At 41.3% G+C, this 142,002-nt stretch overlaps 10 protein-coding genes and 1 non-coding gene across 13 annotated transcripts; 4 read left to right on the top strand and 7 right to left on the bottom strand.

Moving 5' to 3' along the window:
* Nucleotides 1–52,431: 52,431 nt before the first annotated feature.
* Nucleotides 52,432–55,133, top strand: polg2 (polymerase (DNA directed), gamma 2, accessory subunit). Its single transcript, XM_030781875.1, has 9 exons — nt 52,432–52,454; nt 52,545–52,918; nt 53,009–53,126; nt 53,346–53,451; nt 53,682–53,867; nt 54,123–54,263; nt 54,460–54,540; nt 54,766–54,866; nt 54,968–55,133. Exons 1-9 carry the CDS (start codon nt 52,432–52,434, stop codon nt 55,131–55,133), a joined length of 1,296 nt encoding a protein of 431 aa, XP_030637735.1.
* Nucleotides 55,134–55,976: 843 nt separating this feature from the next.
* Nucleotides 55,977–62,898, top strand: LOC115818149 (histone acetyltransferase KAT5). The gene is made up of 15 exons (XM_030781443.1): nt 55,977–55,991; nt 56,092–56,158; nt 56,513–56,581; nt 56,745–56,881; nt 57,616–57,684; nt 58,548–58,721; nt 58,951–59,022; nt 59,559–59,621; nt 59,864–60,112; nt 60,521–60,610; nt 60,793–60,933; nt 61,182–61,275; nt 61,677–61,836; nt 62,190–62,271; nt 62,450–62,898. Exons 1-15 carry the CDS (start codon nt 55,977–55,979, stop codon nt 62,582–62,584), a joined length of 1,617 nt encoding a protein of 538 aa, XP_030637303.1. The 3' UTR covers nt 62,585–62,898.
* A 5,754-nt stretch (nt 62,899–68,652) lies between these two features.
* On the bottom strand, nt 68,653–76,630 carry map3k2 (mitogen-activated protein kinase kinase kinase 2). The gene is made up of 17 exons (XM_030782070.1): nt 76,514–76,630; nt 75,067–75,140; nt 74,750–74,868; nt 74,440–74,480; nt 74,012–74,111; nt 73,490–73,603; nt 73,114–73,222; nt 72,789–72,907; nt 72,549–72,628; nt 72,392–72,459; nt 72,164–72,256; nt 70,636–70,860; nt 70,386–70,534; nt 70,060–70,191; nt 69,690–69,819; nt 69,345–69,522; nt 68,653–69,136 (listed from the first exon to the last, which is right to left on the bottom strand). The coding sequence occupies exons 2-17, from the start codon at nt 75,119–75,121 to the stop codon at nt 68,917–68,919; spliced, it is 1,932 nt and encodes a 643-aa protein (XP_030637930.1). The 5' UTR covers nt 75,122–75,140; nt 76,514–76,630; the 3' UTR covers nt 68,653–68,916.
* A 3,508-nt stretch (nt 76,631–80,138) lies between these two features.
* cyp27c1 (cytochrome P450, family 27, subfamily C, polypeptide 1) lies at nt 80,139–86,425 on the bottom strand. Its single transcript, XM_030782799.1, has 9 exons — nt 86,135–86,425; nt 84,326–84,516; nt 83,965–84,164; nt 83,113–83,322; nt 82,806–82,969; nt 81,337–81,500; nt 81,049–81,127; nt 80,378–80,581; nt 80,139–80,255 (listed from the first exon to the last, which is right to left on the bottom strand). The coding sequence occupies exons 1-9, from the start codon at nt 86,423–86,425 to the stop codon at nt 80,139–80,141; spliced, it is 1,620 nt and encodes a 539-aa protein (XP_030638659.1).
* A 3,133-nt stretch (nt 86,426–89,558) lies between these two features.
* Nucleotides 89,559–102,392, bottom strand: ercc3 (excision repair cross-complementation group 3). Its single transcript, XM_030782672.1, has 15 exons — nt 102,253–102,392; nt 101,650–101,849; nt 101,118–101,354; nt 100,950–100,999; nt 100,629–100,764; nt 98,703–98,870; nt 98,302–98,506; nt 96,156–96,470; nt 95,339–95,523; nt 94,003–94,205; nt 92,355–92,451; nt 91,159–91,276; nt 90,919–91,037; nt 90,570–90,719; nt 89,559–90,127 (listed from the first exon to the last, which is right to left on the bottom strand). Exons 1-15 carry the CDS (start codon nt 102,278–102,280, stop codon nt 89,990–89,992), a joined length of 2,349 nt encoding a protein of 782 aa, XP_030638532.1. The 5' UTR covers nt 102,281–102,392; the 3' UTR covers nt 89,559–89,989.
* A 605-nt stretch (nt 102,393–102,997) lies between these two features.
* Nucleotides 102,998–107,203, bottom strand: wdr12 (WD repeat domain 12). Its single transcript, XM_030782202.1, has 13 exons — nt 107,081–107,203; nt 106,636–106,730; nt 106,337–106,431; nt 106,094–106,200; nt 105,777–105,892; nt 105,471–105,625; nt 105,049–105,094; nt 104,864–104,946; nt 104,511–104,651; nt 104,200–104,305; nt 103,736–103,868; nt 103,455–103,527; nt 102,998–103,286 (listed from the first exon to the last, which is right to left on the bottom strand). The coding sequence occupies exons 1-13, from the start codon at nt 107,119–107,121 to the stop codon at nt 103,209–103,211; spliced, it is 1,269 nt and encodes a 422-aa protein (XP_030638062.1). The 5' UTR covers nt 107,122–107,203; the 3' UTR covers nt 102,998–103,208.
* Nucleotides 107,204–108,955: 1,752 nt separating this feature from the next.
* On the top strand, nt 108,956–110,926 carry tcf23 (transcription factor 23). The gene is made up of 3 exons (XM_030781872.1): nt 108,956–109,102; nt 110,260–110,517; nt 110,807–110,926. Exons 1-3 carry the CDS (start codon nt 108,956–108,958, stop codon nt 110,924–110,926), a joined length of 525 nt encoding a protein of 174 aa, XP_030637732.1.
* Nucleotides 110,927–113,450: 2,524 nt separating this feature from the next.
* nop58 (NOP58 ribonucleoprotein homolog (yeast)) lies at nt 113,451–119,248 on the bottom strand. 3 transcript variants are annotated; one of them, XM_030781273.1, is made up of 14 exons: nt 119,147–119,248; nt 118,395–118,471; nt 118,153–118,205; nt 117,754–117,878; nt 117,375–117,511; nt 117,017–117,081; nt 116,595–116,729; nt 116,205–116,350; nt 115,705–115,831; nt 115,140–115,438; nt 114,765–114,826; nt 114,217–114,365; nt 113,958–114,124; nt 113,451–113,782 (listed from the first exon to the last, which is right to left on the bottom strand). In XM_030781273.1, exons 1-14 carry the CDS (start codon nt 119,189–119,191, stop codon nt 113,723–113,725), a joined length of 1,647 nt encoding a protein of 548 aa, XP_030637133.1. In that variant the 5' UTR covers nt 119,192–119,248; the 3' UTR covers nt 113,451–113,722. The 3 variants fall into 3 exon arrangements, with proteins under 3 accessions (XP_030637133.1, XP_030637134.1, XP_030637135.1); XM_030781274.1 differs by having other exon boundaries at nt 113,958–114,121; nt 119,147–119,191; XM_030781275.1 differs by having other exon boundaries at nt 113,958–114,103; nt 119,147–119,191.
* LOC115819890 (small nucleolar RNA SNORD70) lies at nt 117,989–118,078 on the bottom strand. Its single transcript, XR_004025561.1, has one exon. It is a non-coding gene; the product is annotated as a small nucleolar RNA SNORD70 (small nucleolar RNA).
* A 550-nt stretch (nt 119,249–119,798) lies between the features above and the next one.
* On the top strand, nt 119,799–122,697 carry sumo1 (small ubiquitin like modifier 1). The gene is made up of 5 exons (XM_030782371.1): nt 119,799–119,893; nt 120,856–120,927; nt 121,520–121,597; nt 122,225–122,296; nt 122,468–122,697. Exons 1-5 carry the CDS (start codon nt 119,882–119,884, stop codon nt 122,534–122,536), a joined length of 303 nt encoding a protein of 100 aa, XP_030638231.1. The 5' UTR covers nt 119,799–119,881; the 3' UTR covers nt 122,537–122,697.
* A 10,753-nt stretch (nt 122,698–133,450) lies between these two features.
* Nucleotides 133,451–135,145, bottom strand: fzd7b (frizzled class receptor 7b). Its single transcript, XM_030781871.1, has one exon. The coding sequence runs from the start codon at nt 135,143–135,145 to the stop codon at nt 133,469–133,471; it is 1,677 nt and encodes a 558-aa protein (XP_030637731.1). The 3' UTR covers nt 133,451–133,468.
* Nucleotides 135,146–142,002: the final 6,857 nt, after the last annotated feature.

Raw genomic sequence — 142,002 nt, 5'->3', positions numbered from 1 at the left:
ATGCATGATACAATAAATATATCCTAATACTAGAACCACAGCCAGGTATTCAAACTTTTTGCACTGGTATTTTTTAATGATGCAGAGGCAAATTTATCATTTTTTGTTGACATCCAAAAACAGTGTTGGAATTTTAAGTGTAGCAGCAAGACTGTCACCAGATAATTAGAAGAGTTGGTGGTAATTACACTGTGACATGCCAGGCTAACATTCCATTTAGCTTATTAGTTACAGAGTGCAAATATGTTAGATTTCATATTTATTCAAGTTAAGTTTTTTTTAATCTGTCATTGACATAGTTTTTTGTGTTGTGTGCTTGTTAGTCCAAACCAAAGGGAAAAAATCTTTTGTCAATTTTATCTTTCATCCACTCTCTCCACGTTTAAGATTAACGTTAATTTACACAGTTAGTTTGCATGTGCACACAATGTATATCAGGGCAATTTGTTAAGAAGGTGCCTCTTATTGTATTTCGTAAGCTCTAAGCCTTGCTTTAAGTTGATCCTTGTGTCATTTTGCGTACAAACGGCCACCTGATCTATGAGAGTAAGATAACATTTCTTTTCCTAGTGTAAATGGATTGTACAAACGTCAGAATGTAATTCATGAAAACACATAATCTTTTGAAATAAACATGCTTGCTGACATAATGACATAAACATAATTACACTAATATGTAACTAACTAAGTTAGCTTCATCGTCCAAGGAGGTTGCCAGATTTTTCAAAATTATCATAAAACATCTACGTGGTCCAACTTTGCTCTGTGAATTTAATCTTTCTAAAATGAATCTGGTCTCTGTCCATGTAAGGTTGCCAGAGTTTACAGAATCCTCTTTGGTATGGTTTTGCTCCCCTCGCACCTCCTCTCAGTGGCTGGACTACTGGTCTCGGCAGCGTTTACAGTGGTGGCGAAAGGTGAGTAGATAGGAAACCCCAGGTCTGCCTCCAGGTAGTAGATTATATCATCAGCATGGTGTGGCGCGGCTCAATTTTTCGATCAATGTAGATATCAAATTACTCAATTGCTGTACAGTATTGTTTTAGCTGTAAATGACAGGAATGTTATCTTATTCTTCAGTCACCAAATTTGCACGAGTCCTCCAACTATTTTAGTAGGTATAATGTCTTTATTTTAGTCATTGTAAAGCAGATACAAGTTGAACCTTGGTGACATGTATTTATGATGTAATCCTTATTTACACACAGCTCAGTTTCATGGTTTCAGTATTCTCTTTCTCACAACAAACATTTGCTTTTGTCACTGTACCAGATTTTTTTCTATTGCTTCCTCATATGAACAGATGAGATTCAAAAATGTTGACAAACAAAAAAATAACACATCTTTTCTTAAAATAATGATTGTCTTTTTTCCTTTCCTTGTGTAAATCTCATAAATGATATATACATGTTTAATACATGGATACCACATATGAGACACTGGTTAAGACAGGCGGACAACAGTGTTAATCATATGACCAGTCCATTTGTTGTCATTTGATATTCGGTTAAAACTTATTATTGAATGCATGCTCTTTTGCTGCCTATAAATGATTGTGCCCACTCAAGGAAATACCATATATTTGCTGTGATAGTCTTTGAAAACAAAGAAGAAGAGACAACTAACTATAACTGCCTCTGATTACACTGGAACAGTGCAGTTGGTTCTAATATGTCTGGACCTGCTCAGTTTTCTCTCTCCGCTCTGTTGTGCCTTGTTCATTCTCAATCAGTGCTCCACATCGTGCTTATGTATCACCAGTCATATTTGTATTAACATTTTTATAAATTGTAAAAATTAGGGAAAATTCGTTTCCATGGTATATAATGAATCTTCCCGCTAGCTCTAAGTACCGTATCTCTAGAGAATAGACAACTGAAAAAGGGAAATCCTTAAACTGAGAAGATCACTGCACGGCTTCTACACTGTAAAAAAAAAAAAATTTTTTTACAGGCATTCACTGTAAATAAATACAGTTTTTTTCTGTGTTTTTCATAATAAGAGAATATACCTGTAAAATACAGAAAAATCACCTTTTTCAATAAATCTCCTGTAAAAGTACAGTCAAAGTCTGCAATTTTAAATGATAAGAATCCACAGTTTTATAACACTATTTTGCAATTTTTTAATGGTTTTGACTGTTAATTTAGTAGTTATCAGTGTAAAAACACAGACCAATAAAGTTGTTTTACATTCTTCCCCGCTGTGTGCATTTCTTTAAAAATGCAGAATATTGTTTTTTTTTAATGCACTTTTGCTGTAAATAATAAGAAATAAACACATAAAACTTAATGAAAATCATTTTAATAGAACTGTTCTTCAAAATTACTTTCAATAAAAAATACAACAACTGCAATGTCTACTGTAACTTAACAGTAATTTGTCATTTTCAAACAGTAAATGTAGCGAAAATTAATTAAAGTTCAATAGAATCAAAAAATGACACTTAACCAAAAACTTAACATCTGCATTTGAACAAACCTGGAATTATGATGAAATATTAATGATTAAAAATAAATGTTACATTTTCCCTTTCCTATTCTCTAAATATACATTTATAACTCTGGTTACCAAACCAACTGTAAACTGAGTAAAATCAAACACACAAACTACTGAACACCAGTTAGTATCAAACCTGCCATTTTTTTTAAACCACAATATACTTGCAAGCATTACACTGAACATCTTGCTTACAACTGGCATACAGCATCAGACTAGAACAGACATCAACTTGTAAAACTGGCAGATTGGTAAAAGATACAATATTGTAACACACTGTAACATTGAAGCTGCAAAAATGTGTGACAAACAGTAACAGCTGCTTCCTGTGACGTCATAAAACACTGTGTTAAGATCTCTGGTCCATCTTGATTCTTGCATTTTGCATCTATATAGAAGAAAAAGAAGTCTATGTTCAAACTTTGAAAATAAAGTATAGATACCTGGTTGGTCAAAGTAAAGCTTAAAAAAAGAAATATGCTCAAGATTTAAAATGTCCACCAGAAGGAGCTAGATATGTCAAAGTCATCAAATTTGATATGACACCATATCTTAGTATCTTATGCATGTGGTCAACACCAAAAATTTATTTTAGAAAATTTTCCAGCCGACTGTGTTAATATGCTCAAGCCATGAGGTGTTTATAGAGTAGCCAAAAAGGGAAAAAAGTGGGGAAGTATCTGTCTGTACCATGAACAAGACAATGTGCTACACACACAGAATCGCTTCTATATGATCAATATTAGTAGATTTTAATACTGAATGACATTCAGCAGACAATTAGTGACTTAAATCATTCACATAATAAAATAACTCACCAGTCACTCCATCCAATCGTGCTCGGAGATCCGGGATATGAGAGAAAGGACCCTGGGGTTGACAGCCAACCGTTTTCTTTTCACTTGTTTTTCCACTTTGGAGCCATTGTCAGGGTTGATTCTGAAAATGCATCTGTTGGCAGAGTAGCGTATTAAAAATTGGACTTGTATCTCATACTTATGGCTTTTTTCATTCTGAGAAATAGTATATTATTGTGTATGAGGTGAGGTATTATGACAGTTTGATGTATTATACTTAGCCAGTTGTTATCAATAATAATAAACTGAAACGGATGCAGCAATAACTACAACAATCCAACATTTTCCTACCACTGTGGTCTGTTTTACTGAAGCAAACAATCCAAGTTACAGACATAAGATGTAACGATCACAAAGTGAGAACATACCTTTGAAGGAACTCTAAGGTGGTGCAAATCTCAGCAGGGTAGTCAATATTCATGACGTAGTACAGCATGAACATGGAAACCATTGCATTGGTGAACATGGAAATTCTTTCCATCACGACCACCTGATCAACTGCCACCATGAACTCTGCCGCCGTCAGCGGGCTGTCTCCTGTGAACACATACAAAAAGAAAGTTTAGTTTTAACAGGTCACTTCACATTTCTAGGATAAGATAATCCTATATAAAGGCTTGTGAATAAGGAAATAAAGAAAACTAAACAAATACTGAACTTTGACGGAGAAGATTCTGACAAACCCAAACCTTTTTATTTGCTCAGTCAAACACACTTAGTTTCACTTACCACACACCACAATGCATGGAGTTGGGGGTAAATCCTCTCGTCTTACTTCAGATGACACGCAGGTGTCTTCAACATGGACGAACATCTTGCTTTCAATCTTCCTTGAAGTGGAGTAACAGCATCAGCATAGCCCCACATGAGTCTTCACTTGTACTTGCAGAATGGATATCATGAAGTAGCTTTGCTGCACGACTTCCACTTTCCCGGTTCAGACACTTGAAGTACTGCACAACACGTCTGAATTTAGTGCTCATGGTCTCTTTAAATTCTTCATCTATGTGGACACCAGTTAGTTGCTTGAAATGAGTCTTCAATCCAGTGGTGTCGAAGAGGTAGGGCCACTCTTCTTTCAAGGCTTGTGTGTCTTTTTCATTAAGTACATCTCTTCTTTGGGAAGCAAATGTGTCCGTCATCAACATCTCTATTTTATTCTTGTCCTTGTCATTTATCTCAAACATTCTCTGTAGTTCTTCTTTGTTCTTTTGTTGTACTTCGATGTTTACAGGAAGTGGATCAGGGTTGAGACATCCATACCCAATCTTCCGCCGTCTGATTTTCTCACCAGAGCTGGTTTGAGTCATAATCACTGGCTGTGTTCTTCTGTAGTTTTCCACTCTGCACTGCAGTTGTTTTGTAAGGGAATCATAGCCGCTTCCTACTACTTGACCCTCAATTACATCCTTGAATGATTTAGGATAGGCTAACACCATCTTGCGGGCAATTTCACTCAAGTGTTTTTTCATTGGATTTTTGCACACCGCCAGGATTTCTGCAGCTACCAGCCGGATAACCTCTCTTCTGTCCCTAGCAGATGGGCGTTCTTGCTTCTTGAGAGTGTCTTTTATGTGTGATGGCATGATATTCCAAGGTATGCTGAAGCTGAAGTGCCAGTTATTGTCCAGTACTGACGGTATCACATCACTGTTACTGTTGGAGGGCATCGAGTTGCCAACATACAGATCTGTAATGAACAATATTGTTTTCGGTCCGAACGGTTGTGGTTTTCACAAATACCCCTGAAGTTGTTACTGAGACAACACATCTTCCAAATTGCTATTGTTGCCACATCACATCACAGTACCATTCATTCCCCTCCCCCTCTGTTACTCCACCATAGCTGCATTTGCACTTGCTTGCATTTGTGGAAGTGGTACACCTTGGTGCTGACTGTGAGCTTTCAGAAGAGCTTGGGAGAGTCCCCTCCTGAAAATCTCTACCTGAATTCCCTGACAGGGCTGGAGAGCAAGTCAAGGCTGTAAAAATATATTAATGCTTTAGTGTAGTTGGTGTCCTGTTAAAGATATTCACAGGTTAGATGTGCATATTGTGTGCTCACTCAAGAAATACCCAGCTTTCTGCCACTATGCTCATTTTAATAAAGTGGAAAAAGCCCATCTCTGAGTGGATATAATGCTAAATCATGATCAGGGGAAAAATGTGTTGTTAATTTTCTGCATCCACCCCAATACAGAGGAGGTTGAATGGACTTGTTGTGCTCACAGCAATGAAAGATTTAAACAATTAAAACATTCAACCGGGTTAACCAACATGACAGTTTTCATAGAGACTACACATTCAGTAGAAGGTAGTTCCAACAAAAATTTGGTACAATTAGGTCTGTAAATTATCCAGAGCAACAGGGATACTGTTTCTGGAAAGAGAAAACATTGAATTTTTAGTAGTGTGAGCATCATGGAGAAAGAGGTAGATATCTCAAGATGAAGATGTCTCAAAACCTGGACATTAAATCAGAACTATCTGCACTGGTAGATGGTACCACTAGAGGCATGTAAGAGGATCTATTGTTTTTCATTATTTGATTGTACCAGTCCTTTAATATACAGTATATTGTCATCACTACATCATAATTTTACCTACCGTTGACATGAGGGTGACGTTGAGGTGTGGCCTGTGATGATGAGGAGCTTGCAGGAGAGCTTGGAAATGACTCATGTCCTGAATAATTTCTTTCTGAATGGCTGAGCAGGGCTGAGGAAGAGTTAAAATGGAAGTCAGACATTAATGTTTATACGTGTTTGCTTTTAACACTGCATAATTGTTACCTTCACCAATAAGTGACAAACATTTTGCTTATCAAGCGAAATGATGAAACGATGGTATGTCCAGGCTATAGTTTTATTAAATAAATGTATAAATGAAAGCAACATTTTACAGCGAAAAGTGTTCAATACAAGAATATCCTTGGTCATCATGCAATGCAATGTAATCTAACACCAAAAAATTCCACCCTTCATGAAGATTATAATTTCAAAAGGTGCGGATCTAGTTCTCATTTTGAAAGCTGCAGTTTGCGCTGCTGTTGAATTGCATTGGATTACACTAAGATCTTTCTGATATTTTGTCTGCCTTCATTAATACAAAAAAGACAGACAAAATCTGAAACACCAAGATTTAAACAGCACCAAATCTGCAGCTTCCAAAATAAAGTTGAGACAACTTAAAGCAGTTCCAACAAAACTCACAGTAGAACCTTTTTGAAGGCTGGATTTATTTCAGGGTTGTAAGATTAAACAGCATTAAATGTGGCTTGGTGAACAAAATAAGCTATGTCATCAGTATAACCTGGAATATACAGAGGGGCAGCTAACATTGTTTTACTTACCCTTGGCATGAGCAAGAAGCTTCCTCGATTCCACCTTCTTCAAGATATCTTCAAGGTCATTTGGTTCCACAAAACCCAAATCATCTACTGAGCTCACACCAATGCTTTCAAGTGTATCCAGTAAAGGCTGCACTTGGCGGTTGAAATCAATCTCACCAGATCTTCCATCGCTGTAAAAAAACTGTATGTATACCCACATGACAGTTTCAGGTTAAGGACAATTCAATTTGAGCGCAATTTCTGTGTGAATACCAGTGAGAAGATGAATTTTTAAACATCTTTTAACCATTTGGCCACAGAAAGCACACCATTTACAGTCTAAAAATGTTTTTGATTGTATAATTGTCAAGTGCATGATAACCTCAAGAAAAAAAAATGCGAAAACAGACACTGAAAATCTGATCAACACCAGTTAGTGGACCAACACATCAAATAACACTACTCATCCAAAACACTGTGTTTAAGGGACAGGACTGTCATTCCACACAGACTGTACGCAGGAAGTGGATAGAAATCCAAGCAGTGTTCAGCACTGATGCAAAGCATCCGTCTTGCTGCTTCCCCAATACTGTAGAGGCCATACTGCGGCATGTAGGCTGAAGAGTGTGGGCTCAAAAGGAAATAGACGAGCTTGTTGTCTTTGATCAGAATGAGCTCAATCTGTCCAAATTCCACACAGTCATCATTCTTTGTGCAAAGAAAGAATTTCTTTTTATAAGATGTACCCATCAACTGCACCTCAGTGGACACCAAATCAGGATCTGGGAGCAAACTTGCTTCAATGGCATCACGTACTTCATCACTGTACAAGTCAGGATGGAAAGGTGTTGAATTTTTCACTTGTAAAGTTGGTGCAAAGAAAGAGCTTGCATTCAGATATGCCTGAAGTAGCTGATGGTTGTTTGCAAGTGTCTGACAGACATTTTTGAAGTTCTGTTTCCTCCTCAAGCATCTTTTGAAGTATGAGTGTTTGCTTTCAAACCTCATGGTCCACAACCTTATGAGAGGGCCAAATTTGAGAATCAAAGAAGGATAGTGGGTAAGGTAGTGATGTTTTGGTTTAAGTTTCTCAGCTGCAAAGAGTAGTATCCTTGTTTCCAGATAATCCTGAATCTGAGTGCTGAGGAAACTTATCTGAGCTACAGATATCCTGGGGGCACAGACCAAATCAACAATCTCTTTCAGCTGAATCATTAGCTGCCACACCTGGTCCTCAGTGTCTTTGACTCTGTCACCAATGATCACAGGTAGAAGTCTCAGAAGACACCAGTTCTCTGCTGCTTGTCCACCAACTTTACTACCACCTTCAGTAACTTCAGAAGGAGAAGAACCAGCATCAGAACCTTGATACCTGAACTGTCTGATCCGTCTGTTCAGCTGTCTGTAGGTAAACCATTTTTTTACCTTCACAAAGTGCTTAATGTAAATAGCAAGGTCATACGCAACAACACCTTCAAACAGGTCATGACCTATGCAAGGTGGGAGGCCTGGCTGGCAAACATGGAAATATTCAAGAGTATTGAATACCGAGTCAAACTTCACTCCCTTCACATTTGCTGCCTCTGAATCATGTAGCTCTTGTACAGCCTCCTTGTAGGTTTGAACTGTTCTAACAGGAAATTGCTCTGAGACATTATGCATTTCCATTGTAGGAATGCAGCAGAACCTACAGCAGTAAGCTGAGCTGCTGAAGTTTTCAACGAAGCCACCTATGCTGTGGGAGCCAAGATTATCCCCAATGATGCACAACACTGTTGCCCGCACAACCTGTCCAGACTCAGTCACAATTCCATCTCTCTCAAGGTCTCGTAAATCTGACAACATCTTTGCAAACAGCTTGTCATGTGTGAAGTATTTAAAATCCTTCTCAGAACACATAAGAACAAGCTGAAGGTTGTCAACACAAGAACGATGGAATGGCTCAAAATTAGCAAGTGTAAAGTATACACCTACAATCTTGTGCTTTCGCCTTGCTGATCCAAGAGGGTTTGCAACCTCAAATGCGTCCTGGTACAATATGAGCTTTAAGGTTAAACCTGGCTCCATAAAAAGACTGTTTGACTTGAAAACAGTTCCATCATTTACATCAGACAACACAGTAGATGCAACATTACTGTGGGACTTTGCACACTCCCGCCTCACAACAGGAGTCTTTTAACAATGCTTTTAAAGTTTCCTTGACAGGGATATACTGCACATAGCAGTCCCTCCTATTCTCATCTGTGCCTAGATGAACAGCCTGTGGCTGCACGTAGGGATAGTTTTGTTGGAAGTGCTGCTGTCTTCTGTACTCCGTTGAGAGATGAGAGCTGCATGATGAATGCAAATCTGCCCCACGCAAACAAGTCATTACAACTTTTATGTCGGTCTCTGACAAGTTGGTTTTATCAGCTAGTATGCCTCTGATCTGTTTCTTGGTGAATTCTTGGCAAATGGCATTCAAACTGTTTACCTCTTCAACTATCAGTTGTACAGTGGATGATGGAATGAGGCATTTTGCCTGCAGTTTCATGAAAAACATGCAAAGATTTTTAAGATATTATGTTCTCATTTCTGCATCATTTAAGACATTGTCAGGTTCCATTCCACCTTGTCCTGAGTTAAAATTGCTTTCTTCTTCACAAAGTTCTTGCCCTGCACTCACTTGCTGTGTAGAATGTGTAGGATCTACGCACAACTCTGTGTCCTGTTTATGAACTCTTGAGATATGGGCAGTGAATGACGACCTGACCTTAAAAGTTTTGTCACAATTTGCAAATGGACACTTTACCATTTCATTTTTCATGAGATGTGATCTAAGGTGTTTTAGCAGATCTTTCATATGTGTGCACTGTGTCTGACAACCTGAGGTTCCACAGTGAAATGTTTGACCTGCATAATGACCTTGTGAAGTAGAGGTTTTGTGATTACGGTAGACATGTGCTTTGAAGGCACTGAACTTAAGAAACTGTCGTTTGCAGTCAGTATAACAACATGGATACTGAGCATTCGCTTCATGTCTATGCAGTGTCTGATGATCGACATAACCCTTTAGTGTTTTCAAAGATATTCCACAGTAGAGACATGCAAAATTGCTAGTCATTTTGGAGGGGGTTCTGACTGTTTTTTTCTTTCTTTCTTTCTATTTCTTTTTTTTTTAATTCGGCAAGCTTTCACAGACCTCGGTTACAGAGTGCAGGCAAACATGGCCACCATAACTGAATCCGCCTAACCGCGCATATGTTGAGGAAAGCACAATGCACTAAACAATTTTCTATACAAATTCTCTTAACGTCCTATTTAACATTTAGCGTCGACGCTTTAAATAAAAAGAAATTACTCATTACCAGGTCAGAGCGGGTCAGAGGAGAACGATGGTGTTTCGTCGTTTCTCAATTTTGCATAAGTTTAACAAGCTAACTTGTTGCTGCATGCGGAGGACGAGCACAGACACGTGCACGTGTAAGCTAGTTGATTACAATCACGTGTATAACACATCCACAGTGTAGAAGCGAAATGGTAGGCTGACCCAGGGTCCTAAATACCACCGAGATAAATGTCCATGCACATCCTGTTTTATGCTATGAAAACAATTAAAACCTCATTTATACAAATAGAGAGCATAGAAATATGCATAGAAAGGAAAGGTAAAATATATACTACATACTAAGACAAACATTTGACTTACCGAAGCTAAATAACACTTAGGGAACGGGTCTCGTTCGTAACCCGGGGACTGCCTGTAATTACAGACTCTCACAATCATTTGTCATTGCTGGGACGCTACACAAGATTACTGTATGTTAACTTGGTCTAATTAGGGTTCAAGTCTTATTATCACTACAAAAGAGCTCCTAAAATAGCCTAAATAGGCAAGACAGCTGCAGATGGGTGACAAATTAAAGGCAAAACCAACATAAAGTGTGTCAGTAAGGTGCTGGACATCCATGTGCCGCCAGAACAACTTCAGTGCACCTTGGCATTGATTCTACAAGTCTCTGGAACTCTACTGGAGGGATGGAACACCATTCTTCCAAAAGATATTCTGTCATTTGGTGTTTTGATGATGATTGTGGAGAGTGCAGTCTAACACAGTGGTTCTCAACTCCAGTCCTGTGGACCCCCTGTCCTGCATGTCTTTGTTTTAACTCTTCATTATCACAGTTAATTGAGCTCATCAAGGGCTTGGTGATGAATTGTCTGTCAGTCCTGGGTTAAAACAAAGACATGCAGGACAGGGGGTCCTGAGGACTGGAGTTGAGAACCACTGGCCTAACACACCAGTCCAAAATCTCCCATAGGTGTCCAGTTGGGTTGAGATCTGGTGACTGCGAAGGTCATAGTATATGATTCACATAATTTTCATACTCATCAAACCATTCAATGACCCCTCGAGTCATTTTGGGTGGGAACATTGCCATCCTAAAAGAGACCACTCCCATCAGGATAGAAATGTAAAGGTGATCATTCAGAACAACTTTGTACTGATTTGCAGTGACCCTTCCCTCTAAGTGGACAAGTGGACCCAAACCATGCCAGCAAAATGTGTCAGTTTTTTGTGAGCACTCTTGGTATTTTGACAGGGAAAATATTTTAATCTCTATGCTCTAGCACAACATTTTTTGTTGTTATTATTATAATGTACTGGTCCTCTACATACACACAGAAACACCCACCAGGAATGCAATAATAAAGGATATTTTGATTAAAATGATGAGGTATAACAATTCAGATAATTTAATAATGTCAAACTGTTCAGCAATTCGTTCTCTTTAAAATATGCGGTCAATTGTAATATCACCTCAAAGTTCTTTTATTTGTCAGAATGAAACTTTATTGTAAACCACAGAAAAATGATGTCAGCAAACAATTCTGTGTGGTGATGGGACGAAATTGTGCTTGCCGGGACTGTTCAGCCAATGAATGCCCGAGAATCACTTGTTTGAATCTGAGCGCCAGCTGCGCCAGGAGAACGGTCTGGAGAGGTCAAGTTCAGTTATTCACAGAATCACGCAGGAAGATACAAGTCCCTGTTCGTGCCAAGTGTTAATGTTTAGCATCAGCTAAAGGTAATGTCTTGATTTTACTTTTTTTTTTTCAAATACCCACTACTTTGCTGGGACTAAAAACGGCTTACTTTGTATTTAGTTACTTTATTATGAATCATAGCGTTCTGACGTGAAGCTAAGTGATTTAGTGCGAGCTCACAGCTAAATTGACAAAGTGCACGGATTTAATGCTATCAAAACAATACCAGAGCTGAAGTGTTAACCCCTTTAACGAGTTGAGGGACGTTAGTCTAGAAATTTAATGTGATGATGCTGCAACTGTTAAGTTCAGTACAGGCAAACAGTGTAGTAGGCGCTTTTGGACCGGAGGAACGTCCGCACTGCAGGAATTGAGAACGATTATAGTTCTAAGAACGCCGTTTTTTTAGCTCCTACTTCAGGGTAGGTACTCTCCCAGCACAAGAGGAACCATGAGTGACGTGTACGGTGATTGCAGGGTCTTGACTGGGAGTCATGATGAATGATAAACTTCTTGTTTATTCGCAGGAACACTCGGAATCAAACTGGAGAACAAGTGGAGATCTAACCGACAACAGTGTCACGAGATTAGATTTTAAAAATCTCTGGGGATTTATACCAGGTAAGGTAACTTTCTAGGGTCAAAACAGTTGGACAGTACAGCAGTAATATTTTATTTTCTCCTTTTTTCATTGGGGCAAAGTCCTCTGCTGCCGCCTTGAAATCAAATGTGTCCAAAATTGACTAGGCAAAAACCTGTAATAACTGGCTAAAGGAGACGCTGGGTGATTGGTCTAGATGTAAGTGTACGTTGATTGCAACAGCCGTTTTTAAAAATCCTTGTAAAACGTTACACCTTAGGTCACTTCAGCGTTCCTACAGGCAGTGTGAATGCAAACAGAAAAAAAGCTCTTTAAGGTATGTAGTCCTCGGTGGAGCTCCCCAGTGGGTAGTTCCTCTCAGTGATTCCCTAGAACTGTTTGATAGGAGTGTTACTTAGGCGCTGTTTACACCTTGCATTAGATCCGATTTTGATGATCCGATCAAGAGTGGACGGCCCGAAAGTGCGTCTGTGTACACCTGGCTTTAGAATCCGTCTCCACATGAGTCTCCAGTGATCGCTGATCGGATCTCACTTCCCTGCTCTGTATGCAAATAAACTCGAACATGATTTCCAACATGTTACCCCTTTCATTGGATTTCAGGTAGGCTTTTTGATTTTGATAGGAGATAGTGTTTATGACATGTGAGATAAAAATTCGGTGATCATTGATTGCTGATTTGAGACATTAAGCCACGTTAAGCTGTTTCCTTATAATTGGCGTCACTGGAGAGGAAAACGCTTAACCGAAATCCCGTATGTTGTTTTGATTTTGTGACAGGAGGAAGTGTTTCTGACAAGAGATGTCCGAGGGACATGTGGTGATCATTGATCATAGTTTTGGAATATTAAGGCCGCTTTTTCATGTTAAACGTTGTTGTAACCCGCGGGAAGCATCAATGCGCTTACCGTGCGTAGTTTGTCAGAAATTAAACGGAGAAGAAGAAATCAAAACAATGGCTGTGTCCGAAATGGCATACTAGCCTAGTATATACTGTGTACTGCACACTACTCCCCACCCTAGTATAGAGTATGGTATGCAAGTATGAGAACTTTCATGTAGTGTACTAACAGTCACATGACTGCCGCTGTCCGCCATGTTTTTTGAAATTTTTGGAGACTTGGAAATCACCACTTTGCATCATGGGATGCATTACCTGAAGAAGTGATCGTCCGGGTAACTGTCATGTACTGCAGCATTTTCACTTTTCAGGTACTGCATACTACTTACTACTTTTACATTAAGATCAGTATATGAGTAGTAGGCCTATGTAGTATGCCATTTTGGACACAGCCAATATTCATTTTGCCTGTTGTTTTTGTTGCACTTTAATATGACACTGTTGACGCGTGAATGAGTTTGTACTTCCGCGCACGCAGAGGACATCAGTTGAGTAGGCATTCGTTGAATGTGGCCAAGACCACATTTGTGTTTACACTGCTCAAAGAATGTGGTCATATGCGGCCCAGACCACCACTGAATGTGGTCTGAGCGATTGGATCTCGATGCGAGGTGTAAACAGGGCCTTAGTTTGTAATGATTGTTATTGTATTACTGAGCTTATTTCACGTGCAAACTTGGCAGCGGGCTAACAGTAAAAGTGGAAGATGCAGTTACCCCTTGATAGAAGTCCACAGCTACATGTGATTATAGTTATCAAGCTGACTAGGGTAACAATGAAAACCTTATGAAATTTGTGTGGCATTTTGACACAAAATTTGTGGAAACTGTACTTAAATAGTGATTACAATTTTAACCCTTGTCTTATTTCTTGGGCTTTTCTCTATTTTTTGTCACTTCTGTTCCTGACATGTCAGAAAACCTCAGTTCGACCCAGTCATCAGGAGCGTATTTTGCTGTGTTCCCACATGTCTTCACAAGATTCCTAAAAGCAAGGGGACGTGACCATGGTATGTTTTCTGATTGTGTTCACACAACATTAGAAAATGGAATAACCAAACCGATGCAGTATGAATGCTGGAATGTTAGTGTTGGTGCTACATCTTACACATACTATGATTCAAGATTTTTTTTTATGAATTTGTACGGCACCTGGGAGAAGCCACTGTGAGCAAAATTTAGAGCTGTTATTATTTGTGTGCATGTTTTCCTTTACTGTGCCCTCGAAATTATAAAGCGTGGTCTAACATGCGCACAAAATTACTTAAATTGAGCTCTCAAAGTGTGTATTTTGTGCTCATGTTTTGTGAGCTCTCAGGTTTCAGTTCAGCAAGAATCTTCCTTTCTCACGCAGATACCTTGCTCTATGCATTTAGTATACGGCACATCCAACGATATGTGTGAAATCTTCCAGGGCCTTGGAGTTCATTCAAAATGAAGTTAGTAACATACCCCAAATCCTTATATTCACAACAGCGAAGACTCTTCGCCCTCAGCATTCTTTCCAATGTTTGTAAACTTATAACAATGCCATGGGTGGCTAGAGTTGCCGATATTTTATTGTAGGTCATCCCTAAACCAAAGTATACCCTTATCAGATCCACTGTCGCTAACAAAGTGCTGCACAGTTCGACAAGATAAGGGAAGAAACACAGGCCTATATAGTGTACACATTTTAATACAATGTGTGCACTATTTACTCCATGGTTCACAAATATTAAGACAATATTGTGCATATGATTTAAGATCTTGATGTGCACATTTAATAAATCATAGGTACGTTTAAGTAGATCGAGCTCACAATATACAATAACGTGTGTGTGATATTCTTTAACGTGCCCATGAAGTAAGAAAAAAAATTATTTAGCCTCTCTTGGGCTTCGTAAATTTGCCATAAAGGCTATATCATCAAACTGCTTATGATGCCTGACTAACAGACAACAAACTCTTTAAGTGTTAGTTACAATGACAGAGAAAAGTGGCAAGTCAGTCATTGAAATATAGTAACTTCCAGTTGATCAACTAATTCAGATACTAATACCACAATCACTGATGATAACAATAACAGCAACAGTTATCATGATTTCAGATTTTGGCATTTTACATTACAATGGTATGCATGCTAAATTGATTTAAAAAGTGCACAGGATGTGTCAGAATTACTGTACATAGGTTGTGGGTTAAAACATAAACATTTGATTTTATCTCTTCACAGACGAGGCAGTGGCCACTGGCTTAATGATGGCTAACAAGATCATTGAGAGAAACCGCCCACAGTGTCCAAAGCCTGGAGTTATGGAATTTTCTTCCTTATAGATGCCTCCTAAGATGACTGACATCTTTCTCAGAGTTAATGATGAAACTGTTAATGATGAAATGTAGTGTCGGCTAAGGGTGAGTGAACTGAGGACTGAAGAAAACAAAAGTGCACAGTGATAATGAACAGTGACATGTCATTCTGTTAGATATTTGATGTGAGCATTTCATATAGTTAAAGTTCCAATCCTTAAAATATTTTCAGCACACTTTCCATCTTAATGTTACTGTTGAAAATGCCCTAAACAACTTTGTGCAGGCCCCTTTTAAGGACTGTAAGAACTGTTTCAATTCAAATTCAATTAAAAAAGCTTTACTTATCCCCAAGGGTCAATTCCTGAGGCAGGCACAGTAAAAGGGCACAGAACAGAACATAAAAAGTAGATAAACAAACAGTGGCCACATTGTAGAACCAGTCCTGAATATAGTCTGGCTGAGTAGTCCTTCAGGTTGCTGGTTTTGTGCTGAACATGTGTAAATGAAACCAAGTGAGTTCTTTTGATATTTGTTTTCCACAAACTATGGATATTAAGAAACATTACTTGCATAGGTACTAGGTCTCATAAACTGTTAATATTTGTAGACTGTAGCCATTCAGAGTAGTATGCTAAGAACCACATGGCCATTGCAAAAAATGTGTACAGGTACTGAAATATTTTTTCAGCTTGTTCATATTGCTATAGATACTGTTTATATGCTAGTAGTTTGAGTGACTTATTATAATGCATAGTATAATGCAACTAAAACTGTAGATTGTGCTGGATTGATATTGATTTTATAAGCAAAAAGTAACAAATAACCATCAGTTGTTTATTCTGAATAATAGATTTAGTTGTCATGATTGTTGAGGTTCAACTGTCAAAATAAAAAGATTGAAAGCGTGTATTGTTGTTGAGCTTTTATTGTACCATGGCTTCACATTGTTTTATAAGAGCAACAGTGTATTGGTTGATGTGTAAGTATGTAAAATTAAAGTAAACCATTCTTTTATCTACTGAAGTAAAAGGTAATTGTGGAAGATGTTCACGTGATTAAGCGTATTGATTACTGTATAAAGCCTGGAATTTAAGGGAGAAAATAACCACAAAAATATGTATACTTACAGGAATATATTGTAAAATTGATAGATCTAAATGTAGTTTTACCAGAAACTTAATGTTTTTACATGCAAAGCACTGTAAATGAATTGGTAAGGGTTGCACATTTAATGGATCATTTGATGTTAAATTAAACTTTAGCTGTATTTTAACATGTTATTGGTTTTTATTATGGTATAGAATTGTTTGATAATGCCAAATTTCTGTGAATACATTGAAGGATCACATAAAATAAAAGCTTAGATCTGTGAACACACTAACCATAGACTATTATATAAGGTTAATCACGTGTAATTTTACATTTTTTTTCTGTATTTAACCAGTAGAATCTAGTGCTGTAACAGTGAGATCTCATAGATAAACAGTACATCGTAAAAGTTTGCAGGCAGATCAACCAATATTTAACTGTTATCCATTGTAAATTTATAGGATAAGAACATTTATTGACAGATTTCCTGTGTTGACAAAATTTTAATAAGATTTAATAGACAGTAAAGTGACCGTTACTTTAAATAGCTATTCTTTATTTTACTTTAAAAAATCTGTACTATCACAGGGGCATGTGGTAGATTGATTGAATAATTCCATGAATTAACATAATTATGCTGTTAATATAAAGATAGCAACCTTCAAAATGTAGACTTTAAATTTATATTTGCAGTATTTCCTTGATTTTATTACAGTTTGGAGATGTTTTCTAACAATAAAAATTTGTAATTTTACTAAAATTTGAGCGTAAAATTACAAAGAATACCCACTGGGAAAAGCTGTAATTTTACAGTAATTCATTGTTGAATTATGTATAGTATTTTGCTGTGATTTTTTGGGAACTGTTTGGCATCTTTTGCTGCCAGACATTTTACCGTTTTTTTACTTTTTTTTTACAGTGTACGGAGTCGCCAATAAAATTAGTGAAAGAGAAATTGGTTGAAAAGTGATGCCTTCTCTGACGTTATGTGGTGGAAGTTAAGCAGAATCAAAATATTATTATTATTATTATTATTATTATTATTAGTTATCGTTTTCTTGAACATTTCACAAACTATTATCAGCATCGTAAGCAGTTTAAGAGTAGGCTATGTACTTTGCGCACGTATTCAAAGTCACGTGCCCAAAAACCTTTGCCGTAATTTAATGGGGATGAGCACATGCACAGAATAGTACAATTTACATTGTGTGCTAGAAGCGCATATGCTTTAATCAAATTAATTTACTTGAAGAATTATATTCATTACTGAAATATTAACGCTGTTTTCAAACATAGCTGTAAAGCCATTTCTGCAATGTAATAATTTTGGTGTTCTTAATCCTCCAATGAAGAGACCAAACCTTGTGGTCAAACTTTCTAGAACGACTAACCATCTGATAGTTAGCACTCGCGCCAGCACCGCTTAGCAGTGACGTAATAACATTACAGCGTGAGAGAATAAATCTGAAAAAAAAAGAGAGAGAGAAACAGTAAGTAACTGGAAGAAAAGCTTTGCGGTCACAGTTGCAACCTTCCTTAAATCCTAAATCTTTGTAGACTGCGCGGAGTTCATCAGGTTACTCTTTACTTACGCGCAAAAGGTAATTACCCTCATGACATGACGATATGTGGAATTCTGTAGCATTTTACCATATATGAAATAGCTCTACACTTAGGTTCCTCTTGCGTCTGATAAAAGAGTCACAAACATACAAAACAAGCTCTTTCTCTCTCGAGCACAGCTCTCCATATGCAAATCCACAGTTCTGAATATGCAAAGAAGTGGGCTTCACCTTAACGCTGCTCACATCAAAGCAACACAACTTCAGGAGAGTTCACGAAATCGTTGTTTTCATCAAACAGAAAGCTTCAAGGTGATGGGTTTTTTTTTCGATTAAATATGCTATAAATAGATTCTTTTTTTTAAACTTTAAATATGTTGGCTTTTCATTTACAAGTCCGTTAGATGATACCTGTGACAGTACACACCTGTATCAAATAAGCCCTCTCCTCTTTAAGACCAAAGAGATGTATCAAAGTGAGATAAAGTCCCTTAAGAAAAAAGAGCTGATCTCCGGTTACAGAGTCTCAGCTGTATAGCAGGTGCTCAGCTCTGATGGACTTCCTCCTCTCTCTGAGTGATAAGTAAGTTTCTTAATCAAGTTCTGAAATTTAGGAAAGATATTTAAGCGTCTTCAGCACACAGAAGGGGTGTACAGATAGATCTGGCAACCATTTAACAGACCCGTCTGATTCTGGTCAGACCAGAATTGTGTTTATTATATTGCATTGTATTTATTTTCTCATTAACTTTATTACATTATTTCAGTCAGTGTGTTAATATTTCACTTTGAACCATGGCAAATTTGTAAGATCTTTGTGCTTTATTGTGACCTCTTTACGCACTAACATGATAAGCAGAATACACCTCTCTAACCCAAATGTGCTGATTAAAAGAGGGTTCAGTTTTTATACAGTAATTTAGCTTTTAAAAAAAATATGGGTCCAGGTTTTTACAAACATTTAAACTGCAATTTGTTCTTTACAGGCAGTGGAGGGTCATACTTATGTCTGATCGAACAACAAAGAGTCATCTAGTAAAGCTAATGAAACAAAGTATGAACTTCGTGACTAGGGGAGTTGTCGAAGTTCCTTCTCCAGTAATTGAACCCAGAGCTGGAAGTTCTACAGCAGGGGTTTCAAACTCAAATACACAGTGGGCCAAAATTTAAAACTTGGACAAAGTTGCGGGCCAACATTGGTATTTATTGAAAAAATCTTCCTCCAGATATAACAATGAACCTTTTCATATGGACCCAAACAAGTTTTGCTTAAACACTGAATATGGAACAAGCAAAACTTAATACTATACAAAAAATAACTTAATATTGCACACATGCAAAATCAGATTTCAAATTAAAAAAAACATCAATGGCATTCATTTCTTAAATAAAATTTAAATAAAAATCGTATGCCTGTTTTTTATTTGCAGCTTTCTGATTTAGATTTCAACAGTAACCTTTTTCCGCAGACTAATAATATCTAAAAATAAAATAACAAAATCTAAAAATAAAATAACAACAATAAACCAATTAACTAATAATAACATCCTTCAATGAACGTGCAACCATTAAAGCCCATGTCTTGGAGTAGCAAAAAAAGTGCATAAAGAAAACGTTAATTATAGCTCAGTTTGCTACACACTGATCTACTCTGATATGCCCAAGCCAGACACCTGGCATCTCCTCTTGGATGCTAGTCTAATGTTGTACTCCTTGGTTATAGCCACGTTGACTCCGCATACAAGACAAACAGGTCTGTCTTTTACGTATGTAAACAGATATTCTGCCTCCCACCTGTCCAGAAAACTCTTTGTTTTCTGCCTTTCTTTTCGCCATTTTTGGGAAGGGTAGCACGGTGCCAGTAGTAGCATGAGGTCGCTATGACTACTGTCAACAGAGGAGAGGATGTTGATGGGCCCTGTCCTGACGCGCCAAAACACCAGCAGAGCATTCTGGGATTTGTAGTTATCGTGTCGTACCGCCCTCCGCTCGCAAGGCGTCTGCCCCAGAGTATGGCAGTAGTATTAGCGATACATGCGCTGTATAATACCGGCGGGCCAGCTCTAGTAGTCATTTGGTATTGTCTCGCGGGCCAAATATAATTACACTGCGGGCCAAATTTGGCCCGCGGGCCAGAGTTTGACACCTATGCTCTACAGGGTCAGTTAAAACACCCCAGGAGCAGGAGCAGTGGGTCTTGCCCAAGGGAACTTTAGCCATGGATGTTGTGGGAGGGGAAAGTGCTGTTTGTCATCAGAGGTAGCCATTCCAAGTAAGTCCTTGGAAAACAGAAACTATGTCTATGCCAATGCACATCAGTTTTGCAATGTAATTGATCTACACTAAGCACAGAAGAAGAAAGGTGAAGTAAATAAGGTGTCCGTGTGCATGCACAGTAGCCGTGGCAACTTTTGTTGAAGAAGTTCCAGATGTTACTTCCACAGTTCTGTCTCTTCCCAGCTGACCAAAATTACTGGTTATATGAACACCTCAGTTAGCCACTGATTTAGTCCGTTTATTCAAGTGGCTCTGGTAACTGTTAATGGATTGAGGACACTGAAGATAAGTGTAGAGGTACTGATTTATTTGTTACTGTTGTTTTTGAAGGACTCGGACTACTTCTATGGAGAAAGTGGGCAAAAGGGTGTGCTGTAGGCCTCTACGGGAGCTCTTTGGGCTCACAGAGAAAAACATCGGTGAGTGTGTTCATATGCTTCTCAAACACTCCCTTAGCATGTACCACTCAGGCCAGCCCAGGCCCACATCTGTCTCATCTGAGACGGTGAATGTTGTTGTGGAAAAAGTTGTTTATGAGGTTAATGTCACAATTAAAAAAAATCCATTGAAAATCTGGCTTCGGATTGATCCGCCCAGGTGTCCCTCCAAATTCAGAATGCGATCACCGGGAACACTGCACGAGCTGTGGTCCACAAGATTGCCAACAGGCTCAGTGCCCTGTTGACCGGACAGATACCACGTATGTGCAAGGACCGCTCACCTAAGAAGACTGGAATTGAGGCTGAGATAGCCTCAGTGACTGGTGAGGTGATGTCTGCTTTTGTGGACACAACAGAGAGCTTCTTGAGTGAAACTGGAAAAGACAAAAGCGATCTGCTCTCTGGTGTCAGGGACAGCATAAAGATTATGGAGTCCAGTGTTAGCACCGGGGCGGAAGCTTCGTTTTGTGAAACCGCTGAAAAAGGGACTGTCTGTCTGTATGTCTGCCAGGCTCCAGAAGTCCTGAGACTTGGAAGCGAGAGTTTTCCAACTAAGACCTCAAAAGCCATTAGTGAAATTCTTGCAGAACGAGTGAGTAGTTTTCACTTGTGCGCTGCACCTGTTACAGCCTCATGCTCCTGTCCTGAACTGCACTTCCATTTTCCTCAGTATACTTGCCCATTGGATGTGGAAAGAGCTGCACAGGAAATAGCAGCTTACCTGGTCACTAAAATGGAAACCCTGCTCAATTCCACTGCCAAGAGTCAGAGATTCACCAGAGAATGGGGTTTTACTAAAAGTCTATACCCTAGAGTTTAAATCAAACTGAAAGACCTTTTCACCAAAGGCCAGACGACAACAAAAGAGGAGAATGTGAAGAACGTTGTCAGCCATGTTCTTCTGACAATCCAAGATGAACTTCAAAGCATCAAAGATTCAAAACATAAAGAACTCGAGACTGCAAATGAAATTGTGGATGCAATGTTAGAGAACATTGGAGTGGCAGATAGTAAGTCAGGATCAACATCCACGCTGGAAGGCCTGCCCTGAATCTTCAGCCATCTTGACCTCCCGGGCATCCCAACTCCATCTGTTTTCACAGACAATGTAATTCCAGTCATAAGGAATGCAGTGGTTGATGATTTAGAGCCTGAGCCATCTCTGAGTAACAAGCTCAAGGAAACCACGCCTGTGGTAGTGGAGACAATCATCAAGAGAGTAGAAGCAACAGATGAGCAGGACATTATCCCCAGACACAGGTTACCCTGCTTCTATTCAGAGGAGGCTTGAGAAACTGACATCCACATAGAGACTTGGAGAGATTTCCCATGATCTTGCTTATGAGGTTCGTCGGCTGTTTACTGAGTGCAGTGACATACCATGTGTCGCACCAGCGCCTGCTGGTAGCATGTCAGATTCAGTCGTCTCTGCAATTTAGCACAGGGAGAAAAACCCGTGGTCTCAGAGATGGTTTATATGTTTGCAGAGGAGTCTGTGAAAAAGCTGCTTGTCCCATGTCTGTTTCCTTCCTCCACTGTGACGTCCAGTGTTCAAGATAGCTTGATTGTAACATGTAACGATACTGTCGAACTTGTCACCAAACTGATTCACAGTGAGGTTATGGACATGATTAGCAGTCAGGTTTTCAAGACCATCAAGGAATCTTTCAGTGCTACAACCGTGGATATTCCGGTGTCCTCTACTACTGCCTTGGCTACTGATGAAAGGATTGATGAAAGTGTTCCGATTACTCAAGATTCAGCCACATCTGTCACACCAGCCGTGGCTGAAGCTGAATCCAATGCCGTTAACAATGTCTCCACCCTCATTTTAATTAGATTCCTCTCTAAGATTGAAACTGATAAAGAGTTGACATCAAACCAGATGACATCAAACCTGGTTATGTGAGAACCAGGTGGCTAAGCCTCTGTGGCCTGAAATAACTGGCACTTTATACACTGATGTGGTTGAAAACGGTTGATGTGGATATGAGAAAGTTCTGAAAATGGCACAGGATCCTGAGGATATCTCCATCGACCACGCCATATTGATGTCAATGCAGAAAACACTCTGGCAGGAAGACCCATCAGCTCCATCTACCGTGCAGGCTGAATCTGAAAAGGCTGTTATGATTAAGGCCGAAAAGAAAGGATGGAGGGACAAATTCAACCTTTAGAAAAAACACAAGAAGACTAAAAAGGATCTTTTTCAAGGATGCTGCATCTGTTTCTCCAATTGTAGAGTCACCAGCCGATCAACTCTCCTCAGTGTCTCCACAGAATGACAGTGAGCCTGCAGCAAAGAAGCCAGGAAAATGCAAGTTGTTCAGCCTTCTGTTTGCCACCCTTTTCAAATCCTTCAAGTCCTAAATTCCATCCAAGGACAGCCAGTAGCCCATCAACCCCTAATGTATCAGTAAGAAACAAAATTTGATACTATAATTCTTTTTCTTTTCTTTTTTTTTTTGGTCTGACTATGAGCATACCCCAAAAGAAGAACCCAGGAAAACAAAACTCGTTCAACTGACTACCACCATTTTCAAGTCCCTAAATTATATCAAAGGACAACCAGTGCCCCATCAACCTCCAATTCATTAATACGAAGCAAGGCTTATGAAATGCAAATCTTTTGAACTTTCTGTTTGTCTGACAATGAGCATGCCCCAAAAGAAGAACCTGGGAAAACGCAAACTTGCCTGCCACCATTTTCAAGTCCTAAATTCCATCCAAGGACGTCCAGCTGCCTCTCTGCCGTCTCCACCATCTCTCCGCAGTGCAACAATGAGCCTGCACTAAAGACAACAGCAGGAAAAGGCAACACGTCCAGTTGACTGTTTACCACCATTTTCATGCTCAAGTCCTGAATTCCACTCAAGGACAACTCATCTATTTCAAATAAAATTTGAAAAATATCATTTTGAATTTGTGTGCATGTGTGTCATAACTTAAGACAACCTAATATGTATAGTTGTGCTTGTAAAAACTATCAAGAGTATTTCTTGGCCACCTTAACGCAACGTTTCTTTTAGACAAGACTGACTTAATGAGTGAACCTCTTCTGATATGCACTGTGTGTGGTACATAGAGAACAGACAATGTTTATAACATTTTCACACACACTCACACACAAAGTACAAATAATCTTATAATGTTGTTATGATGTTTTCTCAGTGACCTGTTCATCTCATTAGTCTTGTTTAACTAATTATGATCACATACAAACACATTAGTCAACACTGTCAACTACAATTCATCTTCATTTCTACATCCATACTGAATATATATGTCACAAATGTGTATGTACAGTATATGAATGAGATGTAATTGTCTAAGACATTCTCTGCATCATAATCACATCAATTCATTCTCACTCACTTAAAAAGGTTCCAGCATCATATTTAAAATCACCACAGCACCCCTGGAGTAACTGGAGCAAACCAGCGGAAGGCCCTGAAAGACCTGGCTGAAGAGGCTGCGAAGAGCAGCTTTTGACTCTGGCTGAGGAGAAAGGGGAAGTGTTGGAAGTAACACCTAACATGAGGGCTAGCTGCAGGGGGCGGGAGGGAGACGTGGGGTGTGACAGGCAGTAATACCATAGCAGGTCAACACCCACCTGTACAATAATAATGTTGTCCTGAGAGGCCCCTGTCTTCAGTTCACTTCATTTTCTGTTGTTTACTACATGTCTACTACTTGTATTGTATTGCTTGTGTGAATACATTAGTTATTATAACATGTATTTCATGTTCTGTATGAAGTTCATCCTAAACATTGCAAAAGGAAGTAGAGAGAGAAAGAAATCAAAACTTCATTGTAAATGAAACAGCAGGAAACCTGAGAGGGAGAAACTCACCGTCGGAGAGTCAAATCACACTGGCAAAAGGAAAATGAAAACATTACAGGCATGAATATTTGATAATATTTGGAAGGAGAAACAAAACCGAGACAAACACAAAGCAGACTAAAATAACTGATAGACGATTGTGAACATCAGTCTAAAAGATGCAGAAAGAATGCTGACGATTTGTAATCTGGGATTGCTGACACTGGGTAAACTGGACCCTCTTAGTCTGGCTATCTGCACCATTGTTTTGTTTTCCCCCAAAGAGTAACTAACAGACTGGGAGTAGATTAGGCTTTTGCTAATGACAGACTTGTAAGGCGCTGTACAGACTTTGTGTCATTACAACTGTGGATTTCAACTTCGTGCCAAATTTGGATTTGAAGCTTGTTTATGGTTCGTGTAAGCTAATGCTCTCATTTGTATACTGTTTCACTGAGCACTTATTTATATACATCTGTGTAGACATTAATCGTGTACATGATGAATTACAGTAGAACTATAAAGAAACTTCAAAAATTTCACTGAAGTTCCAAAAACCTCAGGGGTGAGATTTAAATAAGAAACACAGAGGAAAATGAATAATAATTCTCAGTATGTTGACAATATTGTTATGACATCATTACAATTACAATTTCAGTGGTGTTTTTACTTATTAGATGACTAAGAGTACTAATTAATGTCTTATTATCTCCAGGTGCCCAGTCGGTTAAACTGAGAGAGTTGTGACCAGATCAATCAACTTGTATTTAGCACATCGGTGCGTGTTAATGAAGCTATAGGCTAATTTCCTCAAAAATGGCTATTATCGTAAAATATGAGACCGTAACACTGTTTTTCAAATTCAGTGACTGCTTACCGTGTAGCGGGACAAACGAGGCGACCTGAAAAAAAAACAGCACTGGAATGAAACATTTTCACAAAATATTTTTATCACTCCCTCATGCAAATTATTGTGAAGTCAATATCTAGCTATCGAAAACTAGCTACCTTGCTAGGGCAGGCCTTCAATTTACGTCCCTCTTCAATTCAGTGACTTTGTTGCGATGAAGGGGGTGATTTACTATCCTTTTGTTCCTGTTTCTTCAAGGTCGGAACTTTCCACAAATTCACAGCATTGTTAACAGCACTGTTAAGGAATTAAAGTAATCTGTTCAGGAATATACACACGATGTTGTCCTTGCTAACTAATCCAATTTACTCTGTTTGCTCAATTTAAAAGTCCGTTTACCTCATGAATTATGATGAAATGAAGGAAATCATACTGACAAGAAGGACATGTACTAACATAAATGTGAATGTGAATTTCTATAGTTACTCAGATATTCTTCCAAAAGATCAATGCATGCCCCATATTATGGGAGTAATTACAATCTGACGCTGTGACGGGTTCGAAATAGTGCAGACATCGCAGAGGAACGACATCATACAGTTGTCACGTGAGAAAAGAAATTCGACAGAAGCTGTGAGAGAAACCGTGGGCCTTGTGTAATTCGAAGACAGATTTCTCGGGTATCAGTCAGGGCCTTCAATAATTGCATTTTATCTAAAGGGAACTGGTAAGCAGGTAATTATATTATGGACGAGACGATGTATGTAATTTGCAAAATGTTAGCTCGCATAAAACAAACTACATTTAGGTTCCCGTCGCGTCTGATCAGAGTTTCAGTCATATAAAAACGAGTTCCCTCCTTTTTTCCCTCGAACTCAAAGGACAGTAATCCAACGTGATAATAATGACGCACTAAAATGTTCATATTCAGGCATTGTACCTTCAACTGAATTTAATTTAACTAGGCAATGCCTTAAGGCTGGAGTCTCGGAGCTGTCCTGATAGACACGGAGTGAAATAATTAAGTAGGTATAAAACAAGGCACTACAATCATACCACAAAATCATGTCTTATTTGTTATTGATATTTGTTATAGACATGTAAAGCCCTTTGAGACTATAAATAGTGATACTGGACTCTAATAAACTATAATAATAATAATAATGATGATGATGGTGATGATAATAATAACAATAACAATAATATATATTATATTTTAATAATAATTAAATTGGTAATTAACAATTTTATATTATTATTATTGTTATTATTATTATTATTATTATTATTATTATTATTATTTTGTAGTGCTTATTCGTGTAGGTTGGTCGTGGGCCCAAGAAGCAGGTTTTACTTTTGCAATTATGACGTCACTAGCGCAGCGTATAAAAAGGGCTCCGTTGCAGGGTCGCTCACTTCGCAGTAAGAAAGTTTACTGAACGATCAAAGGAAGAAAACCTTCTCCGGCGGATAACGGACAGCTTCAAGGTAATGATCCAGTTTACGTTTCATTTTAGACAGTGGACTATAGAGAACTACAAATTTTAATGATAGGGTGTTGTTGTAATTTGTGGAGTTTCTGTTGTGTTTGATAGGGTATTTATTTAGTCATTATAATGTCATTATTGTTTGCTGTAATAACATGTATGGAGTAGACATACAAATGATATAAATAATAGGCTATTACTGCATGATTACGCGGGCGCAGTGGGTAGCGCCGCAAGGGCTATCTGAGACCTCACCGCAAGAAGGTCTCAGGTCGGATTCCCGGGCGGCCGGCCGGCGGCCAGGGTCCTTTCTGTGCATGGATTTCCTCCGGGAGCTCCGGCTTCCTCCCAGAGTCCAAAGACATGCAGGTTAGGTGAACTGGAGACGCTACATTGCCCCGGGTATGAATGTGTGTGTGTTTGTCTGGGTGCCTGTGATGGACTGGCGACTTGTCCAGGGTGTTTCCCTGCCTTTCGCCCTATGAGCGCTGGGATAGGCTCCAGCAACCGGATTATCACAATATGGGTAAAGAATATAGGTTTGAAACAAATGTTGCTTTGCATGGTAGTGCTTTGCATCCATCTATATAGTTCTATCTCGGTGGCCATGCCCGCAATTTATTATTTTTTCAAACAATACAACCGTTAGATTACAAAAAAAAAAGAAAAAAGAAGAAAAGGTTGCATATTCTGTCAGATTAATAAAACTTGAAAAAGAACATTTTTAAGGCATTTCCTAATACCAGAAATGAAATGTGAAACAGCCCACTGGAACTGGTGTTACCTGTGCTTTTTGTAAATTGTATTGAATAAAGTTTCACTCTGCTGCTCTACAGGATTCTAAAAAACTGTATCCGTGCAAGATGAACTCTAGTAACCAAAAAGGATCAGTCTCAAATGCCATAGAAACGGAGCTCTACGGCAAGAGCACACCTGTGCTTGACTTCCTGCTCGCCCTGAACGATAGGTAAGTTTCTTTGTGGAGTTTTACTTGAAATTTAAGCAAGAAAGTGAAGTTTTGAGTGCAGCACCTCCAACTACAAAATATCTCTGATGGTCCCTAGAGGCAAATTTAATCAAATTCTGACAACCATTTGATAGACCAGTGTAGTCAGGCCAGTTGCACTTGTATTGTACTGTGTTTTTTTTTCCCCCCATACCTAATCATTTAAGTAAATTTGTTACGTCATTTTGAGCCAAATGTGTAATATTTTTATGCTTACCTTTCAATGTAAAAAACATGATGTGTCTTCTTTGAATGTGTTATGGTCATTTATTTATTTATCTATTAATTTATTTTACAGGCAGTGGGAGGTGATACGTCATGTGATGGGGGATGAGGGGGCAAAGTCTCGCATGGGAAAGTTGCTGAAGAAACTGATGAACTTTGTCACCATGGGAGTCCTGGACGTCGTCTCTCCAGCATATCTCACCATCCTAAACTCTGAGCCCAGAGCTGCGAGCTCCATGGACTCTGTTGAAAGGACTGCGTCGCTTCAGCCATCTCTGAGCACCGTTTCAGGGCAAAGTGAGCGCAAGACACCTGCAGGATCCAGCACTTCTCCCAGTGTCCATTCTGCGGTCCCACCCAAGAGGTATGCTGGCCAAAAGCTACCATATCAAATGAAAGCCTGTAGGCCAGAGAGATTTTGTCATTTAAAATAGCCCTACCTAAAAGGTTCTTACCGTATCTGAAATTGAAACCATGTCTATGCATGTCTATGCACCGTGTCAGTATTGTGAGTTAAATCATTTACCCTCAGCACAGCCAGGATGAGGGAGATAAATGAAATATGTGAAATCCACCCATGTGCATTGATGGTTACCACCTCTCTTCACTCAAAGATCTGACTTGTTGAGAAAGTTGTGTTGTTACTTCTGTAGACCCTTCCCTGAGAAAGTTCTAGATCTTACTTCCATAGCTCCCTCCCCTCTGAGCTCACTAAACTATTGTTTGTATCAACACTTCAGCTGGACACCAATGCCATAATTTAGTCAAGCGGCTTTGGTAATCGTTTAAACCTACCTGCAGGAATGGAAATGGAATGTTGTTTATGGACTGAGTATATATCTATTCAAAATAAGTACAGAAGAACTAATTTATTTCTTGCTGTTATTGAAGGACTCAGGCTACTTTTATGGAGAGAGTGGGCAGAAAGACATGCTGTGGACCACTACAGGCGCTCTTTGGGCTGACAACCAAAAACATCAGTGAGAGCGTTCGTACGCTTCTCGAGCGCTCCCTGAACAAAGGCCAGAAAGGCCGACCTGGCTCTGCATCCGTCTCGGCTGAGACGGTAAACGTCATCGTGGAGGAAGTCGTCCATGAGGTGAACATAACAATGAAAAAGTCCATGGAAAATCTGGCTTTGGATCAGACTTCTCAGTTACCCATCCAAATTGAGAGCGCAATCAGAAGGAGCACTGCACGAGTTGTGGTCCACGAAATTATGGACCGGGTCAGTGCACTGTTAACTGGACGGATGCCATGTGTCTGCAAGGGCCACTCACCTGAAAAGACTGGCATTGAGGCTGAGATAGCCTCCGTGACTGGTGAGGTGATGTCTACTTTTGTGGACACAACAGAGAGCTACCTTAGTGCGACTGGAAAAGACAACAGCGATCTGCTCTCTGGTGTCAGGGACACCATAAAGATAATGGAGTCCAGTATTAACATGGTGGAGGACGCTTCCCTCCAAGACACCACTGGAGAAGGGACGGTCTCAGAGACTTCCTGCCAGGCTCCAGACGTCCCAAAACTTAGCAGCAAGAATTTTCAAGCCAAGGCTACAAAAGCCATCAGTGAGGTTCTTGTGAAACGAGTGAGCAGTTTCCGCTTGTGTCCTGCACCTGTGACAGCCTCACGCTCCTGTCCTGCCTTGCACTTTCATGTTCCACAGGACACTTGCCCAATGGACGTGGAATCAGCAGCACAAGACATAGCTGCTGAGCTGGCCACCAGTATGGAAACTCTGCTCAGTTCTACTGGCGGGACTGAAAAATCCGACACAAGAGCCTGGGGTTTTACTAAAAGCACGTACCTTAGTATTTGGATCAAACTCAGAAACTTTTTCACCAAAGGCCAGACTGCAACAAAAAAAGAGAACGTGCAAGAGAACGCGAAGAAAGTCATCAGCAAAGTTCTTCTGACGATTCATCACGAACTTCAGAACATCAAAGAAACTGAATATGAAGAAGAACTGCAGATGGCGAACGAAATTGTGGATGGAATGTTAGAGAACATCGGGGTGGAAAGGAGCCAGTCTGGAACACCATCCGTGTCGGAAGGCCATGTCCACAGCAGCATCTCTGTTAACCTCCCGGGCATCCCAACTCCAACTGATTTAGCGGAGGACATATTTCCAGTCATAAGAAGCACGGTGGTTGATGATTCAGAGCCTGAGTCATCTCTGAGCGACAAGCTCAGGAAAACCATGCCTGTTGTGGTTGAAACTATAATCAAGAGAGTGGACGCAATGGATGAGCAGGACAGTATCTTGGACCCCAATGATCCCGTCACTATGCAGAAGCGGATTGAGAGGCTGACGTGCACAGAAAGACTTAGAGAGATTTCCCAAGATCTTGCTAACGAGGTCCGTCGGCTGTTTACTGAGTGCAGCGACACCCTATGTGTTGCACCAGCGCCTGCTGGGAGCATGTCAGATTCGGCTGTCTCCGCAACTTGGCATAGAGAGAAGAAAACGGAAGAACCCATGGTCTCAGAGATGGTGTACATGTTTGCAGAGGAGTCTGTGAAGAGGCTGCTTGTTCCGTTTCTGTTTCCTCCTGTGACATCCACTGTTCAAGACAGCTCGACTTGTAACGACACAGTCGAGCTTGTCACCAAACTAATTCACAGTGAGGTGATGGATACAATTAGCAGTCAGGCTGACAAGACTATGGGGGAATCTTTTAGTGCCACAACTGTGGATGTTCCAGTGTCCACTATCACTGCCTTGGCTACAGATGAAAATGTTCCGATTACCAAAGATTCAGCCACGTCTGTCATACCATCCATGACTGAAGGTAAATCCGACGCCGGTAACAGTGTGTCAACCCTCATTTTAGTCAGACTGCTCTCTAGGATGGAAACTGATAGAGAGCTGATAACCAAGATGTCCAACCAGCTTGTTAAAGGGGCCCTGTGTGAGAACCATGTGGCTAAGCCTCTGTGGCCTGAAATAATGGGCACTTTATACTCGGATGTGGTCCAAACTATTGGATATGAGAAAGCACTACAAAGGGCACAGGATGCTGAGGATACTTCCATTGACCATGCCATATTGAAGTCACTGGAGAAAACACTCCAGCAGGAAGATACGTCAGCTCCATCTACTGTGAAGGCTGAATCCCAAAGCCAAGTTACGGCTAAGGCCAAAAAGAAAGCTAAAAAGATAAAATTCCGCATCAAGAAAAAACCCAAGAAGAGGACTAAAATTGAAAAGATATTTTTTGAGGATGCCCCATCTGCTTCTCCACCTGCAGAGCCTTCAACAAACCTACTGTCCTCAGCCTCTCCACAGACCAACAGCGAGTCTGCAGCAAATAAGGAGCCAAGAAAGCGCAGTATGATCAGAAGACTGCTCGCCACTGTTTTCAAGGGCTTCAGACGCACCTAAATGCCACTCCAAGACAGCCAGTACCCCCCCCCCCCCCCGAACCCCCCCTTCACCAAAAGCAAAGACAAAAAAACCCAAAAACAAAACAAAACCAAAACAACAGCAACAAGAACAACAGCAACAAGAACAACAACAACATCAACAACATCAACAACAACAACATCAACAAGAACAACAACAACATCAACAAGAACAACAACAACATCAACAACAACAACATCAACAAGAACAACAACAACAACATCAACACATAAATTAATAAATAAAAAATTAAAAATATAATTATCTTGTGCTTTCTTTTTGTGTGAAACAGCCATATGACAGTAATAGTACACTGAGAACAAAGAGTGTTTTGAACATTTTCCCTTTTTACACACACACAGACACACACATGCACACATACAAATGGTGTTCTTACGTTATGACAGTGAGTGTGTCCAAAATCACTCACTACTCACTATGTAGTCCACTATATAGTGAGTTCACCATTTTGTAGTGCTGTCCCAATGTATACTGAGAATTATTATACTCTATATAGTGGACTGAAAGAATCCTACAATGCATCGTGAAAAGTAGTGTACAACTGATGGTCACTAACCAAGCACTATATACCATCATGCACTGCGCTGAAAAGAAAAATGGTAGACGGTGGAGAGGAGATTGGACGTTGATCTGGTACATTTTAATTGTGCGACGGCAATGACATAATTAACGGTGCAGAGAAAATGACCCGAGTAGTGCCCGAAAGTGTTTTTTTCATTTTGCAGATGAGCTCACTATATAGTCCTCGACATAGAACTCCCTAGATAGTGAGTAGGGAGTAGTGAATGAGTGAGTGATCTCGGACACAGCCATGTTCTCTCAGTGACCTGTTCTCTCAGTGACCTGTTCTCTCTTGGATCAGGTGTGGTCATGTTATGTATACAAATGTTGCAGAAGTTTGCTAAACTTTCTCAAATTCATGAGGAAAGCAAAGTCATGTTCCTTAGATGCAAACAGTTTTTTTTCCAGGGGTGAAATTCTTTTTGGTTAAGCGTATTTTTAATTAGACGTAATTAGTTCATTATTTAGATCCCATAGTAAAAAATGATAAATGAACAGAAGAAAGAGTAAAACCAGTTGTGAGTTGTTGAAGCTGCACGACTTTCGGGTAATAGATTCAGAGATGGCGGTGAACTCACCAATATTTCAATCAAAATAAGAGTCCACTTATTGTACTGCTGCGCAGAATTTCCTTACACATTTTTAATTCATCCATATGCGTGATACAATAAATATATCCTAGTACTAGAACCACAGCCAGGTATTCAAACTTTTTGCACTGGTATTTTTTAATGATGCAGAGGCAAATTTATCATTTTTTGTTGACATCCAAACACAGTGTTGGAATTTTAAGTGTAGCAGCAAGACACCAGATAATCAGAAAAGTTGGTGGTAATTACACTGTGACATGCCAGGCTAACATTCCATTTAGCTTATTAGTTACAGAGTGCAAATATGTTAGATTTCATATTTATTCAAGTTAAGTTTTTTTTTAATCTGTCATTGACATAGTTTTTTGTGTTGTGTGCTTGTTAGTCCAAACCAAAGGGAAAAAATCTTTTGTCAATTTTATCTTTCATCCACTCTCTCCACGTTTAAGATTAACGTTAATTTACACAGTTAGTTTGCATGTGCACACAATGTATATCAGGGCAATTTGTTAAGAAGGTGCCTCTTATTGTATTTCGTAAGCTCTAAGCCTTGCTTTAAGTTGATCCTTGTGTCATTTTGCGTACGAACGGCCACCTGATCTATGAGAGTAAGATAACATTTCTTTTCCTAGTGTAAATGGATTGTACAAACGTCAGAATGTAATTCATGAAAACACATTTTTTCGTCTGGACTTTTATTATGAAGAAAGTGGTCTTTCAGCGGCTAACTTCGAAGCATATCATTATTTCCCATGTGACATTGCTTTCAGGAGAGCCATGGCAACCGCAGATTCATGGCCAGAATACTCAAGTATCTGAGTAGCTCTAGAGGTAAAACTATTACAACCCAGAAAAATTTTGTGACTGTGGTCCTAATTGATTCTAGACACTGTAATCTTTTGAAATAAACATGCTTGCTGACATAATGACATAAACATAATTACACTAATATGTAACTAACTAAGTTAGCTTCATCGTCCAAGGAGGTTGCCAGATTTTTCAAAATTATCATAAAACATCTACGTGGTCCAACTTTGCTTTGTGAATTTAATCTTTCTAAAATGAATCTGGTCTCTGTCCATGCAAGGTTGCCAGAGTTTACAGAATCCTCTTTGGTATGGTTTTGCTCCCCTCGCACCTCCTCTCAGTGGCTGGACTACTGGTCTCGGCAGCGTTTACAGTGGTGGCGAAAGGTGAGTAGGTAGGAAACCCCAGGTCTGCCTCCAGGTAGTAGATTATATCATCAGCATGGTGTGGCGCGGCTCAATTTTTCGATCAATGTAGATATCAAATTACTCAATTGCTGTACAGTATTGTTTTAGCTGTAAATGACAGGAATGTTATCTTATTCTTCAGTCACCAAATTTGCACGAGTCCTCCAACTATTTTATTAGGTATAATGTCTTTATTTTAGTCATTGTAAAGCAGATACAAGTTGAACCTTGGTGACATGTATTTATGATGTAATCCTTATTTACACACAGCTCAGTTTCATGGTTTCAGTATTCTCTTTCTCACAACAAACATTTGCTTTTGTCACTGTACCAGATTTTTTTCTATTGCTTCCTCATATGAACAGATGAGATTCAAAAATGTTGACAAACAAAAAAATAACACATCTTTTCATAAAATAATGATTGTCTTTTTTCCTTTTTTCATAAAATAATGATTGTCTTTTTTCCTTTCCTTGTGTAAATCTCATAAATGATATATACATGTTTAATACATGGATACCACATATGTGACACTGGTTAAGACAGGCGGACAACAGTGTTAATCATATGACCAGTCCATTTGTTGTCATTTGATATTCGGTTAAAACTTATTATTGAATGCATGCTCTTTTGCTGCCTATAAATGATTGTGCCCACTCAAGGAAATACCATATATTTGCTGTGATAGTCTTTAAAAACAAAGAACAAGAGACAACTAACTATAACTGCCTCTGATTACACTGGAACAGTGCAGTTGGTCCTAATATGTCTGGACCTGCTCAGTTTTCTCTCTCCGCTCTGTTGTGCCTTGTTCATTCTCAATCAGTGCTCCACATCGTGCTTATGTATCACCAGTCATATTTGTATTAACATTTTTATAAATTGTAAAACTTAGGGAAATTTCGTTTCCATGGTATATAATGAATCTTCCCGCTAGCTGTAAGTACCGTATCTCTAGAGAATAGACAACTGAAAAGGAAAATCCTTAAACTGAGAAGATCACTGCACGGCTTCTACGGAGACGCCAACAAAATTAGTGAAAGAGAAATTGGTTGAAAAGTGATGCCTTCTCTGACGTTATGTGGTGGAAGTTAAGCAGAATCAAAATATTATTATTATTATTATTATTAGTTATCGTTTTCTTGAACATTTCACAAAATATTATCAGCATCGTAAGCAGTTTAACAGTAGGCTATGTACTTTGCGCACGTATTCAATTCACGTGCCCAAAAGCCTTTGCCGTAATTTAATGGGGATGAGCACATGCACAGAATAGTACAATTTACATTGTGTGCTAGAAGCGCATATGCTTTAATCAAATGAATTTACTTGAAGAATTATGTTCATTACTGAAATATTAACACTGTTTTCAAACATAGCTGTAAAGCCATTTCTGCAATGTAATAATTTTGGTGTTCTTAATCCTCCAATGAAGAGACCAAACCTTGTGGTCAAACTTTCCAGAACGACTAACCATCTGATAGTTAGCACTCGCGCCAGCACCGCTTAGCAGTGACGTAATAACATTACAGCGTGAGAGAATAAATCTGAAAAAAAAAAGAGAGAGAGAAACAGTAAGTAACTGGAAGAAAAGCTTTGCGGTCACAGTTGCAACCTTCCTTAAATCCTAAATCTTTGTAGACTGCGCGGAGTTCATCAGGTTACTCTTTACTTACGCGCAAAAGGTAATTACCCTCATGACATGACGATATGTGGAATTCTGAAGCATTTTACCATATATGAAATAGCTCTACACTTAGGTTCCTCTTGCGTCTGATAAAAGAGTCACAAACATACAAAACAAGCTCTTTCTCTCTCGAGCACAGCTCTCCATATGCAAACCCACAGTTCTGAATATGCAAAGAAGTGGGCTTCACCTTAACGCTGCTCACATCAAAGCAACACAACTTCAGGAGAGTTCACGAAATCGTTGTTTTCATCAAACAACAGAAAGCTTCAAGGTGATGGGTTTTTTTTCGATTAAATATGCTGTAAATAGATTTTTTTAACTTTTAATATGTTGGCTTTTTATTCATTAGTCTGTTAGATGTTACCTGTGACTGTACAAACCTGTATCAAGTAAGCCCTCTCCTCTTTAAGGCCAAAGAGATGTATCAAAGTGAGATAAAGTCCCTTAAGAAAAAAGAGCTGATCTCCGGTTACAGAGCGCAGCTGTATAGCAGGTGCTCAGCTCTGATGGACTTCCTCCTCTCTGTGAGTGATAGGTAAGCTTCTTAATCAAGTTCTGAAATTTAGGAAAGATATTTAAGCGTCTTCAGCACACAGAAGGGGTGTACAGATAGATCTGGCAACCATTTCACAGACGCGTCTGATTCTGGTCAGACCAGAATTGTGTTTATTATATTGCATTGTATTTATTTTCTCATTAACTTTATTACATTATTTCAGTCAATGTGTTAATATTTCACTTTGAACCATGGCAAATTTGTAAGATCTTTGTGCTTACTTGTGACCTCTTTACGCACTAACATGATAAGCAGAATACACCTCTCTAACCCAAATGTGCCGATTAAAAGAGGGTTGACTTTTTATACAATAATTTAGCTTTAAAAAAAATATGGGTCCAGGTTTTACAAACATTTAAACTGCAATTTGTTCTTTACAGGCAGTGGAGGATCATACTTCTTCCTGATCGGACAACAAAGAGTCATCTAGTAAAGGTAATGAAACAAAGTATGAACTTCGTGACTAGGGGAGCTGTCGAAGTTCCTTCTCCAGTAATTGAACCCAGAGCTGGAAGTTCTACAGCAGGGGTGTCAAACTCAAATACACAGTGGGCCAAAATTTAAAACTTGGACAAAGTCGCGGGCCAACATTGGTATTTATTGAAAAAATCTTCCTCCAGATATAACAATGAACCTTTTCATATGGACCCAAACAAGTTTTGCTTAAACACTGAATATGGAACAAGCAAAAATTAATACTATACAAAAAATAACTTAATATTGCACACATGCAAAATCAAATTTCAAATAAAAAAAAACATCAATGGCATTCATTTCTTAAATAAAATTTAAATAAAAATCGTATGCCTCTTTTTTATTTGCAGCTTTCTGATTTAGATTTCAACAGTAACCTTTTTCCGCAGACTAATAATATCTAAAAATAAAATAACAAAATCTAAAAATAAAATAACAACAATAAACCAATTAACTAATAATAACATCCTTCAATGAACGTGCAACCATTAAAGCCCATGCCTTGGAGTAGCAAAAAAAGTGCATAAAGAAAACGTTAATTATAGCTCAGTTTGCTACACACTGATCTACTCTGATATGCCCAAGCCAGACACCTGGCATCTCCTCTTGGATGCTAGTCTAATGTTGTACTCCTTGGTTATAGCCACGTTGGCTCCGCATACAAGACAAACAGGTCTGTCTTTTACGTATGTAAACAGATATTCTGCCTCCCACCTGTCCAGAAAACTCTTTGTTTTCTGCCTTTCTTTTCGCCATTTTTGGGAAGGGTAGCACGGTGCCAGTAGTAGCATGAGGTCGCTATGACTACTGTCAACAGAGGAGAGGATGTTGATGGGCCCTGTCCTGATTGACGCGCCAAAACACCAGCAGAGCATTCTGGGATTTGTAGTTATCGTGTCGTACCGCCCTCTGCTCGCAAGGCGTCTGCCCCAGAGTATGGCGGTAGTATTAGCGATACATGCGCTGTATAATACCGGCGGGCCAGCTCTAGTAGTCATTTGGTATTGTCTCGCGGGCCAAATATAATTACACTGCGGGCCAAATTTGGCCCGCGGGCCAGAGTTTGACACCTGTGCTATACAGGGTCAGTTAAAACACCCCAGGAGCAGGAGCAGTGGGTCTTGCCCAAGGGAACTTTAGCCATGGATGTTGTGGGAGGGGAAAGCGCTGTTTGTCATCAGAGGTAGCCATTCCAAGTAAGTCCTTGGAAAACAGAAACTATGTCTATGCCAATGCACATCAGTTTTGCAATGTAACTGATCTACACTAAGCACAGAAGAAGAAAGGTGAAGTATATAAGGTGTCCATGTGCATGCACAGTAGCCATGGCAACTTTTGTTGAAGAAGTTCCAGATGTTACTTCCACAGTTCTGTCTCTTCCCAGCTGACCAAAATTACTGGTTATATGAACACCTCAGTTAGCCACTGATTTAGTCCGTTTATTCAAGTGGCTCTGGTAACTGTTAAAACCCACAGGGATGTTGATGGAATCCTGTTAATGGATTGAGGACACTGAAGATAAGTGTAGAGGTACTGATTTATTTGTTACTGTTGTTTTTGAAGGACTCGGACTACTTCTATGGAGAAAGTGGGCAAAAGGGTGTGCTGTAGGCCTCTACGGGAGCTCTTTGTGCTCACAGAGAAAAACATCGGTGAGTGTGTTCATATGCTTCTCAAACACTCCCTTAGCATGTACCACTCAGGCCAGCCCAAGCCCACATCTGTCTCATCTGAGACGGTGAATGTTGTTGTGGAAAAAGTTGTTTATGAGGTTAATGTCACAATTAAAAAAAAATCCATTGAAAATCTGGCTTCGGTTTGATCCGCCCAGGTGTCCCTCCAAATTCAGAATGCGACCACCGGGAACACTGCACGAGCTGTGGTCCACGAGATTGCTGACAGGCTCAGTGCCCTGTTGACCGGACAGATACCACGTATGTGCAAGGACCGCTCACCTAAGAAGACTGGCATTGATTTTGAGATAGCTTCAGTGACTGGCGAGGTGATGTCTGCTTTTGTGGACACAACAGAGAGCTTCTTGAGTGAAACTGGAAAAGACAAAAGCGATCTGCTCTCTGGTGTCAGGGACAGCATAAAGATTATGGAGTCCAGTGTTAGCACCGGGGCGGAAGCTTCGTTTTGTGAAACTGCTGAAGAAGGGACTGTCTGTCTGTCTGCCAGGCTCAACATGTCCTGCAACTTGGAAGCGAGAGTTTTCCAACCGAGACTTTAAAAGCCATTAGTGAAATTCTTGCAGAACGAGTGAGTAGTTTTCACTTGTGCGCTGTACCTGTTACAGCCTCATGCTCCTGTCCTGAACTGCACTTCCATATTCCTCGGGACACTTCCCCATTGGATGTGGAAAGAGCTGCACAGGAAATAGCAGCTTACCTGGCCACTAAAATGGAAACCCTGCTCAATTCCACTGCCAAGAGTCAGAGATTCACCAGAGAATGGGGTTTTACTAAAAGTCTATACCCTAGAGTTTAAATCAAACTGAAAGACCTTTTCACCAAAGGCCAGACGACAACAAAAGAGGAGAATGTGAAGAACGTTGTCAGCCATGTTCCTCTGACAATCCAAGATGAACTTCAAAGCATCAAAGATTCAAAACATAAAGAACTCGAGACTGCAAATGAAATTGTGGATGCAATGTTAGAGAACATTGGGGTGGCAGATAGTAAGTCAGGATCAACATCCACGCTGGAAGGCCTGCCCGAATCTTCAGCCATCTTGACCTCCCGGGCATCCCAACTCCATCTGTTTTCACAGACAATGTAATTCCAGTCATAAGGAATGCAGTGGTTGATGATTTAGAGCCTGAGCCATCTCTGAGCAACAAGCTCAAGGAAACCACGCCTGTGGTAGTGGAGACAATCATCAAGAGAGTAGAAGCAACAGATGAGCAGGACATTATCCCCAGACACAGGTTATCCTGCTTCTATTCAGAGGAGGCTTGAGAAACTGACATCCACATAGAGACTTGGAGAGATTTCCCATGATCTTGCTTATGAGGTTCGTCGGCTGTTTACTGAGTGCAGTGACATACCATGTGTCGCACCAGCGCCTGCTGGTAGCATGTCAGATTCAGTTGTCTCTGCAATTTAGCACAGGGAGAAAAACCCGTGGTCTCAGAGATGGTTTATATGTTTGCAGAAGAGTCTGTGAAAAAGCTGCTTGTCCCATGTCTGTTTCCTTCCTCCACTGTGACGTCCAGTGTTCAAGATAGCTTGATTGTAACATGTAACGATACTGTCGAACTTGTCACCAAACTGATTCACAGTGAGGTTATGGACATGATTAGCAGTCAGGTTTTCAAGACCATCAAGGAATCTTTCAGTGCTACAACCGTGGATATTCCGGTGTCCTCTACTACTGCCTTGGCTACTGATGAAAGGATTGATGAAAGTGTTCCGATTACTCAAGATTCAGCCACATCTGTCACACCAGCCGTGGCTGAAGCTGAATCCAATGCCGTTAACAATGTCTCCACCCTCATTTTAATTAGATTCCTCTCTAAGATTGAAACTGATAAAGAGTTGACATCAAACCAGATGACATCAAACCTGGTTATGTGAGAACCAGGTGGCTAAGCCTCTGTGGCCTGAAATAACTGGCACTTTATACACTGATGTGGTTGAAACGGTTGATGTGGATATGAGAAAGTTCTGAAAATGGCACAGGATCCTGAGGATATCTCCATCGACCACGCCATATTGATGTCAATGCAGAAAACACTCTGGCAGGAAGACCCATCAGCTCCATCTACCGTGCAGGCTGAATCTGAAAAGGCTGTTATGATTAAGGCCGAAAAGAAAGGATGGAGGGACAAATTCAACCTTTAGAAAAAACACAAGAAGACTAAAAAGGATCTTTGTCAAGGATGCTGCATCTGTTTCTCCAATTGTAGAGTCACCAGCCGATCCACTCTCCTCAGTGTCTCCACAGAATGACAGTGAGCCTGCAGCAAAGAAGCCAGGAAAATGCAAGTTGTTCAGCCTTCTGTTTGCCACCCTTTTCAAATCCTTCAAGTCCTAAATTCCATCCAAGGACAGCCAGTAGCCCATCAACCCCTAATGTATCAGTAAGAAACAAAATTTGATACTATAATTCTTTTTCTTTTCTTTTTTTTTTGTCTGACTATGAGCATACCCCAAAAGAAGAACCCAGGAAAACAAAACTCGTTCAACTGACTACCACCATTTTCAAGTCCCTAAATTATATCAAAGGACAACCAGTGCCCCATCAACCTCCAATACATTAATACGAAGCAAGGCTTATGAAATGCAAATCTTTTGAACTTTCTGTTTGTCTGACAATGAGCATGCCCCAAAAGAAGAACCTGGGAAAACGCAAACTTGCCTGCCACCATTTTCAAGTCCTAAATTCCATCCAAGGACGTCCAGCTGCCTCTCTGCCGTCTCCACCATCTCTCCGCAGTGCAACAATGAGCCTGCACTAAAGACAACAGCAGGAAAAGGCAACACGTCCAGTTGACTGTTTACCACCATTTTCATGCTCAAGTCCTGAATTCCACTCAAGGACAACTCATCTATTTCAAATAAAATTTGAAAAATATCATTTTGAATTTGTGTGCATGTGTGTCATAACTTAAGACAACCTAATATGTATAGTTGTGCTTGTAAAAACTATCAAGAGTATTTCTTGGCCACCTTAACGCAACGTTTCTTTTAGACAAGACTGACTTAATGAGTGAACCTCTTCTGATATGCACTGTGTGTGGTACATAGAGAACAGACAATGTTTATAACATTTTCACACACACTCACACACAAAGTACAAATAATCTTATAATGTTGTTATGATGTTTTCTCAGTGACCTGTTCATCTCATTAGTCTTGTTTAACTAATTATGATCACATACAAACACATTAGTCAACACTGTCAACTACAATTCATCTTCATTTCTACATCCATACTGAATATATATGTCACAAATGTGTATGTACAGTATATGAATGAGATGTAATTGTCTAAGACATTCTCTGCATCATAATCATATCAATTCATTCTCACTCACTCAAAAAGGTTCCAGCATCATATTTAAAATCACCACAGCACCCCTGGAGTAACTGGAGCAAACCAGCGGAAGGCCCTGAAAGACCTGGCTGAAGAGGCTGAGAAGAGCAGCTTTTGACTCTGGCTGAGGAGAAAGGAGAAGTGTTGGAAGTAACACCTAACATGAGGGCTAGCTGCAGGGGGCGGGAGGGAGACGTGGGGTGTGACAGGCAGTAATGCCATAGCAGGTCAACACCCACCTGTATAATCAATGTTATCCTGAGTATCCTGTCTTCAGTTCACTTCATTTCTGTTGTTTACTACATGTCTACTACTTGTATTGTATTGCTTGTGTGAATACATTAGTTATTATAACATGTATTTCATGATCCGTATGAAGTTCATCCTAAACATTGCAAAAGGAAGTAGAGAGAGAAAGAAATCAAAACTTCATTGTAAATGAAACACTAGCAGGAAACCTGAGAGGGAGAAACTCACCGTCGGAGAGTCAAATCACACTGGCAAAAGGAAAATGAAAACATTACAGGCATGAATATTTGATAATATTTGGAAGGAGAAACAAAACCGAGACAAACACAAAGCAGATTAAAATAACTGACAGACGACTGTTAACATCAGTCTAAAAGATGCAGAAAGAATGCTGACGATTCGTAATCTGGGATTGCTGACACTGGGTAAACTGGACCCTCTTAGTCTGGCTATCTGCACCATTGTTTTGGGGTTTTTTTTCCCAAAAAGTAACTAACTCTAAGGACAGACTGGGAGTAGATTAGGCTTTTGCTAATGACAGACTTGTAAGGCGCTGTACAGACTTTGTGTCATTACAACTGTGGATTTCAACTTCGTGCCAATGTAACGGTCTTGATTCTTCATGTATCGTTAACTCTGCGTTGTGTATTTTTTTGTCCGTTTAATAACCTCTCCGAGTCGATATTTGTGATCATTGAAGTTTATTCGTAGATTCCCTGACAACAATAATAACACTTTCAGTATCTTCACTCTCCAGCAACACCGAAACCACAGGAAAACACTATAAAAAAAGAAATGTTAGCTGCGTTGCCCAGCGACAGCCGGTCAAACAGCTGATATGCATCTGCTAATCACTATAAACAACTATATAAAAACGTTATATTTCATCAACGTGTTCTTTAATGTTACATCAAATATTATTAATAATAAACAAAATAACTTAGATATAATTTTGGAACATGAGGTTGAATAAATTAATGAGTGATTAAACTTTTCGACCTACCCCTCTGTTACCGGTTAAAAGACTGGGAAGAAGGGGCGGAGTCTTACTTCCCAAGTCTGTATAGGCACGAGGGGCGGGGTCTCGGGCTCAAATAGATAAACAGTATGTGGCAAGTGGAATATTACATAGATCTGCTACACCAAATTTGGATTTGAAGCTTGTTTATGGTTCGTGTAGGCTAATGCTCTCATTTGTATACTGTTTCACTGAGCACTTATTTATATACATCTGTGTAGACATTAATCGTGTACATGATGAATTACAGTAGAACTATAAAGAAACTTCAAAAATTTCACTGAAGTTCCAAAAACCTCAGGGGTGAGATTTAAATAAGAAACACAGAGGAAAATGAATAATAATTCTCAGTATGTTGACAATATTGTTATGACATCATTACAATTACAATTTCAGTGGTGTTTTTACTTATTAGATGACTAAGAGTACTAATTAATGTCTTATTATCTCCAGGTGCCCAGTCGGTTAAACTGAGAGAGTTGTGACCAGATCAATCAACTTGTATTTAGCACATCGGTGCGTGTTAATGAAGCTATAGGCTAATTTCCTCAAAAATGGCTATTATCGTAAAATATGAGACCGTAACACTGTTTTTCAAATTCAGTGACTGCTTACCGTGTAGCGGGACAAACGAGGCGACCTGAAAAAAACAGCACTGGAATGAAACATTTTCACAAAATATTTTTATCACTCCCTCATGCAAATTATTGTGAAGTCAATATCTAGCTACCTGCCCTAGCTACCTTGCTAGGGCAGGCCTTCAATTTACGTCCTTCTTCAATTCAGTGACTTAGTTGCGATGAAGGGGGTGATTTACTATCCTTTTGCTCCTGTTTCTTCAAGGTCGGAACTTTCCACAAATTCACAGCATTGTTAACAGCACTGTTAAGGAATTAAAGTAATCTGTTCAGGAATATACACACGATGTTGTCCTTGCTAACTAATCCAATTTACTCTGTTTGCTCAATTTAAAAGTCCGTTTACCTCATGAATTATGATGAAATGAAGGAAATCATACTGACAAGAAGGAAATGTACTAACATAAATGTGAATGTGAATTTCTATAGTTACTCAGATATTCTTCCAAAAGATCAATGCATGCCCCATATTATGGGAGTAATTACAATCTGACGCTGTGACGGGTTCGAAATAGTGCAGACATCGCAGAGGAACGACATCATACAGTTATCACGTGAGAAAAGAAATTCGACAGAAAGCTGTGAGAGAAACCTTGGGCCTTGTGTAATTCGAAGACAGATTTCACGGGTATCAGTCAGGGCCTTCAATAATTGCGTTTTATCTAAAGGGAACTGGTAAGCAGGTAATTATATTATGGACGAGACGATGTAATTTGCAAAATGTTAGCTCGCATAAAACAAACTACATTTAGGTTCCCCTCGCGTCTGATCAGAGTTTCAGTCATATAAAAACGAGTTCCCTCCTTTTTTCCCTCGAACTCAAAGGACAGTAATCCAACGTGATAATAATGACGCACTAAAATGTTCATATTCAGGCATTGTACCTTCAACTGAATTTAATTTAACTAGGCAATGCCTTAAGGCTGGAGTCTCGGAGCTGTCCTGATAGACACGGAGTGAAATAATTAAGTATGTATAAAACAAAGCACTACAATCATACCACAAAATCATGTCTTATTTGTTATTGATATTTGTTATGGACATGTAAAGCCCTTTGAGACTATAAATAGTGATACTGGACTCTAATAAACTATAATAATAATAATAATGATGATGATGGTGATGATAATAATAACAATAACAATAATATATATTATATTTTAATAATAATTAAATTGGTAATTAACAATTTTATATTATTATTATTATTATTATTATTATTATTATTATTTTGTAGTGCTTATTCGTGTAGGTTGGTCGTGGGCCCAAGAAGCAGGTTTTACTTTTGCAATTATGACGTCACTAGCGCAGCGTATAAAAAGGGCTCCGTTGCAGGGTCGCTCACTTCGCAGTAAGAAAGTTTACTGAACGACCAAAGGAAGAAAACCCTCTCCGGCGGATAACGGACAGCTTCAAGGTAATGATCCAGTTTACGTTTCATTTTAGACAGTGGACTATAGAGAACTACAAATTTTAATGATAGGGTGTTGTTGTAATTTGTGGAGTTTCTGTTGTGTTTGATAGGGTATTTATTTAGTCATTATAATGTCATTATTGTTTGCTGTAATAACATGTATGGAGTAGACATACAAATGATACAAATAATAGGCTATTACTGCATGATTACGCGGGCGCAGTGGGTAGCGCCGCAAGGGCTATCTGAGACCTCACCGCAAGAGGGTCTCAGGTCGGATTCCCGGGCGGCCGGCCGGCGGCCAGGGTCCTTTCTGTGCATGGATTTCCTCCGGGAGCTCCGGCTTCCTCCCAGAGTCCAAAGACATGCAGGTTAGGTGAACTGGAGACGCTACATTGCCCCGGGTATGAATGTGTGTGTGTTTGTCTGGGTGCCTGTGATGGACTGGCGACTTGTCCAGGGTGTTTCCCTGCCTTTCGCCCTGTGAGCGCTGGGATAGGCTCCAGCAACCGGATTATCACAATATGGGTAAAGAATATAGGTTTGAAACAAATGTTGCTTTGCATGGTAGTGCTTTGCATCCATCTATATAGTTCTATCTCGGTGGCCATGCCCGCAATTTATTATTTTTTCAAACAATACAACCGTTAGATTACAAAAAAAAAAGAAAAAGAAGAAAAGGTTGCATATTCTGTCAGATTAATAAAACTTGAAAAAGAACATTTTTAAGGCATTTCCTAATACCAGAAATGAAATGTGAAACAGCCCACTGGAACTGGTGTTACCTGTGCTTTTTGTAAATTGTATTGAATAAAGTTTCACTCTGCTGCTCTACAGGATTCTAAAAAACTGTATCCGTGCAAGATGAACTCTAGTAACCAAAAAGGATCAGTCTCAAATGCCATAGAAACTGAGCTCTACGGCAAGAGCACACCTGTGCTTGACTTCCTGCTCGCCCTGAACGATAGGTAAGTTTCTTTGTGGAGTTTTACTTGAAATTTAAGCAAGAAAGTGAAGTTTTGAGTGCAGCACCTCCAACTACAAAATATCTCTGATGGTCCCTAGAGGCAAATTTAATCAAATTCTGACAACCATTTGATAGACCAGTGTAGTCAGGCCAGTTGCACTTATTGTATTGTACTGTGTTTTTTTTCCCCCCATACCTAATCATTTAAGTAAATTTGTTACGTCATTTTGAGCCAAATGTGTAATATTTTTATGCTTACCTTTCAATGTAAAAAACATGATGTGTCTTCTTTGAATGTGTTATGGTCATTTATTTATTTATCTATTAATTTATTTTACAGGCAGTGGGAGGTGATACGTCATGTGATGGGGGATGAGGGGGCAAAGTCTCGCATGGGAAAGTTGCTGAAGAAACTGATGAACTTTGTCACCATGGGAGTCCTGGACGTCGTCTCTCCAGCATATCTCACCATCCTAAACTCTGAGCCCAGAGCTGCGAGCTCCATGGACTCTGTTGAAAGGACTGCATCGCTTCAGCCATCTCTGAGCACCGCTTCAGGGCAAAGTGAGAGCAAGACACCTGCAGGATCCAGCACTTCTCCCAGTGTCCATTCTGCGGTCCCACCCAAGAGGTATGCTGGCCAAAAGCTACCATATCAAATGAAAGCCTGTAGGCCAGAGAGATTTTGTCATTTAAAATAGCCCTACCTAAAAGGTTCTTACCGTATCTGAAATTGAAACCATGTCTATGCATGTCTATGCACCGTGTCAGTATTGTGAGTTAAATCATTTACCCTCAGCACAGCCAGGATGAGGGAGATAAATGAAATATGTGAAATCCACCCATGTGCATTGATGGTTACCACCTCTCTTCACTCAAAGATCTGACTTGTTGAGAAAGTTGTGTTGTTACTTCTGTAGATCCTTCCCTGAGAAAGTTCTAGATCTTACTTCCATAGCTCCCTCCCCTCTGAGCTCACTAAACTATTGTTTGTATCAACACTTCAGCTGGACACCAATGCCATAATTTAGTCAAGCGGCTTTGGTAATCGTTTAAACCTGCAGGAATGGAAATGGAATGTTGTTTACGGACTGAGTATATATCTATTCAAAATAAGTACAGAAGAACTAATTTATTTCTTGCTGTTATTGAAGGACTCAGGCTACTTTTATGGAGAGAGTGGGCAGAAAGACATGCTGTGGACCACTACAGGCGCTCTTTGGGCTGACGACCAAAAACATCAGTGAGAGCGTTCGTACGCTTCTCGAGCGCTCCCTGAACAAAGGCCAGAAAGGCCGACCTGGCTCTGCATCCGTCTCGGCTGAGACGGTAAACGTCATCGTGGAGGAAGTCGTCCATGAGGTGAACATAACAATGAAAAAGTCCATGGAAAATCTGGCTTTGGATCAGACTTCTCAGTTACCCATCCAAATTGAGAGCGCAATCAGAAGGAGCACTGCACGAGTTGTGGTCCACGAAATTATGGACAGGGTCAGTGCACTGTTAACTGGACGGATGCCATGTGTCTGCAAGGGCCACTCACCTGAAAAGACTGGCATTGAGGCTGAGATAGCCTCCGTGACTGGTGAGGTGATGTCTACTTTTGTGGACACAACAGAGAGCTACCTTAGTGCGACTGGAAAAGACAACAGCGATCTGCTCTCTGGTGTCAGGGACACCATAAAGATAATGGAGTCCAGTATTAACATGGTGGAGGACGCTTCCCTCCAAGACACCACTGGAGAAGGGACGGTCTCAGAGACTTCCTGCCAGGCTCCAGACGTCCCAAAATTTAGCAGCAAGAATTTTCAAGCCAAGGCTACAAAAGCCATCAGTGAGGTTCTTGTGAAACGAGTGAGCAGTTTCCGCTTGTGTCCTGCACCTGTGACAGCCTCACGCTCCTGTCCTGCCTTGCACTTTCATGTTCCACAGGACACTTGCCCAATGGACGTGGAATCAGCAGCACAAGACATAGCTGCTGAGCTGGCCACCAGTATGGAAACTCTGCTCAGTTCTACTGGCAGGACTGAAAAATCCGACACAAGAGCCTGGGGTTTTACTAAAAGCACGTACCTTAGTATTTGGAACAAACTCAGAAACTTTTTCACCAAAGGCCAGACTGCAACAAAAAAAGAGAACGTGCAAGAGAACGCGAAGAAAGTCATCAGCAAAGTTCTTCTGACGATTCATCACGAACTTCAGAACATCAAAGAAACTGAATATGAAGAAGAACTGCAGATGGCGAACGAAATTGTGGATGGAATGTTAGAGAACATCGGGGTGGAAAGGAGCCAGTCTGGAACACCATCCGTGTCGGAAGGCCATGTCCACAGCAGCATCTCTGTTAACCTCCCGGGCATCCCAACTCCAACCGATTTAGCGGAGGACATAATTCCAGTCATAAGAAGCACGGTGGTTGATGATTCAGAGCCTGAGTCATCTCTGAGCGACAAGCTCAGGAAAACCATGCCTGTTGTGGTTGAAACTATAATCAAGAGAGTGGACGCAATGGATGAGCAGGACAGTATCTTGGACCCCAATGATCCCGTCACTATGCAGAAGCGGATTGAGAGGCTGACGTGCACAGAAAGACTTAGAGAGATTTCCCAAGATCTTGCTAGCGAGGTCCGTCGGCTGTTTACTGAGTGCAGCGACACCCTATGTGTTGCACCAGCGCCTGCTGGGAGCATGTCAGATTCGGCTGTCTCCGCAACTTGGCATAGAGAGAAGAAAACGGAAGAACCCATGGTCTCAGAGATGGTGTACATGTTTGCAGAGGAGTCTGTGAAGAGGCTGCTTGTTCCGTTTCTGTTTCCTCCTGTGACATCCACTGTTCAAGACAGCTCGACTTGTAACGACACAGTCGAGCTTGTCACCAAACTAATTCACAGTGAGGTGATGGATACAATTAGCAGTCAGGCTGACAAGACTATGGGGGAATCTTTTAGTGCCACAACTGTGGATGTTCCAGTGTCCACTATCACTGCCTTGGCTACAGATGAAAATGTTCCGATTACCAAAGATTCAGCCACGTCTGTCATACCATCCATGACTGAAGGTAAATCCGACGCCGGTAACAGTGTGTCAACCCTCATTTTAGTCAGACTGCTCTCTAGGATGGAAACTGATAGAGAGCTGATAACCAAGATGTCCAACCAGCTTGTTAAAGGGGCCCTGTGTGAGAACCATGTGGCCAAGCCTCTGTGGCCTGAAATAATGGGCACTTTATACTCGGATGTGGTCCAAACTATTGGATATGAGAAAGCACTACAAAGGGCACAGGATGCTGAGGATACTTCCATTGACCATGCCATATTGAAGTCACTGGAGAAAACACTCCAGCAGGAAGATACGTCAGCTCCATCTACTGTGAAGGCTGAAATCCAAAGGCACGTTACGGCTAAGGCCAAAAAGAAAGCTAAAAAGATAAAATTCCGCATCAAGAAAAAACCCAAGAAGAGGACTAAAATTGAAAAGATATTTTCTGAGGATGCCCCATCTGCTTCTCCACCTGCAGAGCCTTCAACAAACCTACTGTCCTCAGCCTCTCCACAGACCAACAGCGAGTCTGCAGCAAATAAGGAGCCGAGAAAGCGCAGTATGATCAGAAGACTGCTCGCCACTGTTTTCAAGGCCTTCAGACGCACCTAAATGCCACTCCAAGACAGCCAGTACCCCCCCCCCCCCAACCCCCCCTTCACCAAAAGCAAAGACAAAAAAACCCAAAAACAAAACAAAACCAAAACAACAGCAACAAGAACAACATCAACAAGAACAACAACAACATCAACAACATCAACAACATCAACAAGAACAACAACAACATCAACAAGAACAACAACAACATCAACAAGAACAACAACAACATCAACAAGAACAACAACATCAACACATAAATAAAAAATTAAAAATATAATTATCTTGTGCTCTCTTTTTGTGTGAAATAGCCATATGACAGTAATAGTACACTGAGAACAAAGAGTGTTTTGAACATTTTCCCTTTTTACACACACGCAGACACACACATGCACACATACAAATGGTGTTCTTATGTTATGACAGTGAGTGTGTCCAAAATCACTATGTAGTCCACTGTATAGTGAGTTCGCCATTTTGTAGTGCTGTCCCAATGTATACTGAGAATTATTATACTCTACATAATGGACTGAAAGAATCCTACAATTCATCGTGAAAAGTAGTGTACAACGGATGGTCACTAACCAAGCACTATATACCATCATGCATTGCGCTGAAAAGAAAAATGGTAGACGGTGGAGAGGAGATTGGACGTTGATCCGGTACATTTTAATTGTGCGACGGCAATGACATAATTAACGGTGCAGAGAAAATGACCCGAGTAGTGCCCGAAAGTGTTTTTTTCATTTTGCAGATGAGCTCACTATATAGTCCTCAACATAGAACTCCCTAGATAGTGAGTAGGGAGTAGTGAATGAGTGAGTGATTTCGGACACAGCCAATGTTCTCTCAGTGACCTGTTCTCTCTTAGCTAAGGTGTGGTCATGTTATGTATACAAATGTTAGAAATGTTTATTAAACTTTCTCAAATTCATGAGGAAAGCAAAGTCATGTTCCTTAGATGCAAACAGTTTGTGCCAGGGGTGAAATTCTTTTTGGTTAAGCGTATTTTTAATTAGGCGTAATTAGTTCATTATTTATAACCCATAGTAAAAAATGACATATGAACAGGAGGGAGAGTAAAGCAAGTCGTGAGTTGTTCTCCCCCCCCCCCTCCCCCCCTTCATCAGAAAATTTTCATTTATTTTTCTCCCCTCTAACCTGGGGGGTATTTCAGAAAGCAGGTTTAGTGAAAACTCAGAGTTAGTTAATTTAGAGAAAGTAGTAAACCTCCTAATATGCATAACATAATTTTGATTTGACTTTGTTATAGACATGTGAAGCCCTTTGACATTATAAATGTGATATTGGGCTCTAAATAAACATTATTATTATTATTATTATTATTATTATTATTATTATTATAGAAGAGCCCTATGGCTTTGTTTTGCTAGTAGAATGAAGCCACAGGGCTCCTCTGTTAGGAGGTTTACTACTTATTCTTAGTTAACTATCTATGAGTTTTCACTAAACTTGCTTTCTGAAATACCCCCCTGAAGAGGAGCTGAAGAAGCTGCACGACTTCCGGGTAATAGATTCAGAGATGGCAGTGAACTCACCAATATTTCAATCAAAATAAGAGTCCACTTATTGTACTGCTGCGCAGAATTTCCTTACACATTTTTAATTCATCCATATGCGTGAAACAATAAATATATCCTAGTACTAGAACCACAGCCAGGTATTCAAACTTTTTGCACTGGTATTTTTTAATGATGCAGAGGCAAATTTATCATTTTTTGTTGACATCCAAAAACAGTGCTGGGATTATAAGTATGGCAACACGACTGTTACCAGATAATTAGAAGAGTGGGTGGTAATTACAATGTGACGTGCCAGGCTAACATTCCATTTAGCTTATTAGTTACAGAGTGCAAATACGTTAGATTTCATATTTATTGAGGTTTTTTTTTTTAAATCTGTCATTGACATAGTTTTTTGTGTTGTATGCTTGTTAGCCCAAACCAAAGGGAAAAATCCTTTGTCAATTTTATCTTTCATCCACTCTCTCCAAGTTTAAGATTAACGTTAATTTACACAGTTAGTTTGCATGTGCACACAATGTATATTAGGGCAACTTGTTAAGAAGGTGCCTATTAGTGTATTTCACAAGCTCTAAGCCTTGCTTTAAGTTCATCCTTGTGATATTTTGCGTACAAACGGCCACCTGATCTATGAGAGTAAGATAACATTTGTTTTCCCAGTGTACATGGATTGTACAAACATCAGAATGTAATTCATGAAAACACATTTTTCGTCTGGACTTTTATTATGAAGAAACTGGTCTTTCAGCGGCTAACTTCCAACCATAGCATTATTTCACACGTGATATTGCTTTCAGTAGAGACATGGCAACCGCAGATTCATGGCGAGAATACTCAAGTATCTGAGTAGTTCTAGAGGTAAAACTATTACAACCCAGAAAAATTTTGTGACTTACAAAGTGGTATGATGTACAATGTTTGAGATCAGAATCGGTTAGCATCGTATTTAGTAGTACGAATGTACACATGGTGTAGTTATTTTAAGGGTAACAACCCATTCTCGAGTAGCTGCACGTTTGCAGCTGTTCTAAAAGTAAACTGACCACGATCATTTCAAGGTGGTTGGATATTATTACGGTAGTTCTCCTGTGGTTGTCCCACGTTTGTAATTGATTCTAGACACTGTAATGTTTTGAAATAAACATGCTTACTGACTGCACAAAAAGGTATGTCTGTCTGCTTAGCAGACATAAGAGGGACTTAAAATCCTTACGTTGGGTAGCATCTCTTCTGCATCGTATTAACTCTTACTGCAGTACAGCGACCAACAACAATTCAGATCTCACGAGCGCACTCATGCAGCTTTGCGCAAGCCGCTATTACATTGCACATGGTGAGTTCCACAGCAATTCCATCCAGCGGGGGCGAAGCTGTGGATATGGACCTTTGGGTGTAGACCTCAAGAGCAATATTGTGGATCAGTGGTGGATTTCGGTGATGCGTTCAAGAGCTCAGGTGTTTGGGATCAGTACACTTCAAAGTGCCAGAGACAAGGAAGGAGTTCGACTTGTTGATAACAGTGCCATTGAACAAACTGTCAGCAACAATGAACTGACCAAAGAGCAAATTAAAACCAGACTACAGCACGTTTTACAGCGTAGTGTGTCGTTCCGGACAAGCCTCCTGAAAGGTGAGTAGATTAAAAATACATTCAGTTTTAATTTTTGAAAACACGGTCTTGATCAATAACTTCTGCCACATTTTTTTTTCCTTTTTATAGGTGCGTTGGAACAGTTTGCACCGTCCTTGGAGCTGGTGAATAAAAAGCTACCGTTTGGTTTAGCTGAAACAGGGGTGTGCCACGGCCCGGCCGCAGAAAATGCAGATAGCATCGATTGGTGAGGCTCGTCTTGTTACTTTTCTCCCTCTTATTTTTATGGAACATATATGTCTGTAATCGCTGCAAACGTAATAGCACTAATCTGTAACTAACTAAGTTAGCTTCATCGTCCAAGGAGGTTGCCAGATTCTTCAAAATTATCATAAAACATCTCCGTGGTCCAACTTTGCTCTGTGAATAATCTCTCTAAAATGAATCTGGTCTCTGTCCATGTAAGGTTGCCAGAGTTTACAGAATCCTCTTTGGTATGGTTCTGCACCCCTCGCACCTCCTCTCAGTGGCTGGACTACTGGTCTCGGCAGCGTTTACAGTGGTGGCGAAAGGTGAGTAGGTTCATAGCGGACTGTTGCCATGACAACATCTGATTACTGGAATGTACTTAACATTTACTAGTTTCGTTTAGGTTGTTGGTCACACATGATGATCTTTCATGAACACTAAAGAATAGGGACACATATTTCCTATTTGGTGAATGTTTTGTGGGATTAATTGTTACTATTATTATTATTATAATTAACAGTAGGGGCCTTGTGCTCAGTTGTCCTATCTGTAGTTTGCTTTAGGGCCATCTGACTTCAACTGCTGTGATGCTACGGATGAAGAGTTGCAAAGTGGAGCATCCCGCGGGGTCAAGATTCTGTACCGTTTCCCCTGGGGGACGGAGACCCTTGAAACACTGCACAACCTGGGGAGCACAGAACTGCTCAATAGCCATCGAGGCAGCCGAACCAAGCTGCATGTTAGTGCACCCTTAAGATGTGAAATTTCATTCATTACATCCTGTTTTCTCACGGACAAACTTTAAAATTTCCCATAAACACAGATTTCTTTTGACAATGCATTTTGTTGACTGTTTACCCTGTGACTGTTCTGTTACAGTTTGCTGATAGCAGATAGCTGTTACACTGCTACCTTGTAATTATTCAAGAGAAGTTGGAATGAGTTGGAAAAAGTCCAGTAAGTTAAAAAAAGAAACATTTTTCTGCATTCACAGTGTAAAGATGGGAGGAATTCAGTTGTTCCCCATGTCATATCTGTGAGTGGGAACATTGATAGAGGAGTCTTGGCTTATCTCTTCAATTCACTACAATGGCTGAAGAAAGTTGACAACAAACAGAAACTTCATCAAAGACAGGTGCACAAACTTGAACTGTCAGGTATTTGGTGGTGCTGTCCAATGTTATGCTACCGCACAGCACCTTACCTCATCTTTACGAAATTTTGTGGGCTAAGGCCTTGAAGAAACGTATAAAATGACTGTGAAGTGAATGCATTTATTTTATTTTTTATTAAGACAAGTGTACACTTAAAACCTGGCTGGGTTTTTATAGGTGCTGAAACTGCATCCCACTCTCTCTCCCGTTAAAGTGGCCGTGGATGTGGGCAGAGGCTCCACCATGGAGCTGAGACAGGTAAGAGTGGATTTTAACTGAAGAAAAGACTCGAGAGAATTCTGAGTTTTCCGACCTGTTAATTAGTGTGACACACAAGCCCTGTAGGAAGGTGTATTTTTGCATGACCTGAATTAAGTCAGACATGGGTTAATTATGTGTGTTTATGTTTCACTTGTGAAAGGTGTTAAAACATTCCCCGACCTGACACGATGTCTAACAGCATAATAATCTGTTTTTCTAAAGGTTTGTGAAGGATTACTCCAGGAGTTTCTTGAAGCAGGAATATCAGCGTGGCCTGGTTACCTGGACACCACACATTCTTCCCTGGAGCTCATGCATTCTAAGTGAGAGAATACCAATGTTATGTTTCATGACACATGTAACTACCTACTCAGTCAGTTTTGCTACAGTCTCCCATGAATGTCATCTCTGACTTCGTTTCTAGGTATGATGAGATGGGCGTTCTTTTCACAGTCATGATCAGTGAGAACACCCTAGAGAATGGGCTCTTGTCAATCCGCAGCCGCGATACCACCATTAGAGAGACGATGCACATCTCGGAAGTTAAAACGTTTCTCCTTAAATTCATATCTGCTGCTGCAAACGTCTGAAACTTTGTCTGACCAGATTTGATGCGTCATTCTCGATCTACTTGACAAGTGCTTAACAGTCGTTACATGCACATCGCAGATTCTATGTCTCGAAGGATTCAGTTTTGCCATGGAGACCTCAGATATTTCAGAAGACTGTCATTGTTGAAATATATTTAAAAAAAAATTTTTTTCAAAGTTTCTTTGCTCATTTTAAATAGCTTTTTGTAAATACTGTTACATTTTTTAAGGACAGTATGTTTTTTTTAACGACAACAATTATACAAATATTGATATTTCCTCATCATGTGCAAATAAATGTATTATAAAAACAGTGCATATTTAAGTCTGTTTTATTTATGATATGTCCAACAACGCGGGTAATTAATTAACACATAATTTAATTTAAAAAATGTATATGTCCCTGTGCACGAAGTAGCCACGATATAGTATATCTTCCGGGTCAAAGAATTTGTTTTGTTTCTCTGTCGACACTGGATAACAGATAGTTGAAAGAGACTAGACAGTGAGCTGGCCATTAGTATGATGGAAAATTCTGTGCTATGATAGGCGGCGCTTGGAAAGGGGTGTATACACGCTATTGTATACTAAACAAGTTTATTCTTAGGAAAAGTACAGTGGTTGAAATATGATTGCAACATATGATTTAATGACGGAAAATCTTTGGAAAATAAGAACATTACTGATGTGATTTTTCTCCATTCCTTGTCCTACAACACAGTGACTTCCTCGCCTCACTTCCTTGAACGCGTAGACTTCCTTTCCTCACACGGTGTAATAGTTTTTTATCAAGAGTTAGCAGTCTGGATCTCAATTAGTATTCATCTGTAGCTGTTGACCAAAATGGCGGACAATACGGTGAGTACCCTGTGGCTGTTTTAATTTATACGCTTACATGAGTTGAAAATGCCAGTTCGTTGTCAGTCGGGGCTATTTAAGATTTGTTTTATTTTCACAGGTCGATATTGTCGAGGGGTGTCGGCTCCCAGTGCTCCGGAAAAATCAGGAAAACGAAGACGAATGGCGTAAGTGTTCTGGGTTCTAACATGCCCGCTGCAAAACAAACCGCTGTGACAGCCGTACAAGCTAAAGTGAAAATGTAATCAAAGCCGAAATATGCCCAATTAAGCAGACTTTAAAAATGTTAAAGTGATATCGTTACAGCTTGGAATGTCACTGGGTCTTTATTTTCCCCAATCTGTTGTTAATCACGATCAATATCCTAGTCTAAATTGTCTGACAGCTGACAGCCAGCTGTTGGTTTGGTGTTTATCCCACAGTTTGAACACGTTTGACCTGCCCATGATCGTTGCTGTTTATTTAGTTGGTAATTTGTACTAATAATTTCATACGGTATCTTTTTGTTGTTGTTTGTATAGCCTTGGCTGAAATCCTCAGTGTGAAAGACGTCCCGGGGAAAAAAGTCTACTATGTCCACTACATTGACTGTGAGTATTAGCTCTCTCTCTCATCAGACAGCCTGAACAGTCTGGAGTTGTCCAATATAACATTTCTTGATTACCTGGTGTAATTGATTTGTGCTTTAAGGAGAATGTAGAATGTGAGACAGTCAGTAGGATGTGAATTATTATGTGTGTCATGTGTTTTCAGTCAACAAGCGTTTGGATGAATGGGTGACCCCAGACAGACTAGACATGAAAAAGATTCAGTTTCCCAAGAAAGAAGCAAAGACGCCCTCTAAGAATGGTCTGCCGGGATCTCGGCCTAGTTCCCCTGACAGGGATGTGGTAAGAGGAATTGAATAAGCCTTTCTCATTCTTAAATAATCCCACTCAGTCCTGCAGAGATCCCAATCCACAGTAACACTCAGACTCCAGTCCATATATGACAGTACACTAAACAGTGATTCCCTTTTCACATCTGCTTGTATGGACTGCTTGGCTGGCTTTGCCAGTGACTTAGAGAGGACATGTGTGAATGACCATTGCTATGGCCTGATGAAAATCCTAAGACTAATTAAATGAGCAATTATGCATCATTTTAAGACAAAGCTAACTCATAAAGATGTGTCATTAATTTTAGCTGTGTAACATGCTGTATGTAAGTGGAGCCACACATGTGCAGAAACAAAACATAGCTCTTGCACACTGTTAACTTGCAAAATAGAATTCAGTGTTTGTGCTGCAACAAAAGGCTATGAGATCATTATGAATAACATTTTATCTAAAATAAGATCCCTCTAGAGGAGGGGGGGGGGGGGGGGGCAAAGCACAAATATTTAACACTTTTAACACTCTTGTGATACACTTTATTGACACAGATCTTCCATCTGATTTTCCAAAGAAGCTCATATATGTAGCCGACAGTTAGTTTGTACGGGACACAACAAACGAATGACAGTTGGATAAAAAGAAAAAAAGAGAAAGAAGAAGAAGAGGTGTGCTCTAGTGGAGCTGGTTGCATATATGTATACGTGTCCTTTAATCCCTCTTCCCGTCTCTTCCTTTCTGTTCAAATTCAGAGGAAGAGTCTAGATCTCAACCTTCAGTCTGCTTCTGCACCTTCCAGAGGCAAAACCCTCCCCACACCGGTATAACCTCATCTCACCCCTCACGCACAGAGACTTAACCGCAGATTCATACCGAGTCTGAATGAGAAAACGGGACATTTGGAAACAAACAAACAAACAAACAAAAAAAACCCTCTGAAATCGGATCCTGTTTAAAACTTTATTTAAAGCGGGAAGAGCGCAGTAACAATTTGTTTTGCCTCATTTCTCATGGCCGCGTATTCTAATGGCAGTTCAGTGAAGATGTTGGCTCCAGACAGCATCAGCTGAAGGCCGAAAGAACAGGGTTCAAAAGTTCAGAAACTACATAGAAAAAAAAGTGGACTCACATGTCTGTAGTGTTTCATTGTTCTTTGACATTGCGGTGTTGAAACCAACGCAGAGAGAATTTGTACCCTAATGCTTGCGTAAACTGCTGTATAAGGTAAAAACATGTGAAGTCTCACCTTTGACAAACTTTCATATTGACTCTTTATGTGCGCCTTTATTTACAGACCAATGTTGTCACAGAGTCGTAGCTTCTGAGATAAACACGTAAGAGGGGTTTGTTTAGAGGGCCACACAGTTAGACAAAAAATTATTGCCCTCTCATATTTCAGTTTTTCTGAACTGTGCATCAAAAAATTTTCTTAATCCTTGTTAAGTCAATGTGTGGCTTTTTCTTTAATTAATTAATTGATATTGTTTTGGTAGTCACAAAGCAAAATGCCTTTTTGTTTTAAAGACATTTTTACTTGACGTTCCTCTTCAATATGATGTGGCAGCAATTGCAGTTAAACGATTCTCAGATTAATAATGAGAAGATTTAATCTAGTTTCTGTACAGTAATGTGTCAGATCTTTTCAAGGCCAGTGTTTTTAATCCGATCTCTGATTGGCTTACAGAGGAGGAAAGCAGAGTCCGTCTCCCTGGCGACTCAGGTTTCCCCGGCGACACCGGTGCCTTCTCTCTCCAGCTCTGCAGAAGCCCCTCAGGCTTCTCTTTACCCCTCTGTGAGGGACACCACCACATTTAACCTCAGTGTCAGCAGAGAAGATCCCCAGCATTCCCACACCACAGTACAGACCTTTACACAAAACCTCACATCTCTGTTTCCTATGCAAGTCAGATAGAAACGTACAGGTTTTTAACTCACAGCTACAAGAGTCAGGGGTTCCTCTCACCCAGTCTAATGTGGAGCTTTTTCTAGACTTTTTTTTTGTTTTTTTTTGGTGAGGGCTTTTAGTTAGGGTAATACGTTATCGCCGTATACCTCGTTTTGACTCTTTGTCTCTCCGCTGCTCTCAGAATGGCACAGCTCGACGTCTTGTACCCTCCCAGCCGGGCAGAAAGAGAAAGCACTGCGGGGGACCCGAGGAGGTAAAAACACTCTGGTTCACGTTACGCGCTGCGTGTAGACGCCCCTTGTCGGGTTAGGACTTTGTTTCGTGGAAGATTACCGAACGCCTGTGGTTCTGCGTGTGCCTCTGTTTAATCTGATGTCATGTGACCAAGAGCAACGTTTTTGAGTTTGTTACAAGAGTGAATTATGATGCTTTACAAATTATGCGTAACTGTATTGTTCAGTTTGTTATACTGAGGCAGTTTTATACATCATTCATCTATGTACACTTTCCAGGAAGCACAGTGTCAACTTTGTCTATGATTAACACTTTTAGGAACTGATATGTAACCACTGTAAAGGCCTTGTTCTTGTTTATTACAAACCTTGTGATGGCTCCCAGGCTCTGTAAAAACTTCTTTAATGCGTTACGGCCATACATGGCGCTTCCGGATGACTCTGTTTACACAGGGTGTCGGTATGTCGTCCAAACAGTGAAGTATAGATCTACCTTCAAAAAGAAACTAAATGAAAGTGTCCAAAAATTGTGCACCACTTTGTGTTTCTCTGCTAGATGATAAAGGTTTTCCAGTTAAACAGCCATCGAAGCCCCACTGCCCCTGTGCAGCCTGGAGAGGTCTGTTTCTTTATACTTGTCACTGTGTGTTTGCTGTGTGTCTCGTGTTCCTTTGGTCACGGTCTAGATCTAGTGTTGGGAGTTATCGGATCCCGCTAAAAAGTCCTGGATCTGCTCTGATCCGTTATGTTAACGCTAGGCAAGGGATCTTAAATCTGCCATAGTAAATCCCCTGGTCTTTGAGTGTTTTGTTGTGTTTGGTCAGTCAGACTTTGACTTTTTCCTTCCCCTCACTCCGTCAGGATTCCCAGGACAGCTCGGACGGGATTCCCTCCGCCCCGCGCATGACGGGCAGCTTGGTTTCGGACCGTAGCCACGATGACATAGTGACGCGGATGAAGAACATAAGCTGCATCGAGCTGGGTCGTCACCGGCTGAAGCCCTGGTACTTCTCACCCTACCCCCAGGAACTGACCTCCCTCCCCATACTTTACCTGTGCGAGTTCTGCCTCAAGTACCTCAAGAGCCTCAAGTGTCTACAGAGGCATCTGGTGAGAGAGAGAGAGAGAGAGAGAGAGCTGCTTCACTCACATTACATAGCTCTATTAGCACCCCCTCACTCATAACATGTTTAGGCTGAAGCAAAATTCCTGTCAGTCATTCATAGCATGTAGAAGATAAATATACATGGACTGTGTGTTCCAGGACGCAATTCAAGAACAAGTTCGTAACATGATCAATTCAGTATCGAGAAGAATAGTGAAGTTTTTTGTTGTTAAATCATAGATGGCTTTGAATGAGCATCATTAGATTTAATCGGCTGAGCTGGCATGATTGTCACTGCAGGCAGACGACACGGACGAACACGCTACACATAGGAAATATGTGCTGGTATTGGTTTGATGCAATCCTTTCATGTCAGCTGAGTTCTTTTTTTCCCCACTCTTCCCTCCTAACAGACAAAGTGTAACCTGCGGCATCCGCCGGGTAATGAGATCTACCGCAAAGGAACCATCTCATTTTTTGAAATCGACGGCAGGAAAAACAAGGTCAGTGGGGTTTTTTGGGGTTTTTTTTTAATGTTTTATTTATTTATGTATTTATTTATTTATTTATTTTTAGGTCATCCTTGACCATCCGTAATTATTAACATCTCTTTGTTGTCAGTGAGCAGGATTTTAATTTTTGTTGAGAAGTGTCCGAATTGTCTATCCTCTCTCTTGCTTTACAGATGTACTCCCAGAATCTGTGTTTGTTGGCCAAGTGTTTCCTGGATCATAAGACCCTGTACTATGACACAGACCCCTTCCTCTTCTACGTTATGACAGAATACGACCCCAAAGGCTTCCACATCGTCGGCTACTTCTCTAAGGTACAGTTTCGCGGGGGTGGGGGGTTGACTTTCTCATTTTAGGGACAATGACAAGTCAAAAGTGGTATGAAAAAATGGTTTTGTTAATATTTTAATGTAAATAACATTTTTACTATGAATGTAACAAGAGTTTTAAGTTTTTTGTTTACATGACGTTAACATGCTGTATTTTATACATGTAAATTATTATGACGAGTCATGGTCTGTAAACATATTTGTGTATACGTTTATCTTTTGCTTACCCACAGGAGAAAGAGTCAACAGAAGATTATAATGTGGCCTGTATTCTAACACTGCCACCGTATCAAAGGAGAGGCTATGGCAAATTACTCATTGAGTTTAGTAAGTATGTCCGTATCGCAAAAAAAGAGTTTGTTTTCCAAAGTGACACTGTTAACAAATGTAGTGTCTGGGATGTTGGGCTGTTCTGTGACCAGATCAGTCAATAACACACACTCACTCAGTTTTTGAAGACTTAGAGATGCCTCACGTGTTTACTTCAATGGTTTTACCATAGTAACTGGAAACATTTACCATAGCAACTGGAAACAGTCTCTGGTCTTGTATTGAACCGCACGTAATAGACATAAACCCGTCATACTGATTTCATGGATTGTGTTTATGATGGTGTGGCCCCTGCTGTAAATCCGAGAGTGATTCCGTGGCCCTTCACACTGTTTGTCATCAGGTTAAAGTCGCGCCTTACGCGATCTCTCCCCCCGTCTCCCCCGTGTGTCTCTCAGGTTATGAGCTGTCGAAGGTGGAGGGGAAGACGGGCACCCCCGAGAAGCCTCTGTCTGACCTCGGCTTGCTCTCCTACCGTTCCTACTGGTCCCAGACCATCCTGGAGATCCTCATGGACCTGAAATCCGAGAATGGAGAACAGCCTCAGATCACCATCAAGTAAGCCCCGATTCCCGCCGGTCCGCCCCAGCAGTAAACGGCAGTGTATACGTCTGTCTTAGCAAATACAAACCTATTTCACTTTCTAAAGCAACGGCAAATCCGACCGACGGCGTCTTCGGTACCGGAAAAAAAAAAACCCATCGAAATGTTCGGAGACTTGCCGGAGACATTCGCAAATGAGATTGTATATTAACTTGATCAAATCAGTAATCAGAAAACTGATCTTTCCCAGAGTATTATTCTCAGTGGAAGACTTCTGACGCTGCGGCGATATGTTGTTACTGGTTAAAGTGAGCAGAGAAATGTGAATATGTGCGTCCAGCGAGCTGTGTTAATGTGTTTGTTTTCAGTGATATTAGTGAAATAACCAGCGTGAAGAAAGAGGACGTCATATCAACTCTTCAGTACCTCAATCTCATCAATTATTACAAGGTACAACGGCTGTCAATCACCATCTCACGCTGATCAGTTACTACCAGTGGAGTAACATGTCTGCTACATCTCAGTGTGTTTAGAAACTCTGAAACAGTGAGCTTTTTCTTAAAAAAAAAAACCCAAAAAAACAAACAAAAAAAACGCGGTTCAGAACGTCTCTCCGTTTCTCCCTTAGGGTCAGTACATTCTCACGCTGTCCGAGGACATAGTGGACGGCCACGAAAAAGCGATGCAAAAGCGACGGTTGCGCATAGACCCCAAATGCCTCCATTTCACACCCAAAGACTGGAGCAAGAGGGGCAAGTGGTAGAGACCGGTCTACCGCCTCCGGTCTACCGCCTGACCACCGGGTCCCGTTTCCACGACTCTTGTCGCCGACGGTGACGGACCGGGTCTTCCACGCAGGAGACCAAGTTAAGATGTTAAGTATCGGCAGATGTCATAATCAGATGTTATTCAAGATTCAGAAATCTCTGAAGTTTGTGTTTGCTCAGTGATTTTTAAACACCGTGTTCAATGTAGCATCCTTTATGCCTGTAGTATATTAATACAATACAACAAAAAAAAAAAACGTGCCTCCTTTCAGGATAGGTCAAGTTTTGGTAGTGTTTGTTTCCCCCTCCCCCCCCCCTCTCTTAATATGTATTGTTGTCTTTTAAGGTGTAGTCTGAGCCCCCCCCCCCCCCTTTTACCTTTCATTTCCTCAGTTGCATGCCTGTTCTTGGGGTAAATTCACACAGTGTTGAATGTTTTAAGGCACGTAAATCAATACCCTGGTCTCTGGATTAAATCCCACTGTAGTAATCAGTCTCACATTCAGAACAGTACGTTTATGTCCAGTGTAACTGTACAGAAGTCTCTGTTTTATCATGATTTCCTGTTTCCAGGGAAGATGCATGGTCATGACTTTTAAAAAGTCATACTGAACTGTGAAAAGAATGTATATTTGTACATCTGTAGGATTTCCTGTCTTTTTTTAAAAGTTGAATGTAACAACCCTCCACCCCCCCCCCCCCCTCCTCCCAAAAGAAAAAAAACAAAAAAAAACATTGTCTATGCAATACTGGTGTCTTCTTTTAAGTCTTATGTACTGTAAACGATGACTGAACTCACAATGGGACGAAGCGCTGAAAGTGAACCCTACCTCGGCAGTTGAGCCAGTCCATTGTAAGTCGTCGTTGTAAACTGTTAGACAAAGGAAAGTGTCTTGCCACTCAGCTCCTTTAACTGCTGCGTACAGCTCCACCCAACCCGTCATTGGGATAAACAATGATGGATTTAGTTTAAGGCACGGTAAAGCAGGACCTACTCCACACGTGCGGCTCCATGTCCCATCAGTGGACTGCTGAGCAGTTCAATAAAACGCAACAAATCTTGACTTAAGAAATTAGCGTTAAACAAACAAAAAAAAAGAAAAGAAACACCAAATAAATGTGAAATAAATATCTTTTTTATTATTTTCATCATCATCATAATTATAATTATCAACACTTTGCAAAGTGCCAGCCGTCTTGGCCTTTCTCGTGGTCTCTTCCAGCGTACCAGCCCCACTGCAGCGGTGCTGAGACAGCAGGGCACGAAACCACACTGGCTCTCCCAAACGCCAATCATGCATAAAATCTCCAATTTTTAAAAAACAAGAGCAAAAAAAAACAACCCCAAAACAAAAAACAAAAACCAACAAACAAACAAACAAAAAATAAAAATATATATTAAAAAAAAATATGCGTACCACTGATATACATATTTGATATAAACAGGCTTCTTGGTCACAAACCAAATTGAATTATAAACATGGCTTAATTTCTTATACAATAGACAAAGAGGACAAACATGAGGGATACAGGTGTCATACCAGATAAGTGTGCTCTTTCCTTTAAAAAAAAAAAAAAGGCAAAGGAAAAAAAAAAAAAGTACATTTTCAAATTTCTACATTTGTACATTTTCAAAATTTTTCTTTTTTTTTTTTTGTTTTTTCTCTCCGTCATACAGTCAGAATGCGCAAGGCATTTTGGGCGCAGTGTCCAAGGCGCGATCGGCGCTCTCCTCCTCATCAAACTCTCACACGCACACACGCACACACACACGCACACACACACACACACACACACAATTTCTCTCATACTTGAAAACACACACACAAAGTGCATTCAGGACCCTGGAGTGGCAGCAGTGGTGTATCAAACCACATTGATAAGTATGGCAAATCCAGTCTAGGACACTGGGGCTCTAAATATTATGTGAAAACTATCTCTTAAAAAAATAATAATATAAAATAAAGCCTTGCGTATTGGCCCATCAGAGGCAAAGGGATGTTAGATGCAGCCCTGGAGCTAAATTTTATCTACTGGATGTCAATCAGTACAGGGTATAAGGAAAATGAGAATACAGGCGATGGTTGGGTTGCCCCACCTAGTGGCAACAATGGGGCATTGCATTCCTGCAAGAGCCTAACACAGAGCAGATGGATAAGTCATTGTGTGGAACAGGTGGCTTTTTTCTTTTTTTGTCTCAGTCTGATATTCATTTCTGCTAATCAAGATCCTATGGAAACCCAATACAGATTAATCTGACTGGCTTAACTGGAACTGGAGTTTGTGTAGTCAGGCTCTGCAGGAGAGTCGCCTGCCTCAACTTCAGGCAAATGCTCTTTAACGGTAATAAACTCAATACCGAGAAAAAGTTATTCTTTTAGTCAACAGAGGCAAACGTGATCATACACCTCCACACAAAAACATCAGACATCCACGCACACACACACACACACACACGTACAAACACACAAAATGTGCCAAGCATTCATTGGCAAAACTATTACAAAATCAGTGTACAAATCATGGTCTCAAAATGTGCAAACAGGCCTTCATTAAAAGAAAGAAAGGAAAAAAAAAAAAAAGAAAAAAAAAAGAATCATACATACATTACAGGCGCCTGCCCTCAACGTGAACTCTGTACATTGAGTAAAATTAGAGAAACCGTCATATAATGCTTCTATAGCTGTCCCTTCCCACTAAACGTGATAGAAAATTTTGTCAAGTTCAGGATTGAAGCTCTTACTCTTACATCAAAAACAAACAAACAAACAAACAAACAAAAAAAACCCCTCCAAATTTATTTCACTCGTTCCTTTACAGGCATATACTGGCTGCGTTAGAATGTTCCGACTCTGAATCATCGATGGGAGAGCACCAGTTTGCTCCGTAATGCAAAACTGCACATCATTTAAAAACAAAACACAGAAAATCAGAGTCCGTTCGGAAAATTCCACACACGTTTGAGATTCAATTAGTTCGTTTGCATTTGTAAACCTAATTGAGGCGTCAGATTAAAGCGAAATAGTAAGGTAAAAACGTTTCGTTTCCCCACTGTAGAAGCACTGGAGAAAGCCCAGTGGTGGAGCAGCCAAAATAACTGCATTAATAGAAACCTATGCACTGTATTCGATGTGGAGTTGGTTTCCGGGTTGACACCCGCTAACACTGCGGTCCTTTTGAAAACAGGGAGGGAGGAGAGCAGGACCGATGACGTGTGTAAACATTGTCTGGAGTGTCAATGTAGCGCTTCAGCCATCGAGAAACCGTTCTGGAGGCTGTTTCGACCGTTAATGATGATTTAACTAACACAGAAACTCTGCTAAGACAGAGCACTGAAACCTTTGGCTGGGCGTTTTTCAGTCACTTTAGTTGTAGAAATGTATAGTCTTAGCATAAGGAGTGCGTGTCTCAAATGAACAGATACTAGAGGAGAAGTAACCAGGCTCCTCTGAGGGAGATGGCAAACGCAGACTGACAGGACCTGGCATCACCCTGTAGGAGCCACTATTACAGTTTAGTACAGTTTTAAAACTCTGGTCAGACTAAGTCATCCTAACTCATCATATAATAATTACAATGCATGTGCACTGTTCCTTGAGTGCTTTTACCTATCAGCAAATAAAAGGCTAAAAAGGAGGAACCAGGTAAATTTAAATAGGCCGGCTTAATGTATTCCGCACAATACGGTTTCAAATTCTGGATCAGAAATTTTGGGAATATTGACATATTTTAACTGCTGGAACAGTTCTTTCAGTGAGCGTTACAGAAGCGAATGACCCAGTTGCTGATGCAACCAGTGTTAACACTATGGGAAACAATCGGAGTGACCAAGGGACCGAAACTGGAACCAGATATGACGGTAAGGGTTTTGGTCAGACTGCACCGTAAGCGGAACTAGCTGAGCCAGCAAAAACAAAAAAACGGCTCTTGTTTTCAAAGAATCAAACAAACAAACAAAAAAAGAACGATAGGAGAACCGAATCCGTCCGTGTCTGATGAGGAACTACCAAAACTAATCGTGACAAGAGACGGCTAACGAACAAAGAAAGAAAAAACAATTTTATCTGAGAAGTAGTAACGTCAATCGAATCATTTTTAGAGAAGTGTGACAGTTGGCACTGTTGCGTTGTGAAGAGAATTAATGGAGTTAAAAACGTTCATCCCGTTTTCCTCCACGTGGCGTAAAAACGAAGACTACGGCTGCGACCTTACACACTGCGTCGGTGTCAGTGAACGTGTGAGTGTGTTCTGGAGTGTGAGAGATCCGTACAGAGTCAGAACCTTGTTGACATGAATCCAAAAAAAAAAAAAAAAAAAAACCTATGATCAAAGGCATCGCAAGGTTAGATTTAGCACTGTGGTGCAGTCAGAAACACTGGAATTCCGGTGGAGTATAGCCAAGAACCGTTACGCACTGCCGCGATAATAATAAAAAAGAAATATCACATAAAATGTGAATACGTGTGTTCTATCTAGCTGTTACAAAGAACTACTGGAGTATTGTGAGGTACAGTTGAGTAATGTGAAATCCACTTCAGTACAGAGGTACAGCTGAACGTGACAAAGAGTCAAGAGAACGAGGAGTATTATCAAGTGTTAGCTGAGAAGTACTCTGAAGTAACGCCAGGCAAAGTGTAGTTTACTGCAGCGCAGACCTGTTTTGTGGTGTGTTTGTGTGTGTATAATCCTGAATGCTATTGAGCCCTATAGAATCTACGGACACATACTGGTATTGTTAGGCGGTCTTTCACAGACTGTTTGCATGGCACTAGAATGGAGCACTACACTGTGTGGAGTCATGTTCACGCCTGAGGACAGCTTGCTCATCTCCGAGCACCTCCACATAACTCGGTACCTGAACCGTTCTCATGAAAATAAAATCGTACCTCTACCTCCTATCTACGTACCATGAACACCAGCGCACGATAGACACGAGATTTTGGGACTTAAACCATTTTTTGTTTGTGAGCTACACCTTAGGCACCAAACCCAGGATCAGCTTCCCGGGCTTTGCTTTGGTGTGAGAGTACAGAGTCAACCCCGATCTGAGCTGAACTCAGATCAGTTGTGAAGACTACGGCACTGTGATTTTAGGGAAGGCAAGGGAAGTGCTTAGGGGGAGAAAACTGGATGTTGAGTTGGCCCAAGACCCACAGGGGGCTTGGGAGAAAGAGAAAAGGCAGAGCAGAGTAGAACAGTCTAAGAAGAAAAGAGGGTTGGTATGAGGGACGGGGGGGGGGGGCCTTCTTTTTGGGTCCCTGTGCTAGCCAAACATCACTGACCGACTCAAGAAACTCTCTGACACACCGCTGTGGGTTCAACACGGAAAGAACACTTAGACTTGGTCCGTACCAGCCGTGTTGGTACCGTACCGAATACGTTAAACCACAGGCGAAAAACAAGGAGACTTTCCTAAAAGGCACACAGTAGAGAATTAGAGATGGAGCGTGTTGGAGGGAACGAACGACAGACCCTGACAAAACTCTACAGCACGAGAAAAGGACACCCACTGGTTACTAAGGGAATCAGGTGTGAGGAAGAAGTCCAGCAAAACTCTACTGACTTTACAGCATACCGAGTGAAATATTCAAGAGTAAAGAATCATGTTCTGAATGTGTGTGTGTGTGTGTGTGTGTTCTACATGGACTGTGCAAGAAAATGAGAACTTTGATGAACCAAGAGAGGTGAGTTGGAACATCTCCCACCCCGTCATGTGGTCGGACTGACTTTTTTTTTGTTAATTTTTTTTGTTTTTTTTTCAATTTATGTTTCTTTGTTTTTGTTTGTTTTATCTTTTTTTTTTGTCTAGCAGCGTGTTCGCATCCCAGCCATATCCTGGAGATGGCGGTACATTCTGGGTCGTGTAAGGACCAGATCATCGTCTCCGCTCCACCTAAGTCCAGATCCTGACTGGACTCCCCAGAGCTAAGGCTCGCACTCCACAATCGCAAGGTATACCAAAAAAAAAAAACCCCATCAAAATAAGAGCAGAAAAAGGGAAAAAAAAAAAAAAAAAAAAAAACATCTACAAAGATTCTGTCTATTAGTCATTCGGAGGGTTACTTACCCCTCTGTGAAATTAAGGTGCAACGCTTTTCGTACAAGAATCAAGCTCCTCCCCCCAGAACTGTCTCTCACCAATAGAGGTGCAGGATTAACCATCCCCTCCCTGCCCCATCTTGCCACATCCTACTGTCACTGATTCATTAGAGTGCTCTGCCACAGGCTGGGAGGGGTTATGGAAAAAGTGGGTGGAGCTTACAGACACTTAGGGCAGTCTCTGATGGCTCAGAGCTTGGTTGGATGGGGATAAGGAGGGGGGGAGGGGCTAGTGAACAAAGACGTGCCGTAATAGGTCCTCGGCTGCTGGGCGCTGTTTCGTCTCCACGAAGATGCGTTTGAGGAAGTCGCGGCAGTGGTCTGACACGTGAGCTGGTAACGCCGGATTGGTGGGCTGAGTGGCGATCTTAAAGATTGCCGCCATGGCTTCAAACTCTGCCCAGGGAGGCCGCTGAGTCAGCATTTCCACCACCGTACAGCCAACACTCCTGTCACCACGACAACATCGGGAAAAATGCTCTAGTTATCCTATTTCATTTCATTCTATTTAAATTCCTATCAATGATATCAATTATCACAGAAATGTATCTTTGCAGTGGACGACACATGCGTATTTACCTCGCTTACATATATTATATTACATGATATTATATTATTTGTTGGAATTATTCTCTCTAAACTCTCGATGTCTCTCACCAGATATCAGCTTTTCTGCCGTAGCCCTCTCCACTGATCACTTCCGGGCTCATCCAGTAGGGGGTGCCAGTCACAGACTTAATGCCTGTCCCAGACAGACAGATGGTCTGCAAGCGACGACTTGCTCCGAAATCTCCCAGCTTCACGTTTCCCGCCGAGTCCCGAAGGATGTTGGCTCCTGAGAAGCGGAATTCAGAAGAACGCGTCAAAAATGAGTCAGTGTGTCTACGTGCCTGTGTTCACGTGTGCGTCAGCGAGAGAGGGAAAAGCGCTGACTTTAACCATATCAGTTTTAAAACAGTTTTAGACGTGGCCATCCCTCGTCCCTCCACAGCTCTCTCTCACCTTTAATGTCTCGGTGGACGATCATGTTACTGTGTAAGTAACACACTCCCTCCAGTATCTGCCGCGTGTACTTCCGTGTGACGTTTTCCGTCAGGGCACCATAAGACTTCAGCTGGTCTTTAATGGAGCCCTAGAGAGAGAAGGGGAGAGAGAGAAAGAGAAAGAGAAAGAAGAGGAAAAAGAGAAAGCGAGAGAGAGAGAGAGAGAGAGAGAGAGAGAGAGAGAGAGAGAAAGGACAACAACAGGCCTCAGTTGAGAATAATGTAGACATTTGTTTGTGTGTGTGTGTGTGTGCATGTGTGTGTGTGTTCTTAAGGAAATATGTTTTTATGCATGTTTTATGTAACTGCACACACACATACAAACTCACCCCTGGCATGTACTCCATAAAGATAGAGAGAGTTCTTTCATGTGTGTCACGCAGACAGCCGTAGTACTGGACAATCCGTTCATGGAACAGGTTTTTTAGCAACTGAATCTCACACTCCAGAGCGCTAACCTCCTGCACACACACACACACACACAGTTCACTTAACATGCACATATACACATACCTGAGCCATAAGGTACAATGAGGACCAATCACACTTCCAGACTACAACAAAAACCCACAGCAGTCGAAATCTGACTGATCTCTGAATGAACGATTGATTGAATGAATGAACGTTTGGCCTGTTCTTGGTGTGACTCGCTCACCTTACTGGTCTCAGGGCTGTCGGGATCAAACTGGACCTGTTTGACGGCCAGCTCTCTCCCAGTGTCGGCGTCGTAGCAGAGGAAGACTCGTCCAAACGCGCCCTGTCCCAATAGCTTCCCCAGTCTCCAGTTTGTAGGAGCGCGAGGAGCTAGAAACAGAACGATGAAAGAGTCAGACACAAAAGTAACACTATTTATCTTCTCCTTCAACAGACCTCTCTCTCTCTTTCTCTCTCTCTGGGCTACTCACAGCGGCTGGGGGGGCTGATGTCCATGACGGAGAGGGTGGGGTTGCTGTTGGGGTTGGGTTCGATGTCGCTGCCGCGGCGACGGCGGCCGGGCTCCTCCAGCTCGGGGGTGAAGATGCTGCTGCCGCTGCTGGTGCTGGGAGACTGCTGTTCCGTAGGACTGAAACTCACTGGGGAGCGGAAGCCGTGACCCTGAGTCCTCCTCGCCCGCGGGAACGTCTTACGCCCTGAAGCAACAGAGAGAGAGAGAGAGAGCGATTTTTTAAAAAAATGATTATCAACAGGATAATAATACTGGAACTATGCAAACAGAGAGACAAGTCTTTGATAGGACCATGAAAATAACCATGACTCCTCCACTCAAAGTAACTGCAAATCCATGAAAAAAAAAAAAAACCTTTCTGAAGTAAAATTTTAGAGACAAAATAAGAGAAAATAGAGAGGAAAAAAAATGCATTATTTCTTAAATGAAGACAGTGTTCTGGAACAATTCGCGCTTCATACAAAACCGTGTAACTGATACTGAACATGATCCTTTTAAATGACTTACTGCTGCTTCCAAGCAGGTCTGAGTTCATCAGAGTGCTGTGTTTGAATCTAGTCTCTCGCCACACAATTCTATATTTACGATACTAGAGGTAATGACAAAGCTTTCTCTATATCGGCTGTCTACAATATTATCACAAAAGATGTGAAGAGGATGCACAACAACTTCCTGAAACACAATTACATTTAAATCACTAGTTCCTCTTTTTGGCTTAGATGAACAGAGAGGAAAAACGTGCCAGAAGTCTCTCATCTCGTGCGAGCGTTCGATACCGAAATGAGGAAATCACGGTTATTATTTTTAAATCTCATATCGATAATGTAAAGGAGTGTTTTCTTTTTTTTCTTCTTTTTTTTGCATCTCAGTAACGCTGCGTGGGGCTGCTGAGCTTTCCCGCCGCTGCACGACACCAGACCGACACAACAGCTCATTTTACGACCGACACAACAGCTCATTTTACGACTGACACAACAGCTCATTTTACGACCGACACAACAGCTCATTTTACGACCGACACAACAGCTCATTTTACGACCGACACAACAGCTCATTTTACGACCGACACAACAGCTCATTTTACGACCGACACAACAGCTCATTTTACGACCGACACAACAGCTCATTTTACGACCGACACAACAGCTCATTTTACGACCGACACAACAGCTCATTTTACGACCGACACAACAGCTCATTTTACGACCGACACAACAGCTCATTTTACGACCGACACAACAGCTCATTTTACGACCGACACAACAGCTCATTTTACGACCGACACGGCTGTTACGCTTTTTTATTTTGTTTTGGGTTTTTTTTTTCCCCCCCGAGTCACGAGAGAGAGAATGGATGATGGATTACTTCTTCTACAGAACGTTATAGCTAGAAAGAAAATGAACCCATAAATGAAATTATTATTACTATTCTTGTGAGTTGTGCGTGTACTGTCTAAGGTCTCATTTGTTTTTTTTTGGTTTTTTTACCATCGCTGTAGTCCTGGAGACCAAAAGAGATGTGGTATCGCCGTGGATACGTTCCTCCTTTCCCTGACTTCTCAAAAACAGGAATGTCGTATTCTGTGAGGAGAAAAAAAATAATCTTAAATAAGGTCTTCTGTTTGTAGCTTTACTTCCCTTGAAACAAAAGAAAAAAAACAAAAACAAACGGAAAAAAACCCCAAAGCGCTGTGCCGGAGCAGGTGACAGTCTTACCGGGGAAGTCCTGATGGTTGTCAGGGTAACTGAGCGCGCGCGGCATGCGGGACTTAGGATAGCTTTCACTGCAGACAGAGTTCAAATGTCACCGTTTGAAATTTTACCGGGGCACAAAGAAGAGCGAGGTGGTTAGAGTTTCCTCAGCGTGACTGACCTGTCTAATGGACTGTCCAGTGACGGGCAGCTGCCTGACGCTGAGTTCTCTGGACTGCTCATTGACAGGGGGTCCAGCATCTGCAGAAAAACGAGAAAAAGGGAGAGGCAGGGACAGAGAGAGAGGTACTGTGTAAATATAGTCATAGTAACATCTCTGTGGCTCTGAGATGGTAACATCAGCTCTGTTCTGCTTTGCTCTGTCTCGTATCACTGAGATGAGAGAGTTTCTGCTCTGTACCTGGTCCATACTCTCGGGAATGAATTCGCCTTCACTGTTAATGCTGGTGAAGGAACCGTTGCGGGCCACCTGTTGCAGGGCGTCAGGAATGTAACCCGGCGGAGGAGAGCTGCGGTCCCCTGAGTGAGAACCTTCACAGAACACACACGCACGTGGGCACACGAGAACACACACACACACACACACACACACACACACACACTGACTGTTGAATCCACCGCGTGAGATTTTCTCCGACAGCTTAGTTCCAATTAACACGTTACAAACAGGCCAGCAAGTTAAAGAACGAATGAACGTAAATTGAGAAGGTGAGAGTTTAGGGGACGCCATGACTCACCAATTAGAGCAAGCATTCTCTTGTTGTCCGTGCCTCTGAAGTCTGTGTTGTCCAGGTTCTCGTGCGATGGCAGTAGGTCCATGCTGGACACAGAGTTCTGCAAGATCCAAAGTCAGAACATTAAGCGAGCGCGAGTAAATAATTCTGTTGTAATCTCAAAGTCGACGTTGATTTAAAAAAAAAAAAAAAAAAAAAAAAAAAAAATTAAATTAAGCCAAACAGGAAAAGAAATCTATTGCAACGTTCTTAGACTCGAAGGTTTCTACCCGGGCAGGAAGGTACAAAATGCACTGCACTGCCCTGCACTGTTTCAATGTTGCGTGGATAATAAAATTAGAGAGAACAGTTCTCTGAGTGTACTGACCTGCGTGGATGCCGGTAAAACCAGCAGTATCTTCAGACTCTTCATGTGTACACTGCGATCCAACAGCTCCACTGCCTTGTCTAGATCATCCTGAGTGGTCAAAGGTATGACCAGCTGAGAGCCAAAGAGCGCGAGAAAAAACAAGAGAGACAGAAGTTCAAAGAGAGAAGAGAGAGCAGAGATGGTCGGAAGCTGTGATGTCACTTCAAGCACTTGAAGAATTGCATCATTCATCGATGAGGATGTGAACTTGATTTCCAAGCAGCTTTCTTACAATTACCGCCAAAGCAAAAAAAAAAAAAAAAACCCCGATCAAGTACGCAGCACAGACAGCCCTTGGTGTATCCATACAAATATTGCATATTTTATGTACACACATATACAAATAATTGTGCATTTTTAAGTTGTGAGTAGGGGATAAAAATACACTGTCTGAAAAAGCGAATGGTAATTAGTGCCGTGTTTTTATTTTTGCTAAGTTTGCCCTCATTTACAGTATTTTTGAACGGGGAAGATTTTTACCTCATTATTGGTGTAATGTAGATCCATGGTCTGCCCAAATGCCACTTTGGCTTTGGAACTCAGATCATCTAGTCGCAAAGGCCGAGGAAACTGCAGGATCCTGGTGAAAACACACGTCAGGTTTCACTGCGTCACGTCTTTTTCATTTTTGATCTTTTTTTTTGCACTCATTTGAGGAGTGATGAAAGAACAGCTAATGCTATGCGTGTTTTATTACTTGTTAGCACCCAATTACGTATTGCTGATGTTTATGTAACTTGTTTTGTTGTGGAGTCGATTTACAGTGAAGCAAAAGAAGGAACAGAAAGAAAGAAACAGAGAAAGCGAGTGAGGTGAAAACAATGACATAACCACTTTTTGTGAGAAGTATTTCGTTCATTAAAAAAAAAAAAAAACCCAGAGTGAAAGTGAAGCGGCGTTGTTCTCACCTCCTCTCCCCTCTGTACTCAAACTTCACCCTCACATCATTCTGCACAAACAAGAACACAGTTACAATGGTTACCATGGTTTCATTCACTGTCATCCAGTTATACTGAGAAGTCTTTATTATCTCTTGAAGTGTCAGCGTGTCTGTGGGTACATTTATGATGAGTCAGTGTATGGGAACGGCATGATACTTTTTAGCAGTGTATGTACGAAGGCTTTTGTTTTGAAAGAGACGGCCTTTTTGCCTAGTATATAGTTATGTACTTGTGTGGGTGTGTGTTCATGTAAGAGAGAGAGAGAGAGAGATTTAACCTGATTCTTGGGCGAGGAGGCCTTGGGTTTGCCTAAGTCAGACAGAGACATGGCCGGCCGGCTAGAACGATGCAGTTCAGCCAAGTCCTGCATGATTGAGTTCAGTACCTCCTGTTCATCTGTCACAAAAAAGGAACATCCGCACAGGTGAACCAACAAAAGCCATATACATGCAACAGGTATGAAAACCACATCACCGTAGCCAAAGAAAACAACGGAGATTTATCACAGAATAATACACTGAAGAGCCTCCTGAACATTTATGCACATATGCTCAACTTGACAGACACTAGACAACACTGTTCATAAGTACATACCCATCATAATAGCTCGCTGATTCACCCAGGAGTTCAGGAAAGAGGATTCGCCCATCAAATGGGGTTCCTTTCTCCTAAGCGACAAGAGTATCGTTTCAGTGAGATGGCCTGGCATAGCAATGCATCTCTTACACTAGCTGAATTATTGCAATACTTTAAACAAGTTACAGGTAGTAAGTATCATAAGATCAGAAACACACAGTTGTCAGTCTTGTCTACATTCTCCATAAACTGACTGACAGCACAATTTTTCTTTACATGGTACAAGTATCTACCTTTGTGCCATAAACCGAAATCATATATTTGATCTGTGACTACACCACAGGCACGAGCAAACCAAATAATGTGATTATTTCATTCAGTTATCACATGTCACAATTTAATGTTTTCTCTAACTGGAAAAAGCAACCATGGTTTGCTAGCGACGTCCTTTGAGAGGATGCATTTCTATATTTTTAAACGACATAACTGTTATATTTTTATTTTTCAACTCTAGGCAAAAAAAGCTATGAAAGCCCAAGTTAATCAAATAGTTGCAATTACATTGCAATGACACTGCTTACATATGAGGGACAGCAATCTTATTTGATTTCCATTTGTGGCTAATTAATCACTGGCTAGCTTGCTAACCAACAGGCTGGCTTCCGTAGCAAGCTGTCAAAAGTGACATGGGTGAAGTTAGCAGGCTAAGTAGCAACAAAGCTAGAAAAGTTAGCTTACTTTGGCTGACCAATGTTATCAGCCCCATAAATGCATTAATTTGCAATTCTATCATGCTAAATTAGTTCACTAACTTGCGCTTATTCTCAATGCCAAACATCACACGGTGGAAACTAACTTAATCGAGGGGTGCTTCAAAACTACCTTAAAACGGGACTTGTAAGCTGTGGCTCGATTGCTAAAAACTTATCCTAGCCTGATCACTTGAAAGCTAAACTAACTAGCATATCTGTCCTATATAGCTATAACTTTTTTAACGATATATGCACTTTTATCATATAACCGAAAGCACGACATGTGATTGGCAAAGCGCTTAGTTTAAGGAATAAATCTCTTTCGTGTGCACTTTCCCAAGACTACATCTCGTTAACCTAAGTCACTTGATTCGTTAGCAAGTTGCCATCATACTGGTCTGACTGGGAAGATAGCTACACTGGGAAAGCAAAATTGATATATCATTTCGCTTCAGCTAAAGAGCACTATTGTAGTTTTAAAGCATAAGATAAATAAGCTCACACCACTTGCTTTCATGCTTTGCAACGATCAGGATAAAGCTTTTCAGGGTTACCATTGCTAACCAAGCTAATTTGGTGTTGGCTTTTTCATTAGCTTCGTGGCTAATAAGCAACAGAGAACGTGTATGATATGGCAGCTCGCCAAATAAGAACAAGCTGATTTATGAAAAAATATAAAATATTCGTCAACACGAAATGTATTAAATAGCTACCTGGGTGAGCTCAGTCACTTCACTTCCTCATCCAAAGGCCCAGCGTAGCGAGCCCTGATGCAATGTGACAGACGCTATAAGGATGCAGAAGTTCGAGAGTCCGCTTACAACTTCAACTTGAGTCCAAGGCCCGAGTGCACGGCAAGCTAATTTTACTGGTTTCGACACACTAGAGGCCAAGTAACCAATTTTGATGCTCTGCCGCGTATTTGGTCGTAAAATTAAACGGTCGAATATCCGGAATAAAGCGTACGAATGAAAAACGATCCGATGTCAAAAACTTAATCCACGTTTGATGGTCTGCTTTGTTTACATGTAGACGGTCCTTCCAACGCTACACAGCTGCGCACCCACCCCCCCGGAACGTTGTAAACTGTTTTGGATGAGTCCAACCGCTACACAAATTTTGTGATGTCAGAGAAATTTGTGTTCATGCAATGCGTAGTCTTCTTCCACTATAAAACTTACAGCACTCCAACATCAATACAAGATTACATTGCCGTCTACTGGACTGAGATTACCACTACAGGAACAAGTTACGGTGGGGAAAGGGAGGAGACAGGGGCCCAGGCCAGTGACATACACCCTGGGGTCAGCTCCAAAATTATATATCTGCACTAATCTTATAGGGCTTTAGTGTTCCAAAAGACGTGCTATGTCATCATCTTGCTCTGATGAGATAAATGTATATTTCCATAATTCAATAAAATATCATTCAAATCTGCATTCCAATGAAATAACACAACTTTTCACTAACAAATGCGACATCTAGAGAAAAATAAAATAAAAAGATGACAGAAAAGGACTGCCAAGCTCCAAACACATTTGGACATCAGGGACAGATTACTACAAGTGTGAGCTTACATTCTGGGTTTTCAGTGCACTGATATTTGTGGTAACCCTTGGAGCCTGTGCTCTATTAAGATCACAGATAAAGTAAACTGTCAGAGCATCGTAAAGTATCCACTGTGAACTGAGCCACATGCCAGATGTGTTTAGTTTACATTCCAAAAAAAAAAAAAAAAGTTCTCATGTTTGAGAAGTCAGACTGTAAAACTTTCAGTGCACATTGAATTACAGTCGAACATGAAGTAAAAAAGAGAAGAAGAAGAAGAAAAAAAGAACTTGTGCTTGCATGCCTAGTATTCTAGCTGAATACTAACTCTTTTCAACAGTGTCAGCTGTTTTGAAATGTATACAGTACCTGAGATATGTAGTTACAATGGTACATGGTGTTAATCACTTGCTCTTTTGGTTTTTTTTTTAAGTTTTACAGTCTATCTGGAAACTGTACATACATGGTGATGTGTTCTGTAAATTTAGCATGTTTTATGTATGTATATATCAAATATGTTTTCTTCATTACTTGTAATGAGCTATTATAAAACTGTAGTATCAACATAATATTACATACCTTTACATAAGACCACTTCACTGAGCGTGCCTCTTTTGCTGTAGCTTTTGTGGTCAAATGCATTGACTCAGCAATCACCAAGATACATTTTTCTACATAAAATATCTTTATTATTTAATCAATATCACAAAACTGTCAGTGAAAGGACAAACTGAGACAATAAGACAACACTAGGGACAACTAATTAAACCAATGTACAATTATTGACAATTTACACGTCAGTTGTTTTCACCTATTGAACTCTCATTCACATTCCCCATTATAACCATCTTGTGGACACCACACAGACTTCAGACCTAAAGACGACAGCACTTTCAAATTGCCAGACTGGGCCCTAAATCCCAGGTCTTTACATTGCAGCCTACATGTGCACCTACAGCAATAATCTTTCTGTTCTCTTCCTGTCCATACACGTAACATATTCACATCCATCCATACAGGTCACACAGTCATTTGACGTTGTATGATGCCTGCATGTGAGAAGCTTTTCCAAACCTACTCTGTTCCCTTTTACATTTATTCATCTGGAGAGTTTTTCCTTTATTTTTGATAAGTACAATTAAATGAACTTGCTCTTTTTTTATCATGACTTGTTTAGTGGTCAGAATCTTGCTCTTTGCGTTCTTGGTCAGAAACTCCTTAACTGTTTTTGGTTTTTGTTTATGGGTTTTCTTTGTTGTCGTTTTTTCTTTTGTTTGTTTTTTGCTTCTCAGTAGTTTACTTTCATATGATCATTTTAAAAAGAAAGAGAGAAAAAAACAATGATTAAGACAAGCAATGGGACGACTGCAAGTCACACAGTGCTGGATGAAGATTCCTCCTTCACAAAATTTTATAAAGGTCAATTAGTTACCAATGGTTGAAGAAGAAATCATACAGGAACACTCGTCACATATTTCTCCAAAATATTCATTTACTCAATTCAGTCACTTTTCCAATCAACCGAAACCAAACCCTTTTTCTTTTGAAGAAAGAAAAATAAGAGACACGAGAAGATTTTTAAACAGTTACAGAAGAACATAACATACACGTATGTAACAATGCAACATCCACAGATGATCTAACAGTAAATGTCTTTTTTACACAATCATTTCCTTCAGTGGATCTGTGGAGATACTGAAAAGAGCACCAGTCTGATTTGAATTTGCTACCCTCCTACGAACGCCTGTGGTAATAACCACAAAAAGCAGATGCTATCGTGGGCCTTCTGCCTACATATGGAAATATTAAAACAAAACCCTACTCAGCCCATAGATTAAGGAGCTACGGGCTCATTACCAAGCTGATGGCGCCCCTTCCTGCCAACCATCACCGCACAGATTATTTCCACTGGATTTCCTTAAGAAGCTTGATAGGCTGTAGTAAGATTTACACACTATAGTTTGCTTTAGGAATTTCTTATTGGCAGACTATCCAGGATAATAACAGACTCAACTCACAGACCTTGAGACACGGTGTGTATGTGTGTGTGTCTATATGTGAGTGAGTGAGTGTGTGTGTCAGAGCACAAGACTACGGTTTTTATGTGAATCTTCAACTTTACAGGCATAGTTTCAAGAATTTCAGCAGAAATACCGTACTAAACTGTTGGTACAGACAGTTCGGTACCACGTCAAGACTCCTGGTACCGAACCGAGGCTGTTTAATGTTAAATATGCACTTCCTTGGTTTTGTTAAGTCATTATCTGAACACTATAGAACAGAAAAGATTACAAATTTTATTTAAAGAATTCAGAAAAAAACAATTTCTTCTATGATAAAACAACTGTGTATAAAACTAGACCTCTGGTTAAAATAATCTTGGATAAGAGATTTCTTCTTGAAATATTTGGTGCTCTATTTAGTTCTATACATTCAATACAGGGACCACTAGACACACACAAAAAAAAAACCAACCCTGTACAAAGCCATTAAGAGAATTCAAATCTCCATTTGACCAAAGGCGAACTCAGCAGCAGACAGACACAGGTCTTCACTCCAGAGGCTGAACCAGGCACTAACATACCAGATTAGACTGAGTTTTTACTCAACCGCTGTACTCTATGCTCTCTATACATTTAGCCAGCCTTGCTAGAAAGCACAGAGTGAAGGATGTCCTGGCAGTCAACATCAGCAATGTAATACATACACAGGAGATATACATATATATGTCTATTCATATATATATATATATATATATATATATACACATATGAATAGTGCAAGGGCGGCCTACACTCGGTCCACAAACTTGATGTTAATGGGAGCGCTGGGACACAGAAGGCCATGGGTTTTGGGACGGACGTCTTGAGTGACGGGCGACACTTCAATGCGGAAGTTCTGAATGAGCTATGGGAGAGACACAGAAGGAAGAATTACACACCTGGACTTGATTACACTTAACTGTAGGCACAAACATGAGGAATATATTGTAAAAACACACACACAGACACACACACACACACACATACATGTGTAAGGCCGAGGTGCATCTCCAGTTCTGCAATCCTCCTGCCGATGCAGCTGCGGATTCCGTAGCCGAAGGGGATGGAGCCGAAGTTGTCCACGCGATCGGACGCGTCCTTACGTATCCAGCGTTCCGGACGGAAATCCTCAGCTCCCGGGAAGTTTGCTTCTTCCATGGAGGTAGAATAGTGACACAAGGCTAACTGAGTCTGAAAAAAAAGATTAATACAGACAGAAAAAAAAAAGAATGAACCCATGGAAATGACGTTGTTTTTCATGATGATTTTCAAAACAATGTTTCTAAAAAACTCTCATGGAAAAACTGAGCTGAATTTAATAAGCAATGGCATGTGTTTTACAGTTGGACTGCAAATTGTACTTCAGATGTTTTTTATACAGTGGCCATTTCATGTCCATGAATGATTTACAGTGCGCGAGTGTATGAGTATGTGTGTGCGAGTGTGTGTGTGAGAGAGAGAGAGAGAAGGGGAGACAAGGAGACTGTCTGTGTAACTCGATAAAGTAGTGTAGCTGGACTGATATTTTTGGCTCCACCTGACAGGGCCTGCTTAAACAAATGTCTGAGGCCACACACACACACACACACACACACGTACACACACACACACTGACTCATATTTCTTCACTCATTCTTTTATTCTCTGCCAACTCTCACCCCTTTAGGGATTAGGTATCCACCCACAATCAGATCATCCTGTGTGATACGGCCATTCCCAGGGAGAACTGGGAAAAGCCTGCACAGAGAGAGAGAGACAAAGAGAGAGACAGATATCTATTAATGGAGGCATTGTGCTTTTTAGAAATCAGCCTTTTGTAATATGCACAAATGTCACACCATAAATAATGTACACTAAGTAATATACAACGTTAATTAGACAAAAAAAAGAAGATCACCGTTTGGTGTTGTATTTGACTGACAGATCTGAAAACAGGTGACCCAAACCTGAGCGTTTCCTTGACGAGACCCCTAATGAGGGGCAGCTGTGCGATGTCATCAGCAATGGGGATCCTCCCACCCAGTACACGTGTCACTTCCTCAAAAATCTGCTGCTGGATATGAGGATGACGAGCCAGAAGATATGTGCTCCACGACAACGTGAAGGAAGTCTGGATAGAAAAGAGAGAAAGAGAGAAAGAGAGAGAGAGAGAGAGAGAAAGAGAGAGAGAGAGAGAGAAAGAAAGGGAGGGAGAGAGAGGGGTGAGAAATACAGAGTGTTTATATGAAAAAGCCCCCCCCCCCTCTTTTATGTGATAGATTCACTGCTGGAGTTTGAGCATTGCATAAGAAAGGGTTGGTTATGTAACACAGGGGTCTTCCATACACTAAGACAAGCCCTACGCACAAAAAATCTACCCTTCCTCCCTGCTACCCCTACACTTTTTCAGCTTAGGTCTCCATGTCAACATCATTCAAACACTCTCACCCTCCTTCTCTCTAAGCTCTAACCCTCTCTCATCCCCTCTTTGTTAAGTAGCTTTCCCCATTGTGGATAAAACAGAGCTTCACCCTGTGACCAAAAACGTGGGATTCAAGCTGTTTAATATCATCTCTCATTAATTTGGGCTCCAACCGACATTCAAGAACAAAAACCGCAGCTGCCATGTGTGTTCAGCTCCAGTGACCACACACCCTCTCTCTCACTTTTGGGTGACTAATTCCTCATTGTAGTAACAACCTAAACTTTACACCCTAGACGTGCCTCTGAGTGAGAGAGAGAGAGAGAGAGAGAGAGAGAGGCAGCCGGCAGGCAAGAGTGAAAAGGAGAGGGAGAGAGGAATTAAATGAGACATTCTGGAACTTTCCAACCAATCCTATCACTCAGCAGTCCCCAAAGATCAGACATGACAAGATAAAAGAAAACCCACAGACGCGTCAGAGAAATACAAGAGGCTTGGCCGTAGACCAAGTGCATCTTGGGTCAAAAGAGGTGTGGGGTAAGGTTAGCGTGGGGTCAGGTAGAACGAGGTCTCCATGGTAACTAAAGCCGCCACCCTGCGATGATCTGACCGCTTGAGCAGAGTTCATGGGAACTAAAAAACTGAAAGGCGAACGGAGACACTCACGCTGAGAGACATTTGTCTTGGTCTTCTGTGGCAACTGAGGGACCAACTGCCTAAATCTCACAACATACTAAAGCGTAACACATAAACACACCTTCGTTCATTAACAACATTCGTTGGTGCTACAGTATTTGTGTTATATCAGCTATATTTTGACAGAACACGCAGTGTGCTCTTGCCTCTGTTCGCGTAACAAGAGACAAAGGCCAACGTCAGCTGCTGACCGTTTTTCAGAAGGTATTTTCACCCCTAAAATGTTTTTGTTCAGGCAGAGAAGTTAACAGACCTCTCTAATAACACAGTTTTTTTTTTTTATATCCTCCCACCCTGTCTAATAAACCCAGGCCTTACTGTGTCTACACCTGCCAGCAGCATCTCTGTCATGTTAGCGTAGATCTCCTCCACGTCCATCTCCTTGGTAACCAACAAGTGAGTGAGAAGGCCTCCCTTCACTTCCTCTCCCCTATCGATCTTTTTCTTGATCTCTGAAAACTTCTTGTCCACATGGATTTGGCCTGAAACACACACACACACAAACAAAGAATTAGTTTACGGTTTACACAATTCTGAAAAAAAAATCTAACCATCAGTTCTCTTCCTCGGCACATAGCAGATACACACGAGTACCATCAAATTACCAAATTCTCTCCGGACTTACTGAATTTGAAGAGGCCATCCCAGGAACTGCAGAATTCCTCCCAGGGTTTGGGTATGACTGGCCGCAACCACTTGGGAATAGCACCAGCGTACATGGTGGTTTTGAAAGAGCTGAACATCAGATGCAGAGCTTTGATATAATCCAGGCTCATCTTCGGAATCTCGTCCTCGAGACATCCCAGACGCGTCTCGTACAGGATTGCTGCCACGCCTGGGAAAGATTACCCGCAATTCACTCGATGCATCCAACGATAAACTTTCCTCGTCTGTATTTTGAGCTTAAAGGAGCGGGCATCTCTCAGCATAGCTAATCTTTTATGAATTAATGAGGCGTCCCCATTGTAATGGCTTTTGTTATCACAAATGAGACTCAAACTTTGGTGAACTCTGTTCAGCGCCAACACGGTTTTGTCTTAAGCTGTTTCTTCCCACTAAACAGACTCTGCCTAGTTGGATGTGATCAGGGTTATAGTTCAGGGTTTTTATGGATAACATGCTGTGCTATAATAGGATGTGCTAATTGAATGTGTTTGACTGTCGTCCAAACCTGAGAGGAGAAAAAAAAATTAAATCCTAAGCCCTAAAACCCTAACACAACAAGAACTAAAAAGAAAAAAAACAAAACGTCGCTCCCTGGGGAAAACAGAAATCATCAGATTCTGCTTGATCAGGTGGCGGATAATTTGATTACCTGTCTTGAGTATCCTTCATTTAACGTTGCTGGTGTGATAAGGAGAATGAAAGCACTCCTCTGAGACTCTACAAGTGATACCCTGAGCACACAGAACCCTGTACGCTGGAGAGACACGCGTAAGCCGTCGGGAGCTCCACGCTGGTAATACGCGACACTTACCCTCCATGGCGTATTTGAAGAACAGGTCGTTGACGTTGAGAACGGTCTGGCCATCGGGCTGCTGGGTGCGTAGCTTCTGGATTCTCTTCACCAGGTCGACGATGACGTCGTTCACGCTGTCGGAGAAAACGGCAACGTCGCGTGGCCGCATGATCAGCTGACGCAGCACGCTGCGCATCTTCAGCCACTCATCTCCTTCGCTGGAGACGGCGGACAGAGGAACAGAGTAAGCGCCATACGCATCTGTATACACCAAGACACTCTTCCATTCATTTTTCTTTATTACTTTGAATAAAAGAACAGGTCTCGAGGCATGGACGAGGTGCCACACACACACACACACACAAACACACACACTCACGCTGAGATAAGACCGGTGGATCGTCCCCTCATGTCTCGGTATTCTTTCCAGGACTCCATGTTGGCTCTCTGGGGGGCCACGCCCTCTGCCCTCAACACTTGTGCCACGAGGTCACGGTCAGCGACAGACACCACCAGTTGAGGGCCGAATCGAGACTTAAAAATCTTCCCGTATTTCTGACTGTGCTCCAACTGAGAAAGTGAAAGAGAAAAGACAGCATAGTTTTGTGTCTGTCAGTCCACAAGGTATTGTTAAAGCATATCAGCAAATTTGATAAAAAAAAAAAAAAAAACAACAACACACAAAATCCAAGGTTATAGCTTTTATATGGCAACCCAGCCATTAATGTCCATGTGTCTGTCTCATTCATGTGTTAAGCATACTGCGAGACATGTAGGAACACACAGTGCAATGCTTGCCGACAATCCACTCTGAGTAAAATTTAATTAAAATGAGCCCTTAAGACTCTTAGGTCGCTATAATTCGCTCTCCAGGGTTTGCTTTTGTGGAACCGAGGTGAAACTTGTCAATTCCTCTCAGCCTACAGACGGATTAAGACAGATTACCCATTATAATGACTCAGATATACTGCAGCCATGTAAAAGTTCTTGAAGAAAAGTCGCAAATTTTGACACAGGGACACAGGAAGGACAACGCAAGTTGCACCAAGCATCATGAAAAGTGAAAAGGTCGCCTGACAACAACCTGTAGTAACTTTAAGCTCGTCGGATTCACAAATAGCCCACAGTATCTGTTTCCAGGGTGATTTAAGGTGACACTTCTTTCATTTATGAGCCACCTACAGACTTAAGAACTTAACAGGGCTATCTAGACACAGACATGGTGTGATTACATCACTTATGTTAACAGTTTCTATTGTCTTGCACAACCCCAACCCTTCACTATCCTCCCACAAACAGTGTGAGAGACTCACTATTTCCTGTACATGTTGTCATTTGTAAGTGGGATTTTACAAGACTTGAATTAACGCCCAACCACAAGCCCTTTCTCCAAAACTTCAGAGCTTCCTCGTGAGTTTGAGGCAGCACAAAGCCGGCTTTGTGCACTTCCCTTTTTTGGGCTCACGATTCTTCAATGTAAGAAAATCTTGGCATCCTCTCTCTCTCCCTCTCTCTCTTTTTGTCTTTTCTAAAGAGATTTGACAGCATTCTTCACAGCTAGCTTTGGTTGTAAATAACGAGCTTGTATTACTGACGGGATTTCTAACTTGATATTTGTGGAGAGAACTGTAGAGAAAAACGCTTGAGCCAATGAGTTCGCGGATAATAAATGTATTTGCGACAGGGCTGGCACCGTTACCCTGTTTTTGATTTTATTAGAAACCAGATGCCAGATGCCAGACTCCAGGCAGAATGAAATAACGTAACATATCTCGCGGAGGGAAGTTGGAAGTGGGGGGGTTGCGGGGTGGGGGGTGAACAAGACTTTATGCAACTACAAAAGTAACACAACACCCCTCACGTGTTCGAACAGTGGATTACATATTCACTTCTACTGGCACTGCATTTTATTGGCTGGAGGCTCTCTGAATGTGTATGTTTCCTCAACTTATCATATGCACCTTGGTTCTCAGTAACCTCAGAGGTACAACACGGGTACGAATACACAGAACAAATATTTTATCTAGATTAAACATTCTCTGAAAAAGAAACAATCCCAAAAACGCGGCTGCTTTTTTTTAAAGCACAGTGGGGGGTTTACAGTACGTACAGTGGGTCCCCACATTTAAGATATGATACACTAATGAATGAAAAAGGAAATTTTTAGAATAGTTGCCATTGAACTCACCTGAATTTCGTGAATACGGCTGAAGCCGTCTCGGAAAAAGAATTCGATCAGATTCCCAATAGCGCTGGGTCCAGGCATCTCCTTCAGGGTTTTCACTCGGTCCAGTTTCTGCACCTCTGGTGCCGGAGGGACTACGTTCTCCTGGAGACCCGCCTGTCCGTGTGCCGTTATCTCAAACGAACCGCTTGCCGCGGACTTGTGGAGACCGCTCGCTTGAAGCAAAAAGTTTCTGTTGGCATCGCAAAAAAGTGACCTATAGCCAAGGTGCAGCATTTTCTTCTGAAGAGCCATTGTGATGTGCCGTCTAGCGCGCTTTATGTCAAAATGCGATGTTGTTAAAGTAATAAAAAGTTTTCAACTGACTAAAAGTAAGTATTGGCTGAATTCGTTCTGGGACAACTCACTGCCGAGAGCTAACCGAACGAATGCTGAATGAGGGCTGAACATCGACTTTTAAAAGATTCACTGGAGGTACCGGAACCGTGGAAGCGGATTGGACAATGGACACTTGGATTTTGGCACGGGAACTAGGGGATGATGTTCTTGCACACGATAGAGTGAAGTGGGCGTGACGGATGAAAAACTGAGCTTGGATTATCTTTGTTGCAAAATGGCTTGGCTGTTACATCACGCGTCAAGAAATTGATTGTTTTTTCTCTCTCTCTTTCTTTTTTGGTAGGGGGGCTCGAGAATTCATCCTGTCCTCATGTTCCGTGTATTGGGTTTTAACTACATGTGAGGTTGCGTCCTCATTTGACCCCAACAAACCGGAAAGACAGGTAGGCAATTTAATGTGAGGAAAATTCAAAAGAAAAGAAAACTAGATTTCTTTGTTATCCAGATTTATTTGTTTATTCAATTGGTTTTTATTTGTAAAGTCCTCGCCTACTGATCATGAAAAATAGAAGACATAACTTCTCATTATTAACTATCTGAAGGCGAGTGAAGAAGTGGCTTTTTTAAATGAGTGTTTTTAAATTCAAACAGTGTAAACCCCTTTGTCCTAATATGTGAAACAAGTAGCAGAACCAAAGTTTGGCACTCCGTTCAAGTCTTTTCAGGTCTGTGCGTTGAGCACTATGGGGTTTAGGAAAGGCATTTCGATAAGAGCAGAATTCCTTAACACAGGGCATGCCCCTCGGAAGAGAGACTCTCCGTTCATCATTACTGACTGGGAAACGATGGTCATTTAATGACTTGTTGCTCTCCGTGGGCTCTAACTCTTTTCAACCTCTCTCAGATGGGGAGCGTGCACACTACACGAGCTAGTCTGTGGACATACATGTGCCCCCCCTTTTCTTCATTCATCCCTGTTCTTCTTAAAGAATGTCCTATTACGTAACTTCGTTTTATTCACTCTTTTACTGAAGCACAATCAAGGTTTTTTGGAATTTTTTTTTTAATCAAAAGTGTTCAAACATATCGATGAGACAGCACCTAGATAACAAGTTCGGTTTTAAAAACTATCTCTTGATGAAAAATATACCTCAGATTGAACACTTTATCTGCATACAACGCATTTTATATGACATTAACGTCCTGTAGAACACCGTGTGTGGGACCTTCTAAACTACTTACGTTTTTTTCCCTTTTAAATGTGAATAGCCAGGGCCACATTTTTTGAGAGGAGTCATGAACAAAACTCTGAGCCTAAAGAGTAGAGCCAAAGGCCTGCACGCTCTTTTGTGACCGTGTTTTTTTTTTTTTTTTTTCAGTTAATTACAGAGCAGATGTGAATCTCACCAAGCAGCCCTGTTTCTCTTTGCAGAAAAGCCTAAACAGAATGTGTACATTCCACCCACTGCAGTCTTTTCCCGTGATAAAAAAAAAAAAAGAATAGAAAAAAAAAACTGTCACTGTTTGGAAAACTGTCTTTATATCAGTAACATTAGAGAGTCTGTTCTCTAGGAGAAATGACAAAATGTAGTGAAACGTTTTTTGGGTTTTTTTTTTTAAAGTACTTGAAACACTCAGCTGTGTGAGTTGATAAATTAGTCTTGGTTTGCTGAAACATCTCTCTCAAATCATAGTCTTTAGTTTTATGTACGTTAGTATACTACCCAGTGCCCATGACTGAATTCTTCTGTTAAAAAAATGTAAATTTTCTTTTACAGTGTCCTCCATCAAGCTGAAGAATTGTAGAACTTGGTTGCATTTTGATAGGACTAGACACCACATGTTTTCATATGTACTGTTCATTGTCATTCACTGGATCTTCAGTCTGATTGCACTGTTTTCCCTCCACGTGTCCTCTGGTCTAGTTAAGGTCAAAAGCATCAACAACTCAACTGACAGAACATTGTTTTTGGTAAAGATTTGATTGACTCTACTAGGATACTGAAATTCAATGCCTGCAATCGGATTTTACGTCAAGTCACTCCAAGTAACACATCAAAAACCACCAAAAATGTTTTACTGTCTCATCTCCATCTGTAATCTTACACCTCTTTGAAAACCAGTGGTTTGAATTTAAATGGACAGTCCATGTAAATTGAAGGATCAAGGGAGATATCTGTATGCGGGAATGATTTGACATTTCTCTCAGTGTGTGGTTGTCCTGTCTTGTGTGACAGGACATAAACAGAGTCAATGTCATTGTTCTTTTTCTATTTCTATTTCTATTTTCTTGCCATGGAAAGGTAGAAAACATACAAGAGACACAGGTACCAATAATTGTGTTTTTGAAAAATAAATGGTTCATTTGAGATAAGAGGCATTTTGTTTTTCAGTTCCACTGAATTATTTATCAAGCAGAGCGCTACATATTTCATTATGCCACATCAAAAAAAAAATGCCACAATACAGTTTAACTTAATACTGCTTTTATTCATTTTAAATGTTTTTTTGGTTTTTTTTGTGGGTACAACTAATTATACAAATTACTGTAAGCACTGATCCATAGCGCTCATTAAAACCAGATTGGGACTGAAAGAAGAAAGAGACGGGGGGGGGGGGGGGGGGTGGGGGGTGGGGGGGCATTCTTGGCTTTGTTCCCACATGCTCGCACAATGGAGAATGTTTCTTCCTTTGTTTGACATCTAGCATTTCATTTAGCTGACACTGTCTTCCATCACAATTTGTTATCGATACATTTGACATCAGAGATCAGTCGCACGCCTCTCTGGAGCAACACTAGGATGAAATGTTTCGGTCAGTGACGCATTAGTCATGAACTGTCATACTTAGGACACGCGTGCACGAATCCTCCGGTGAGTTGAGCAGACGGTGCTCTTTACCGTATATGTACTTTATGTAATGATTGAATAAACATTATTGTAAGCATTTTCGTCTAGAATCAACAATACGTCGACACCGTCCACCGTTATTTAAACATGTGCACAACACGCTTGATGTGAGATTGCTGACTGGCTAAATCCCAACAAAGCAAAAAACTTTACCCCGGTATCAAAAGTCTTACAGTAGCATTTTCTTCTCTCTTTTTTTTTTTTAATTTTATGAAAAGCTACTGAGATGATTACAAAACAGTAAACACAGATAATCTCTATATTAATAATAAAGCCCATTGGTGGGAGGGCTATTGTTTTCAAATTCTGTACAATGGAGAGAAAAAAAAGGGGGCACTGTTACAGAACATGTGACTCTATAAACAGCAGTTCACTTCTTCTGTAGCCCCCTCTTCTCCCCGCCTCTTCGTCCGTTATAGTCACCCGAGTACACAAACATTGCGGTAGTACTGTAGTACAGCAGTACTTTATCTTTGACTCTTGTTCCACACAGCCTTCGGTCCTCCTCGTCCCGTTCAGCTCCTCATCAATGGGAGGGTAGCTGTGAGGTGGATAACCGGAGGTTTAAGCGCGTCAGTGACCGTCGGGGGGGTGGGGGTGGGGGGCACGCTCACTTTCGGAAACGTTTGAAGAGGGGGTGAATATTTTTGCCCGCGGCGGCTTTGTTGCCACGGGACATCTGGTACTCCATGTAGACTGTGTCGTCCGCACCGGACATGGAGCTCATGGTGCCAGCCCGTCGAGAGAACTGTGTCAGCGAAGGAAAAATAAGATGGAAAAGGGAGAGCAAAGGGAAAAAAAGAGGGTGACAGAGAGCAAGAGAAAGAAAAAAAAGAAAGAAAGCAGGGGGTAGAGAGAGAGAGAGAGAGAGAGAGAGAGAGAGAGAGAATTATACACAAGGAAAATGACTGAAATCAAATGATTATCTGGAAAGCTGAGCACAAAAATTTCTCATGCAACAAATATGTGAAATGGGCCATAAAATGACACATTTATTCATAAAACGTCATGAAGCTCTTAGTCCCACTCATTACTCAACACACAAAATTCTGACGGTTAACAGGAAACAGACAGGCAGTCAGTCACGGGAGAATACAGAACTGTGTGGAACAGGACCGGGGGATAAACTCAGAGAGAAAGAGAGAGAGCGATAAACGAGTGCGTAAGGAGCAGAGGAGGAGAGTTCATACCTGTGGTTTCATTCCCACCTCCCCCGTCACCACCTCGTCTTCAGCGTCCAGGTCAGAAGCTGCCAGAACTTTCTGCAGGAGCTGTTGTTGCTCCTCACGAGTGGAGAACATCAAATCCTCTTCCTCCATCCCCGCCAACTTTGTGATTACCTGAGAAAGAGGGAGAGCGAGAGAGAGAGAAGAGCGAATGAGAGAATGAGGGAGTGAATCAAAAAGGAGAGAAGACAAACCAAAGGAAAAAAAAAAAAAGAATGAAAACGAAAAATAAAAGAGTCCAAAGAGAAGGTTTTGGATGCGAGTTCCATGTGTAGGACTAAACTGTTTGAGATTGAGATGTCTGTGAACAAACCTTGAAGCTGTAGCCCTGATCCACCAAGAAACGCTGTCTCTTGGTAGAATAGGCCATTTCCTGTGTGTCCTGAGAAACCAGCGAGTAAAAGTACGCATTGTACTCCTCAGCCACCATTCCTGCAAGCGACGGTCAGTGTTCAGTTTCAACAACAACAACAACATCAACACTACTGTCCTCCATCCCTTACGTTCGCTTGCAAGGATCTTATCCATCCATCCTCTTAATTTTAATGGTTACCTTTTTTGGCACGTAACACTCTTCCAAGTCGCTGGGCCTCCTGTCTGCGAGAGCCCCCGTGAGAGGAGATTTGAATGAGCACATTGGCCTCAGGCAGGTCAAACGACGTATCTCCTACCTGTGCGAGGGAGACGCAGAGAGAGGGAGATGGGAGAGAAAGAGAGAGAGATAGAGAGAGATGACTCATTAAAGGTAAGTCAGAAAAAAAAAATACAGTCTTTTTCCTCCAGGAAGCTTCCTAAGCGATGTCTTTTCCTCATTTGCCTGTCCTGACCTATACGGACAATTATATCAAAACCAGAATATCAATATTCATGCTAAAATCCCTTCCACATTATTTCCATATACATATGTAGGAAATCCGATAATGTCACACAGGAGGGTTTGACAAAACGTTTTGAATCTCGACCACAATCTCTATCCATATACATGCCCACTCAATGCCAAAGTAAAACACTGGTTTCCTTATTAGCCTGCAGTTCCCTAACCACACCACTAGGGGGTTCAACTGCAGCCAACAAGTTAAAAGGTCACTTGGTTCAATCTAACCTGTGGTTCCAAAAGAAAAATAAATAAAATGATTTAAAATAAAATGAATTCTTACAGCCTGAAAGAAAAAATAAATTTAACTCAAATGTAGCCAAAAATGTACTTAAACTTAGTCAACACTTCCTGTAACAAGCACGTGGGGTCTTTTTTCATGTAGTCATAAGATAACGCACACAAGCCCAACCGCTGTGTACAGCTGTGCTCTGAGTACACTGACACCCGTCACCAGCTATTGAATCTTCGAGGTGAGGGGCACACGATTGGTGGTTGACACAAGTGGCTTGCTTTAGCTGAACGTGCTCTGTGTCTCCCATAAACATTACGTGATTCATTCGAACATTCAGCACTGGGAAAGACAGTTTATGTACCCTCCACTCCCATAGACATTCCAGTAATCACGAGCTGATCGATTCCCAAAATACTGTTCTCAGTTAATTTTCTTCTCGGCAGATGTACCGCTGCTGATATCGTGTATGTTAGCGCTAATATTTCTCTCTTTATTTCACTCGGGCGTAAAGTTCTGTTTCTCTTTTCTTGCCCCAATTGGATCTCACACCCTGGACACTGTATGCTCTTGTTGTTTTTTCACATTAAAACAAATGAATAAAAGTAAAAAAAAAAAAAAAAACATTGGGAGGTTTTGTTACCTTGGAGATAAAAATGGTGTTTATCTTGGGGTTGTGTTTGAAGTTCTGAAGAATCTGCATTCGTTCTCCTTGCGAGGTCGGTCCGTAGATGTACGGCCTAGAATGTGTGTGAGGTGTGCGTGTGTGTGAGTGCGTGTTGACGTAGGAAGAGGTAACACAAGACAAGACAAGACTATCAGTTTCTCATTCTGTCAAAACACAGAGCTTAACCTCATCTGTCCTAACAACTTACCAAACCATTTCAGAAAAATAAAGCGTGTTTCTGCTCATCTTTGGATTTCTTTGGGGAAAAAATACTGCTCAAAGGGATTCTTGGAAGTTTGGTTCTAATTCGGCTTCTCTCAGTGGGCGCCTGGCTGATCGGCTCAGACACTGAGCTCCAGATATCAGCGGGGCGCTTCGTGCCTTCTAAAACACCACAAAGACCTTCCACAGTGCACAACATCTGCATGTGCTTTGAAGGCTCATGCCTCAGCTAACAGGCTTCAGTCCAATGTTTTCACATCTTGGCTGCATGACCACCAAATATTGCCAAAATTTCGAGGGGTTAAACAGGGTTGAGGATAATTGAAAATAACAATTGACGCCTCTTATCCAATTAAAATGGAGCGCTGCCTCAATTTGTGTCGCTTTATAATGTACTACTGAAACATTTATGCAAAATAATAAAAATTTAAAAAAAGGGCTATTAAGATTTGGGTTTTCAGCCACTTTTTGTCAAAATTTGAACGATCGAACCTGGATGGATACGACTAGAGGGAAAAAAAAACCCAAAACATATTCAGTGTTAAAGCTGTCACATCATTAAAACAGAATTTCAACTTGTCTTTCTTCATCTTTTCTTGATGAAATTCTGTTTTAATGATGTGACAGCTAGGGAATGGTCTCCCATTTAAAACTTTCAGGCGAAAAAGAACGGTTATTCTCCGCTTCGGTTTAAAATGTTACTCTCCTTGTGTCCATGCCTCATCCAAGGTTCTCTCAGTGGGTGCTCCACTGATTTTCTTAGACCTTAAAAATCAGGGGTCCTCTTTTGCCCTCCAAAAACCAAAAAAAAACCCAAAAAACAAACAAGCGTGGAAAAGAACTGGTGTGGGACGTGGCCCCTGCAATGTGCTCTAAGAACTTAGGGATCAGCTAACTGGCGTCAAAGACCGTCTTTGATCCAAGCACACTCTGGCCACATGACATCCAAATTTCAGCCAAAATATGAAAAAGGGCGGGGGGGGGGGGGGGGGGGGGGGGTTGCAACCTCAAAAATGGTCAGGTCACTACAGTAAAGCCCTGAAAATCAGGAACACAACTGTAAGGACGAGGAAATTATTGCGGGACGAAATTTTTAAAAGGCTGCCAATTCACAGTATTAGCCATTTTTTTTTTGGCTGAACTTCCCAAAAGAAATACACAGCCAGCGTCTGTCGTCAAATAGCCGTTTATAGAACTATGCATTGAGAAAAGCCTCAGACTGTTGGGCTGCATTATTAATCTCTAATTTAGCAAAATATTTGTTTAATACAAACCACAAAAATCGCATAAAAAGGTGGCTTAGCCAGTTCTGCTGGACTTACTTGACCCAGTGTGGCGTGTTTTGGAACAGCGTTTTAAGGTGCATTTAAGGATAGAGAGAAAGAGGGGCGAGGTGGCTTACTTGTTCAGGCGGATGGCGTACTCCTTGAGGGCGAAGACGTTGTCGGCGAAGACGATGATCTTGTCGTTGCGTCGTTCGTGGAAACGGATGAGAAACTGGCAGGCTCGGAACTTGTTGGGGTTCATGGTGTAGAGCAGAATTCGCTTTTTCGTCTTTATGGCCACGTATTCGCGGTAAAACTCCGGAGACATTGGACACCACACCTGAGAGGAACACACACACACACACACACACAGACACACACACACAGACAAAAATGTCTTAAAACAACCACATCTTTCATAAACTATAACATATTCTGAATTCACATATTAGATTGTGCACATGCTTTAACTGCTGTATGTTGGAGGACTATAGCCAAAGCAAGTCTGCTACACATTTCTCCTGATTCTCTTTGAATCATTCACCTCTCTGTCGTGCGGAGTTAGGGTTAGGCATTAGGTTGAAAAATACATCTGTACTGGAAAGCTTTTAACTATCTGAGCTGTCCCAATGACGTAAATTTTCTTTTACGCTATCGGGACAGCTCAAAATGTCTTCTTTTCTGAACGCAACCTAACACGACATGAATACCATCTTACCGAGAAGCTGAAGGTCTCCTGTGCTTTCAACTTTCTACACACAGATAAATCTAATGCTGTAACTGACAACCTCAGAGGTGGCAGAGGGCATGTTTTTTTTACCATTTCTTCTATTCTGTTTGTGCTCTACCTATATATACATACATGAATGTAATTAACGAGTTTGCTTAATAGAGATTCAGTGAATAAATGCACATGTCATCGTTGGTTCAAAAATCTAACAATTTAGTTTTGATGTACCTATTTTTTTTTTTTAAACCTTCCGTGATTCAGACAAAGGTTATTAACTTAAGGATTTATCAAAAAATATGCTGGTTTGTACAGTCAGTGAGGAATGGAGATGAGGTCAATTCAGGTTTCGGAACTAATATCGCTAATCTCAAAGCATTAAAGCATTAAACATGACAGGTTTACGACAAGCTCCTTTACAGGTTGCTCAACACATCCAAAGAGACCTCTCAAAATCTTGAGTAATCTGTAAGTGTGTGTGTGTGTGTGTGTGTGTGTGTGTGTGTGTGCGCGCATGTGTCTATGTGGGCGGGTGAGTGTGTCTATGTGAGGTTTTACCTTCAGTCGTGACTGTACTCCAGCATCGTGATATACTCTTAGAATATCATGAAGTATATTAAACATCCTCATCAATAAGTAAAAATTTTTATATTCTGGCGACAAAAATCTTTTCAATTTAGACTGCAGAAGGCAGTGGAGATATATGAGTTGTAGATCATTTGTGTGTGTGTGTGTGTGGTGCCTACCTCTGCACACTGCACTTTAGCAATGTAGCCGTTGTTCTGAAGCTCCATCCAGTTGGCTTCATACAGTTTGGGTCCGATCAAAAAGTTCAGATCCACAATCTTATCATCTTCTCTGACCAGAGTAGCAGTCAGTCCCAACTTACAGTGGGCTTGCACTATAGTCAGAACACGCCGGAACATCTTCGCTGTGTGTGGATGAAGATGGTGGTGATGGTGGTGGAGGTGGTCGTCGATGGGAAAAAAAAGACAAAACCATCAATTTAAAGACAAAGAAAAACATTCCTCTAATCCTCTCATGAGGAACTACCAACATGAAAAAGCCAAACATTAAATAAAAATGTCTTTTAACTATAGAATTTTGGTTCTGACTTCTCTCTCTGTCTCTTGCGTGCACGTGTCACACTAGGGCGAAACATAAGTCCAAGTGACGTGTTGAAGTGAAATGTGAGAGATCAGACTGAGAGGAGAGAGGCAGAGCAGATGTGCTGGCGTGTTTTAGGGAGGTCTCATATAAAATAACAATAAAACAACAATAAATAGATGAAAGAAAGGTAGTTTGGCTTCGTTAAACGTTTAGCAAACTTGACCGTTGCTCAATTAGTCTTGTATCTCTGCAACAGCGCCAACTTCACCCGAGTCAGCTTTGACAACGTGTAAATAACGATATCGCTTGGTTTCCCCAAACCGCTCTGTCTCGTCTTGTCAACGTGACCTCTCACTTCAACTTTTACCTTTCCAACTCTCCAACTCAAGTTGACTTATTTTTGTTTCTAATCACCTCCCATTCACATACAATACGCAAGGAGTAAACCTCCACCTGGAATAGTGTGCACTTCATCCAGTATAATGAGGCCCCATTCTTGGCTACGCATCCACTCCATCACCCTCTCCGCCTCCCAGGAACGCTTGGTGGTGTGGCCTAACATGGAGTAGGTGCTGATGGCCACCGAGCAGCCGATGGGCTTGTCTTTGGCGTCGGAGGTAAACCTGCAGATCTGGGAGTCGTCGATGGTCGACCACATTTTAAACTGAGCTTTCCACTGCTCCACCGACACGGACGAGTTCCCCAGCACCAGGCAGCGCTTCCTCACCGTACACGCCGCCGTCACGCCCACCAGAGACTTGCCGGCACCTGCCGCGACAGAACAAACGTTTAGGAACACACACATTCACGTATATACGCCGTCTCTTACTCGCACTCCAGCGGCCGCTTCATGAGGCGCACCTGTTGGCGAACATGACCTCTCTGCAAAAAAAAAAAAAAAAAAAAAAAAAAAAGCGAATCGTGCGACCGCAACCCCCATTTGCGAGGCACGCGGACAGGGTTTAGCTGCTGGTTGACCAAAACACCAGAAGGGCCAAGCCATTCTAAGCGGCTTTAAGCTCGGCGTGGTTGTCGGAGCCAGATGTGGCGCTACCAGCGTTTCAGGAACGCCGAACCTTCCAGGGATTTTCACACGCTCCCGTCTCGAGCGTTTACAAAAAATGATTCCATAAACGCAAAAAAACCCAAAAAAAACCAAGAAACATCCAGTGAGGAGCAATTCTCCGGGTGAAAACACCTCGTGAATGAGAGGGGTCAGAGGGAGAGGTCGGGCCAGACTCATTTAAGGTAACAGAAGGGCCACAAATAATCAAAGTACAGCTCTTTTTTCAACAGTGATGTGCAGAAGGGCGTAAGTGAGAGCGCGACCCATCGACCTTTGGAGCAATCAGGGCGGAGCAGCAGAAGACCAAGCCGGGTTCCACTGCCGTCAGCTACGAGCAGGAGGATGAGGCTACAGTAGGCACATGGTCACTAAAGGTGTAACGCGGTCACTAAAGGAGCAAACTGGAAATTATGGGCAGTTTGCCATCGTTTACACGTTTCTACAAGTTAATAAGTTTACAAGTAAATTTGTGATGAATGAAAAGAAATTTCATGTGTTCCACATCTTTTTTCCGTGTACCCGAAAACCGTACCTTTTGCGTACTGTTACACCCCTCAACGGTCACCAAAACTGAAGGACCGAAGATTGGAAAAAATGTTACTTAAGCACGTCCTGAGGAATCTCAACTTCTGCTGCTACACACAGATGGTTGGGTAAGAATTTGACGTAAACAGAACAAATCTATGGATCCATGTCAACGGCACAGGCCGGTGGTGGTGTAATAGTCTGAAGAATGTTTTGGTCACAAACGTTAGGCTCCTTCCTGGTAATGTAAATTTCCTTGCTGACTCTTGCAGGATAACCCCTAAATAACCAAATAACTTAAAAAAAAAAAGTCTCAAACTGACCTCAAACAGCTGAGTTTATATTATGAAAGTAAAACAACGCTTAAATCCAGATTTTTGGAAAGTTACAAAGCATTTTACAAGTTCAAATAAGCACAGATTTTCATACCTGAGGTTAGATGTCCTTATTTGAACCTCTAGGTAAAACAGCTGAGGTCATACATGAACAATGGTCCTGATTAGACCTTATTGGAATTTCCAGTTACTGTTTGTGTTCCGTCTGCGTGCTTTATTTCTCAGAACGAAAACTAAACAAATCCCCAAAGCACACACTCGGCTCTCAAACAAATTTGCCAAAACAACAAAATCGGGCTTATACTCTTCAACAAATTTCTCAAACTGATGGTACACATTTCACAACTGCACACCAACCACGGGCATTACGCATCACCTCTCCCCAACGGACAAAAATTTCCAAAAGAAAAGTTACTCTGGAAGCGGTGTGCAAACAAGATTTTTTTTCCCCCAAAATAAATGGGGACAAAATAGCCCCCTTACCTACCGCAAACCTTTTTCAGTCTATTCTGAATGGTTTCAGTTTTTACGTGAAACCATTTCAGTTCTTGACTACAATGTGTATCCACATGCTGCTAATCTGAAACGAGTGTTGTGACACCATGGTTACGCATATGTCATGGATGACGTAGAGGACTCATAATAACTGGGTTAATAACCATAAAGCTCTCACCGCAGGGCAGAACAATCACGCCAGAACGGGCTCTCCCGTTACCGAACATCTTCCTAAGGCTCTTCTCCTGGTACGGTCGCAGCACAGCCGTGGGTTTCAGATCCATGTTAATGTCTGGGTTGACCGTGTCGTTACGGAAGTCGTACTCGGCCAGCAGTGGGTACTCCAGCTGAATACAACGCTTCTGCAGCTCCTCAATCATTTCCTGGGGGGGGGGGGCAGAAGTGGAGAATGAGTGGAGAGAAAAGTCTGTCCCTCTCTGAATTCAACCCTGCCCTGAGCCTTAAGCAGCATGTGTCTGTATGTGTGTCACTGTCTTGAGGGTGTCTGTTTACCCTCTTACATTTAGGTTCTCCACCTTGATCACACATGTGTCTGTACACTTTGTTAAGCACACAAACCTGCCGAATTTCAAAGGAGACAGTCTGTGTTTCCTCTTCTTCCTCTTCCTCTTTGTCCATCTGTTCGTAGTAGCTAAATATGTCCTCAGGGACCTGGGAGCCCGAGCGAGGGCCATCGCCAGGCTGGGATGTAGAAGGACCCCCATTGTCCTGTTGTGATTTGCTGATCTGGAAAAGCCAGGAACGACACATTTTAATGAACAGTACGAGTCAGAGGTAAGTACTGCAGTAGTTTCATTTGGAATGCCTGACGATAGCCTAAATATTCACTGATACCCATGCAATAAATGGCAACAAAGCCATTAAAATCATCCAACCCTACAGATACAAAGCCATTAAAATAACCTAACTCCAGAGTAACAAAGCCATTAAAATCAGCTAACCCTAAAGTAATAAAACCATTAAAATCAAGTAATCCCAGAAACATAAAGCTATTAAAATAACCTAACCCCAGAGTAACAAAGCCATTAAAATCAACAAACCCCAGAGCAACAAAACTATTAAAATCAACCAACCCCAGAGTAACCAAATCATTAAAATCAACTAACCCCAGAGTAACAAAACCATTAAAATCAACTAGTCCCTGAGTAAGAAAGTGGATTTGCATTACTGTAAAATGTGTCTCTGTAGAGTCTATGGGCCTCATTCACCAATACCTTCCTAAGTTTTTTCTTAAATTTGTTCTTGGGAAAGCTCAGAAGAAAAACTCTACCTCAGATTCATGACGTGTTCTTAAACCGCAGAATTGTTCGCATCTTTGTTCTTATAATGATGAATCCCATTTTCATCGTAAACTGAAAGCACGTGCTAGTTGTTCCTAATTAGCATGAGTAAACGCCCTGCCAGTCCCCATAAAAAGAGGGCACGAGACTGCAGGGTCATGTACACACGCAGAAATCTATGGAAGCCCGTTTCGGCAACATTAAAAAAAACGTTTGCTTAATGGCTACTTCATTTCACGGAATTTCGATTTTGTTTCTCACAAATCCGACTTAATGCTCGGAATTCTGACTTTATTTCTCACAATTCTGATTTTATTTCTCCTCGGAATTCCGACTTTATCTCTCACAATTCTGCCTTTTTTCTCACAATTCCGCCTTTCCCCCCTCCCTCGCAATTCTGACTTTATTTCTCGTAATTCTGAGTTCTTTTCTAACAACCAACAAGTAGCTTGACTTCTGTTCCCACTTTAAGGGCTCACTACAACGCGCATACAGTAGCAGACAGGAGCGAAGGCTACAATCGCTGCGTCTGCTCTTTCCAGGCATCATAATATTTATCCATATGTAAAAGTAAACTGACTGATTCTCACACACCTGCTTTACAACCTGGCTGATTTCAGATGGGATAACCCATAGTGTATGTAAAACTACTGCTCACTTATCACAGTCTCCATCAACTGTTATATTCTCATATTGCTCTTTTTGTTCATTGTACAAAAGTGTGAATAAATATGCATTACATTTTGGAGTGTTACATGAAGTGTTAGTGTAGTGTTTATTTATGTTAAAAGACCATAATGATTTAAAATAGTGACAATAATTATCAAAAATATTATAAATGATAAATAATAATTTATTTATTTAGTAATTTAAGTCCTATATTATACAACTGTAGAACTGAAGAAAACGCAATAAACAATTATTCCGCACAAATACGTCAGCGCTCAAATGTGCGTAAGCATGCTCTTGAGTGCGCGTAGATCCTGTCCTTACGTAAGAACAAATCTCAAATGAGAAAACATTGGCGAATGTCAGAAAACTGCGCAAGTGGGTTTTAAGAACAAATTTTCCTCTTAAGAACGGTTGGTGAATGAGGCCCCATGTTATTCGTGTGACATCCAACTTCTGTGTTGGGCAGCGAGGTGTATTTTCATATTTGTGTGTGTGTGTGTGTGTGTGCGTGTGTGTGTTTGCGTGACATTACAGCTGGTTTGCTGGAGATGATCTCAGTGATGAGCTCCGTCTCCCCCCCCTCAGCGGAGCGAAGGCGACAGTCACGGATCACTGCGTCCTGCAGCAGCCTCTGAATGACATCAGGAAACGCACTCTCCACAAAATACCTAACGCAGGAGACACAAGACACGCAGTCTCAATAATACACCTTAAATAGTCCTAAAGGGGCCTTAATCAGAAACTTCACTGGTGCCCCAGGGGAAAAAAAAAAGCCAGGATTTTCCAGTGTCAGAATAATAAATTCTGAGTTAGTGCTAGCTTTAATAACTGTCTAAATATGGAGCAAACTGACCTGTTGTGCTTCAACACCAGTTTGACTTTCCCATAGCTCACAGTACACAGCTGGAAGAGACCAGGGAGACATGAAAATGTTAAGTCTGAAAATACAGATCAGTTTAAGAATACAAGACTACAAGACTCGTATCCTACAGAGTAAACATGAAGTCTCACTCAAACCCACCTTAATGAACTGTATAATGCCGTCAGGCACCGAAGTTTTGCTGAGTTTCTGGAGGTACTCTATGATGTCAGAAGTCTGCAGTCCCACACTCACTGCAGCGTACAGAGAGTACGCTGTCAGTTTGTACTCGTGGACGTGAGTGGGTCTACACACTGGCTCAGCGATGGCCACCAAGAAGTCCTGTGCATACTTATACACTGGGGAGAATGCCTCCAGAAAGATATGACCATCAGGGGCCTGAGAGAGAGAGAGAGAGAGAGAGAGATGTTGAATCTGAGTTCATACTGACAGGTTATTTTTCTGTGTGGAAGTACACATGATGAAACCAATGTATATAGATCTTAATATGGGATCTCTTGTAATATATATATATCCTGGAGATAGCTAAGAATTATTACTCCTTGCTAAAAATGACTTAACTTTTTTTTTCTTACATACATTATTCAGCCACTCAGCTTTGAAAACAGACTGGCAAAGATCTTAAGAGATAGTTAGGACATGATTCCACGTCATTGCTCCTCTTCAGCCTTACCACCCAAAGAGGTCGCGAGGAGTGATCGTTCTTCAGGATCATTTGCAAGCGGTAATCCTTAGCTCCGTACTCGTCAGTTTTTGTGGCAGATTCGTCCACCTGTTTCCCCGCTGCGGCAGGAATGGCCTCCTGCGACTCGCTGCCCATCGCTTCTTCCTCATCGTCATCCTCTTCATAATACCGTTTCTTGGACTTCTTGTCTGGAGACGGGAAGAGTGTCAGGTTATTATGACATATTACAATAACTGATGTCTGCGATGATAAGCGACAGATTGACAGCCGACATTAATAAGAGTCTTTCGACAATGTCAAGACTTCTTCTTAACTTGTTATATATTTCTGTGCACATTGTTAAGGCTTCCATGGTGTGCGGAAGGACGGAAATTTTTCGAATTTATGGATAATCCCGATGGATGACAAAATCGACTATCTCTTATCTTTCCGGTGAGATTGTGAGCTTATTTTAATTCCCAACAAGCGGTTCAGCTCTTGAATACCGCTGTAGGTCCATCATTAGTTGGGTAGTCATGCTTAAGAAGTCCTGTATTGCTACACACTCAGTCAACTGAAGTTGGGCATACGTAATGTACGTGCTTTACTTACCCCGATCCGCCTTATCCTTTTTACCCATGGTGTTCACCAAAAAGACAACTAATTCTAGTTATTGCTATAGCTGACCTGATGATCTGAAACACACATTTCGTCGACAAACGACGCAGGTCAACGGTGCTCTCTATAACACGCATGAGCCCTAGCGGCCATTGTTGTCACTGTGTGGTGGCTTCGGCAAAACACCATTTGTAGTACTTCCGGATCAACAAAAACCGCATAAAAGTTCTTCAACTGAGACGCAAAAACGTTGCCATATGGGCGTGTTGTTCAACACATTCCTTTATCTTGTGCACACGCAAACTTGGAAATTCACATTGAACTAAAATTGTGACGTTTAAATATATGGTGATATTAGAAATTAAAAATGGTGGATTTTAGCATGAATTTAAACAATTTTCTTAACAGAAATAACGACTAAATAATTTTACAGCATAATTTTATAATATTATATAACGTTTGCTGTGAATTCCAAAATGTAGGCTACAAAGTAAAAGGATTTTATGCAAAAAAAGCATGTCGGACAATCCTTACAAAATGAGAGACCGACACTATTAAAACATATCATGCAGAGGACGAACCAGGCTTTTTAAGACATAGACAAAACTTTACTTGGGTTAAGTAAAATACAGTTTCCAAGGTACAGAAAACATGTTCAAAATAACAAACACACTTAACAGAGCCAACTAGATTGAATCTCTAAAAAAAAAAAAAAAGAAAGAAAAGAAAAAAAAAAAACATTTTAACACAAAACTTGAACAAAACAACCACGGTGGATTTTTAAGTCTTCTGTCCTGAATAGGAGTCTTCTTTCCTGAATAGCAGTTCTTGCCAACATCATATCTTTGCTCTGTTATGTAGCTGTGATAGTGTATCAACTGTGTTCCTGTTCTGGTGTTGCCATGATGCTGTTCCTGTGTTGCCATGATAACCATAGTTTACAATGTGTCTTAGGCTCCTGCATCAGATGTGTAAGCAGAATATCTGTACGTGTACAGCTTGTTATCAGCTCCTCCACTGAGTATTAACTGCAAAAAAAGAGAGTGAAGTAGAAGAAATTAAAAAAAGAGAAGATGTTGTTAGCTTGAGAAAGGAAATATACTAAACATATCATTTAAAAAAAAAAGGGGGGGGGGTGTCACAAATGTGAGGAGCCATCTGGCCAACTGCTGACCACATGTAAAAAAGTGTCTTACCCCGCTCTCTGTCCAATCAACACACATCACCTTATCCTCATGGGCCGCTAGATCATACAACGGAGCCTTACAACTGCATTCAAGAGAACAAACAGAAACGATAAATGACAAATGTGTTTTACTTACCATTATTATTATTATTATTATTTATTATCTGATGAATGGACTCTAACGAAAACCAACAACAGTGACACTCAAAAGTGTCATTCAACACAAAGAAAGTTATTCAAATTAAAAAAAGGAAAAAAAAAAAAAAAGAAGAAGATGGGAGTGGTCCACACCTCCTGGTGTCCCACAGTTTGACCACGTTGTCCAGAGAACCTGACACCAACTGCCGGTCATGGGAAGGAGCCCATCGGACCGCCGTTACCCAACCAGTGTGAGATGTGAGCGACAGGAGGACAAGAGAACCATCTGTGAGAGAGAGAGAGAGGGAGAGAAAGAGAGAGAGAGAGAGAGAGGGAGAGAAAGAGAGAGAGACAGAGAGAGAGAGAGCGGGAGAGAGAGAGAGAGAGAGATGAAAAAATATATCGTTTGAAAAAAAATAACTGCTGAAAAAAAAAAAACCACACCTGTGTGTAGAGGCATAGGCTTTTCATTATAGTTTAAGACTGAGTGTGATCTATAATCTTTTCTTCTCTGGAATATGGACAAGACATTACATTTGCTGACTGTCTTGCTTCTTTGTTCCTCATGTGTGTGTGTGTGTGTCTAGGCACTGTTTTAGGAGTATTCCAGTGGTCACCTTTTGAGCGTGGGTCCCACAAGCGGATGTGTCTGTCCGTGCTGCCAGTTGCCAGGCGACGGCACAGCGGAGAGTAGGAGACGCAGTTAAACACCTTACTGCCCGTCTGCATAACAACAAGTCAGTCAGTTTATCCACTGATCAATTAAATGACCGAATCAATACGAATCAATCCGCTAGATCCATCACCAGAACTACATAGACTGTCTGAGTTGGCTGGTCAAACGATCAAAAGAAATTAGACCTCACTTCACTGGGTTGAAGCTAAAAATACAGAGAGGCTGTGGTTGGTTGAGATGGGCGCCACTCACCAACGTGCTCTTCAGTCCACCAGTCTCTGCGTCCCATAAACGGATGGTGTGGTCCCAGGATGCACTGCACAGCTCCTCAGCGTCTATCCAGAGAACAGACGACACAGCCTCACCATGTCCTGACAGTGTAAGCAGTGGGGTCTGAGGAGGGAGACATAAGACAAAAGTCAGACTTTACAGAAGGAAATACCTCGAGACAGGTTATGTTTTGAAGTAACTCGATTTGATCATTTGTTCAAACATGACGGGGAATTTAAACACTTAGACTGGCCTTGTCAGAATGCACTGCGAGACTCTGAGGATATATTTTTCGGAGTGTTTATTCAATTCATAATTTACTAAATGGTTCCTACCCGTGTCAGACCAAGCTGTTCGGTTTTCTGTTTTTTCCGAGGTCTGTTTGGTTCTTCAATCTCTTCCTCTTCTTCCGTAGGGACTGAAAAAAAAAAGAAAAGAAAAATCCAAAGGCAGCAGTCATTAGCCTTCAGACCCTATCAAACAATAGGCTGCCACTCAAAAAAAACATCGCTTAACCCACCTGCTGACCAGATCTTTAGCATTTTGTCCCAAGAGCCACTGCAAAACTAAAGGAGATGAAAAAAAAAAAAAGAATGTAAAGTAAAAAAAAAAAAACAATCAAATGAAAAACAAACAAAAACAAGTATCATTAAGGCCTCGCTGATACACGGCAACCAGTACATGCCAACAAACTACAGCTGACCTTCAGTAAAGCTTTTCAGCTGTCGTTGCTGAATTCCACAATGGCAAGCAGCCTGGGAATTCAAAGACATTAACAATGGAGAGATGTTTTGGGATCCCTCTGCATCTGAGCGCATCTTAGCGTCTCCTACTGTTTTCATTTGCCTTTCTAAACATTTGCTTAGCCTTGCTCTCTCTCTCTCCCTCTCTCTCTCTCTCTCTCTCTCTCTCTCTCAGACACACATACAAACACACACAAACCTTAGTTCGCGTAGGGTCAACAGCAATAGCGTCCACACTCCCTGCATGGCCGCGACAGCAGTGCCGCGCCTTGACTTTGTTCTGCTCCGAGTTCCAATCCCACAGGAGAATGGTCTGGTCTAGAGAGGCTGTGAGTAGCAGGGAACTGAGCCCATCTGTGGAACAGAAAAACAAAAGAAAAAGAAAAAGAGAGAGAACCGCAACAGTCAGGAGAACCGGAAAAGAGCTGGCAAAACTAACGCAGCACACAAGGCTGTCCGTTTCAAGCGCTGAAATTTCACCACTGTAAATGTCCAGATCCCTTACCCCTCTTGATCCACGCGACGTCCTTCACCACATCTGAGTGGCCAGCCACTGTCATCATTGCTTTTCCCTCCAGAGACCAGATCCGTGCAGTCTTATCATATGACCCTGTCAAAATCCTGGCCAGAGGAGATGACATACATTAGCAGTCACTCAGACGTCCCATTCTGGAACAGGTGCCGCACGGCACAGCCGTGCTGGTGGAACGACAGACAAGTTTTTTTTTTCTCTTTTTCTTTCTTTTTTTTTTTTAAGTTGAGCTAAAAGAAGGTTTGGATATTTTCATTTATTTACTCTGTCCAACCTTTCTTTTGCCTCACCATTCTGAGTCTGCTTCCACTGAGCTGATCCAGTCATCATGCATTACACACTCCTCGGGTTGAGGGGCTGTGAACTTTTCCACATATTCAATCTCCACCACCTCTTCCTGCAACACACACATAGACACAGATTCTCAGATACATTACAGACAAGCCATTAGGGAAGAGAGACATGATGAACCTGTAACTTATAATACACTACATGGGTAGGTCAATGGTATGAGAGAACATTTGGACGCATACCGTTGAGATCCCCTCTGTTTCCATGTGACCGGCCAATGAAGCTCGAAGGAATTGCCCTCGGACCAAAAAGTCAAACTCCACATGCTTGTGATCCTCTAATATTGAAAACATTACCGTCGTTAACATTATTACGCACTTTTACTTGAGTCAGTGGTTGTACATGAAACACAGGCTCAAACAGTTAAATCAACTGTTGAAAAAAGTAGTTGATCACTCGCTGATGATAGTTAAACACGACAGACATAACCTCATGACGGACGCAATGGCATGATACAAAGTAAGGCAGTGACTGGACTCACCGTTCTTAGCTTCAAGCAATTTGTTGATGATGTTGCTGAGTTCCGACACCTCCGACGCGGCGGGGATGGAGAACGGCACATCGTCTACGGCATATCTGGAAATGTCACCATTAACGTAAATTATGTTTCCTCAAGATATAACGCATCCCTGCAGAATACTTCATGCGTATCGTTTGGACTGATATAAGGTCCCTCAAACTTAGAGGAGGCAACAACACTGACAACTTTCTACTTTGGCTAGATACGCCTGCCTGGACTGCATGTATAAATAGGGTTCAAGAACATATAGTTAGTACAACTGTGATTCGACTCGCAGTAATTCGAGGAAGATATCAACACATCCTAGCTAGGTAGCTAGTTACATCTTTTACATAGCGCAACCCCGCTAAATTGCTAACAGAAAGAAGGCAACTACTATTACGAAACTTAAACCAAAACCACTTACTTTTTGTTCTCCGTGAAGAACCTCGCTTGTAATTGTGACATTTTACTTGTTTAAATTGCTTGTTTTCTCCAAATTCCTCATAAAACAGTTAAGGTAATGCAGTTGTTAAATAGCTGGAAAAGGTAGGCACATTCAGTACCCTAGAAAACCATGTGGTTCAAATGTAAGTGCGTGTGAGGTAAGAGACATGACTGTCGGCTACCGAGACATCGATTTCAAACAGTAACTTGCTAGTAATGTCTGCGCGCCGGCGCTAAATGACAGTTTGATGGCTGAAGACAGACGGGTACAACATCGGGTACAGAATTCCATGGACATTTTTTTATTCCTAAAGCAAGTGAAGATTTCTAAGTCTAACATGACCTCGGGTTTAAAAATTTGACAACTCTAAAACATATCACATTTAGTTTTCACAACCAGCCAGCGACAGAAGATACTAAAATGCCTAATGGACATTTAAAAACGAATATATTGAATCGGTTTATAGCCTACACAGTGGCTACAGAGAATGACCGACTCTGGCCTGCATTGATCATATTGTATTCACAACGCGACTGAAACCCTACCAAAGCCCCCCCAAGTCAGGAAAGTAACAAAGTACAAAGGGCATAATATGTTATGGAACTGTTGTGAAATGTGTTTCTGTAATACTTTCATATAACAGGTCAGACAGAAAAAAACTTATTTTCCTCCTGTTTGAGTTGCAACTATTGGTCCTCCATGTCTACCCCGGTTTTGCCAAAAAAAAAAAAAATTTCCCACAGTGCATGGACTATTGTGAAACAGCAGAGGAACTTTGGTCTATATTCATACATTCCTTGGAACCCACTGACCACTCGAGTGATAAAAGTCGCTCATATGTCATTCCTGCAAACATAACCCACACAGTTAAGCTCGTTTCAAACCAGATGCATTTTAGGCCGCCAATTTTGGCATGATTCACCTCTATTATATCAATAAATCAGAGCAGAGGGAAGAGCAAGTCTAGTGCCTCCACAGCAAATCTTTTGTCCGAAATGGTGAAAAATATGCACTTACTTTTTGTTTCTCTTAATCAGACCAGGCTGGTCTATGTTACTTTTATGTCTTTGAAACAGCAGACCATGGTTCGGAAACCCTCTTTCATGAACCTGTATAACTGGTAATAGGAGAAATGAAGAAGGCTCTTACATCTTAAATCTGTAACCTTATATCTAACCCTAATTTGATCCAGGTCTGTCACAGATTTATGTACATCTTAATTATCTAGTTTTATCATCTGATGTAATTCCAGTTTAAAACACCGGTATGTTTGGTCTGCTCATAAGTTTTTATTCATTTTGGTTTCATAATTGTTTTAGGTATTGCTTCTGGTAATTGGAAAGACCCTCGGATATAACTAGTGGTTAAAATATGATAATTAATGGAGTCAAGTCTGGATCAGAATCCAGCCTCTTAGCACAGTCAACCACATGACATTGTCATCTTGAGGTCACTGTGTTCGCAAGGGTCAGCAGTCAAGGCCGTGTCTGGGATGGGACCGCAGCTGCAGGAGGGGCCCCCCTAGCTTTTCCCAAGCCCCCCGCCCCACCTCGGGGACACCCCTACCACTCCCCTGTGGCTGCTCCCTTGGCAGCGTACACCCGGGGGAGGCAGAACGCAAGATAACAGGCCCGCTTGAAGATCCCCATGTTACCTCACCAGATAAGGCAAGGGGAGGAAGACGGAACTGAGCGAGAAGAACACAGGACCTCTGGGGCGGAGGAGAGAGAGAAAGAGAGAGAGAGAGAGAGAGAGAGACAGAGGAGAAGAGTCCTCTCATATAGCTCGTGAGCGAGGCTTGGCCATCGCTGTAGGAAACCGCGGTCAATTGAGCGGGCTCACCGAAAGACACTCATGGATAAGAGAGTCATTGAGGAGTCAATGCTGGTGCCAGGAGAGCGGGGCAGGATGGCTGCAGAAACATCACCCGCTCTGACTCACTCTCCAAGGCGGGCACAGGGTTGTGTTAAGAAGTCGACGCGCAGGGATACGAAGACATGGGTGAGCCTGTTCAACCTATAAACTGTAGCTCCCACTCTAGAACTTTGTCCTGACCAAACTATGTGGATATTTCTACGTTATCCCGTAATGATTATGAATAATGGACTTACAGTTATGTAAAGGTGATATGTGAGTCACAGTTAGAACATTGTAACATTGTGACAGTGTATCTGTGCAGTTACTTTGGACAGAATAACGTATTGGGTGTATGTAAATTGGGACATGTTGGGAATTTTCATCATCCCTTAAAAACCATTCTTAAATGAAAAGATTTAATACCATGGGTAGAGGGTGAAAGACCTCTGACGGCATAACGGGGTCAACTGAACAGAGAGTCGGAGTGTACCACAGAGACACAAGCTGTTGACGGACATTTAATTATATTCAGAAAAGACGCTGACATCTCTTCTTCAAAGAATGAATCGCTCTGTCGCTACCGCATATCCATGATAACACTTCTAAGATATTTCATACATTCTTTGTTTTGTTCTGGAAAATCTGGAAAATTCTTGAACTTTTATGAATGTCCCTAACTGACTAACAGTCCTCCAAGTCTTACTGCCCCGGTGGTCACCTGTAAAGATACCCCACCACGTTCGTTAAGTGAGTATGTTGTGTTCAAGAGAGAAAGAGGGTGAGGTAGAGAGTCTATATCACTAAACATGTCTAAAAATGTTAGGTAAAATACTGAGAACCTACCGAACAAAGTAAATTATAACTACTTTTTTATTGCCTTATATTATCACAGGTGAAATATTGGCATGCAATAACCACATGTTTTCTGACATATACACCAAATGAAATTAGTGAACGTTACCACATCAGATGATATCATCAGAAGCTTTCAAAGGCTTTACTCATCTTTAAACATCTGTCTCTCTAATTTTGTGAATCTAAATAAAAAGTTGATCTTAATCCAATAAATGAATAAAAATGAACAATTATGATATAGTTCCCAATGAAATTCTCGTACACGTCAGAGAGGAATAATCTCATGTGAATACTAAGAAACTGACCACTTATAGCACACATATATGAATGCTTGTTAGGGATTTTAAGCTATATAAATGCAGGTTCACTGTTTGTAATGGAAGCAGTTTTGGATTTTGTTTTTCTATTATCAATCATCTTTCCTGTGTGTTTGATCGGAAATACAGGTAAGGGGAGTGAAGACCCAGAACTCTCCAGAGAACGCAGCGAGAGAGAGAAGTCGGGTTCGGAACCTGCGTCAGGCCTTCCATAGTCTCCAGGCTGCCTTGCCTTCTGTCCCCCGAGACACCAAGCTCTCTAAACTGGACGTACTGGTCCTGGCCACCAACTACATCGCTCACCTCACAGAGACACTGGACCAGGCAGGGACCCTGAATGATCTCACTTTACCCCAGCGAGCTGAAGGCTACCTGCACCCGGTCAAGGTAAATCAGACATTAATGCTGAATTCTATGTATTAACCTGTTAAGGGAACAGATTTGGGAAACCTTGTTGAACTCATAAAATCTAATTTTTTAATATAATATATATTAGTTTAATATAATAAATATATAAAGATAATAAATGTCATTTAAATGTGCCAGGCTTTAGCAGACATGTTTAACATAGCATCCCATATTTGTGCTTTTATAAATTGTTGTTGTAATTGCTGCGTATTAAAATATCATTTAGCCACCGTTCAATTATTATTACTAGAAATATCTTCCTTTGCAGAAATGGCCAATGCGCTCTTTGCTTTATTGTGGAAGTGTGGGAGAGCTACTGACAGGCGCTCAGGCCAATCAGGATGACTCTCGACAACTGATCCCAGCCCCTAACATCAGTGGAGAATGAATGACGTTGGAAGACCAGTAAAATCTGACATATCATTAATATGTATCACATTTCTGTACATGCAGATGTGTAAATCCATTTGTAACGGAAAAAGGCCATTGCATTTCTTAAAGGGGTAAATGACAGACAAATGGACCATGTGTTTAACCAAGGTCTATAATAATATTATTCAAACTTATTCAATATTCAAACTTATTACAGAACCAAATACCGAGGGATTTTAAATCAGCGATGCTGGGAATAACCCAACAATACTTTCTTAACAGTGGACACTAGATACATTATACTATAGACTACCTAATCTAAAGTTCAAAACTGTTGCTTTTCACTCAAGAAACACGTAATGCTTGGCAAACAGACTGCGCTGAATGTCTTAGTCAAACAAAATACCTAGCGAATCTCTCGCTCTCTCTCTCTCTCGCTCTCATCGCTTAAGCTTGGACTGTTTGGGGGAAAAATGTGCTTGTTTTTGTTCTGAATGGGAGTGAATTGATGTCTTGTTCAGCAGTAAGGGAGGTGTTTGTTGTGGGAAGTCTTGGCATCTACATTTTCAACACAGCGCTCCATATCCTCTCAGTCACACATGTTTCCACATATACACTCTTTAATCACATTCAAACAAAGTGCAATTACACTGCTAAAAGCGTGTACCTCCTCCAGAATAAATCCTTGTATTTGTAAGTTGCTCCAGTGAAACATAGTACGGCTCCACAGTTTGTACATTTAATCAAAGTTCTTCTGTGATTTAGTAATCCAATCACTGACAGTTCAATATACAGGAGACATAAATCATTCAGCCATCGTTTAAGCGTAATTACCAAAGACTATTCCATAACAATTATTTCTCATGGTGCTCTCTCTCATTGTAGATAGACATTTGGGACAACGGCCATCTTCAGTGATCTTCAACCAAAATGCAGATATACTCCCTGCACAAAATGGGCCGTAGTCCACTAGGAAAGGGGCATTGGTCAAGGCTAACTGTATAAATCTGTCTGGCTGCCAGATAAAACTCTTTTTCTCTCATATTAATGTCCAAACTGAACCGGAGAGAACCATGCTACTATGGCAAGGGTTAGACAAAAAAGTACGGAGCCAAATAGTTACTGAAAAGCTATGTGAGTATTTCAGACAGGCAGCGCACTATATTCTGGCCAATTAAGGTTAAGAAAGTGTGTAGCCAAATACAGATGTAAATGATTAAGTGGACACGGGGATTAGCGCGAGATGATATATTTTTTTTAAACAGTCTCTGACAAGAGTTCTGCTAATTACCCGTTACATTACCAGTTATCCATTCATTTCTTAATATAATGAATAATCTAGAACCACTCACGTTGACACGTTTGTTTTTGTTACTTTTTTTGTGTACCCCTCTTTGCACCCGTGACATATGGTAGATGAAAGAAATTGTACCTAATCGGTAAGAGAAGAGAAAATTCCGCATCCTAGAATGGTCACAACATATTATCCTTCATATTTTTTTTTTTTACCATTGTTCCCTGAAACTGCACCCTAAATATTGTGAGACCAAGTTACAATTTTTGCCGGAGCAATAAAAATCTAATAATTTACAAATGACTGAAAGCGTGGGGGGAGTTGAAACTGGTTGTGTATTTTCCACGTAGGTGCAATTGAGCATGCCAGATTCCTCCGAGTTCCTTTTTAGAAAGAGATAATTAAAATAGCTCTTCTATCTCCAGCTCATTATGAGCGGTACACGCTGATGGCTGGGGGGAATTTATGCTGTGTTTTTGGCCACATTCCCCGTTTAAGACCAAGCCTGACTGAAACGCCACGGAGGAGGAACAAGGGAGGAAGGTACAAAGTCCTGACGGCGGCGGAGGGGGCCAGCAGACGGCTCCGTCCGAGGAGGTGGCCAAAAGTTTGGAAAGCTGGTGCCGTGTTCCAACGCGTGTTCCTCTCCCTTCCCGAACTGTGCTTAAGTCTTAATTTGGCAACGAATTAATATCTGTCCCAACATGCCTTTCTCACCAAAAACTCGAATGCAACGTAAAACGGGGATACTTTTTCCTCAGAAATATTCTGTTGAAAACTTTTTAGGGAATTTAGTCATTCAAGTGTGTTGGTGTTCTTGTGCAGAACTAATAAAGAAATCGGGTTCTTTTTCTTGAGGAAACGAGATATAAAAACTGTCTGGGAAGTGCTACCACGTATCCCGAGTGCCGACTGACTTCAGTGTTACAGAATTAATTTGCCGAAAACAGGTAGAAGTCACACATTCAACGATTCAAGGATAGATCAGACGTCACGTAGAGAAATAAAAAGATTTAATGATGTGAGAGCAAGAGGAAAAAAAAAAAAGAAAGAAGATTCATGAAGCATCTGAAGGCTTTCAGGTATATACAGTAGAAATGGGTCACTAAATACTGACCTCTGAAACAAAAAGACTCTTTTCGTTTAGTCTAATTCTCTCGTTCAAACGGTTTTAAAAATCACAATGCAAACAAACATATACACAAGATGATAAGAACAGCAAGATTGACCAACTACAAGGGGGGGGGGGGGGGGGGGGCAAAAAACAAACAAACAAAAAAAACCAAACAAAAAACCCAATTGTGGTCACTCCATGTAAAATGAATTAGGCAAAATTTTCAATACACAGTCATGACCTGGTCACATCTCATTTCACAAAACATATCTCTCTTTTTTTTTTTTTTTTCGGTCATGTGATACAGTTCATGAATTAAGAATGGCACGTGCGGAGGGGATAGAGCGCCATCGTGATTTTGGTAAATGTCTCTAAACGAAAAACTAACAGGGGTCCGTTCTGTTTCACTCTCCCTCCTCTTCCTTGACCTGCTTTTTCTTTTTCTTCTTTTTCTTTTCTGTTGTCTGTGAAGAGAACAACAACAACAACAACAAAAAAAAAGTCTTAAAACGTGGCCGAACAGCTTAAACACGGCAGACTTACTGTAGTAGCAGCACCTGGCTCGCCAAGCCGTCGGCTCTCTCACGTAAACAATGAAGCAAAAAAAACCCCACACATTCCCCAACACGCGAGACTTACCTCCTCTGCAGGAGCGGCCGCCTCTGCCGCCTCCTCCGTCACCTCCTCTGCCGTGGCGGCTGCTGCTGCTGCTCCCTCCTCCTCCTCAGCCTTACGCTTCTTATCCTTTTTCTTCTTCTTCTTTGGCGTCTCCGTTTCCGCTTCCGCTTCGGCCGGCACTTGTGCTTCTTCGAGACATTACAGAGAACAGTTAGTCCGCGCTACAGTTCCTGTGAAAGCTTGTGGGATGTTGGATATTGACAAACATGTGGAATCTCACCTTCCTGTGGTGTCTCCTTCTTTGCTTTCTTGGCTTTGGCCTCCACTGGTTTCTCTTCCTCCACAGCCTCTTCTACCTCCTCTATCTTTCTCTTCTTTGAAGCAGTGGGAAGCGTTGAGTCACCAGAGGGATCGTATACTTTAATGTCACTGCAAAAGGAGTGGGGGGGGAGAGAGAAAAAAAAAATAAAAATGTTTTTCCTGACTGGGATTAAGACAGGGAAATCACAATTTAATTGAAGTTTAGTCTAGGATGGGGTCTAATCCTCTTCTGAAAGAAAAAGGAAAAAAAAAAAAAAAAAAAAAAGCAAAACAAAACCCCTTGGAATTGAGGAAATGTTCTCAATTATCCAGGTTTTAGAGAAGGATCTCGGAGTTGTTTTTATTATGAGATGCAAGCCAACAAAAGTTCTACTGGGTCAGTAACCATCTGTATAACACCGTGTTTAATTTCGGGGGCGAGGGGGGGGGGGGGTAACACATGGATGAGAGAATTAAAAAAGGGGGAAGACTGTCTAAATGATGCCATGATGGAAAACAAAAACTCACCTCTTGTGTTGGTATTTATCAGCCCTTGCCAAAGCTTTGCCTGACCCGCTGATGCGTCTAATCTAAGAGGGGAGAAAATGAACCGTGGACATGAGGGCCTGAGAAAACGTGACCGTGACATTCAAACGCTAATTACACATTACAGCTCCAAATGTGTGTCCAATACAAATACGCTGCTTTTCAAACCGATCTGGGTCAGATGCGTCCCCTCCAAGGCAAGCTAATCGCCTTCAAGAAGCCGCACGTACGTATACCCAATAAAACAAACCAGTTCACTGTCTGCTTAGCACTTTCATTCGCAGAACGGTCTGGGTTGGCGATGGACCACGGCGGACCGACGGCGGCGAAAACGTACGCAGCCGATTGCGAACTCACCCCCTTCTCCTCCAGGAAGCGTAGTCGAGCCTCCAGCTTGGCTCGGTTCTCAGCCCCCATCTCTGCGTTGGTGTCCTCCCCCAGGGCGTCGTAGCGCGTCGCCAGAGCCGTCTTGGCCGCCAGCGCCCTGGAGATCTTGCCCTTGTTCTTGGCGGTGGTCTGGCCCACGAGGGAAGCGTGGTAGATGAGTCCGTATTTGGGCGTGTCCCGACGGGTCTTAAGCGCTCTGAACAGGGCTTTCTCCGCCCCCAGGATCTGCACGGTGGACGCCGGGTGCTTGGCCAAGTTCAGCAGGGAACCTGAACGGGCCAGAGGAAACGACGTTAGCCAACGCGAGCGAGGGGGGGGGGGGAGACAGGCCATTGCAACACAGCACAAGGCTTTAGTAGAGAACATAAAACAGTGGCCGTCTCGTTCTTTGACCGACGGGAGCTCAGATGAGGTAGTGACTTGAAACCCACACGGTGTGTTCAGTACATGACATCAAGTCGTCATCATCACGGCTTGGACCAATCGGGCTGAGTGACTGAGCATCCAAAACAAACAAACAAACAAACAAACTCACCAGCATGAGAGATCAGACGGGCTCCCACCAATTCCCCAACCAAGACCGTCAAATTAGGCGCGATGGCCATCATACGATTTTTCAGGTAATCGTAGAGCTGACCGCGATAATCGGAAATCTCAATCACCTAGGAGACGAGACCAAGTAAACTCGATTAAAAAAAAAAAAAAAATGAAACAAAACAAAAAAAAAACCATTGTGGGTGAAAATAACACCATTATCTTATGAGCATTGTGTGAGGCTCTGTGATTCATTTTAATGCTGTATAGACTGTTATTAAACTCATCCACATAGCGTGTTATCTAAATATAATTCGGGTTGAGGAGGGAATGTCATACTTTTAACTACAGTACATGAAGTTGCCATTTTAATTCATGTGAAAGGGCCTTTTGCCAAAAACTCATTTAAACTACAGACAACCATCATCACTACCCCCAGTCAATGCCTGCTCTGTTCATTCAGTTTCCACTGCACAGGTTATCAACGGCACAAACACACACCTGGTCACACAGATGCATGATATTCCCAATGTCCTCCTCCGACACCTCCGTTCCCATGGAGATCTCAGCGGCCAGTTTGACCTCTGCCTCGATCTCTTCCGGCAGGATGTCCGAGAGGTCAGAGCTTGCCACGTTCGTCCGGTCACCTTGGCGACGACAAGGGCGGAACGAACATTTGAACTGAAACACCAAATCTAACTTGCAGAGTGATCTCCAAACGACTCCACAGAACCACATAACACAACTCATCTTAGCCAACAGACTCTACACTGTCCGAATGAAAATAACAGAAATGAACCATTGGGAGCTCCTGAATAGATCCAAAGTCACAAATAACATTCCATACTTAACAGCCAGCCAAATAGAGTTGCCTTTTTTTTTTTTGCTCACCTATCTTGCGGACGGTCTTACAATATGCCAGGTTGTCTGTGACGATTTTTCCCAGCTCAGGGAAATGCCAGCCATACCATTCTCTGCAGCGCATGATATAGTTATTCAGCTCCTTGTCCAGATCATCCAGCAGAGCTGAGAAAACACGACAAAAACAGATCTGTGTTATACAACACTGTACACTGAGAAATAATGCATTCATGACACTGACATGTGTTTTAAGCAGTCAAACTGAAGTACTGACCAAAAAAAAACCCCCCAAAAAAAACAAAAAAAAGAACTGTTTAGCACTGAGATAATGCCCTACATCACAGCTTATGTTGTAGAAGTTGTTTAAAACACCAGCTGTGTGTGTATATCGAAACTGTTTACAGTTTTGCACAGTTCACAGTTTTAAAATGTATAAAGTGAGAGTTGCTTACAGATGGCTTGAACAATCATGGTGTCCACTTTGTCCGGACTGAACTTCAGCTTGTAGCGAGAGAGACTAGTGGAATCAAAGAGAGAAGACAAACAAAAATCATTCAGTGAAGTTTCACATATGGGCATCTTTCCGTTGTTCTACAGTGTCACACCTCGGGTGTGTTACTGTTATAATTGCTACCTCAGTGGTAGTGACGAATGCTTGCAATTCTTCAGAGAGATCAGTCAGCAAGAGATAATCACTGGCAACAAGTGAGCTGTGCATGTGTAACTATGACAATTTTCTTCATATTCCATGGTGAGTAGAAGCATACGTACATAAAGCAGTGTGTGTGTGTGTGCATGCGCATCTCTTACCTGTGTGCCAGGCCCAAGGACATGGCACTGATCTCTCGGGGCGGCAGGCCAGTAATGAGGCCCTCCATCTGTCCCCTGATGCCTCTCATCAGCTCTGCCACAGCAGGGCTGTGCACGCAGCTTAAATTCAGTTTGTCCTGCAGGGGGCAGCAGAGCAACCATTTTAGCCATATGTCAAACATACTAACAAAACCAGCCTGTTCTCTCTTGGACCAGCAAGCTCAGAGGAGGTAGTGACAAACCTACACGGAGTTTTCAGGACTGACAAATGTCAGAATCATCACAGCTTGTGATCACATAATGTCTGGTAATGATTGGACAATAACCAGCCAATCTCCACAATGACCAAATAGTCATATGATTAAATGAGATGCCACACCTTGATGATTCCTCCTAGTTTTACATCTGCAATGGCCAGCTCTTCGTGGGCTTCTTTGGCCACCACTTTCTTCAAAACTTTCTTCAGAGTCTTACCGAGTTTCCCCTCAACCAATGCAGTGGCAGCTGAACAGAAAGACACAGAAGTTAGTGGTCTTCATTAATTTTGGCCTAATAAGCGCAATAAATATTTATTTCTATTGCTGGGGTTAGATTTGTAATAATAGAGTTTGAGGTGCTGTTGTCTCAGTGGTAGTGACGAAATTTACTGCTGGATGACTTCACGCTTGTATCAGACACAGAGATGCATCATAGACAACACGGCACTGGAGAAGTGCTCAGTTCTCTTCAATGTATATGCGTGAACACAAATTGTAAAAGTATTTCCATGTTAACGTACCTGCCAAAGCTTCTGTTGTGTCCTGAAACTTCTCAAAGTGTTTCAATTTCAGGCTGAAAGAGGAAAGAAAATTACAACTGATAATTCATTTTTAACAAAATAGATTTAATGTAATAAAGTGAGAGACCAATCTAGACAGACAGATAGATACTTTACTCATCCCCTTGGGATAATTCAGGAATCTCCACAAAGAAAGTAAATTACCCTATATGCATCAGACAAAATTATAAAATTGCACCTACACTTTATTAGCCTTTTCTGGTGTTTCAAACTCCTTCCACAGGCTGTCGACCTGCTGTAGTTTCTGCTCATCGAGGACCTTGGGGAGCAAAACTTTTGTTAACAAGCTGAACGCACGACAACCCAATTACAACATCCCCTGCTCCTGTACACAGATATAGAACCGTTCACGTTAAGGCAGCGAGGATTTAAAATAGAAATTCAGCCAGTGGGAGAAAACACACATTGACCACCATTGGTCGCGAGTTTGTAGTGATTCTTAGCCGTTTATCGGAGTAAGGCACCATGTGGAGCAACTTCCAGCATGCCAGCACATCAAACATATGAACGTACCGTTACATTGAACACAGAGCAAATATAATTGACTAGTTAGTGCATAAACACTCTATAAACCCACACTGGGTCACTGGCCAAACACGTTTTAATACTTTTAGGCGAGATGTGATACTGACACTATATCAAAGCTACAACGTGGTGACTTCGCGAGGCAGGCCTTACGTCAGCTAATCCACGTTTAAAGCTCCGTTCAATATAAAACAAGGTCGCTTCATTCTACTTCACAAAATGTTTAAATTACACGCCTTTACCTGAAGATTAAGACCGCAGAGGAGAGTTTTATAAGTATAGCCATTTTAATTTTTCTAACTTATGCTGCTCAGGTAACGTTAGCATACTGGCTACTTATTCACTGATCATTTTAAAATGTCTAGACTATAAAACATATCGTTGAAAAGACTAAAGGGACATTACTTACTTTGAAAATGGCATAGCCAGCAGCGGTCTCGAACAGGACTAACATTTTGTTATTCTTTCGTGTTTCCTTAAATTCACTATTCGGCTCTCCACATGAGAGCCCTTGCACCTAATCAGCACGCGGGTCGAAAAATGTACGCGCCTGCGCACAAAGCTCGCCGACGCATGATCTCTAAAGTCGCGAGACTTTCACCGATGAGGGGTTTTTCAACGAATTAACTTAACAAATTGATATAAATGGTTTGGATTTGAAATCATATGAATAACCTTATCTGACCAGTAAAACAGATTAATCTATATCAGAGGAACAAATAAAGCAGATATATGAATGATCTGTTACTCAAAGTCATTGGCTACATTTAATAAATTACAGGATTGAATATTTCTGTCATATTATACAATTCTAAACTGATCAAGGTGCAGTGAGTCCAAATTGTCTGACTTGCAACAAAGTAGTCGGAGCTCTTTTGGTCCTATTTCTATCATTAACGCCAGTGATGGCCCATGTGACTAATTGTATATAGTTATTTTTTGTGCGAAGATATAAACAACGTGTGCCAGGTTTGCTGGAACGTCGGACGCCCCGCCCCTTATTCCAATGAGGTCAGTGATTCTGTTTAGTGGGGGTTGTGTAGCAGCAAGTGTGAGGACTCGGCTGGGATATCCTACATTCTACATTACAATTAGTTTGTAAATTAAATTTCATCTGAGAAAAGGTTGTCCAGTGTGGAGTATCATGTCAGATACGGTAAGCTGAGCTGACCGTTTAAAATGCTGATACTTAAAATAAACACAGAAAGTAGCTAGATTACATAGCCAGCGTTGTAAGGGCCCAGAACCTCTTCCCAGAAAGCTAGATTAGCTATCATAGCTACCAAGCTAAAAATCTCTGGCTAGCAGAGAAGCTAACTTGCAAGCTAACATACTGCTCACTTGTTTGCGGCGCAGTCATGTTTTGCTAGCAGATGCTAAGTGAAGTGCGCTTGTCTTACTTGTGTTATTTCTTTTGTTAAAGTATCACCCAATTGGTGTCTGGTCGTTTGTGTTTCCCACAATGAAGCCTGCATGTTGGTCGCAACGTCTGAGAGAAAACGCGAGTTTTATTATGAAAGGTTTAAAAGTTAGCCTGCTCGCTAGCTTGTAGTACAACATGTTTGCTAACTATCAGAAGGGCCTCTTTAACAAAGTTCACTACGTCTACGGTTTCCTTTCGTTTTTAGACTCAAGAGCCTGACTCTTGAGTTCTCACACTTGGCGCAATCATATCGAAGAATTGTGTCAGTGTTGACTCTTTGGGCCTTTAACGCGCTATCATGTTGTTTGACCAGTGTAGAAAGGTGCACATAGCTACCTGTGCAGATGAATCTCCATGTGCATTTTACTGAAACTTCTAATGTTGACACAATTTCTATTGTATCTTTGACTACGAAGTAGACGTAAATTTGATGTACGGTTCAAGCGTGTAAATACACAGTCGTCGCGCGACAGTTTCATCATTCTCGTCGTTCTTTTTCTTTGAGGAGACTGCGCATGTTGTTGGTTAGAAACTGGAATCAAAACATCACTGGACCCATATAGGTTTTACACCATCAATTTTGCCGACTTCTCGTCACTGAGCTAATTATAGATGTCTGTTTATCTCGGAATGAAACGACTCTAACATGACACATTCCATGTTAAGGAAACTCTCTCTTGTTTTGCCTGCAACAGGAGACCAAACCTTCAAGTGATGGAGGAGAGAAGAAGGATGGGGAGTATATCAAACTGAAAGTAATTGGCCAGGTAAGAGGAACTGTGCACCGAACACACACCAGTGAGTCAGACTTAGTCAGACATCTGACTAACCACATACTCTGCACAAAATCAATAAGGATATGTCTCATCCCTAAAAAAAAGAAAAGGGGTGTGTGTGTGGGTGGAGGTGGGGGGGGTAGACAAGTGCTGACACTACAGCGACAAATTTGCGACTTTTGGCAAATGTCGTTTCCACATAAATGTTTGTCTGAAACACCATAACTTGAACCCGCTAAAGGATATTTGACAAAATAACCACGCGTTTGTTGAAATTGGCTGATATGAACAGTGGATTTCAGCTTAGCAGTTTCTATCGCTTTGCTCATCTTAACACAACCTTTTTTTTTTTGTTATGTTTTTTAATGCAACATAACTAATAATGATGTGCGTTTTGAGAAACATTGTTCTCATCAATCTTTAAGTCAAGGGGCAGTTGGGGAAAACATACCTCAACTTATCTTGCGTCCATATGCTGACATAAACTGTCAGTCTGAATGTTGGTGTGGTTGAGTTGATAGCATGCACAGAGGTAATGTCTGGATACTACTTAACTAATATATGTGTGTGCACACCTCCGCAGGACAACAGTGAAATTCACTTCAAAGTGAAAATGACGACGCATCTAAAGAAGCTGAAGGAATCCTACAGTCAGAGACAGGTAACGTCCATCAGCCTGCAGTCAATTCAGTATCAAAGCATGGAAATCTACCTTTGAGTTCACAGATCCGTATGTCTGGACTGTGGTGTGTTTTTAATAGTGTTATGATGTAGTACTGTCCTCATGTTGATTTTACTCATTGCAGATATGCATGAATCAGAATTAATCTTGCTTTTATATATATATATATATATATATATATGTATGTTTTTTTGGTTTTTTTTTTAATATACTGAAGTCTGAGTTAACACAGTGCTGGTGACTTTGAGCTGGTTAAGCGCTATGTAATCGCTCAGCAAATCATTACCCTGTGAACAGCAGATAAAAATTGAAATGCTTGTGAACGCGCCATGTGTCATAGCACACATAAACAAGATGGTATTGTCCTGAAGCAGTGCTCTACAATGCAACTGCAACGATCCAGTCTCGGGATTCCTTGAGATATCATGTTAGCCAGTAATGCAGTCCACTAAAATCATTTCTTTAGACCAAACAGTTACCAAGAAAGTTTATTCCCTCATTTTTGGAGAGAGTTGCATATCAGTATGTTTTGATCAAAACATTTCCTTTGTAAACAAAACATTGTGTCACTTGGCTGATTTTTTTTTTTTGCTGTGTTTCCTGCAGGGTGTCCCCATGAATTCTCTAAGGTTTCTGTTTGAAGGACAGAGAATTGCAGACAACCAAACTCCCAAAGAGGTACTTGTGTGTTTTCAGCGGTCTTAACTTGATGCGATATCTGTTGAAGAAGTTCAAGGCTCAGAGATACACAGACAAAAACAACCTGAAGTATTTTAATCCTTCATGATAATCATCAGTATCTCTCTCTCTTTTGTCTCCTTTTTTTTTTTTTTTTGTTCTCTCTCAAAGCTGGGAATGGAAGATGAGGACGTCATTGAAGTGTACCAGGAACAGACTGGCGGCTGTTGGAACGACTAGACCTCTATTTTTTTCTCTCTTATTTTTATTTTAATTTTGTATGTATGATTTTTTTTTTCCCTCTTCAGTTTCCTTTTGTGTTCCTATCAGAAGGAAATGGGAAAACCATCTGGATCAAAACGACACAACGCTCCACGACTGCCGCTGGGAGCGAGGGGGGGGGGGGGGTTTGGTGTGGAGGGGGGGGGGGGGTACCATGGGTGTGTTTTGGGGCGGGGGGTGAGGAAGGAGGGATGGCCTCACAGACACCCCTCCCCCTCCACACTTCACCCCTCACCCCTCATATTTTTTCCCTTTTGCCTTTTGAATACTTTCTTTCTTTTTTTTCTTTTTTTTTTTTTTTTTTTTTTGCATGGTCCGCCCCCATTCACTCGCCCTGCTGGACTCCGTCTGAACGTGTGCTGTGGGTAAGACCAGAGATAAAGTGGCATGTTACATTTTGCCCAGAGCTCTCTTCTGACTGTCTTCTCATATTCTCTCAGCCCAGGTGTTCCTCACAGAAGAGCAGAACACATCACTCTCACCCCCATACCCCACCCCCTCCTTTTCCCCTTTACCTAAACTCTAGTGAGAATCCAGCTGTTGAACCCCCTCTCCTCCCCTCCTCCCCCAGATATGGGAGTTAGGGAGATAAACATCTCTCACACGGGCTTGTTCTACTCAGCCATGCCGATTCAGTCCATTTAGGTCCATTAGATTTTTTTTTTTTCTTTTCTTTTCTTTCTCTTTTTTTTTTTTTCTGGAGTGAAAGTCCCCCTCTACTATTTCAAGTAGATGTAGTATTAAGAACTCAGAATCACTGTGTTTAAGCTCTACTGCTTTACTCAGGAGCTTCATTCTCTGCTTGTTCTATTATGTTTCTGTTTCCTTAATTTTTTTTTTTTTTTTCCCCCACTTTTTCATCCATTGAGAGCCCTGAGAGCCGTTAGCTGGCCTGAGAAACCACTGCACCTCTCTTCCAATCCAGTTTCTTCAGTTCCGTGAACAGAAGCCAATCAGATTTGAATTTATACACGAGATGAATATTGTAGAATTTGTAAACGTTTTTTTAAAGAGTATGTTAATTTATGTGTGATGTTGTCAAGATATAAATGGTGTTAAAAAAAACAGTGTTTGTGTCTTAATTCACGTGTGTGTACAAGAGGTATGTTAGGGTTTGTGTGTCGTTGGTTTTAAAGAAAGGTGCTTGGTTATTGCAATGGATATTGCATGTTTCCTGTCTGGTTAAGATTGTCTCCATGGAGGTTTGGTCTGTGTTTTTGCCCCTCTTCTGTTGAAATGAACATTGCTCATCTTGGATATCTTATCCTTTTGGAGTATGGTGGTTTGAAATGGTGACGTAAATATCTTAACAGTTGATACAGGAACAGCTTACTATGCCCCCCCCGATCCTTGTAATTATGAGGTAAAAACTGGTCTGAGATCAGCATTTAGGGCCACCTTGCATCAACACGCTATGACTAGGGGCGAGAGCGCGCAATGGTATCACTGCACATTCATTTTTTTTTTTGTTGTTGTTGGTTTTTTTTGGGGGGTGGGGGTGATAAACTGATTATAGAGACTTTGATCCAGATGGTTTGTGGACATAGAAAGAATATTATTTTGCTTTTGTCTTGTTTTTTAAATAAAATGTGTCATAAAATAACTCTCTCTCTCTGTGGTGTTGTCTTTTAAAACTACACACAGTTTCCCACAGCTTCACACCATCCATGAATTCTTTCCTATGAAGATATTAAACAATAGAAATGAAACAGACCGATAAAGGAATAAACAGATGGAAGGACAGAAAGAAAAGAAGAATGAAATGCGGCTTTGTTACACAGCATGACATGCTTCTCAATTCGGTGGAACCACGGCTGTTAAAAACCCAAGAGGGGAAAACAAGGAATGCACACGCATACACATAAAATACTCTCATGGAAGTAATCAGACAGGAAGCCATTGAATCCGCCACCCGCCCGCTGCGCCCCCAGTCTTTTTGAGGCATTTCTAGACTCTCTGAGGTATTTGTTTCTTTTGACCTTTGCCCTCCAAAACCTATAGGCGACCTTGACTTTATACACACTATTCAGAGTGTGTACATGGCCTAGTGAAAAAGAGAGGTGAAAGACTATCACCCTTATTTATTGGCTTTTTTTAAATTCATTGCTTTAATTCAGTCACCTCTTAAAGTGATATGTTAAGCATTGCTTGGGGGAAAAAAACGAAGAGAAAAGACATGTTTTGGAGTCGTACCAAAAATGACCACAAGATGGCAGCAGTTCATTACTTGTGATCACCCGGTTCTCCAGCTCTGCTCCCCTCCGAAAATTACTCTTCACATTATGAAAACTCCCCTACACGATATATGAGGCCTGTGACCTAAAAAGGGCAATCCACAATGGGACACAAAAACCAACAGCCATATCTGAGATCTCAATGCCATTAAAGAGTCATGTTACAACCCTCTGGTACTTTACACTCTGTGAAAACTCCCGGTGAGAGAAACCCATGAGTACTTCATTTTGAACGTTGTGAATCAACGTGACTTTATCTAACCACATAATGTCCCTGAAGAGATATTGAAAGATGTATTTTGTATACAAGTAAATTCATGTGACTGAAACGCACAGTGTTAATTTCTGCTACTTATGTTTCTTTTATGGAGAAAAATGCCTGTAGCAGAACTGCATGTCTGGGTATATGTATGTACGTCCCTGTGTGTGTGTGTGTGTGTGTGTGTGTAATACAGAGAGAGAGAGAGAGAAGGGGTAGCTGTATAGAGCTGTGCTGAGAGATTGTTTATTTAAAGAGTCTCTCGTTCCAGGAAGGCCCTACTATATGGAGTAGAAAGTATGGAAGGAGGAAGGGGAGAAGCCAGCGAGAGAGAGAGGTGGAGAAACAAAAGAAGGAGTGAGGAGACAGGATGTGAGTGTGGGAGTAGTAAGATGAATAGAGAGAAAACACCCACACAACCCTACTTAGGGACCATTCCTCTGGTTTTACTCTCTCTCTCTCTCTCTCTCTCTCTCTCTCTTTCCCCTCTCTCTCTCTCTCTCTCTTTCCCTCTCCCTTTCTCTCTCTCTCTCTCTCTCTCTCTCTCTTTCCCTCTCCCTTTCTCTCTCTCTCTATCTCTCTCTCTCTCTTTCTCTCTCCCTTTCTCTCTCTCTCTCTTTCTCTCTCCCTTTCTCTCTCTCTCTCTCTCTCCCTTTCTCTCTCTCTCTCTCTCTCTCTCTCTCTCTCCTTCCCTCTCTCTTTCTCTCTAAGAGAACCTGAGCTTTTTTGTTCCTCCTAAACACAGCGCTGGCTTGTCATTGCCGCTAAAGCCGTACGCTCTAAGTGGCTTCACACTCAGGATCTCTGTCACACTCGCAGCATCTTTGTTGAAAAGTCGTACGCAAAAGGAGGAGTTGGAGCTCCTCTCGAGTGCTCTCGGATGGTGTAATGACTCAGAGCCTGGTCAAGCGGAGCTCCGGACCGGCTTTAGGCTCTCAACTAAAGCTGGACCCAACGGGGGGATCCAGTTTCTCTACCACCTCACAAGCTTTAAACACTACCAGATGTGGGCCAACCAGGAGTGTGGGGGAAGGGTCAATGCGTGTGTGTGTGTGTGTGTGTGTGTGTGTGCGTGTGTGTGTACGCGTGCGTGTATGTGTGTGTGTGTGTGTGTGTGTGTGTGTGAGTGTGTGTGTTTTGCGTGCGTGCATATGTGTGGAGTAAAATGGGGTGGGGGTGGAGAAACTATGAGCTCATGTCTATGGCTAAGTGTAAGTACTATTATATATTAAGCGAGCATAAAGTAGAAAAGGGGAGAGCCGAAGAAATTTTGACTGCGAACGAACCTTTCTCAGCACGTTTATCGTTTAATCTTTGCGCTTATAGCGACAGGCAGAAAGAGTTATCATTTACTATGCAGTATATGAGCATAGCCTTGTTCATATGCATGTATCTATAAAGCACTGGTCACTTTTCACCATTGACTTCTCTTCTGTGGACCCATAGGCATAGCTCTTAAATCATGTACCTCACCCAGTAAAAATGTGGAACTCAAATGCCCCTCTGCTGAACGCATTCGTGACACGCAGGGAAGTTATGAGGGAACCCCCCCCCCCTCCCCCCCTTGTCATATGAATGTCTGGAAGCAAAAAGATATCAGGTACCCGGGCGGATCGGGATACTCTAGCCATCTGCTATGACAACCGCGAACACGGGAGAACACGAAAGAGCACAATGCTGGTAGGAGTCTCCCGCTTTGTCAGTCAGTTACGTGCCAGATTCATCAGATTCGTCTCTGGGCAATTTAATCTGGACGGGATTGAAAGAGAGCAAGCGCCGATAGAAGGTGTTGCGGTTACCCGAAACCTTTTCCGTGTGCTGACTGCTCGAAGAGAGAGCCTCACCTGTGTGACACGGATAGGATTGAAGCCCTAGAGGCAGACAGGCAACGCTGCTGTCACGTTGTTCTGATTGTATATCAATGCGGTTTCATTGTTGACTGTTCGAGTCATTTTGAATGGATTCATTTATGATGCTGTTGATGATTTATGATACTCATTATCATAAGGTTTTATTGCTGTATTGATTTTGAGATTCAATCGGGGAAAGCAGAGAAATCAGGGCGTGTCGTAGGACGCGGGATTTATAAAATGGGTCTTTTGTGAAGAACAGGTAGGAATTTAATGCTTTATCGTAGAATCAGAAAAAATAATTGCCTATTGCCTATATATATATGGTGCCACCTTGCTCACTGTATGAGAAACTGAGGGAGTTCTGAAATATTACCTTGGAAAACGTTATCTCCAAGAAAATACAGAAGCCTCTGAACTTATTAAACACATGGCAGATTCCAGCCAAGACACAAACAGGAGAAAACATGTTCTTTACTCTAACTTTCTCTCCCTCCCTCAGTCTCTCTTTCCTAAAGCTACGGTACGAATGAATATCCGGTCAAGACCAATTCTGTGTATTCGTGCTGGAAGGTAGGAATATGTCTCAGTTTCAAAGTTCTGAGTTTAGGCGAAGCACCGGTAACAGACAGTCATATGGAGAAACCAGAAAAGCACACAGAACTACAGGATGAGTATAATATTACAACAAACGTAACACCTCCCATCAATCTCTCTCATCTTCTGTTTGTCTTTCCCTCCAACCCCTCCTTCCTCCTTCTCTGTTGATGAGCAGGATGACAGAACAGATGACTGAACCCTCAGGGGTTTTCAAGGATATAGAGGAATCCAACTGTCTTTTTTTTTTTTTTGTTATGTTGTGTTGTTTTTGGCTTTACCAGCAGTCATGCTGCCATGCCATCCAACCATTCCCACCTTATTTCACACCTGCTGATCGGTTACTGTTTCAGATGTGGCATGTTACTAATACAGAACACATACCACACGCACGCACACACATCCACTCACACACACACACACACACACACACACACACACACACACACACTCGCGCTCTCTCTCTCTCTCTCTCTCTTATGTTCAACAGGTTCTCTGGCAACGGTTACTGTCGGCTCAGTAAACTGCTTTCGACAAATATAGAAACTTACCTGTATGCATCAATTCATCACACGCCATATTTAATACTGGTGAAAAAATACACGTACACAGGCACACACGCACACAGGCACACACACATCCATGTCATGACTGAAATTTCCATGGAAAAAAACCGGCACGGTGTCCGACGTGGTAATAAGACTAAATACCTATGGCTCCAACAGCACGCTGGGCCCCTTTGATTACAGGTTAAATTTACAGGGCTGCACACACCATTAACACTCATAAGGATCAAAGGGGTGGGGGGGGGGGGGGGGGCAAGACTTGAACATTATTCCAGTGGCTGTGTCTCAGATGACATCCTGGAATTCACGACCCAAAAAAACCCTTCTCTTCTCAGGCCTCTTTGTTTCAGCGCCATGCTTCCCCCCCCGCCCCCCCAGCTCCGCCTCCAGAACTCCGAAAAGTAATATACCATACGGTTTCTAATATTAAAATCCTCCAGACTATTAAAGACTAAAAACAAGCGATGAGTCAGACCCTTCATGGTTTTTTTGCAGACCTCGTTGGACAACGCTACACATTTTGTCTAGGTGCCCCCCCACCCCACCCCACCCCACCCCCAGAACCATGTTGCTGTAGAAAGCACATGAACACATGTGGACGTTCTCAATGTATTATTTTGGAAAGGACATAAACATATTGATACTACAGCTGTGTTAATGTAGCGTAAGTCTATAACATAATCAACCGAGCGAACAATTCATCACAATTTAATTTCCAGAGCGGGTTCCCGACATAAACACACCGTTCGGTCATTTGGGGCCACACCTCCTCCGTGGTGAAAGAAACACAGTTTTACTGCAAGTCGTATGTGTGTTTTTTTCAACAGGTCTATGTATACTGAACACATTGCAGTATTGTTGCCTTCTCCTATGAAATGACAGGAGCGTTTTTTTTTTTTTCTTTATGTGATCAAACACTATATCTAATGGGCAGTGTTTTATTGTGCAACAGTACTTTTTCCAAGTGTCACTTAATTTGCACTCAGTGTGTTGATTAAGAATTTCATTGTAAAAGAACTTTATTTATTTTCATTCACGTTCATTTTTAATACTTTATGCTATTCCCCGTGCAGCAGTGTGTGCGTACATAATGTCTATTTATCGTGCCTTGAAATGCGTAATATTTGTTGACTGTTGCTTTAGATTTTAAGTTTATCCTCTAGTTGTGTGATACATTTTCCATTCCGTTGGAATTAAAAAAAGAGGATTTTTTTGGAGAACCCATAAAAGCAGCACAGTAGAATCTTGAAGGTGGTGTAAACCTTGTTATGTGGTTGTTGCCGCAAGTAAATAAGTCAGTTCATCCACTCAGCCACGGTTTTGTGGAGAATGTGTGATTTTGCCGCGTTGTGGGGCCACACGTACAATCTTGTGAAGGGCCACTAAAGCCCTGGAGCCTGCAATGGTAATTGCCCGTAGCTACGTATACCCACTGATTGGATCCAAAAGATCTCAAAATGAAATTAACCATCCACATCTGAACAAACAGATGTGCCCTTCAACTGAATGAATGCAGTTGAGCTTCAGGGGAAAGACTCTTCCGGAAAACATATTCGGTCTTCCATGATTCAATGAAACCTTCTGATAACCACAGACATGTTTATGCAGACGTAAGGTTTTCCTGACGAAGTGACTGACCTTTTGTGGTTTAAAATGGTGGAGTACCTACGTGTGTAGTAAAGGACCTTCACCTGACCCCCGAGGCATAAAAGTTTTGCCTGTCTCTCAGAACAACTTAATAATGACAGTTTTGCCCTGTAACTTTGTATTTTAAGGGTGTAGTGTTTTCTGTATAAATGTTTACGGCTATGTTTTGGTTCACGCAAAAATCACGTTTGCTTCCAAACACACTTTAAAATGCTGACTTCCAGGGACTGTCAGGCATTCTGTCAGTAGCCTGAATACAAGAGCTCTTCTGCTTCCCTGGTCGCAAACAAAACCGACAGCTTGGAATTAAGGTGTGTGCTTTTAAAGAAAACATTCCTTCATTTGTTCTATCGTTCATGCCATCTCTTTGTAATTAAGTATACCGTTCAGCTGTGTGAAAAGTGTCAGAGAATGTGTGTATGTGTGGTCTAAGTGTGGGCAAACTTATGAGTGACAGTCTGCACTCATGTGAGAGATTCCACGTAGCGCTCGGTGTCAGTCAAACTGACAGACAGTTCCTCTAAGACTCAACTACAAGTGCTCATGTTTGAAATTTCACAACTCCCAAGAGCTTTAAGTGTCTCGGCACTCAAATGCTTTCTATCTGTTCTTTGTAGCTGTTCAGCCTATATGAAAAATAAGAGGGAAGCGAATGAAGAGAGAGAAGATGTGATTTGAATGTTGATGATCCGTTCTAGAACCATGAAAAATAACCTGTTACGGTGACGCGCCATGTCATGGTTTGAATGAAGTATATGATTCCGATAGGTCACGTTATGTGGAAAAAAAAACAAAACCTTAACCAAAAAACTTAAAACAATAACGATATTTATCATGGGGGATGTCGGACCCCAACAGAACGTAATGTCACTGGATTCAGAATTGCTCAAGAGCAATGAGGGTTTTCTGTGCGATTTATAGCTATGACCAGTTGCCTTCTTTTTTTTTTTATCTCTCTGTTTGAATGATGTAGCTCACTGGACAAAAACAGGACGCCAGTCCTCGGCTCGGAAGATAAGTGCATCTACACATGGATACACACTCCACCCCCCCCCCCCCCCCACCAAGAACTAACTTCTACTGAACACACATACATACACACACACACACACAAATCGCCACACCCACGCTGTCCTTAAAACAAAACAAACAGAAAGCAGAGAGATGAGCTCCCATGGTAAAGAATGGAAAAGGTGTTGTCTTTCACTCTGAAAGGAAGGGAAGGGATCATCATTTGACTCAAAGCATTTTGGGACTTCCTGTTGTCTCCAAAGCAGGGTGGCAAACTTCACGCAGGCCCTCATTATCTCCTGTTTTTATTGGCTATTGTGCCCTGGCTTTATCTCTGTCTTTCTCTTCTTCTCTCTCCTAAAAGAAATGTTTACTCTTCCTCTGTATATCCACCCTCCCCATCTCTCTCTCTCTCTCTCTCTCTCTCCCTCCCTCACTGTTTTTCACCCCTTCCTCCGTTCATTTTTTGGAGTGGTTGGAATACTCATCTTATATTGGGGAAGAAACCCAACAGTGGAAATATATCCAGTTGTACCTAGATTAAAGTTAGAATATGGTGGAGGTTTCCAGAGGCAACAAAACAGTGATGTACATGTGTATTCGGCTTTGAAGGACATCACTATTTGGAAGAAACTTTTCAATTTTAAAAAGTTCCATATGGACCATCATTTTTCAACACACATTAAACGGACTGGCTTGTGCAAATAGGTCTGTGCAGACTTTTAAGGAAACCCATAACTAATTTAGAACATTTTGTTGAATTTTATGTATGGACCAAATGTTCTAAATTACACCACCAACTGAATATTTGGCATGTAGCAGTATCTACTGTAACCTAGTGCCAACAGGTGGAGATATAGCCCTCAATTCACAGTGAACCAAAAACTGTCTTGTGGTGCATTTCAAGGATCCAGGATAAGACTTTATGTTATGTTGTTAATATTCCACATAAAAATGTATTGTACAAACTCTCAAATCTCATTTTGAAGGAATGTATGATCCTGCACTAGCAAGCACAAGAATCTTTTCATAAGAATGCTGCAGAGAGAGAGAGAGGGGAAAAAAAATCCTCACTCAACAAATTTTGAGCCATAACATTTTGTGTGCTTTTCTCTCTTAAGCAAGCAGGGCAGTTCTCAAGGTCTTGAGTCCTCGCAGTTTTTTACCATTAGCATTCACAAGCAGTTGATTTATTGGGGGGGGGGGAATTCCAGGTGAAAAAATACTGTGGTTGTTCGAAAAACCAACAAGCACCACAGGCCTCTTAGACTGGAGGTAACCACCTAACCAATGTGAAATGGACTAAATACAGCATCTCTAAGTGAGGGTGGCTTAAACTCACAGAGCTGCAGTTTGGGATGTGTGGTTTTGGGTTAACGCAAAATGAATTAGCTCTATGACTCCATCGTGTATCATCTTTCCGCGGTCCTTGGCATTCTTGATTTTTAGTTTATAATAAAGCACATACAGACATGCGGAACCACAGATGATGTTTGTATAGTGAAATGTAATGAGATCATTAGACCTTTGTTTGACGTAGACTATGCAAAAAAAAGATTTACGAAACACACAGCCGAGGTTACACGCGAAGTTTCCCTTTGACAGTGTGTAACGTACAAGCACAGAACTACTGTATTCTTATTGAACTGAAAATTGAGTGATGAAAATTCAACTTTTGTTTCCCAATTCAGTAATCTTGTAAAACGCTAAATTTGGTGCTTGGGAACAGTAATTATAGGTGGTAAGATTGGGTTTATATAAAGATGGAACACAACAGAAAGAAGAGAAATTTGAGCAATGAACAAGTGGATTTTTAAAAATCTAATCACTTTTATTCAGTGAAACTGTACAGATAAAAATAAAGTCTTATCGCAAGTTACCAAAAAAAAAAAAAAAAGACAGCAAGATTACTTTTCTCATAAATACATAAAGTCTTTAGCACAAAAAAATATGTTATTTACATAAAATGCATTCTGTTGCAGTTTACACAATCTGGCAGCTATACAAACGCATCTTTCAATTTTTTTAAAACCCTATTCAGGCCACAATCATCCCTGTTTTTGGTGATTGTCCAGGCCTGAAGAAGGGAGTAGGACATTTACTAGTGTAAAACTGCAGGTAATTCCCTAAGGAGAACACATGGACCTAAACAATTTAATTACATGTTTTTAATGACTCAGGTGATTCAGAGACGGAGTAAACAAACTCTGTTTTTCTGTCAAATGAACAAAGAGAGAAAAAAAACATCTACAGATATTGCTAAACGTTGTAAGGCACCAAATAGGAAAAAAAACAAACATTTAAGGCCACTGAGACAGAACGTCACATCTCTCTTGTCTCTAATGGGAAAAGCAACTTTAAAATGATTATTTAAAATGTACACACAGGCGTCATGACAACGTCTCATGCTCCATTCTTGCCGAAATAATCTTTTACATGTGACACACTAGTCCATAACCCATTAACTCCTCCTGAAAAGAGATTTTAAAAAACATTCTTTGGATTTCTTCTTTTAATCAAAGGGTCCCCGTAAAAACAGTCTTTTTCTTGCTTATAAAATCTGGGCCCAAAATAGAAGTCTCGGTTAAAATACATGTGGAGACAAACACCTCAGATTCCATATGGAGAACTTGGGGTAAACTTCGCTCCGTCTATGAACAATAACTTTTTTTTTTCTTTTTTTTTTTATACAGCAGTCCGTGGGTTCGTGAGCCATTCTAGAGAGATTACACTGTCGTCTCGCCTTGGGTACCGTTGCTGAGTCGTTTGTAGAACCTACGCCATGACTGCAGAGTTTTTCCAGACCAGATCCAAAACCCAGAAGTGATTCCAACAATCATCGTCATCAGATACTTGATCATGAACACAGTAAAGTCTGGCGTCATGGGGGCAAAGTTGTTAGCTGGGCAAGGCACAGCGAATCGCTTACAGGTTTGCATGTGCCAAGTTTTCTCCCACTGCTCACGGAAAGCCTGCTCATAGAAATAACAGGCTATGACTATAGTGGCTGGCACGGTGTAAAGCACGCTAAACACCCCAATCCGAACCATCAGTTTCTCCAGCTTCTCCGTCTTAGTTCCGTCGTGCTTCATAATGGTGCGAATACGGAACAGCGAAACGAACCCAGCCAGGAGAAAGGACGTACCGATGAAAAGATAAACGAAGAGTGGAGCAAGGACGAAGCCACGGAGGGAGTCCACGTTGTATATGCCCACGTAACACACCCCAGTCAGAAGGTCACCATCCACCTGCCCCATGGCAAGGATGGTGATGGTCTTAACGGCGGGCACTGCCCATGCTGCTAGGTGGAAGTATTGGGAGTTTGCCTCGATGGCTTCATGGCCCCATTTCATCCCAGCTGAGAGAAACCAGGTAAGGGACAGGATGACCCACCAAATAGAGCTGGCCATGCCGAAGAAATAAAGGATCATGAAGAGGATGGTGCAGCCTTCTTTCTTTGTACCCTGGGCCACTGTTCTGTAAGCGTCATCTCGAAACTTGTCAATACAAACCACTTTGTCCTCTAAAAGAAAACCTGCTGTGTAGGCCACCGCTACCATGAAGTAACATCCAGAGAGGAAGATGATGGGACGCTCTGGGTAACGGAACCGACGCATGTCAACCAGATACGTGAGAACAGTGAAAAGGGTACTCACGCAACACAGAATGGACCAAATACCGACCCAGAGTCGTCCGAACTTCACCTCCTCTTCTCGAAAATACATCAAGCCATGGGGCTGCGTGTGCTCGCAGGGGGCGCCACAGTCTTTCACTCCTAGAAAGTGGTAATTTAGGTAAGTCGGAACGGTGAGTTGTAGCGGGCAAGTGAAAGGCTGACTTGGTCGGTCAAAGTTTGAATGCGGTGTGAAGGCTTCTTGTGGGTACGGTGTAGGGTCGGAAGTAGGACTCCCGGCGTCGGACATGTTTTGTCCCACGCAGATTTCACCCGCTCCGTGCACAGGAAAGTTTTCGCAGCGCAATCTCTCCGGCCACTGGAAGCCAAACTTGTTCATCAGCGCCTCACAGCCCTGTCGGGCGCGCTCACAAAGAGACCGACACGGGGGTATGGCCTGCTCAAGCACCGTACACACTGGCGCATACATAGAGCATAGGAAAAACTTTAAATCTGGCGAACACTGTACCTTGACCAGCGGGTAGAACTGATGCACTTCTAATCCAGCGTCCTCCTGGTTAGTGTGACCCAGAAGATTAGGCATGATGGTCTGATTATATGCGATGTCCGTGCAGAGAGGGATAGAGATGGGCTGGCAAAACCCGTGTTCTGGCACGGAAATTCCCTTTTCCCCATGATACTGGCCCGCACACGACTGAAACAGCAGGAAAGCAGTCGCTAGCACACAACGCACCGTCCGGATCAAGTCCGAGGTTTTAAAAACCGCCATGACAAAAAGTAGGCTGTGGGAGTTCGCAGAAATTTATCTTAGTTCGTCCAACAATGGACGGCTCCACGAGGCAAATAGAACACCAGTATTCAGACTTTACATAAAAATGAGTGCCAGCAGAATGTACGAGGGTGCCAAAAAATTAGTTTGCTGGGGGAAAAGAAACTACTGAAGGACCAACTACGGGTGTTTACAAAGTTTTCCAGAACTGCGTTCTTCTCAGTACATTCCTTTATTTCATAGTAGAGCCACCTCTGCGGTAAAACGGTTATTGGCTCTTTTGTTTTTCCATAGTGCGACTGAAGCACACACTTTAAAAAGTTGTCCCAAAACGTGTGCATGTAAAAAGCCTCTTCTTTCTTAGATTAAATGTCCAACTGATTTCAGCCACACGCAAATCGCAGACAAGGTGAAAAGTTACTAAACTGTTTTCCCCGATTCTCAGCTTCCACTCAGGTAGGCTATTCAGTCCGATTTAGGAACTTCGCATGGTACTTCTTCACATTATTTTCAGCGTCGTTGAATTAAAATGTACGAAGTTTTGTGTCCTTTGCATTCGCCGACTCCTAAATCAGGCTACTAGTAACGGCAACGGCAGGGTCGACGTACTGCCTCTGCACAATTGCCTATCCTAAAGTCAGTAATAAAGAAGCTACTCAAGCTCCACATTGCCCTAGTAATGACGAGTCGGTTTCCAGAAGCCCTTCATTCACAGAGCTCGTATCTCTCTGTGGGGCGCCTTGAAACCTATGTCTCCTGACCAATGGAAAGATTTGTTTTTCTTAGCACACGGTTCCTTATTGGATACACAAGGGTAATGGGTGGAACCACTGCAGTTTTCCTTAAAGAGTATTTCAGAGGCATATTACAAAAGCGCCCTAAAAGTATTGCAGATACCGCTAGATTGAGAAAATTTTCATTTTTATTTAAATTGCCTTTTGGCGAGTCCCTCCGTTGTTTGATTTTGTTTAAGCTAATGCGTTCTCTGGTGTCTGGTGTGACAGAAAGAGCATGGATAGAGTAGAGGGAGGTTTTTGAAATTGTCTATGAATTTTCTAGATTAAAATTTCCACAGATTATTTAATTCACGGTTTACTATTAATATTACACTACATTTTAAGTGTATATTATATGTATGTATACACAAGCGTAAAATCCTATCTAGATTTAAATGCTTACATTTGAAATTAAACATTTATCGTACTTTTTGGCAACCTTCGAGACTGGGCTACAGCTAAATGTGTATCAGTCTGAATCCACCATCCATTCTGGTATGCACGATGGAGGCTATTCAGAAACGATAACGTAACAATTATCTCTCCTCACTTTAATTAATCTAATCTGATGTCGACGTGGGTCTACATCTGGGCCATGACATCACCGAGGTGATGTGGGCGGTCTTGGCACTTCACTGCAAACAAATGTACACGAAACTGTGGAAAGGTATCATAATTAAGACACGTTATAAGCGAAAAAGTAGTAGAACTCATTTGGCTAGGTGCGTTAGTTAGAACTTGCACATTTTTTTATATTTCAGTGCTTGGACAAGACTGCAGGTCACAGATTACGACGGTAGAACAGTCGGAAAATAAATGTTCGAATGAGCCATTTTTAGCCACCATCCCGTGGAATATCGTCAGTCCCCTACAAAGCTCAGACCACAATTGTAGGGATATTCAGTGTATGAGGAATCACGACTGACTGATAACTTTAGCTCAGTTGATTATTTGGAACAGGAAATTTAGTTGTACAAAACATAGTGAAGGAACAGGTTAAAACGTAAGAATAAGAAATTAAGGGTTATTAGCAAGGGTAGATTTATTGGGATTGGTGACTTTCAGTAAGCTGTGAATTTTGCAGTGCATCTCATAAAACCAGGTGTTGACATTAGGCGTATATTGGGTTTTCTCCCTTTCTTTCTTTCTTTTTTTATTTTAAGGGCACAAATTGAGTCATGCTACATGATTTACTACTTAGGAACAGACAGCGTGTCTGTGCGGTTGGAGTCGAAGACCAGAAGCCAAGCCAGTGACACACTTCTGCAATAATGGCTGTATTTATAGCTGTGTTTATTGTTCAGGTCTTGTCTTTTGTAAATCATGGTGGTATGCGAGGGCTGGAGGAGAATCCAACCAGTGACGGCCGAGTCATGACTGCCGGCTTGGGAGTTGAGGGAGATGATGAGGAGGAGGAAGAGGAGAAACTGCAAAATGTATTTTTGGCATTACCAAATATTTACAGTAAATGCAACACTAGCCTGCAGCAGTTATGACCATCAGTTATGAGGTTTCATTTCATTCTGATTAATCTCTCCAGGATGTTTTGAATTTGCTCTGCGTCTCATAATGATCTGTTTGTGTACTGATGGATTTAAGGGAGTGATGTTGAAGAATTTCAGATGGTACTCCGTTACCGTCATGGTGTACGTTTTTTCTCCTGTTATTATACAGTTTGTTCGCATCAGTTAGTTCTGTCTGAGTTTTGTGTTAATTTGGAGACATAGGTCAGACAAACGGGAAATTACAAAGACTCCCTCATTACCTATTTCAGGATGTCTAAGGAGAGGAAATCTGGCAAATCTCTTGCTGAAAAAAAGAAAAAATTCCTCTCATTTGTGTGTGTGAGAAATAGTAAGAGAGCGGGAGAGAGAGAGAAGTCACGCATGCACATGAATACATCCTAAATCCACAACATCATTACCATATGTTCTCTCTCTCTGCTCTCTGGCTACACACACACACACACACACACGCATGCACACACATATTATCTATCTATCTATCTATCTATCTATCTATCTATCTATCTATCTATCTATCTATCTAATCTGTCCAAGGGGAAAGCATCTTGTATCTTACTGTATCTAAACATTTGTACTAATACTATTGCTCTCTCTCTCCCTAACCCTCTCTCTCTCGCCCTCTGTAGTGCTCTGACAGTTCCCTACTTAAGAAGGCTGAAATACTCTCTCTTTTCCCTCCCCAGGGGCATCAGTGGAGCAGAAGGCCCAGAGGTCTACAAATGCAGCTTCATATCTGCAGCATGCAGCGCCCCCCCCACCCCCCCATCTGCATGTTCAAATGGGAACACTTTGAGCTCAGCGAGATAAAGCTCAAAGCTGTCCCCTCCTAAGAACATGGACCGTTCCGTGCTCTTGCTCTTCTGTATCTGTTCTACGTGTGTTTTATATACACATGAATCCTTTTTCAGAAAAAAAGAAACAAAAAAAGAAAAGAGAGAAATATAATATGGTTCCTGGCCTTAGAGCTACATCTACTTTCGTCAGTAGGCTCTGATAACCTCTCCCTCCCCTTCGTAGCTGTGTTCTTTCTCCTCATCCTTTCATCCCCCTCCTTTACTTTTCCCTTTTCCCCTCTCATTAATCTTCTACAAAAACTCCTGCTCCACCCCACCTCCACACATACCTTCTCTCTGTAGTCCTTCACACAGATGTTTTTGATATTGTTGCTTTGATAGCAAATCTCACACTGGTCTTCATCACTCAAGGCAGCTGTCTGGCAGGAAGTGCTCAGGTTTGTGGGAAATGAAGTTTTATCGTTTTCTCCTTAAAAAGAAAAAACATTGCAAAACATTCCAGTCACACTCATTCTACCCAACCCCGCTAATCTAAAGCCAATACATATTCAAAATATAAACAAATATATATTTTAATACTTAAGCTCTCCTAGCTACAGTTTCTGTACTAGTGACTTATACAGAAGTCACCAAAACTGGAATTATTAACATGTATTTGACCCTTGCCCAGTAAAATCCTCATGTTCACACACTCACACTCACTCACACACAAACTGTGACAACAATGTGCCATTCTTGACGCTGCTCTGTTGCTGTCTTCCAGCCAGAAAACCATTTGGCTCCTCTGTGTAATTGGATGGTGTCCTGGGAGAGGGACCAGCATGATAATATCATTTAACAACTAAAACTATCATATAATTCATTAAAATAGACTGAACTCAATGCTGTTTGTTTGTTGTTTTGATATTAGTAAGTAAGCTGTTCTGAGCCTTGGCTATGTTGTTTTTACCGACCCAGACCCCCTTTCTGGTAGGTTCATTTCTAAAAGAAATTCACACAGGAGGAACCGACGGTCGAACGAGGCAAGAAAAAAATAAATAAAATATGCAGGGTAGAGCAGACGATTCCAGAGCGCTCATCACAGCATGGCCTCAGCAGGAAAAGCAGCCGATCAATCAATTAATCATGTAGCCGGGCTCATAATGTGACGGCTGAGGTTGATGTATTGATTAATAAAACACTGGCCCCTCTGTCATCAATAAGAGAGCTCGGGCTCTCTCGCTGTGCCAAGCTCTTAAAAATACATCAGAGGCGCAGCGGCGCGGTCCGTCTATAGGTTTCTGTTACGTTTTACGGCGCGTCCTGATGTTTCCGCGTCAAAGAAATTTTACATCAGCGGAGGCGGTTCAGCTAACATTTAAGAATTACATACATTAGAGCTGAAGGGAAGTGGTTATTGGATAATTATCTTTAAATGTGTTCATGTTGATGCTGATTTTATTTTATTTTTTATTTTTTTTTCTCAGACTATCAAATATACTCATTTTCTATGTCAGCAGATGTGTTTCTCTGAAGTGATCTTTGGCACTGTGAGTGAGAGACCTCCTTAGCATCCAGCCCAGATTTTCTGCATCAAGTTTTGGGAACAGATTCCTGCGCCCTCATGGTTTCCTGGTTTGGTTCCAGGACGTCAAAGTAAGTGTTTTGGATTTACTCAAAAAAAAAAAAAAAAAAAAACAGGCAAGAGATATCACCTCAAAGTGAGGCGTTAGCAAGTTCTGGGGGGTATTCAGTGAGATAGGGTTACTCAATGTGCCAGAAAGAACAAAAGTCAGATTTCTCACGGAATAGAACAGCTGAAGAATGTTTCTTGTTGGACGATCTTGATTTTACTTTTTTTTTTTTTTTTTTTTGGGTTCAAGCGTTGCATCTGGCTAAATGTGAAAGCTTTTTAGAATTCCCATTGCATACTATACTTGAGCTAATTACTGCTCATGTCTGTGTATTTACAGATATAGTGAATGTAGGTATATACTGAAGTGATTAAAATCCTGACAAGTCTTTGAAGGCTATGAGCCCTGCAGTCAACTTGGTAAGAGAGAGAGAGAGAGAGAGAGAAAGTGTGTCAGGCCGTGAGTGTGATTTGCTGGGATTAGAGTTTCACGCTCCCGGTCCCTCTGGCCTACCGATGACTTCTCAATCCTCTCTCTCTCTCTCTCTCTCTCTCTCTCTCTCTCTCTCTCTCTCTCTTTCTACACAGGGCAAAACAGTTTCTCTTATGTATGAAAGTTGTTACGGGAAAGAAACCTTCACACAAAAATGTACGACTGTTGCCTTCTGTTGCCTTCCACCTGGGACACGGGAAACTGCCTTGCCGTGTAAGTGAGTTTTTGTAAAGCACAGGGAAATGTTTCCTTTAACTGTGATGTCAGAGCAGTCCCCCTCCACCCTCGGTATGTAGGATCTTTCTCAGAACTCTCTGAGACATGTTTGCTGGAACAGGAGGTCACTGTAGGGTCATAGTGTCAATACATTGTTTACTGATGCCCTTTTCATGATGAGAGAGTGGATTTTTAGTCATGCGGTTTTTATATTCGTTTAACACAAGATAAGCAAATTCCTCATCTGAGCACATCTAAACAATGGCGCTGTATCTTCCCTTACACTGATAGTTAGTTAAAATTACACAAGGAGTGGTCACATGTGCACACGCACACACACTCACACACACACACACACACACACACACACACACACAGAGCTGTGGAACATCACTGATAAATCCACACATACTATTAAATTAATTGTGTGTGTTATGGTTATGCATGCTGTCCTGATGGTTGTGTGGCATAGAAGACTCTGTTGTACTCCATAGAGAATTTTAATGACAGGCTGGGTATGTATACAGCCTATACGAGCAGTATACCTTTTGAACCAGTCTTCTCTCTCTCTCTCTCTCTCTCTCTCTCTCTCTCTCTCTCTCTCTCTCTCTCTCTCTCTCTCTCTTTGGAAGTGTGCTGCTGTGGATACAGTGGGGCTGTGTGTCAGCGGAGTCAGTGGAGTGGCCTGCCATCTAAGCCCTGCTGTGCTCTGGGCCAATCCCTTTCATTTATCTTGTGTGTCTTTGAGCCAGTGGCTGCAGAGAGGCAGGGTAAACAGACCAGGCTGATAACCCAAACACAGCTCGCAGGGCCAGAGCCATTTTAGGCAACGCGTCCCATTCTCCCTCCGCGCCCCCGCTGTGCTTTTAGGGCAGGTTGGCATCCGTCTCTCTTGATCTCTTGACTGCTGTTTGCACTCTAGGATATGTGGATGACTCCGGATGATTATCATCCGCGGAATGGCCTTCCTCGACCGTTGATTTCATCTTCAGTTGACCTCTTTTTCTTTTTTTCTTTCTTTCTTTCTTTCTTGTTTCTCTCTCTTCTCCTCGGACTTAACTACCACATTCTCTGTTCGTCTCCCTTTCATACATACATATTACTATATACACAAACACCACGGTCTATAGGCTTGTTCATAAATGTTTGTTATTTGTACTGGGGATTGTCGTTGCGGTTTAGGTTGCCCAGAGAGGAGCGGCGTGAGCGGGGGGAGCATTGCAGGAAAACTGGAAAAAGGGTGGTGGTGGGGGGGGGGGGGGTCCAGCCGGCCTAAATCTGTCCACAGTTTACAGGGGCATTTCCAACTCCGGGGGCAGCAGTACCAAAACTTGAAATTAAGGGGGGGGGGGGAAGGAGAGTGATGAAAGAATGATTTATGCATCCTCATATCCGTTACACAACTGTGTCTTATATAAGCTTTACCGCTGTTTGTATATG

Source organism: Chanos chanos, chromosome 8 (genome assembly GCF_902362185.1).
Source record: "Chanos chanos chromosome 8, fChaCha1.1, whole genome shotgun sequence".
NCBI lineage: Eukaryota > Metazoa > Chordata > Actinopteri > Gonorynchiformes > Chanidae > Chanos > Chanos chanos.
The sequence above is the reverse complement of the archived record's forward strand: the minus strand, read 5'-3'. Positions and strand labels throughout refer to the sequence as shown.

Excerpts from the sequence above, each read along its gene's own strand:
- polg2 (XM_030781875.1), top strand. The coding sequence starts at position 52,432 with ATGCTTACTGACTGCACAAAAAG. Across the intron at positions 52,455-52,544 it reads CTTACTGACTGCACAAAAAG|TACAGCGACCAACAACAATT; the intron begins GTATGTCTGTCT and ends CTCTTACTGCAG. Across the intron at positions 54,541-54,765 it reads CCACCATGGAGCTGAGACAG|GTTTGTGAAGGATTACTCCA; the intron begins GTAAGAGTGGAT and ends GTTTTTCTAAAG.
- LOC115818149 (XM_030781443.1), top strand. Across the intron at positions 56,159-56,512 it reads GGAAAACGAAGACGAATGGC|CCTTGGCTGAAATCCTCAGT; the intron begins GTAAGTGTTCTG and ends TTGTTTGTATAG. Across the intron at positions 57,685-58,547 it reads GCAAAACCCTCCCCACACCG|AGGAGGAAAGCAGAGTCCGT; the intron begins GTATAACCTCAT and ends ATTGGCTTACAG.
- map3k2 (XM_030782070.1), bottom strand. The coding sequence starts at position 75,121 with ATGGGCGAATCCTCTTTCCTGAACTCCTGGGTGAATCAGCGAGCTATT. Across the intron at positions 74,481-74,749 it reads CCTCCTCGCCCAAGAATCAG|AATGATGTGAGGGTGAAGTT; the intron begins GTTAAATCTCTC and ends TTGTTTGTGCAG. Across the intron at positions 74,112-74,439 it reads GAGTACAGAGGGGAGAGGAG|GATCCTGCAGTTTCCTCGGC; the intron begins GTGAGAACAACG and ends TGTTTTCACCAG.
- cyp27c1 (XM_030782799.1), bottom strand. The coding sequence starts at position 86,425 with ATGGCTCTTCAGAAGAAAATGCTGCACCTTGGCTATAGGTCACTTTTT. Across the intron at positions 83,323-83,964 it reads CTTCAAATACGCCATGGAGG|GCGTGGCAGCAATCCTGTAC; the intron begins GTAAGTGTCGCG and ends AATCTTTCCCAG. Across the intron at positions 81,501-82,805 it reads TGCTGGCAGGTGTAGACACA|ACTTCCTTCACGTTGTCGTG; the intron begins GTAAGGCCTGGG and ends TTTTCTATCCAG.
- ercc3 (XM_030782672.1), bottom strand. The coding sequence starts at position 102,280 with ATGGGTAAAAAGGATAAGGCGGATCGGG. Across the intron at positions 90,720-90,918 it reads ATCAGGGCTACAGCTTCAAG|GTAATCACAAAGTTGGCGGG; the intron begins GTTTGTTCACAG and ends CCTCTTTCTCAG. Across the intron at positions 90,128-90,569 it reads AGGTGGGAATGAAACCACAG|TTCTCTCGACGGGCTGGCAC; the intron begins GTATGAACTCTC and ends TCGCTGACACAG.
- wdr12 (XM_030782202.1), bottom strand. The coding sequence starts at position 107,121 with ATGTCACAATTACAAGCGAGGTTCTTCACGGAGAACAAAAA. Across the intron at positions 105,095-105,470 it reads TTGACCCTACGCGAACTAAG|TTTTGCAGTGGCTCTTGGGA; the intron begins GTTTGTGTGTGT and ends CATCTCCTTTAG. Across the intron at positions 103,869-104,199 it reads GTGGGACCCACGCTCAAAAG|ATGGTTCTCTTGTCCTCCTG; the intron begins GTGACCACTGGA and ends TCTCTCTCACAG.
- tcf23 (XM_030781872.1), top strand. The coding sequence starts at position 108,956 with ATGGATAAGAGAGTCATTGAGGAGTCAATGCTGGTGCCAGGAGAGCGG. Across the intron at positions 109,103-110,259 it reads GCAGGGATACGAAGACATGG|GTAAGGGGAGTGAAGACCCA; the intron begins GTGAGCCTGTTC and ends TCGGAAATACAG. Across the intron at positions 110,518-110,806 it reads GCTACCTGCACCCGGTCAAG|AAATGGCCAATGCGCTCTTT; the intron begins GTAAATCAGACA and ends CTTCCTTTGCAG.
- nop58 (XM_030781273.1), bottom strand. The coding sequence starts at position 119,191 with ATGTTAGTCCTGTTCGAGACCGCTGCTGGCTATGCCATTTTCAAA. Across the intron at positions 116,730-117,016 it reads CATGATTGTTCAAGCCATCT|CTCTGCTGGATGATCTGGAC; the intron begins GTAAGCAACTCT and ends GTGTTTTCTCAG. Across the intron at positions 114,366-114,764 it reads GATAAATACCAACACAAGAG|TGACATTAAAGTATACGATC; the intron begins GTGAGTTTTTGT and ends CTCCTTTTGCAG.
- sumo1 (XM_030782371.1), top strand. Across the intron at positions 120,928-121,519 it reads AACTGAAAGTAATTGGCCAG|GACAACAGTGAAATTCACTT; the intron begins GTAAGAGGAACT and ends ACACCTCCGCAG. Across the intron at positions 122,297-122,467 it reads ACAACCAAACTCCCAAAGAG|CTGGGAATGGAAGATGAGGA; the intron begins GTACTTGTGTGT and ends TCTCTCTCAAAG.
- fzd7b (XM_030781871.1), bottom strand. The coding sequence starts at position 135,145 with ATGGCGGTTTTTAAAACCTCGGACTTGATCCGGACGGTGCGTTGTGTG.